This window comes from Oncorhynchus clarkii, chromosome 27 (genome assembly GCF_045791955.1).
Source record: "Oncorhynchus clarkii lewisi isolate Uvic-CL-2024 chromosome 27, UVic_Ocla_1.0, whole genome shotgun sequence".
NCBI classification, from domain to species: Eukaryota; Metazoa; Chordata; class Actinopteri; order Salmoniformes; family Salmonidae; genus Oncorhynchus; species Oncorhynchus clarkii.
The window spans coordinates 13,945,599-14,067,494 of NC_092173.1; the positions used below are offsets into that span (position 1 = coordinate 13,945,599).

The window sequence follows — 121,896 nt, forward strand, 5'->3', positions numbered from 1 at the left end:
AAATTAGTTGATTTACTATGTTCATTCTCTGCCCATGTAGGATGGGGACCACTCGAATCTGCAGATTTTATAGCTTATATTAGGTTGGGAGTGTCCAATTTGATTAGATATTTTATCGTTTGGAGTAAAAGCAATGTATTTGTAGTAAATCTTCAGTGCTCACGAGAGATGTGTTACTCTGTTGTTTTGCATGTTTTATTGCAGTCAATACAATTGAATTGAGTTACTTTGATTGCTAGGTTAGACATTATTTTCTGGGAAGACACTGTACAGAACACGAGGTTTTTGAGAGTACATCTATGCCCAAATACTTGTTTGAACAATTAGTCTGAGTTGTAGTTATCTTATGTGCATGTTCTCTTTAGGTTTTAGAGTTGTATGAAAACAGACAATTAGAATATATGGCTAGAAATATAAACTAGTTAAACAGTTTACAGCAAAGGGGGAGTGGATTTTTGAGGAGTTGGACTTTTCCAAACAGGAGATAAAACAGAGTCACAATCACTGATTGTAAGCCTTAGTGCTATCTGGGATCAGTTTTAGTGATAATACTGATCTGTGTGCTTGCAGTTGAAGAAGGAAACTGAATTATGTTTTATCAGATTGGGTTAGAACAACGGTCATGTTTTTCATCTTGCGTAAAGTATCTATTTCTGAATTAGTGGTTTGGAGTGCTTTGATAATCTGTTCATAGCAGAAAAGGGTACTGTCAATTCCTGTGCATATATTTTTTCAGTTCAGCACTCAAAACGTAAGCCCAGAGTGACACTTGAGCAATATGTCATTTTTTTCACTATCAATGTGGCTAGTATGAAAACCTCAGCTGAAGCAAATGTGTTAAAAAGTAATCATTGACAAAGAGATATTGAGTATTATAATTGTTTACTTAGAATTGACTGTAACTTCGAATCATATAGGATTTAGTGTGATTAGACTTTTCCAAGTAATTATTTTTCCAAATGATGTGGCAGCCTTACTGTTTCCTAACGCATATCTTCTATGCTACATAATCAACTTGTCATTGGGAACACTGATAATCTATGTCATAATATTGTCATAAACTAACAGGGGAGACTATATTCACTTAAGTCACTATAGTAACCTCATCCCTAACAACTGCAAATATAATTTATTGTAATTTCCATGACACCGCTGCAAGATTATGTTAAAACGTAGTTAATAAAAAAATCTGTCATATTTTTGGGAAATACACCGAGCACTGCTCAACATTAAATACATGAAATACTGGATGATAAAACAATTTGCATATCACCTTTTGTCATTAATAAATTAATCTGTTAACTTGTGTTATTATTCTTATTGCCTCAAGGTATATGACTAGATTTACTCCTTGTGGATACAATTAGTCACCATATCAAGCTTATCTGTGAGAATATATAAAATAAGTGGTTTCATCATGTTATTAGGTATTGTATACTCTTGACTCCTTACAGTAGATGGACCCAACGTATGGATGGAAGAAACCTGCCCACAGCCACAAACCCGTAGATCCGAACTTGTGCTAACTGACCTCACAAGCTTGATTCTATAGGTCTCTGTCTGTGTGGCCCATGCAGCTGACTTTCACCCAAACTGTCGCACTCTTGAATCCATGGATATTAGTGTTAACCAATAGGACGGCATACTTGAAGATCGTTCTTCAGTACTATACCGTTCCAGTTACTAAAAGGCTATTAGGTATGGTGGAATGTCTCTCCTCTACTCAATTTAAATATTGGCAATTTAGCAGATTTGTTTGCAGACGTTTTTATCCAAAGCAGCTTAAAGTTGACAGTGACCCAGTAGGCTACATTTAGTACATGTTATTGTGATCCGTGCGTGAATGGAACCCACAACCCGGGCATTGCCAGCAGCACCATGCTCTAACCCACTGATCAACTCGCTGTCATCGCTGTCCCCAAGACCCTTGCTACCCAGTGACTCCAGACTGCTTGCTCCCAGGCTGAGGTAGTAGGTTGTATAGTTGAGAATTACACCCCGGGAGATAACTGTACAGCCTCCTAGCTTTCCCTGTGGTGTGCACAACTCCTGCCCACTGGGCAGCCTACTGCAAGGAGCCAACAACCTGATGGCTCGGCATCTCCAAACCTCAAACTGAGAGGTCGGGTTGAGAGAAAGAGGGGGGGGGGGGGGGGGGGGGTGAGAGAGAAGGAGTGCTCAACTCAACAAGTTTGGAAGTTTCCTCTTGTTAACCCAGGTTTTCTTTAAAAAAGTGCCACTTTATTTATGAAGAGTTTATAAAGGTTTTGTAGAGTGTATTCAGAGTTTATTGATGGCGAAGGGATCCTTTATTGAGAGTTTATAAATCAGTAATAAACAGTTATAACTTGGTTGAAATTGTAGAATGGTGATTTATGGTATAGCTGAGACAAGCAGTGATGTGCAAGCCGAAGCACTCTGGCAAACTAAACAGTCTATAAACTACTTAAAAACCCTTTATAAAACCCTGCTAAATAGGATACCTTCATGTAAAGCCTCACCAACTGTTTTGGTTGAACCATGATGACTTCTTCATTAGGTCTGTCTCAGACTACTTGATATAGCCGCCAGGAGTGGACGGTCAAGAAATGGAAGACTCTTGATAATTCATCTTATTCCTTTGAGTGTCTTGAATATCTCTATCATCTGTCTGTTCACGGGGCTCAGAGATCCACTCTGTCTAATAAATTACTAACTAGTAGACTCTAGAAGAGTTCCAGTTGAGGTTCGAATCCCTTTTTTTAAAAAACATTATTTCATCGTTTTGTTTGTTATTACTGTAAGAAACTTGAAAGTGAGTGCGTTTAGATGTGCTATCATCTCCTCTTCCACATATGTTCATACACGTCAACTCTCTGAGAGAGTACAACAGATGAGCAACACAGTCAACAGAAATGCTCCAGTACACCTTACAAAACAATAACCAAAAACTGTTAAGAATGATGCTGGCACTACTGGTAATATAGACGTGTGTATTTGAGCCGCTCATCAAACATCGATGCATAAACTGTATAATAAACATTTACCATTCAGCTGTGATGGAAAGCCAAGCATACACGGCTTTGTTGAGACCGGGCTCGCTCTACTGCTAATACACTCCGGTCTGAGAGTTACAAAGGACCTTTTACATCACCACTACCCATAAAGGAAAGTACTGCGCCATATTTACCTAACACATTAATGTGAAACAAAATATGCGGTTCCCAAGATAATTGATAGAGAAATGTGACATTGACCTTTTAGATTTGAGATAAAAGTAGTGTCATTATTTCATATGTTCATAGAATTATTTCTTATTTCCACTCCTTCACTATCCTTTTGGAGGAGATGACTGTGTGTGAGAATGTATAGGTCTGTAAGAAACCTGCCGTGTAGGCTATCACCTTCTAAGAAGTGTGTGAGAATGTATAGGTCTGTAAGAAACCTGCCGTGTAGGCTATCACCTTCTAAGAAGTGTGTGAGAATGTATAGGTCTGTAAGAAACCTGCCGTGTAGGCTATCACCTTCTAAGAAGTGTGTGAGAATGTATAGGTCTGTAAGAAACCTGCCGTGTAGGCTATCACCTTCTAAGAAGTGTGTGAGAATGTATAGGTCTGTAAGAAACCTGCCGTGTAGGCTATCACCTGAGAGAAGCTGCACTATAATATTTGCTATTCCTTTGAAAGTTATAACAAAATCCCTGTACTGTATATATAATCTGTTGAAGCCTGCAAGCCATCTCCCTCCCTGTCTCCCAATTCAGGATTTGGAGGGTGCAGTTATTGGTTGTTGTAATAGAACAAAAGGCTGCCCCCTGTTGGTCAAACCACTGTGCTATCAGACAGTTGGATGCAGATTTAGACCGTGACTGCCAGGCAAATGAAGAGAACAATGAGACTGCATCTCAAGGTTCAGATTTATCCTAAATGCTCAGTATAGTGTATGTGTGTGTCTTACTTACCTGTGAGTGTGTGTGCGCGTACACACGTGAGCATGTCCGTACATGCATGCCAGCATGTGTGTGACTGTGTCTGTGCGTGCCTTTGTGTGTGTGTGCCTATGTGAATGTGTGTGGTGCATGTGTGTGTGTGTGTGTGTTTGTGTGCTTTGGGGGTGGCTGTCATGGCCTGTGTGCTGTGTAATCTCAGCCTTGATGCACTAATCCAAACCAGATCTGTGTGTGTGTGTGTGTGTGTGTGTGTGTGTGTGTGTGTGTGTGTGTGTGTGTGTGTGTGTGTGTGTGTGTGTGTGTGTGTGTGTGTGTGTGTGTGTGTGTGTGTGTGTGTGTGTGTGTGTGTGAGGGTCCAGAGCACAGAGGGTTGCTCTGGCGCCGCTGCTCTCTTTGCTGCTAATCATAGCCAAAGGAAAAGAGATGTGACATAAAAACACATAAAATCAGCCCAGGACCTCCACTCCAAGTCACGTCTGTGCACGCAATCAATTTTCTCTTTTGATAATCACATGTCTTTTCAACACATTGGTTATCACCACACTCTGTTCTCGAACAGGTTATGTTTTAAGGCATTTACAATGGTTCAATTCTATCGTTGCTATGTTGAAGACTTGTTCAAGTGTAAAGTGTTGTCAAGGCAAGCTACCACATTGTAATTGTAGAAGCTACGGTAGACCAACAGATCGACAAAGATCTCTTACTTATACCTGAATCATGGATTTATGAATTAGTGTTTGAATGAATGTTGTCACACAGTTCCGTAACAGACTTAGGCAATCACTGAAAATACCTCGGGGATGTGTTCGCGCCAACCATATTATTTATCTGTAGGATTTGATAGGGATGTGCTTAGTTGTCTATTTAATATTCCAACTTGTCTTTACAGCATTGCTTTTATCCATTTCAAACTTCCCTGCTGATTTTTCAATAGTGAATGTTCACCCTACTGTATGAATGGGGTGGCAGGTAGCCTAGTGGTTGGAGCGTTGGACTAGTAACTGAAAGGTTGGAAGATAATATCCCTGAGCTGACAAGGTAAAAATCTGCTGTTCTGCACCTGAACAAGGCACTGTTCCTAGGCCGCCATTGAAAATAAGAATTTGTTCTTAACTGACTTGCCTAGTTAAATAAAATCATCTTTTTCATTCGTCCTTCCCTTTACCCTGCCTGCTCCTAGTCCCCATAGAAATATAAAGTACCATTTCCAGAATTGCTGTTTCCAGCATCTATAAACCTGACTGACAGTATGTTGCTGTATGTTACACATCTGTTAGTGTTTAACTGTGACTGCCTCTGTACAGAATGCACCTTTGTTAAGCATTTATAAATAAAGACTTCCACAACAAATAGAAGTGCCATCTTTACTGCTTTGACAGGATACTGTCCTCCTGCGCTTGTCAGCCTGAGTGACACATGTCAATCACACTCACCAGAGCCTACTCTGTTTCAGACACCTACCTACACAATATTGTGTTACCATGTTGTGCTACGTTTGATTGTGTTTGTGTTGTACACTTTGGTGTATGGTATGACACCGGCTGGTTTCTTTGACAGATCTGGGTCTGTGCTGACATACTGTACGTCCTTCATTGTTTATTTCTGAAGATCTTAATAAGAATCTAAAGTAGAGCACTGCATCAACTCCAATGAATCGTCAGCCTCCCAAGTGCAATGGCATTTTTGTTTGTCTTGTTGCTTGTATTATTCATTTTTGCATGAATTAATCAAGCCATGCTGTGTACAGACACTGTCCGTCTGTTAGTGTGTGTGTGTGTGTGTGTGTGTGTGTGTGTGTGTGTGCGTGCGTGCGTGTGTTTTTTTGCGTGCACGTCTTTGTCAGTTTGCTGTGTGTTTGTCAGTTTGCTGTGTGTTTGTCAGTTTGCTGTGTGTTTGTCAGTTTGCTGTGTGTTTGTCAGTTTGCTGTGTGTTTGTCAGTTTGGTGTGTGTTTGTCAGTTTGCTGTGTGTTTGTCTGTTTGCTGTGTGTTCTCGGCGCCTGTCAAAGCCAGTCTAATATTAGTGGCTCATTGATCGCTGGCTGTTTCTGGACGAAAAGATGGTGATAACTTCGGATAGCTGCGGTGGGGTGGGGGGCGCTCTCAAAACGCTAGCGAAAACGTAAAAATGGTAGCATCAGGCTTTTTTTAAGTGAGAGAAAGAGAGAAAACCGTCCGCACTGAGCCTTCATTGCAGTCCAAACAGGAGAAGCCAATACAATGCACAGTCTGTGAGACAGCAGTCAAAGAGGATTGGAGATTAGTTGGCCGGAGCAGACGCGCCCAGAGAGGGAAAGATGAAGAGAGAGTGAGCAGAGAGAAATGAAGAGGGCAGTGTGGTCTAGGGGATTTTTTCTCTCCCCGTCGTTGAATTGAACCTACATTGTGTTGTATGTCGCCAGCCTCCCCCTGAGCTATATTTGTCCCTCCCCCATCATCTCTCCCTCGCTCTCTCCCCCTCTCTTTCCGCTCTCCGTATCAAAGCCTGGGGGAGCCAGTGGAGATTAAATGTAGCCTCTATAAGCCAAGCACATCATGTAGCTATGTTTCTATGACCTGCTCTCTCTTTCTGCTCTCTCTCTCTCCTCTCATTCTCTTTTTGAAGGATAGTGTTAATGATGTCGGGCATGTGTGAGGTAGTGAGGCAGTGAGAGAGAGAGAGACACGGAGAGGGAGGGAAAGTGAGAGAGACCGTATGAGACAGAGAGGAATACGTGCAAGAAGAAAATCAAGGAAAACAGAGGATTTGTTGACGGGAAACAGACTTGAATAAAACACTGAAAAGGTGGAAAAGTGAGAGGCGGCCGACTTTCTCATTCCCCCTCCTCATCTCCCTCCTCCTCCTCCTCCTCCTTAGCCTCCTCCTCCTCCTCCTCCTTCTCCTCTCTTTCTGTCTCTGTCTCTATCTGTCTCTCCGGCTGATACAGCAGAGAAGTGGGCCTCTTGTTTTAAATTATTACATCTGAGCAGGCAAATTACTGGATAATATTTCCACATTTTTGGGGAAAAGTCTTTTTTAATCTCCTGCCATTCAGCAGGAATGCATGAAGACGAGAGCGGGAGACCTGGGATTCACAGTTTTCTCTTTTCCCTTCTTCCAATTTTGCATGTGTTTCTGTTCTGCATTGAGAGAGAGAGAAAGAGAGAGAGAAGGAGGGGGGTGAAATAAAATTGATCAATGTTAGCGAGGGAAGCAGAACAGCAGCAACATCCATTGATGCATTTGGTCTTTTAATTAGTTTGGATATTTTTGGGCTCTTGTGGCATATACAACAACAAACTGTTCATTTTCTTCTAACCTGAACTGGATATGAAATAGGGATATACAACTGAGTAAAGGCGGCATAGGTTAACAGCAGCGAAACAAAGTGAGTGAACGTATGTGTGTGTGTGTGTGTGTGTGTGTGTGTGTGTGTGTGTGTGTGTGTGTGTGTGTGTGTGTGTGTGTGTGTGTGTGTGTGTGTGTGTGTGTGTGTGTGTGTGTGTGTGTTCCTCCTCTCTCTCAGTGAGCCAGCAGACTGGTATGCTTCACTGGTGCTGTGGTCCTGGCTACAAGCGGTGGTAGGGCTCACTCTCATCCTCTCTTCTAACTCCCTGTTCTCTCTCCTTTTTTCATACCTGCTTTTTATCACCATTGCCATCTTTTTATTGTTATTCTGAACTTTTCCGTTCACTTAAACCCCTGGGAGTAGCCTCTCGTTTTCTCCGAGTCATTTCCCTCTCTCTTTCTGTCTGTACACGGTGGTTTCTTCATCAGCCTCACCACCCATCCTCTCTCCTCCTTCTCTTATATCTGTCCGTCGGTTCGCTTCGTCTCCCTGTCATCGACCGACACATTTCTCCCCACTCGTGCCACTTTCATCCTGTAACCGTCTGTAAAGCCTGCAAGATCTTGTCCGAAACCTTGTCGACATGAGTTTAAACCTGAGTTAGTTTCTCTCTCTCTCTTTCTCTGTCGAGCAGGCTGCAACAAGGGACAAGGGCTGGTGCCTCCTCATTACGAACTAGACCTGGGTAAGTTGATTGAAGCTGTTTTCCTGCCGCTCTCTCGTTTTTTTCTCGATCTGCGTAACTTATGGCTGTAGATTTAGACCGCCTGCCTCCCTTACACCTCTCTGTCTCAAACTGGTTGTGGAAGGTTCAGTGTGGATTCATATTCAACCATCCTCGTGCACATATCCAGATCATCGCTCTGCCCTCCTAATATTGAAATGAAACGAGCCACATGAATGTTTCAAGATAAACTGACTTTGTTTTCTTTTGCTTGGGTATTCTGTAAAGTAGTTTTGAGTCGGTGGTTGGTGTGCTGCTGAATCCAGGATTTCTGTCTGACCGTCCCTTAACAACTGGCAGCTGCAGCTTAGGAATAGAGAGCATGGGAGCTTAAGGAACCGAGGGCTAGCTTTGGGTTTACCTGGAGCATTTTTCAAAGTGCTGTATTGTTTCACCTGGGGGGGTGGGGAGAGACACAGAGAGGGACATAGGGAGAGAGAGAGAGAGAGAGAGAGAGTCGGTGGGAGGCGGGGGTCTCTCCAGAGGGAGAGAGAGAGGCAGAGGGGGGAGGGGGAGATTGGTCAATGTTGTGTCTGGCTTATGGTTGCACTTGTTGTATGTTATACAGACAGGGAGCCAGAGAAGGGGGCATGCATTGCCGATATACCTCACGGAAGGAAGCCTTTATTTTCATGGATATCGTGTGTTTGTTTCTAGTCTATTTGGTACTCTCATGCCAGCATGATTCATTCGACTCACAGTCTGTCTGGGAGTGGAAATAGTACAACTATTAAATGTGCCTCTCGCAATCCCTGAGACCCTAACTTGTGACGTTGTGCTCTCATGTCCACGGGTTAGGCTCTCGGGAGCTGGGAGTGGTGCGCTGTCGTCCCGTCTGTCGCTCTCTCTGCAAGACAAAGGCGTTTCAGACTGTCAAACGTACATAGACACACTAGATTGTCAGTGAAAGGAAATCGTCTGGAAAGAAAGTGAAAAAAGGTTAGCTGGAATCAGGCGGCAGTGTATGTGGGGGGGGGGGGGGGGGGGGGGGGGGGTCGAAGGAATGCCGGCTCGAGGGTCATGTGACACAATGGTGGGTTGAAATCAGCTGAGGAATCTTTGTGGTGGGGTGGATGATGGAGGGGGGAACTTACGTTCAGTGAACACGTTTAAGCTAACGTTACCAATCCTGCACTTGTGTCTGAGGCCCACAAAAAAACTCAACTAGCCACTGATCCTGTCCGCTCTGTTATTCCTTTGTCTTTCTTCTGGCGACTGGGAAAGTATTTATTTCTGTTTTTGTCCATGCCTTATTCTGTCTTGAGAGCAGCACAAAGTACTGTCGAGAGCGTGAACCTATAACAGCTCGGTACACCTGTGTTTGACCTCATGGAACCCTCGTCTTCATGCACACACGCTCGCCGTGTATACACACGCTTGCCGTGCATACACACACAAGGTAGAGCTCTTTGTGTGCAGAGAGAGTACGTTCGCAGGTGTTTGTATATCAGAGAGCCTGTATGTTAGCAGTTATTACCACATTGATTGACTGTGAGTCTGTATGCTGTTGCTGTGCTGTATCGGATATAGTCTAACACTCTTTTTTAACGGAGCAGCTAGCAAATTCTAGTGTGTCTGCAAAATGACTTGAAATAACTGCAAGTTTGTTGGGTTTGTACTGGCTTTAGGGACAGCAAACTGAACAGCGGCACACCCAGCTTCTGATAGCAATGGGGCTAACATGCGTACAGCTAACGTACATATTTTGTTTGCGTTCTGCCCTTGACTAGACATTCATTTTTACAGTCCTCATAACATTGTCTATTGTCAACAATGCTTGGTGTGATTAGGCTAGCATCATGCTAATAAAAGCACTGTGGATTCTCCCTCCCTCTGTGAGCCATGCTGGAAGGGTAGAGAATCTGTGTTTCAGAACAGCGACTCCATGATAGCCTCGGCCCATCCCCTCATTGCTGCACTGGCCCATCCCCTCATTGCTGCGCTGCAGGAGCATGTTCTTCCTCTCACTGCTAACCTCTTTGTGCTGGCTGTGTAAAATGGCACCCTTTCAGGACTCCTCACCAGTGTGGCAGTGTGCGTAAGGACTTAGTGCTCCAGAACAGTAACCCTCAGTCAGATATCCCTACACCGGCCGACGTGTGTGTGTGTGTGTGTGTGTGTGTGTGTGTGTGTGTGTGTGTGTGTGTGTGTGTGTGTGTGTGTGTGTGTGTGTGTGTGTGTGTGTGTGTGTGTGTGTGTGTTTGCAAACCTAAACTTATTTATTCTGTACTACTATAACTAAGTATAGCAGAGATGCAATAACAACAGCTGCCCCTGTGAGGTGTGTGTGTGAGTGAGTATGTGTGTGTGGGTGTCGTTAACTGCTAGCGCACTGCAGTGTGGGCAACCCTGGGTAAAAAGCAGTCTCATCCATGTACCATGTGGCACATTTAGCTCACCCCTGAGTCAGACATTCTCACCACTAGCTTATTAACATAGCTCACCCCTGGGTCAGACATTCTCACCACTAGCTTATTAACATAGCTCACCCCTGGGTCAGACATTCTCACCACTAGCTTATTAACATAGCTCACCCCTGGGTCAGACATTCTCACCACTAGCTTATTAACATAGCTCACCCCTGGGTCAGACATTCTCACCACTAGCTTATTAACATAGCTCACCCCTGGGTCAGACATTCTCACCACTAGCTTATTAACATAGCTCACCCCTGGGTCAGACATTCTCACCACTAGCTTATTAACATAGCTCACCCCTGGGTCATTCATTCTCACCACTAGCTTATTAACATAGCTCACCCCTGGGTCAGACATTCTCACCACTAGCTTATTAACATAGCTCACCCCTGGGTCAGACATTCTCACCACAAGCTTATTAACATAGCTCACCCCTGGGTCAGACATTCTCACCTCTAGCTTATTAACATAGCTTACCCCTGGGTCAGACATTCTCACCACTAGCTTATTAACATAGCTCACCCCTGGGTCAGACATTCTCACCACAAGCTTATTAACATAGCTCACCCCTGGGTCAGACATTCTCACCACTAGCTTATTAACATAGCTCACCCCTGGGTCAGACATTCTCACCACTAGCTTATTAACATAGCTCACCCCTGGGTCAGACATTCTCACCTCTAGCTTATTAACATAGCTCACCCCTGGGTCAGACATTCTCACCACTAGCTTATTAACATAGCTCACCCCTGGGTCAGACATTCTCACCTCTAGCTTATTAACATTGAAAGTCTAACATGTTTTAAATCCGCATTGTCGATTCACACACAATGGTTCGGTGTGGTTCGAGGGGAGAGTGAAATGTGTCAAATGTAGCATTTATTTTTGCAGCAGGCACTGTGTTAGGATATAGCGCTATAAGGTGTAGATTTGCACTGTAAAGGTCTCGTCCAGGTAACTGTCTCGTCTTTGAGAATTTTTTGGGGTCGCTCAACGCACTAAACTGGGTTTCTATTGGAAATCTCTATTGCTCGTCTGTTGTTGCTAGAGCTCTCTTCTTGCATAAAAAAGGGAAACCTATTTCGAGCCTCCGCCTCAGCCCTGTGACAAACAGTTTTATTTGTTCAGCTTGGTATGCAAACAGCAGCGCTGAGGCGTCTCGCCCCGATCTGAAGCGTTGCAGTGCAGAGAGACAGAGCTGTCTGGCTACAGCTCCATTGTCGGATTGTGTCTTGCTCAGCCTCACAGCCCCAGCCTGTTCACGTTGCTTCCCTATCACTGCACTGGGGCACGCACACACACACACACACACACACACACACACACACACACACACACACACACACACACACACACACACACACACACACACACACACACACACACACACACACACACACACACAGGCCTGAGCCTTCTTAAGGTGGACTGGGCAGTAGGACATTCAGTGTGTGTGCTGTACGTACGAACGTGTGTGTGTGTGTGTGTGTGTGTGTGTGTGTGTGTGTGTGTGTGTGTGTGTGTGTGTGTGTGTGTGTGTGTGTGTGTGTGTGTGTGTGTGTGTGTGTGTGTGTGTGTGTGTGTGTGTGTATGACTGAACAAAGGGTTCTGCACTAGGGCTGTTCAGGTGGCGCAGACAATGTCGACGGCTCCTTTGTATCTCGCCTGGTGACGCCTATGACACCGGGCAGAACATACTGGTACCGACTAGCGAGTAGCTAGTGGCCAGGAGTGTCCTTTGTGCCAGCATCTTTGCTCCAGAACACGCAGGAGTTTACAGTCCCCATTCCGCAGTTTCCGCCACTCCCTGGAAACACCCTTCGGTTGCTGCAGTTCTACTTGTAGGCTATTGGTACACATGCTACACGACTCTGCATAGGCCAGTGTGGAGAAATAGGCTTGGAAATATCAATAATCGGATAGTGTGAGGAGAGTTGATGAGCTGTGCTGTAGAGCACTTGTGTGTAGTCTGAGAGCTGAAACAACAGGTTAATGAGACAAGATGGCGCAGGCAGCCACAAATGGATCCTTGCACTGCACTAGGATAAGTGTGACCAACTATAAGCTGCACCAAGTTTCAAGTTTTATTAGTCGTATGTAGCGGATACACATGGTATACAACGAAATGCTTACTTTCAGGTTACTTCTCGACAATACAACAACTATAAGAAATAATAAAAGATAAGAATATGAACATAAGGTACATGGCTCAGTAGAATAATATTAAGATTTTAGCCTAAAAGTAAAGCTACGAACAATGAAACCAGTTCAATCAAAAGGTGGCAAATGACTAGTACAGTTTTGTGGTATGAAGGGGAGTGGATACTGACGCACTTGTAACTGGATTTGAGGATGAACATTTTGGACAGATATTTTTTTTTTCATGGACCAATAAGTAGGGTTGTCTGGCAGCAGCAGCTTAGAGTATCCTCCCAGTGCTCTCTCGCTCTCTGCAATCAGGACAGCTCAGACTTAGAATCACTCTGTTGGAGCCCAAACTCAAAGAATTACAGCAGGGAACCTTTCTTAACGTCCCTTTTAAGTGGAGGGTAATTACATTAGGGGCCTTTGTACACAAGCAGAAAACATGATGGTCTGCAAACAGAGAGATCAGCACTGTCTCTCTCTCTCTCTCTCTCCCTCCCTCCCCCCTCTCTCTCTCGCTCTCTCTCTCTCTCTCTCTCTTCCTCCCTCCCTCTCTCTCTCTCTCTCTCTCTCTCGCTCTCTCTCTCTCTCTCTCTCTCTCTCTCTCTCTCTCTCCCTCTCTCTCTCTCTCTCTCTCTCTCTCTCTCTCTCTCTCTCTCTCTCTCTCTCTCTCTCCCTCCCTCCCCCCTCTCTCTCTCGCTCTCTCTCTCTCTCCCTCCCTCCGCCCCTCTCTCTCTCTCTCTCTCTTTGTATTCACACACACACACACACACACACACACACACACACACACACACACACACACACACACACACACACACACACACACACACACACACACACACACACACACACACACACACACACACACACACACACACGGCCCAGCTGTGTAACTAAGTTTATTAGATAATGAGCCGGTAGGAGAGACAGTGTCGTCTACTTGGCCATCTGTGAGGGCACCTCCCTGTTCAGGTTAAATGAGCTCTAGGATTAAACACTCCCACCATGCTATGTGGATTAATCACTACTCAGGACTAATCGAATTAATCCAAGAGGGATATGTCACCAGTGTATGCCAACAGTCGCCACAGTCTCCTCTAACCTCATGGCACCCTATTCACTTTATAACACACTAATTTTACCTAGAGGCCACCCTATTCAGTCCCCTACTTTTGGCCAGAGTCCAGCCTGTTTCCTATCTAGTGCATTCCAAAGGCTCTGGACAAAAGTGGTGCACTATATAGGGACTAAGGTGGTATATCAGATATGGCCTGTCTCCAATGTGATGTGGAGGAAGAGGGAAGGCTTTCCATCCTCTTACAGCATCTGAAGCCACACAGTGTCTCATTTAACATATTCTGGTCAAGTCAGGTCTATCAACAGCGAGAGGAGCCATGGAAATCCCCCTGCTTAGAGTCAAGAGAACGATTGGTTGATCCTCTTCTCTCCTTCCCTTTGTTCTCTTTTTCTCTTTCTTTTCCTTTTTCTTTCTGTCTGCTGATTGCGTCCCTCCTCTCTCTCTTTGTCTTTCTCTCTCTCTCTCTCTCTCTCTCTCTCTCTCTCTCTCTCTCTCTCTCTCTCTCTCTCGTTCTCTTTCTTTCTCTCCTATTTCTCACAGGCACAGATACAGACCCAAACACACAGACAGACAAATACACACAACCAACAATCTCCAGTCTCTCAGGTTTAACCCTGAGAGGGGCATGTGTAATTATTGTGATTAATGGATAATCTATGATAGGCTTTATCTTTGGATTCATCTACACAGGTGCATTCCCCTATGGCTGTCCCAAAGAATAACCCTTCTGTACAAAATATAGCCACTATCTTGTGTGTAAGCACTCTTTCTATTCATGATCTGAGCTACTGTTTTATCTGTTGCAGATTTCAATAAGTCGATCTCAAACAATATCCTTTATCATAGAAACATAGAAGTATGGTTTAGATTAGCACCCAGTCTGAATTGCCCTTATTGAAATCGTTCAGATTTTATTTTTGAATCATTCCCAAAAAATGTCTTCAATTGACCTGGTAAACTATACATCTGAAGATCTGTTTAGAAACACTGCTAAAAACCATTCTCAGGTACTTTGTTAACCATTAGTAAACATATCATGTGTGTGTAAACCATGAACGATAACTTTACTTACAGCCAGAGTGTATAATGCTTCATCACTTGTTCTAAGAATAATGATCCCTAGGGCCCTGTTTAAGCGCAATCATTTGACATGCCTGGATTTGAACATTTATTTAAAGCTTTTTCATCAAACTGTCCCATTTTCTTTTTCATGTCAGATGGTCTGGATAATGCCTTATTATAATATTTATAATATGCTATGTATTTAATATGCTGTAAAAAAAAATACAGACCAAAAAAAAAGCTGTTATTTGGTCAGAATAGCTTACTATTGTTTAATAGAGTAACAACGACCTACAAATGTTCAGCAAATCATTAACAGGTGATTTATAAATGATCTATAAATGCTTTTAAATGAACGTTATTATAAAGTGTTAGCATCATTTGCCTAGCAAATACAATACCCAAATTCCCCTTTTTGATGAGAAAGAAAGCTGTTTATTACTGAGAATGTGGGATGAATGTCTCCTGTGTTATTGTAGTAGAACCTACAGAAAATAAGACATTTTAAAGATTCATGTTTTATGATCAATTATAACTAGCTATGAGATCAAATCAAATGTACGTATTTATTTACTACTATGAATGGTTAAAAATGAAGGCATAAGCTACGAATGTGTACCTCGTGATGCTGTTAATCAGTACGGCTGTTTTTTAGTCTGCTGCTGTGCTTTTGTTACATAGTTTTTCCATACAGAATTAATAAGAGTTGGCAAGTGGCCCTTTTTCTCAGTTCTTTAAAGAGAAATCCCACATGCCACGCCAACGGTGAGAACAAGGTTTTGACATCTCTGTCTCACACATATTAGGTGCACAATTGTCCCAGCGTCGTCCGGGTTTGGCCGGTGTAGGCCATCATTGTAAATACGAATTTGTTCTTAACTGACTTGCCTAGTTAAGTAAAGGTTACACAGGTGTGTGTGTGTGTGTTTTAAATAGGGCTGTCAAAGTTAACATTAATGTTATTTTGGTCATGTAGCAGACACTCTTATCAAGAGCAACTAGGGTTAAGTGCCTTGCTCAAGGGCGCACATCGACAGATTTTTCACCTAGTCAGATCAGGGATTCGAACCAGTAACCTTTCAGTTACTGGCCCAATGATCATAACCATCAGGCTACCTGCCGCTCTAACACATTAACAACGAGTTAACGTGTGATATTTTTAATGCCATTAATTCTTTGACGCCGTAAATCACATCTCCATTTCTTCACCTCACAGATCCCTTTAAGCACACGTGTTTCCGCATGGACCCTTTTAAGTGCAACACACAAAACGCTGTGTGCAGTCAGTCTCGGTAGAGCTGGCTGTCTCTATTGTGGTGCTTAAACATCCACTAGCCTCTTGATTCAACTAATTTCCCACAAGGATTTAAATCAGAACAGGACATCCATTCCATTTCGCTACTGTTTTTGTTGTAGTTCTCAGGTCAAAAGATTTAACTAAATGATCCCAATTCTAGTAGCAGCTTGTGACTAGTTAATGGATAAGTAGCCTAGGCTAGATCTAATAGCTGTATTATATATGAACTCAGACCTGGCTGACCCGTTGTTATTGTCTTCTGTGGAATTCATACAATTGTTGGACAGGTTTAAAAGCTCTTTGTTCTTTGTATCCATAGACCCAGTCGGTATCAGATGTGGTGACCCCACTTGGTGACCCTGCCCGCCTGTGGGGAAAACAACCTGTGGTTACCATGTTGGTTCACAGCAAAAACTTGACATTTTTCAAATGTATTTTTCTTGCTGTCTGCTTGTTTTAGTCAATTACAAAACTACATTTAAGAAAAGTACAACATGTCTAAAGATTACTTTTCAACATTGCCTGCTCCCGAGCATTCTCACTACTTAGAAATATGTAATATTGTATGTTGTAGGGGTTCCCTCATGCCCCTTTTCATGATGGTGATTGCAGCCATGTGAGTGCTAGCTAGGTAGCGACCGGAACATTAAGCTAGCCAATACCAACAACACAAACAAAAGGACTATACTAAACAAGTTAAATGTCTTGCCTGTGATGAAATGTTTTCCACACACATAGCTACGTATAGTCTACTTGGACACCGCGTCCCCACATTTCCCACTCTCCCACTCTGAATACCCTGAAGCCTGAAGTGTGTGTATGTGCTGGGTGCAAGTGTTAAACTTCAAGAACATTGACAAGAGGCAGTAGGCCTACTTAAACATTGAGCATTAATAAGCTGTATGTTACAGTGACTTTTGTGTTGTTTATAGTGCCATTAAAACAATTCTGATGCAGATTATTTTGTGTTTCTTTCCCATACAATCAAAACATAGTATGCCTGTAACTCAATGTATAGGAAAATTGTTTATTTATCGCCAAATCTGAGCTAATTCTAAAATTGCGATTAATTAAGGGATGCCATTAAGTCGATTCATTATTTTAATTATTTGACAGCCCTAGTTTATGTTGTACCCTGTTGGGTTAGGGGAAGGGTTAACTGCATTTAAACTGCAGTGATTGATGACCCATTGACAGGGCATTATAACACTTAAACTTTAAGATATGAAGATAGACTAGAAAAAACAATGCCAAAATATCAAGTCAACCGTGTTGATATTGTTGAAAATGTTGTTTTAATATAATTATGAGATCGGATAGGCCTACCCATTTAGATGAGATGTTGCTACACTGAGTGTACAAAATATTAGGAACACCTGCTCTTTCCATGACATAGACTGACTAAGTAAATCCAGGTGGAAGCTATGATCCCTTATTGATGTCACTTGTTAAATCCACTTCAATCAGTGTAGATGAAGGGAAGGAGACAGGTTAAAGAAAGATTTGTAAGCTTTGAGACAATTGAGACATGGATTGTGTATGTGTGCCATTCGAAGGGTGAATGGGCAAGACAAAAGATGTGCCTTTGAACGGGGTATGGTAGTAGGTGCCAGGCACACCGGTTTGAGTGTGTCAAAAAAACTGCAATGCTGCTGGCTTTTTCACATTCAACAGTTTCCTATGTGTATCAAGAATGGTGCACCACTCAAAGGACATCCAGCCAACTTGACACAACTGTGGGAAACATTGGAGTCAACATGGGCCAGCATCCCTGTGGAATGCTTTCGACATCTTGTAGAGTCCATGCCCTGATGAGTTGAAGCTGTTCTGAAGGCAAAATTAGGTGCAACTCAAGAGTAGGAAGGTGTTCCTAATGTTTTGTACACTCAGTGTATACCATATCAGGCTTGGTTTCTCAGGTTCTATGTGGGGGAGTTTTTCAAATATATATCTTACAGGAAACCACCTATTTATAATGATATAATTGTCTTTCTCTTTTACATGTATACTTTTCAGAATATCTCACATTGATCATGTACTGCATGTAAACAAAACAATTTACAATTGCATTTGCAACGTTCCTATTTTCCAACAATAAAGATTATGAAACATGTGTCTTTCTGTTGTTGTTGTTTTTGTTTGAAGTTATTCTGACATTGTCTGACTTGGGAACGGAAACACTTAGGAATGGGAATGGATCTATGAGACTTCATCAATTATTTCACTAGAAATACAGTATAATACCAGTGGTAATAGGGCTGGGGAATAACATGTGAACTATCCCTTTAAGTTAACACACAATGGGGATGCTGGTCAAGTATATCCAAGTCTTATGATTGTGAATACAAACCTGACCATATGCACTGTAGCTCATAAATAGGCTGTTGGAAGCATTAGTCTTCCGGACACAGATCAGACATTTTGTACCCTATGACAGTGTGTAGGACACGCTATTCACATCAGCTCATACTGTATTTCAAGAGATGCCAGCTATGTATAAGAGGAGTGTGTCTTACCCCCCCCCCCATCCCCACCCCCCGCAGGGACGGGACAAAACAGGAAGCTGCTCTTTTGGACACACAATGGCCATAGCTGTGTCGTCCTCAGTCCTCTGCCGTCGACCAAAGGATTAGTCTGAAACATCATGGGAAGATAGACATCTTTGTTTCCTTCTCGTGTTGCGTCTCTGTACTGATGCCTCACTGCTTCGATGAGGGTTTGGTTGATGCAATTTTACTGAAGCTCACAGCTATAATGCTTTACTGTTTGTTTATTATTTGTAGTTAGCATGTATGTCTTGTGTCGTGTCATAAGGCGCATATATCTGTTATTTAGTCAGCATTCTCATAATCACTGTTATTTAGTCAGGATCATTAGCAGAACAATAGGTGCTTATGACAAGTGTTGATATTAATTATAAGGTAGCACTTCACTTGACACTTAGCATCATAACACTGTCATGACCCATTTATTTACCTGTTGTGACATATATTGCTTTATTTTATGGCTGGTTATGACACCAACATAAAAGTGTCAAAACCCACATTTATTCAAATGTGTTTTTTCCCTGCCAGGAAGTTTAAATCCGTTGTTGTTGTTGTAAGGAATTTTTTACAGTCATGTTTTTAGTCATCATATTTTAAATAACTTGTAGAAAAGACACTTTATGACACCGTCATGAAGCATTATGACCTGTGTCACTTTCCTTGGACTAAGAAAATACACTTTATGACACTGTCAAGAAGCATTGTGACAGTCATAATCATATAAGCCAGATAGGCCTATCACGTACATGCCCTTATGTCAGTCATCAGTCACAAAGAGGGTGTCTTGTCCTGCTCCTGAAATCTGCTCCTGCATTTATTTTTTTATTTTTCTACATTTAACCTTTAATTAACCTTTATTTAACCAGGCAAGTCAGTTAAGAGCAAATTCGTATTTACAATGACGGCCTAACCCGGACGACACTGGGCCAATTGTGCGCCGCCCTATGGTACTCCCAATCATGGTCAATTTTAGAAAATGTTACGTGACATAAAAACACTGTTGACAAGTAGGCTATGGTGTAATGGAATGTTTTGCCTTCTGTGGTAGGTTTTGTGGGTTTTGACACTCTTATATAGGTGTCATAACCAGCCATAAAATAATGCAATGTATGTCATAACAGGTCTAAATATACTGTATGTGTCATGTCAGTATTATGACCATATTATGACAGGTGATGACAAGTTATGACAGCTGTTATGACAAATTATTACATGGTTGTGGCCATGTTATAATGTAAGTAAAGTATTACCAATAACAATGACTATAATTATTTGTTGCATGCTTATATTTGTTCTATTGGAAACGCAAAAATAAGCAAATACATTTGAATACTATCTATAATACAGGGCACGATTGATTGATGGTTTCATTTGTTGGAGAGATGGAGAAAATCTGCACGTGCAAATTGGCACAATGCATCAACAAGGCACCCAGGGCTGTACTTGATGTACACCTTCTGATGACAATATGTTTTGTATTGGCGTGCATATTAAACAGTGTAATTACTCTAAATAAAGGTTCTCTTAGAAAAAGAATCAGCACTTTTTTTCTCCTCTCCTCAGCAGACATGTTGGATGTAATTGTTTGTTTTATACTCTCTCCTTCCCTCTCTCTCTTTCTCCTTCTCTCTGCTTTTCCCTCTTTCTCTCCCCCCCTCTCTGTCTCACTCTCCCTCAAATGGCTTTTGGCCTACTTTCTGCAGCAGAGAGTTTCAGTGTGTATGGGTCCTGGATATTGAGAGAGAGAGAAAGGGGGATAGGGAGATGGAGATAGATAAAAAACAAAAAAATATTGCCTCTATATACCTTTTCATGTTCCTGCTACTTTCATTTGAGAGAATATCCCACCGGACAGTGCATATTCCGTATGCGTTATGAGGACGGTGGTGCAGGAAAGCACAGCTGTGGTCTGGTTATTGATCATAATGTATGTACAGTATATCATTTTGGTCTCGGCACATACATTTTGATGTTCAGTGACTCTTAACTTTTGTTGTTGTTAAAAGCAACACATTTTGGTGAATGCCTTCATCGGGGTATTTGCAGGAGGATCTTATATGAACATGAATAGTGATATGAATTGAATGATCCTGAAAGCTATATCTTAGCAATGTGTTTGAAATAGATTCAGTTGGAATATGGCTTTTTTGAACTCCTCCAAAGCCACACCACAGACAGCATCCAGCATCCACCGCTCAATGAATATCTTGAAACTATATCTTCCCATTGAAATCCAGTGTATTGTCATCCCGCCTAGCCGTCTGGTCTGAGCCACTTCTGGATTCTACATACAACATTTTTTCTTTCTCTCACAAAACCGTTGCTGCAATGAAATTGTAACAATGCCATTGAGTTGGAGGAGCCTGCCAGAGCAAACCCATTGACCTTGAGGAAGCAGCATGGCAGCCTCTTGAGCGGGTGCTTGGAGTGCAAGCCTCCTCCTCTCCTCTTCTCCTCACAGACCCACTGTCCTCTTGGAGTGGAGAGAGGAGAATGTTTCCAGCTGCTTCTGCCTAGCCCACCACCACCCAAGCCCCCTCCTTCGCCCCTTCGCCAAGATGATACTGCAGCTACTGCATATGCTGTGGGCTTCCACTGTGGTGAAGAAATATACCGTATATTATTATAGTGTTCTACTATGTTGACCTTTAATGGGCTGTCCATGTCTTTATGTATTTAGTTATGTTCTTTAAGTGCAATGTGACTACTATAAAACATTCTGCAACCAACAATGTAAGTTAGCTTGACGAAGCTGGCATCAAGGCTCTGATGAAGGCTATTCATGCCTATTGTTTGTTTGTCCCTTCAATAAATCTATCATATTCTCCCGACTAGTCACCAGTTGAAGTGTCCTGGGGTAAGCAATGTTTTTTGGAGGTGTGTGCGTGCGTGCGTGCAAGTGTGTGTTGGTCGCAGGGGAAGGAGGGGTACTCTGAAAAAGCAAAGCTATCCATTTCAAATTGAAATGGTTGCTTCCTGTTTCATAATCATTCCCACCTTGGTTCCAGACACAGTGCATTATGGGTCTAACAAACGGCAACGGGAGAGGGACGTGACGTTCTGCTGAACCAGAAACTGCTCAGTGACTTGGCAGTTTTTAGTGAATTATAAATATTTGGCAACATTTTCACCCATCCATGTGTTGTATCTTGATATTATTCAAATTCCCCCTGCCCCCCAAAAAGTACTTTTGAATCTCTGCCAATCATGTTGGGCCTGAATCGTCATACACTTGTCCCTTTCCAAAACTAGTCTGCTGGAATTCTCAGTGTTATTTTTAAGGGACTGAAAATGCTAAACCGAATGCTGTATATCAAACAATAAATCCATCATGACCGTGATATGAATGAGATCCTCTCTGTGATATGATGAAAGAAAAGGGGTGGAGAGCACATATTTGTATAATTAAATTATGATTGAAATATCTGACTTTTGAAATACACATTTAAAGATGGGCATATACCAGTTTTGTAGTGGAGCATTGGGCACAATTATGGACATGTGATTGTTAACAATAGGCAACGACAACAAAAAAATACAGTGGAACATCAAAGATACAACCATGCTGGGATTGGAGGTTGTCCTGAAAATGTTTCATTTTGAAATGTACAGTAAAACCACATCAACCATTCAAAGAAAATATGCATTGCATATGTACATGTATTTTCTAACCATATAGGAAGATACTCTGATAACATTTAGGTTTGTCGGTACCCTATAGTTATTCTGTTTTGTTGTTTGCGTTTAATCATCAATGTCTTGGTTTGATATCCGCTCAGTTGACCGGTCAATCCGTAACTGGTCTGTATGAGGTTCTACTGGTAAGAGGTATGAAAATGTGTGGTAAATCTTCCTTTTCTCAAGGAGAAAGTGTTCCCTCCCTCCTTCTTTTCCCTCCCATGGCAGAGTGTGAGAGTAACCCCTCAACCGCTGTCCAGCTCTCCTCTCCTCCTCTCACTGTCAAGTAAAGTCCCTTCATAATGAATGACAGTGTAGGATAATAGCCTGTTGTTACCATGGAAACCAGACTGCAGTTCTGGGCGCTGCATTTTTTTTCAGGTAGAAAATGAGTGGAATCCGAGGTGAAAAGCACTCTCCCTCCCCCTCTCCCTCTCTCTACCTCCCTCCCTCCCTCCCTCTCTCCCAACCACCCCAACCCCTCTCTCTCTCTCCGTCTGTCTGATACAAGCCTAATCTTCCAGTGAGCTACAGCCTGTTATAGAGCAGAAAGCCGGGGCAAACGTTTATGTTCATGTTTGTATGTTGTTTTTGGTGTGATCTATTAAGGAGTCTGGTTGAGCTGTAATTTGAGAGGGAGACTGTGACAATGGAGAATCAGAGAATACTTTGTGCTAAGCTAAGGGAGAACCCACTCTCTTCCAATTCCTTTGTCGGAAGCTTTCTATGCACACAGCCCATGAACGTTCTTGTCACTAAAGTTGTCAGGAGAACTGTTTTTTTTTTTTCCTCCCTCCTTCAGCACATAATGTATCATCAAAGCTGGGATTAAAATGTTTCTGGATGAACAGCTCTGACTGCTGGAAGATTTAAGCTTATTAGCTTTAAAACCAGGATGGGAGTTTTCAACTGATGTATGGCAAACTTCAAAGATGTTTTAATCTGTCAGTATACATGCTCTGCACAGGCTATTTATAATAGGAAGCAGTGCTTCTCTTCGCTATGGCTCTTCCCAACCCAGGATTTGTCTGGCTGGGCTGGGGCAGGAACTGGAACTAGGGCTGGAGCTAGGTGGCGAGACATACGTACCTGTTTTTTTCCCAGTGAGGAAATGGAAACGTATATTTACATTTGACGTGTTCTATTTAACTCATTGAGCAGATGCTCATATCATTAGCAACTTACATTCAAGTGCCTTCAACTGAAGTATATAAAACAAGCACATATCGCAATCATCAAACATATATTACACATATCGATATATACATCATTGCGATGTAATGTTGTATCTTTCTCCCCACTGCTTTGGAGAAATACACTTCCAATATGTAGTGTATCAGATGTGTTATCAGTTTCATATCAAACTGTCTACAAAATATTACTGCATCTACGCTGTACAGCAACTGAATAAATGCTTTGTTCGAGGCAATCAGATGTGTCATTGAAGTCTTTTCATCTTCAGGAAATTCCCCGTTAGTCATAATTAAAGGAGAAGAAAGATTGTGTTGAGTCATTAGCATCATTAAGGTTTAGGGGGACAATAAGTCCATTTCCCATTAATGAAGAACAGTGATGTATCTCTTCCATCTCTTCGTACCAGGAGTCCACTAATGATATGCCTAATGTTTGTTGCTGTGGAGAAGACAGATTTACGTGGTGGTTACCACTGTAAGTACATGATCAGATCACAAAGCCCCTTTATTAAGTACACCTTAACAATGTTACGGTACTATAGACAACTGTAAAAATGGATCATGCTTTAATTGATGGCCCGATGTCACCAACACAGCTTCTCTATCTTTCATCAAACCCAAACCTTTCATGGTGAAGCCTTTCTGGAAGAGACAACTTATTTTAGTTCAATCATCATCAATCATCATAACATCGGTTATGTGTAGGCCTTAAAGGTTATTAGCAGAAAGACTGGCTGACTTAAATAGTATTTTTTAAATCAAGATGATATACAGAACCAGCCAAAGGTTTGGACACACCTACTCATTCAAGGGTTTTCTTTATTTCTTAAAACTATTTTCTACATTGAAATAACACATGGAATCATGTAGTAACCAAAAAAAGTGTTAACCAAATCAAAACATATTTTAGATTTTAGATTCTTCAAAGTAGCCACCCTTTAACCTTGATGACAACTTTGCGCACTCTTGGCATTCTCTCAACCAGCTTCATGAGGTAGTCACCTGGAATGCGTTTCAATGAACTGGTGGGCCTTGTTAAAAGTTAATTTGTGGAATTTGTTTCCTTTTTAAAGCATTTGAGCCAATCAGTTGTGTTGTGACAAGGTATCGGTGGTATGTGGGAGTGTGCTTTTTTGTGCATGGCTATGAATAGCTTATAACAGCTCTTTCCAGTGCTAGAAATAGAGTCTCCGGAATTGGACTCACAGCCTCTGAGCACTTTCCATTGAACAGGGAAAAAAATGCAAATGGTGCATTGCCATGTTAATGATTTACCATGGCCTCAAACCTAATATTTCATAATACTGCCACCTATATCATAGCTGCAGACAGAAAATGACTTTGTCGTTTCTGAAACTCTGAGGGAATATTCATTTCCCTTGCCATGGGATGTCTTGTTACTTTATACTATATTATACTATATTATGTCTAGTTACCATTCCTTCAGAAAATATTCACAACCCTTGACTTTTTCCACATTTTGTTGGGTTACAGCCTGATGGTTGTCACTGGCATACACACAACATCCCATAATGTCAGAGTGGAATTATGTTTCTTTTTAAATGTACTGATTAGTTCAAATTGAAAATCTAAAATGTCTTGAGTCAATAAGTATTCAACCCTTTTGTTATGGCAAGCCTAAATACGTTCAGGAGTAAACATTTGCTTAACAAGTGACATAATAAGTTGCATGGACTCACTCTGTGTGCAATAATAGTGTTTAACATAATTTTTTAATGACTACCTCATCTCTGTACCTCACACATACAATTATCTGTAAGGTCCCTCAGTCGAGCAGTGAATTTCAAAAACAGATTCAACCACAAAGATCAGGGTGGTTTTCCAATGCCTTGCAAAGAAGGGCACCTATTGGTAGATGGGTAAAAAGTAAAAAAAGCAAACACTAAATATCCCTTTGAACATGGTGAAGTTATTAATTACACCTTGGATGGTGTATCAATACACCCAGTCACTGCAAAGATTACAGCCTTGATGCAGGCCTCCCAGAAGGAGATAATCGGCTTTATGTGCTACTTGAGCACCTGTGTTCAAGCCCAATTTCAGCTGAATAGGAGCTTGACTCTCCTCTCTATCTAATCACCCTCCATGTGCAGCACAGCTCTCCTCTATGGACAGACCCCCAGCCTATTCACCTGCTGGAGCTCTTGGGGCAGAGTTTAATGGCTGTGATAGGAGAAAACTGAGGATGGATCAACAACATTGTGGTTACTCCACAATACTAACCTAATTGACTGAGAAAAAAAGGAAGCCTGTACAGAATAAAAGTATTCCAAAACATGTGTCCTGTTTGCGACAAGGCACTAAAGTAATACTGCAAGAAATTTAGCAAAGCAATTATGGTTTTGTCCTGAATACAAAGTGTTATGTTTGGGGCAAAACCAATACATTGCTGAGTTCCACAATTCATGTGTTCAAACATGGGGTGACCAAGTCAGGGGGACAACTGAAATGTCTTCCACATCTAACCCAACCCCTCTGAATCAGAGAGGTCCAGGGGGATGCCTTAATGAGCATCCACGTTTTCAGCACCCAGGGAACAGTGAGTTAACTGCCTTGCTCAGACTCAGAACAACAGGTGTTTGTTTGCCTTGTCAGCTCAGGGATTCAATCCAGAAACCGTTTGGTTACAGGCTCAACGCTCTAACCACTAGGCTACCTGCCACCCCTACATCATGTAATGGGTAAGCTTGTAATTGTTTAGGACTGGGGAGTTTTTTTCAGGATAAATAACCAATAGAATGGCACTACAGTAAGCACAGGCAAAACCCTAGAGGGGAGATGTCCACCAGACACTAGGAGATTAATTCACCTTTCAGCAGGGCAATAACCTAAAACACAAGGCCAAATCAACACTGGAGTTGCTTACCAAGAAGACAGTGAATGTTCAGCTTTGACTTAAATCTGTTGAAAATCTATGGCAACACTTGATATTGGTTGTCTAGCAATGATCAACAACCAGTTTGACAGAGCTTGAATAATTTGGAAAATAATTATCGGCAAATATTGTACAATCTAGGTGTGCAAAGTTCTTAGAGACTTACCCAGAAAGACACACAGCTGTAATCACTGCCAAAGGTTACTCTAACATGTATTGACACAGGGGTGTGAAAACTTATTTAAATGAGATATTTCTGCATTTCATTTTCAATAAATGTGCAAAGATTCCTAAAATCCTGTTTTGACTTTGTCATTATTGCATATTGTGGGTGAGAGAGAAAAAATCTATTTAATCCATTTTGAATTCAGGCTGTAACAACACAATGTGGTATAAGTCAAGGGGTATGAACACTTTCTGAAGGCACTGTACATGTCCATGTCTACTGTACTGCTTTTCACAGTAGACATGGTCTGTGGATGGATTGAATGGGGATGGATACTCAAAGCTTTAGTTGTGTTGCTACATTTTATGACACCGATGTATGACATTTATCGATAAACGTAATGTCCAATTCAGTTATCATGGAATTGACAACAACCCTTTCGGACATCACATGATGTCTGTGGAGCATCAGCCATCTTTACTTCAATCCATATCTCTGAATTTCAGCGCTATAGCGCGATTGAAATTTAAAGTCAATGCTCCCGCGTTTGCGGAGACTGCATTCATGGTAAACGCTGCATATATCATCTCAATCAGAAATACAGATTACAGTTTTTTTCGATTGCTAAACGACAGTGGGCACAACTGGAGTCACATGTGCAAAACTCTAACTACAGTCTGCACTACCAACAGTCACCTGAGCTAAACAGTTCACATCACCTGCAAAACTCATTCCAAGTAACACAACTCTTAACACATGGCTCAAAACACGCTCAGTGCAGCCAAACACTATGCACAACCCTCACTGAGATAACACACACTGTCACTCAGAACACACTGAGAGTAAAAACACTAGCATCAAACACCAATACAGAAAATACAAACTTTTCATCTTTACAGTTTGAACAATTTCAGTGACTTCATACAAAGTAATATTTTCTTCAAAGAAAAGAGTGACATTCTTTCACATGATTTATTAAAATTTTTAGAACATAACAATTCTTTAAGGTAAATGAAAATTAGCAGTTTGCTTCAATAGTCTGTAGTAATTTACGGAATTACAGTAATGAGAAAAAAAAGGTAGAAACTAAAAGTACGTACTGTAATTCGAACAAATAATTGAGGGGCTAATCCTTTCTCTTGCCATGCACCTGGGGAAGAACCTTCTGGAGTGCCTTATCCATCCCTGGCAGTCCTCTGGACTCGTGTCCTCACATCCGGCACGCATGGCTTCCAAAAGAGACATTTGGTCATGTGGGTGGTGACCAAACACTTTCCACCTCCAGGCAGAGAAGAACTCCTCTATTGGGTTGAGGAAGGGTGAATATGCAGGCAGGTACAAAACCATAAATCTGTGATGTGCTGCAAACCAATCTGTGACAGCTGCAGAGTGGTGAAAAGCAACGTTATCGCAAACTATGACAAAAACTTGGGGGTTTCTTACTGGCTCCCCCTGTTCTGCTGGCACTAGCTGAGCATAGAGCTGTTCTAGGAAAGCTATAAGCCTTTCTGTGTTGTATGGGCCAATGAGTGGTGTGTTGAGAAGCAAACCATCATTGGCCATTGCAGCACACATGGTGATATTTCCCCCCCTTTGGCCTGGAACCTCCACAGTGGCCCTTTGACCTATAACATTCCTTCCTCTGCGCCGTGTTTTGGCAAGGTTAAATCCAGCTTCATCGATAAATACAAATGAATGTGGTCTTTCCAGTGCTTCCACCTCCATTACTCTCTGAAAAACAGTAAGTGCACAGTTAGAAATGCTAGAAATGCTAGTTTTTTTTTTTACTGTAAATATTTTGTATAGCTGTGTACGTAACCTCAGACGTCTTACCTGGACATATTGGTATCTTTGCTCTTTTACCCGTTCACTGTTTCTCTCGAACGGTACAGTGTACAACTGTTTCATTGTAACTTGGTGTTTCTTTAGGACTCGAGCAATAGTTGTTGTGCTGACAGAATTAACATTTTTAAATATATCATTATCAGCCAGCACTCTATCTTGAATCTCCTGCATTTTCCTGCGCATCTGAAAATATTTTTCCTCTTCCCCCTGTTGGGGGCAGCCTTTGGGTCTTGTTGTAAAAAATATATTTTACAGTCAAACTTACTGTAATATATATCTGTGTAAATATTCTATAATTGCAATACAAAATAGATTCCTGTAATGTTTTCATTTACTGTAAGGATGTAACTCTCACCTGTTTGCATGATGGAAAATTCGCATTACAGATGCCACTGTGGATCTTTGCAGATTGGGTTGCACCCTCAACCCTGCCTCTCTCAATGAGAGACCATGGTTCACGACATGGTCTATAAGTGTAGCCCTTATTTCATCTGAAATAACAGCTCTTTGTCTTCTTTATCTTCCTCCACGCATCCGCCCTCTCCCTGCCACCCTTCTCCCTCCACAAACCCATCTTCCTTGTTCCATTTCCAAAATGAGTCTTTCTGAGCTCTACCTATATATACTGTAATATGTGTGTATGTTCACTAACAAGTCTAAAACAAGACACCTGCTTAGCCTTTCAGCTGAAATTGCAATCAGCAGTGTTTGAAAGGCACAAGGCTGAAATCTATTCCGTTTTGAATGTGTGGTTCACAGTTTTGACAGCAGTGTGTTAGCATTTGAACAAAGTGCTGTAAATCCACAGTGTTGTGCAGGTTGTGGTTAAAGTCATGGGATAAGTGTGTAGAGTTTTGAAAACGGTGTTCAAGCAATGAAAAACGAACTAGTTTGGTCCACATGAACTGCTGCTGTGCAGACTGTAGTTAGAGTTTTGCACATGTGACTCCAGTTGTGTCCACTGTCATTTTAGCAATCGAAAAAAACTGTAAATCAAGCCCTAAGTGGATGAAACTGCACCTTGAGGAGCATATTTCTAAAATCTATTTTATTATGTGGGTTATGGTAAGAGGATTGCTAATGAACTTGGCCCTTGGCATCACCCTTACCTTGCTGTAGCAAGGCACTTTGAAAAAGTAACTTCTGAATAGCCAGAACTGTGTGAGTCATAGAGGATTCTAACAAACAGAGGTGATGCTTCGGATTTAAAGACCTGGCACAAGCTATGTGCTTCAAGCAGTGTGAAGACTGATATACTGAAGTTTCCCAAGATGTCTGACATAACAGTGAATATCGTGAGAAGACATTGACTCACTAACTGAAGTGAACCAATAACTATATCCTAAAGTTCTCTACTGCTACTGTATACATAAAACATAACTTTTTAAACCATATATTGATTGCTTGTTTGGATAAGAAATTATGTGGTTGTAAATAAGGATTAACTATAAATGTAAACAGCTTTGGATAAAAGCTTTATGGTTACTTACCTGGGGAGGTAAGTAACTGTGTGTGTGTGTGTGTGTGTGTGTGTGTGTGTGTGTGTGTGTGTGTGTGTGTGTGTGCGCGTGTGCGTGTGCGTGTGCGTGTGCGTGTGCGTGTGCGTGTGTGTGTGTGTGTGCGGACAAAGCAGAGTTGTGAATACTGTGTGTGGTAATCTCTGGCCGGTCCCGTTCAAAAGGAGCCCGAGAAGATAAATGTGTGTGCAGTGAAGGAGGAGAAGGTGGAGGGGGTCGAACCATTGAAGTCTTAAGAGTGTGCAACTTTCTTCCTCTCTCTCTCTTTCATTCCTCCCCCATGCTATAAGAGTCTTATTATGTCTGCGGAGAAGTGGTGAAATAGGCGGGTGTGTAAGAGGCAAGGCTGTGTCTTCTGTTTATTAATAAAGGAAGCAGGTTCCCACACAGCGAACAATGCTTTAGCCAAGCGAGGCAGCATTGTCCGAGAGGTTTGGTAGAGTCTGAAACGTTATACCGCGTCAGAAGGCGATGTCTGGAGGGGACAGGGAGCAGTGAGAAGTAACATGGTCCGTGATGTTAACATACCAACCACTGAAAGTACATACTGTACAAGTCGCAGCACATAGAGTTGGGATCTTGTGAGTCTTTCTGGATGTACTTGTATGTGTGTTTCTGTACACTGTGCCATCAATTAATTTCACCTCTATTGCCTTGAAAGCAAAAAATATATATTTGACTGGGGAAAAAAATCTTTCTTTACTTGTTGCTGCCACTATTCAACATAACCCAAGCACGGCTCCGCTGTAATGAAGTAGCAGGCTAGCTAATATATACAGTGGAACCGAATCAGAGGAAATAGCAAATGCTATCAGCCAAGTTCTAGAGCATATTTTTTTCTCCCCTTCCTGCGATTCTTTTTTCTCTGCTCTCTCCCCGGGCCACTGCACAAACGGCCGTCAGCAAAGGTATATAACTCTCTATTCATTGTGTGCAGCAGGGGGTCCCTCACTTCAAACCAGGCCCCTCTAAAAGGAGGCTGCCGAAGTCCCACGAGTCACCTCCCTGAGCCGAGAGCGGAGTGGACAGGCGTGACTGGGCCACGGCCAAGACTTCAAAGTGGGGCGTGGTGGTGTTGCCCCTGCATCCTGCCGACACGCCACTGACCCTGTCACCCCGCTGACTTGGAGGGACATCCTTCGTTAGGGCAGGCGGGTGGCGGATCACTGAGCCATCGTAGCTGGACAGGCACAAAAAAGTCCTGTTCCGAAATGGAGAATACCATGCCATATGTCAGCTATATGGCCGAGTCACTGCACCAACAAATACCTAGGACTAGGACTAGGAGTTATCTGTGAGAATGTCACCTATTTATCTTAAGACAAAGCCCAGAGACAGGGGAGGACAGGGGAGCCCCAAGAGCTCCAGCAGGTGAATAGGCTGGGGGTCTGTCCATAGAGGAGAGCTGTGCTGCACATGGAGGGTTATTAGATAGAGGGGAGAGCCAAGCTCCTATTCAGCTGAAATTGGGCTTGAACACAGGTGCTCAAGTAGCACATACTGTAAAGCTTATTATCTCCTTCTGGGAGGCCTGCATTGAAGCTGTCATGCAAGGCTATCATGAAACAATTTGAAACAAAGCCAAATCTGAGCCAAACACTGAATGAATGAACAGCTCCATTCTCCAGTGGTATTAAGGTGGCTCTAATGAGAGTGTTGTAGTTTACCATATGTCTCTGTAATGCTACAGTAACTACATACGACACCATGCTGCACTCTGATTCAAACATCAAGGCTCATTTGGAAAATGGGTAAATCTACGCTTTAACAAATTCTTTGCAGGGCCTTTCATATGTGGTATGGGGACTAATGTTGCTAAAACATGTTTGGTTCATGATCTCTGCAGTAGCTTGACATGCAGTTTAGAATGCTGCTCACACGCTGCTAGAATGTTCCTTATTTGTGACTAATCACTCTGAGTAGGGAGATATACGTAGGGAAATATAACCTGCGAGTAGAACCCTGTGGCTTCAAGGTTTTTGGAGTGGGAGAGTGGGAAATGTGGGGACGCGGTATCCAAGTAGACTATATGTATCTATGTGTTTGGAAAACATTTCATCACAGGTAAGACATTCAACTTGTTTAATATAGTCAGTATTTAACTCCACTCACTACTTGTAGCTGTTATAGTCCATTTGTTTGTGTTGTTTGTATTGGCTAGCTTAATGTTTCGGTCGCTACCTAGCTAGCACTCACATGGCTGCCATCACCATCATGAAAAGGGGCATGAGGGAACCCCTACAACATACAATATTACGTATTTCTAAGTAGTGAGAACGTTTCTTAAATGTAGTTTTGTAATTGACTAAAACAAGCAGACAGCAAGAAAAATACATTTGAAAAAGGTCAAGTTTTTGCTGTGAGCCAATGGGGTAACCTACAGGTTGTTTTCCCCACAGGCGACTTTCTATCTAATACCGACTGGGAATGAGTACATTATTATATGTGACACAAGATAATTAGCCTATGAGAAACCTCAACTCTGCCTTTTCACAGTAAAAAGTCGATTTGATATAATGTGGTTAGTTACAGTAGCCTATATACAGTGGCTGTTTAATTGTGTTCATAGTGAATGTTACAGTAAGTGCATATCTAAAGGTACATTTTTCAGTCTATAGGAAAGTGCTATATACGTCCTCTGTATTACTGTTGTTATCTACTAAACCTCAGGCTAAATTGCATGTGCCTTCTGTACTGTATGTTAAGTTCCAAAATACCACATGAAAAGTAAATACCAAAGCCGAGTGAAAACATTTACTAATATATAAAATGTTATCCCACACAACTTACAGTCATACATTTGGGTGGCCCCAGCGGGAATTGAACTCACTGCCTTTGGTGTTGCTACCACCATGCACTACTGACATGAGCCAAACAAATCACTTCCAATCCACGCTCAACGCCTTTAATGAATCTGTTATGATAATGACATCAAGACCGCTTCTACTGTTAATCTACTGTTTTCATCAGTTAGTGTTAGTTTGTGTTTGTTTGTGGGAGGGCGGTGATTTACTCTGTTCTCATGAGCTGCACAGCTTGATAACATCACAATGGGTGCCACAGGCAAGGTCATTTCTGACATCCATACAAGCACTCATGTTACAGGTTATATAGATAAAATTGGATAGTGTACATGAACACTCTTTGCCTAGAAGGTTTGAGTCATTAGCAATTTAGTTACCAAGCAACCTCTTTCCTTTCAACTTTTCCCCGCAGAGATAAGTACAATTTAAGACGTTTTTATCGGTTAGGCTTGTGCCCGCACACCACAGGCATGAAAACAACGTAACCACAAGTGCCTCATGTACTGTAAACAACCTTCAGAATGTACTGTACACCGCTTTGCGTTTAGGCTATGCCACACTCCATAATATCCTACTGGGCGCAAAGTGACATGTTCAGTTCTAGCTAATGGTTCTTCACACAGTACTAACATTGTCTCGATGATTCTATCATACTTACATTGTCTTAAATGTTTCCATCTTATTTTCCATGATCTTCCATTATCCCATGTTATCTTACATTATCTTACATGATGCAATCTTACATCATATTTACATGTTCTTATATAATCCCATCTTATTTACATTTTCTTACATGATCCCATCTTATTTACATTTTCTTACATGATCCCATCTTATTTACATTTTCTTACATGAGCCCATCTTATTTACATGATTTTACATGATCCCATCTTATTTACATTTTCTTACATGATCCCATCTTATTTACATGATTTTACATGATCCCATCTTATTTACATTTTCTTACATGATCCCATCTTATTTTCATTTTCTTACATGAGCCCATCTTATTTACATTTTCCCATCGATTCTTACAAGGATCTGCCTCTTTTTTTTTTCAATTACCCAAAACGAACTGTCTGTAACTCAGGCCCTGAGGCAAGGATATGCATATTCTTGGTACCATTTGAAAGGAAACACTTTGTGTTTCCTGCCACAAGGAGTCGCTAGGGCGTGATGAGCCAAGTAAAGCCCCCCAGTCAACCCCTCCCCTAACCAGGACAATTGTGCCTTGTCCTATGGGACTCACGGCCACGGCCGGCTGTGGCACAGCTCGGGAATTAACCCGGGTCTGTAGTAACGCCTCTAGCACTATGATGCAGTGCCTTAGACCACTGCGCCACTCAGGAGGCCCAAGTTGCATTTTTTTAATCTAAAGATAGAGACAATCACAAAAGCCACACCATTTAAATTGCCAAACAAAGAGTTACAGATGCAGGATCTTAATTTGAGCCACTTCACTGCAGCAACAGGAAATGTGAATTATTATGTGGATTATAAGTAATGGACACTTGTAAAAGTTGATACATTTTTCGTAAGGAAAAATCAAGTCTGAAATTTCAAAGTGGAAATTAAACTTAAGAAAACTTCTTAAACCTTAAACACACAACAAGTAAAAAAAAATATCCTGCAACAGGGTGATCAAATTAAGATTATACATCTATAGCTACTACCTGTGTCTCATTTCATTTTTGGCATAGCCTACAAATGTGTGAAAACCCATTTCTCCCTATGGGAAATATGTGAAAATAAGAAAAAAATGTGTGGAAGATAAGTGTAAACAATTAATTAGATAACTGTCTTACATGATCATTATCCCTCTTCCCCACCTCCCCCCTTTCCCCCTCTGTAAGGAGATGGGGGCTGTCTTTTTGCTTTTGTAGTTGAAATTGAAGTTGCCAGGGAAATGTAAATCCCATCGAAGTTCCTCCATGCCAAAAACCCTGAGGGAGGAACATAGTAGAGAGCAGTTCTCTTGTAGAGAGCAGTATTAAGGCTACAGTGCTACACCAAACCAAAAATATAGCTAAAGCTGCTGAGAGCCTTAGCTATATTTTTAAATTGGTCAATTTATGACTGCTCTCATGGATTAAGAAAATATAGAAAATTGGTTTGGGGTTAGGGTTAGGGTTATAGCTTGGGTTCTATAGATTTACACACACAGAGAATAGGTTTCATTATTTATCCTAATTCAGAATGGTACTTAAAATTTAATAAACACATCATGCAAAATCAAAACATGATATTATGGTTAACAGTATTAAATCAAAACATGATATTATGGTTAACAGTATTAAATCAAAACATGATATTATAGTTAACAGTATTAAATCAAAACATGTAATTATAGTTAACAGTATGTATCATTGTTAGATTCTGTATAGGCTACTAATATTACTTAGGCTTCTAAGGTAGTAAAACAATATGAATACAATTTTGAAACACATTTGAAATTGCCCGCAACAATTTCCAACAAAAAAAACATGGTCAAAAGACAATGACTTTCCAATGCATCCCAGAATCAGAAAACTACACATCCCAGAATCAGAAAACTACATCCCAGACCATCAGCACAATAAGAACTCCAACCAAATCCTTGTCCTTGCATCGTGATAAAAAATAATATATTTACACCCATGTTTACCCATTCAGAGCCGGCAGTACTGTAAGGATAATGATGTTATCTACCCAGACAGATTACCTCGCTGTGTGTGGGGTGTGTGGAGGGGGGAGGGGGGGGGGGGGATATGTGAATCCATGAAAAGTGAAAGATTGCTGCTGTGGGGATATATGTTATGGCTGGCTGGGTGATACTGGCTGAGTGCAATGAGCCATTGGCATTTGAAGGCAATTAGCATGGGGGGAATACGTTCCGGAACTAGCCAGCCTATACAAACAAACTGCTCGTGAGCCTTGACTAGACTGGGGAGGGGTTACCATGGAGATCCTTCAACAAGCTGTCTCAGTGCCATCCCATTTTGGAGAACATAATTTTCCCAATTTTAATTGACCTGTCTTTTGTTGGATGCGTTTAGCAGTAGTTGTGCCTGTACTGGAGTATGCTTTGTCAGGTGTGTTGCCCTTAACAATATCAGTCAAGTAGAGAGTGGATCTATGATTACAATAAAAAAGATATGCTACAATTCAAAGACACATTTATCACTGCACTACTTTTACACAGAAACACATGCACATGCGCACACATTCACTAAGTTTGAGATTCCTCAAGTGAGTCTCCCATCCTAAGCTTTAGAACTGTGTTGCCCTGCCAACCCTGACCAGGAACAACAGGCCAGGTGTTTGAGGCACTGTTCTTAACCCTTGGGAGGAGGGCCGGGGCTCCCTGCTCTATGCTGGGAATGCACACACACACAAGTGACACACACAGACACAGGGACACACACATACATAGGGACATACAGACACAGAGACACGGACAGGGACAGACACATTAACACACACAGAGGGACACACAAAGCTCACCTCATTCACACTCATTCATCGACTCTCCACTATGCACAATTCTTCTGTTATCCCATTCAGTTGTTTCTATAGGCTAGCGGTACTTCTAGATGTTTTCCTAATATCATGCTGATATGTCATGTATGTGTTTTATTCACATTTGATTCAATATTTTTATTTTGGAGATTTTACATAATTTACATAATAGTTTACATAATTGATGTGTAATCTCACGGTGAACTGTTTCATGCCAGTAGTTTCTGACCTATGTTTTTTGTTGTATCATATTTCAAGACATAGGATATGCTTGTCCCTTCTTGTTCTCACGGAATACTGTAGGGATTGAGGCAATCAATATGTGAGTGAAACGATCATAATGACTATGCATTCTCATAGTGTGAGTGGTTGTTGGTCCACAGGTTGGAGGTCGGAGGTCTCAGACACAGTGTTCCAGCCCAGCCCAGCCCAGCTTGCCGAGCCCAGCAGAGCAGCCTCCTGTCCTGCATGGTGCCTTGGTGCTGTCCGGTCACTGCACAGTCCCACCCGGCTCCATTGGTCCGCCAGTGGCGCATTCCTTCCTCTTGGACAGTTTTATGTTTATTTCCAAGGAGAAGTCTTTTTCCCAGGTCTCTCTTGGCCTCCTAACGAAGGCTTTTGGCTGAGATCCACGCTGCACAAAAGGCCCAGGCATTCCAGCTGTCTGCGTTGAATCCTCTGTGTCAGCTCCTGTTAATGTTGCAGTGTGAAATGTGAGGGTGCAAAGCAGCATGGAATATTAAAACACCACCCTCAGAATTCTCTGGAAAGGCAACCAGTCTGCTGGTGGCCACTATACTGTAGGAAAGGCCAGCCACTGGCTATCTTGCAGGTTATACGTGTGTGTGTGTTTGGCTTGACTATCCTTGGATAGTACAACAGGGACAATTCTAACAAGTGCAGATGTTTTGCCGGTCCCCAAAATGAAATATACTATTTTAGGCTAAAGGTTTATGATTGTGGTTACAATTTGGGTTAGGGTTACAATTACGGTTGGTGTTAGGGGTTAGGGGTTAGTTTTAGGGGTTTGGGGTTAAGATACATGTTAAGGTTAGTGCTAGGTTAAGGGTTCAGTTTAGAGGTTAGGGAATATAGGATTTTGAAGGGAATCTATTGTCTGGTCCCCACAAGGATAGTAAAACAAACGTACAGTGTGTGTGTGTGTAAGGAAGTTTGCGGATGCAGTGTCAGTGAGGAAAATCGATAAGATCCAAGGAGAATCTCCTCCAAGTCAAAAAAAGGGAAAAGGAAAAGGAGCATTTCCATTTATCTGAAGGTCCTCTACAGACTACAGAGGCAGACAATAGATGACTGACACGGTTCTGTGGATGGTTAATTATCCAGACCCCCTCTGCTCCTGTCCCCCACACCCCACTACTGCACCACCTCCCTCCCGCCCCCTCCACCCAAATCTGCTGTTATTCAGCAAAATACGTTATCTGCAATAATGTGTTGCGTGTAATATCTGTCTGAGGGAGGCATCGACTTCAGCTTCACGCAATCCATTCTTTGATTTATCATGGGTATGGATGTTTATGCGAGTGTGTGTGTGTGTGTCCTCCTGCATGTGTGCGTGCATGTTTGGTATGTGTGTGTGCAGTCGTGTGTACTCCTGATGCAATGTTTCACGTTCATCCTTTCTTCTAATTTCCTGTTTCCCTGTCTGCCACCCAGGATGTTCTCTCTCCTGATGCACAGCCAGTCTGAGATCATCTCTGGCACATTGAGCTTAAATAGAGATTTGGGCTTTATTTACTGCGCAAAGCAGCTTTGGGATACAGACGGTTTCTGGTTGTGTTTTGATAGTTTGGTTTAGAGAGGGCTGACACTGCTTCCAGCACTAGGAGGAGAGATCAGGAGAGTCAGTCATATCATGGATGATGACACACACACACACACACACACACAGGTTAATTAGCTAGTGTATAAAGAGGGCAGAGCAGATGGAGAGAGGGAGAGAGAAAGATAAAAAGACATCTACGAAGGAGAGGAACTGTGTCTCTGTCTCTGGGAGACTGGGAGGGGGCCACTGTTGCCAGCTGCTGCGCCTGCTTTCTGATGACTTGTCAGTTTGCGAAGGACAGGATGTTTTTCTGTGCTGCTGGGCAAGGCCCTCATTATCACATCTTTGTTTTCATCCACAAGGCAGCTCACATCCCTTCTAGAGGAAGACCATACAGGCCCTCATATCTACCACCTCATACAGATGGGGCCGGACATGTCGGCGCGTGTGCATATTCGATTCTTTTTCATCCATGACAGTTTTTGTCGTGAGTTTACGAGGAGGTAGGGCTGAAGCGTTACAGATTGTGCGACAGAAATGGTAAGTTAATTCTCAATTGAGCCGTCCTATGCAGCGCTTACCGTGAATGCAGTCTCCGCTAACGCCTTTAAACTTCCGCTATACGGATTCAATAGAGACCAAAGTTGTGGACTTTTATTTAAATCAGGGAGTACTGTAAATTGTTTTGCAGAAAGCAAAGTTTTTATTTTATTTTTTTTACTTTCAGGGGAGCAAATGGAGAATGGACTAACTAACATTGTGGCAAATGCAACTTTTGACCTCTTTTGTCCTCACAGTTCAATAAGACAATACCAGTGTATTACATATCATATCATATGACTTGTCTTAGGTCATCCTCGTGCCCAAACTGGTACAAGAGGCTTGGCAGCCAATCTTTTTCACAGGAAAAAGTGCTACAAACATTTCTGTTCAGAGACCAAATTGGACCCCTTCGTTTGAGCAACAGTTTGGCTCTTTGAGTCTCTGTTTAGACATCATAGGAATATCTGTGGAGCTTGCTCTGTAGACCAGGTGTCTTCTGAATGGCTAATGGTGTAGATGGAGTCGGTGTGTTTCCCAGCTGTTCCAGCCCTTTGTGTCAGAACGCGCTTAGCCCGGGCTAGAATGAACCCGAACTGTGTTCTTAACACTTGCCTATCTGTCCCGCTCATCTACGCCCTAGATGCGAGGCTTCTGTTGCTACCTGTTCTAAACAAAAAATTGGGGGGGGGGGGGGGGGGGGATGAGCGTGAGGACAAAGCTGGGAGCGAAGGAACAGAACACAGTGGCTGTTGTGTACGAGGGGAACCCTGGCACAAACACAGGCTTTTCTGTAAGACTATCCCACTGCTCCTAGCCCTCTGCCTGGGCCCTCAATACAGCCTTTGTCCTCTCACATCACCAATGACATTGAGAATCGGCACCCAGCAACACCTGGCCCCTCGCAGCAGAGGCACCAGCAGTAGCACTGTCTCTCCCAGCAGCCACATGCAGCTCATGAGTTAGGGTATAGAGAGGAGGAGAGGAAGGGGGAGGAGGAGGACACTGTGGCTCTGTGCAACTCGTCTGGCCTCTCCACTTCTCCTCTTTTATTTTCTTCACTTTTATTCGCTACTCCTCTACTCTTCCCCTCTCATCTTCTCTCAACAAAATGTCACCTATATTCATTGGGTAGGCTACACTTCTATATTCATAATCAGGATACTCTTGTCTTCTCCTGTAACTTTCATAGCAGCCATCTTGTGTGTGTGAGAGAGAGAGAGGGACAGAGGGAGAGAGAGGGACAGAGCGAGAGAGGGACAGAGCGAGAGAGAGGGACAGAGCTAGAGAGAGGGACAGAGCGAGAGAGAGGGACAGAGCGAGAGAGAGGGACAGAGCGAGAGAGAGGGACAGAGCGAGAGAGAGGGACAGAGCTAGAGAGAGGAGAAGGGCAGGGTTGCAGAGGCAGTTAGTCGGCTTTTCCTTTTTGCAACCTGATCTCTGTAACAAGGAGGTTGGGAGAGATAAAAGGAGAAAGGAGCCCTGTCTGAGCCTGACTACAGGAAGAAGGCCATTAGAGGTGAGTCAGTATCAGGTATGCGGTCAGAAATCCCAGCCAATCACAAGTTCAGTACATTAGGGAGACGGCAGCTTGTCTCCAGTCTCCCTCCCAACTGCTGCCCCATCAGAGGACAGCAATAACACACACACACACACACACACACACACACACACACACACACACACACACACACACACACACACACACACACACACACACACTGTTGACATATGGCTGGCATGGTTGCACTGACCTACGGTGTTGTTTTCAGATTTCTCACTGTCTGTAGCCTATAGGGGACCTCCTGTCAAAACGGTATAAAAAACAGACACCCCATTTCCTACTTGCCACTTCCTACTCTTCCGAAACATCAGAGTGAGCGACAAATGGACTCCGGAGGTTGTGTCATTACGACGATCTCCTTATCAGAATGGCTACTGCAGAAGAGGATCAGGGGCAGCAGAACCTCTATCGGATCATGGCTGTGTCCAAAATGGCTCCCTATTCCTAATATAGTGCACTACTTTTAACCAGAATAGGATGCCATTTGGAGCGTAGTCCTTGTTGGGGTATAATGCCTCCATCTCCTGCAGCTGGCAAAGTCTAGGAGAGAAATGGGGGCTTACGCCTGTCTGCAGGGGGGTTCAGAGAGGGTGAGTGTGTGTGCTGCTGAGGAATGCACATCTTTCAGACCACCTGACCCACTAGTCTCTAGGGTTTGTATAATTTAGCCCAGGCTCAGAATAGAGCTGCCACAATAAGGCCCAGTTGCTCAACTTTAGACACTTGCATATTCTATTATAGGAGTACTTGGAAAGGGTCAAAATAAATGGGTTGTTTCTTTTCTTGTTCTAGAATGTAAAGAAGTGTCTGACTGTCATTCCTCTTTGGGTTGGCTATTAATAATGTGTTGATGTCAGCATTGTCAGGCCTATACAGTTCAGGTTCTACTCACTGCATATGATTGGATTGATTTAAATTCTCAAACAAATTAAGTTGAGCAGAAAATTGACATGAAAGTTGACATTTCTTCTCGTATACTACTGCTACTAGACACATATCTCATTCAGTTGCATTAGTCTATAATGTGATATTCTTTTTTTATACACATAACATGATGGAAGGGATTCCATTCAAACAGAGAATCTTTCAGTCCTGAATGTCTTTACTTGAAACTCTACAATTTGCATTTTCATTGGGATCCCCAATAGCTGACGCCATAATGTCAGCTAATCTTCCTGGGGTCCAACACAGAACTAAAAAGACATTACAAACAATCACATTTACATTAAGACATTAATAAGACATAATTCAGTATTCATAAAGAGATATATGAAAATATGTCCTAATATGAATGTGGGTTTCTCTGTGTTAAGATGTTATGGTCTTTCAATGGTCTTCAATTGATCTTTTGTAAAATGTTGCACTGTGTCTCTCTTCCCTGTCAAGTGGCCATCTGAATGCACATATTTCCAGCCAATGCCATGCCAATGTGGGAGGTTCTCTCTGCTCAACAGGCAGCCACAGAATATCCATTCAAATGTCACTGCAATCACCAACAGACAGTTCCATCTATATGGTTATGCATGGGACTGGGGGCCCCAGTTTGGCTCCTTCCCTCCAGTCATGACATGTGAAGGAAGCTGGCACGGATTAATGTGACACCATGTCCAGACCAGAGAGCCTTTTTCTCCCAGGATGCCCGTCACCCCAACCATGTCCCCAGACACTGTTTGGTAATGGCCTCAGTGAGTGAATGGTAACGGAGGGCTGGAGAGAGAGCAAGGGGGGCAGAGAGAGGGGGGCTGAGAGAGAGAGCGAATGTTGTGTTTTCATTCACTTCGGAAGTTGGCAGTGAGGGGCAGATCAAATCAAATCAAAGTTTATTTGTCACATGAGCCGAATACAACCTTACAGTGAAATGCTTACTTACAGGCTCTAACCAATAGTGCAAAAAAGGTATTAGCTGAACAATAGTTAGGTAAAGAAATAAAACAACAGTAAAAAAACAGGCTATATACAGTAGCGAGGCTATAAAAGTAGCGAGGCTACATACAGACACCGGTTAGTTTGGCTGATTGAGGTAGTATGTACATGGAGATATGGTTAAAGTGACTATGCACATATAATGAACAGAGAGAAGCAGTAGAGTAAAAGAGGGGTTGGCGGGTGGTGGGTTGGACACAATGCAGATAGCCCGGTTAGCCAATGTGCGGGAGCACTGGTTGGTCGGCCCAATTGAGGTAGTATGTACATGAATGTATAGTTAAAGTGACTATGCATATATGATAAACAGAGAGTAGCAGCAGCGTAAAAGAGGGGTTGGGGGGGCACACAATGCAAATAGTCCGGGTAGCCATTTGATTACCTGTTCAGGACTGCTATGGCTTGGGGGTAAAAACTGTTGAGAAGCCTTTTTGTCCTAGACTTGGCACTTCGGTACCGCTTGCCATACGGTAGTAGAGAGAACAGTCTATGACTGGGGTGGCTGGGGTCTTTGACCATTTTTAGGGCCTTCCTCTGACACCGCCTGGTGTAGAGGTCCTGGATGGCAGGCAGCATAGCCGCAGTGATGTACTGGGCCGTACGCACTACCCTCTGTAGTGCCTTGCGGTCAGAGGTCGAGCAATTGCCATACCAGGCGGTGATGCAACCAGTCAGGAGGCTGTCGATGTTGCAGTTGTAGAACCTTTTGAGGATCTCAGGACCCATGCCAAATCCTTTTACTTTCCTAAGGGGGAATAGGCTTTGTCGTGCCCTCTTCACGACTGTCTTGGTGTGTTTGGACCATTCTAGTTTGTTGTTGATGTGGACACCAAGGAACTTGAAGCTCTCAACCTGCTCCACTCCAGCCCCGTCGATGAGAATGGGGGCATGGTCTGTCCTCTTTTTCCTGTAGTCCACAATCATCTCCTTTGTTTTGATCACTTTAAGGGAGAGGTTGTTGTCCTTGCACCACACGATCAGGTCTCTGACCACCTCCCTATAGGCTGTGTTATCGTTGTTGGTGATCAGGTCTACCACTGTTGTGTCATCAGCAAACTTAATGATAGTGTTGGAGTCGTGCCTGACCGTGCAGTCGTGCCTGGCTGTGCAGTCATGAGTGAACAGGGAGTACAGGAGGGGACTGAGCACGCACCCCTGAGGGGCCCCCGTGTTGAGGATCAGCGTGGCGGATGTGTTGTTACCTACCATTACCACCTGGGGGGCGGCCCGTCAGGAAGTCCAGGATCCAGTTGCAGAGGGAGGTGTTTAGTCCCAGGATCCTTAGCTTAGTGATGAGCTTTGAGCGTACTATGGTGTTGAACGCTGAGCTGTAGTCAATGAATAGCATTGTCACATAAGTGTTCCTTTTGTTCAGGTGGGAAAGGGCAGTGTGGAGTGCAATAGAGGTTGCATCTTTGGCTCTGTTTGGGCGGTATGCAAATTGGAGTGGGTTTAGGGTTTCTGGGATAATGGTGTTGATGTGAGCCATTACCAACCTTTCAAAGCACACATCCTGGTAATCCGTCTCTTACTCACATTGGCTATGGAGAGCGTGATCACACAGTCGTCTAGAACAGCTGATGCTCTCATGCATGCCTCAGTGTTACTTGCCTCGAAGCGAGCATAGAAGTGATTTAGCCTGGTAGGCTCGTGTCACTGGGCAGCTCGCGGCTGTGCTTCCCTTTGTAGTCTGTAATAGTTTCCAAGCCCTGCCACATAAGACGAGCGTTGGAGCCGGTGTAGTATGATTCAATCTTAGTCCTATTTTGACGCTTTGCCTGTTTGATGGTTTGTCGCAGAGCATAGCAGGATTTCTTGTAAGCTACTGGGTTAGAGTCTTACACCTTGAAAGTGGCAGCTCTACCCTTTAGCTCAGGGAGAATGTTGCCTGTAATTCATGGCTTCTGGTTGGGGTATGTACGTACAGTCACTGTGGGGACAACGTCCTCTGTTCACTTATTGATAAAACCATTGACTGATATGGTGTACTCCTCAATGCCATCAGAAGAATCCCGGAACATGTTCCAGTCAAAACAGTCCTGTAGTTTAGCATCTGCTTCATCAAACCACTTTTTTATAGAACGAGTCACTGGTGCTTCCTGCTTTAGTTTTTGCTTGTAAGCAGGAATCAGGAGGATAGAGTTGTGGTCGGATTTACCAAATGGAGGGCTAGGGAGTGCTTTGTACGTGTCTCTGTGTGTGGAGTATAGGTGATCTAGAATTGTTTTCCCTCTGGATGCACATTTAACATGTTGATGGAAATTTGTTAGAAATGTAAGTTTCCCTGCATTAAGGTCTCCGGCCACTAGGAGCGCCGCCTCTGGGTGAGTGGTTTCCTGTTTGCTTATTTCCTTATACAGCTGACTGAGTGTGCCAGCATCTGTCTGTGGTGGTAAATAAACAGCCATGAAAGTATAGCTGAAAACTCTCTAGGCAAGTAGTGTGGCCTGCAATTTATCATAATATACTCTACTTCGGGCGGGCAAAATCTAGGGGCAGAGTGTCGGAAATGAGTGTGCTGGTCAAAAGTAGTGCACTATATTAGGCCATTTTGGACACATTCTATAATGAGGGGGGAAATGACATGACACATGACAAGCCGTCTTTCATCTTTGGCCATTTTAGAGCCTCTCTGCTATCTTGTCAGTCCCAACTTCCCATCTTTGCAGCCTAGATGGAGAGAGCCTTACCCAACATGGTAGTATTAGCTTTAGGTATTGTGTGTGAGACGGACCAAAAAAGGGCTTGAATGACAGCTACTCTGCTGTGTTCAACCCAGAGAGCAAGGGAGAGAGAGACGTGGACTCACTGCAGCCATCCCACACTGCAAAACACGATACCCATCAATCCCCCTACTGTCCCACAAAGAATCCCATTGTCGGGGCTCCTGAGAATCAAGCAGCACGTTTGCAACCGCTGTTTGTTTTTTGTTCTTAGACGGGCCCTGCAATAACCATCCCTTTGTCCGAGCCGTATTGATGGAATCTGGAGAATAAGCAGATTTGCAAGGGATATTAATGAGCCAGAACAATAGGTGATCAGTGGTGCCACACGGTTCAAACAACAAAAGTGGCTTTTATGTTGCCAGGGTACCGTGTGCTGGGGGGTTGGGGGGAGGAGCGATTCAATCACAGGAGGAAATTACAAGATCTACACTGTGCCTGTCCATAGTCACCCCGTTCCAGGTGTCGCCAATGTCGCGTGTTGACAAATGGACGGACAGACAGACAGTCACTCTTGAAGACCAGAGAACCCTCGCAATGACTAAAGAAACACGAGTTCACAGGAAAAGAACATTAAACGCTCATGCAAGCAAAACATCGACTCAGTAGGTTGTGCCTGTGCTGTTAACATCTCAATTTCAAACTCGTACCCTCCTCAGAGATGCCAATGGGGCTTACTATAACCCTCTCGCCACATGGAAGAGATTGTATTGGTTTAAGCCACATGGAGTCTCGGTAGCTACAGAACACCTCTAGCCTTGTCCAATGCTGGGGAGATGTCCGTAACATTGGAGAATAAAAATAATAACTCAGAAGCCTCACATTTTAGGCTATGCGAAAAAGGCACTAATGACATTGCAGAAGAGACATTTACATCTACAATATGTGTACAACAATGTATATACATACATGTACATGCATATATGGTTTGTGCTTAGTAGGCCACCTTACATAAGGGAGTCTGTGGTATTTGGCGAACAAGTATGTACTTAGACGCAGTGTTAAAGAGGTGAAAATGATTCAGTAGAGTGCCAACAGCCATCTACTAATATTTACAAATAATAACAAATCTGTATTAATGTCTTAAATCATGACCAGGGCAGGGTAAGTGGCCAATAGTGTGGAAGTGGGAGGAAGAGGTCATGTTTGAGCCAGGGGGTTTAAAAGTCAAGTTTGTCTTTCTCACGCTTCACGGTTGTTTCATTAAGTTGCCAAGCACGCTGGTATTATTAACAGTGCTCAGGATTTGGGTTGTTTATATAGATAGATGGTTTGTCTTTTGTACCACACAGATATGTGAAGCACATATGTAACATTGAAAACATGTCTGCATGTGTGTGTGTGGGGCACCGGTGTCGAGGTAATTGAGGTAATATGTACATGTAGGTAGAGTTATTAAAGTGCCTATACATAGATAATAACAGAGGGTAGCAGCAGCGTAGGGGGGGGGGGGGGGGGGGGCAAAACAAATGGTCTTGGTAGCCATTTGACTAGATTTTCAGGAGTCTTATGGCTTGTGGGTAGAAGCTGTTTAGAAGCCTTTTGGACCTAGACTTGGAGCTCCGGTACTGCTTGCCGTGCGGTAGCAGGGAGAACAGTCTATGACTTAGGTGGCTGGAGTCTTTGACCATTTTTAGGGCCTTCCTATGACACCGCCGGGTATAGAGGTCCTGGATGGCAGGAAGCTTGGCCCCAGTGATGTACTGTGCCGTCCGCACTACCCTCTGTAGCACCTTACGGTCAGATGCCGAGCAGTTGCCATACCAGGCAGTGATGCAACCCGTCAGGATGCCCTCGATGGTGCAGCTGTAGAACCTTTTGATGATCTGAGAACCCAAGCCAAATATTTTCAGTCTCCTGAGAGGGAATAGGTTTTGTCGTGCCCTGTTCACGACTGTCTTGGTGTGCTTGGACCATGTTAGTTTGTTGGTGATGTGGACACCAAGGAACTTGAAGCTCTAAATCTGCTCTACTACAGGATCCAGTTGCAGAGGGAGGTGTTTAGTCCCAGGGTCCTTAGCTTAATGATGAGCTTTGAGGGCACTATGGTGTTGAACGCTGAGCTGTAGTGAAAATGCTATTAATTAACATAGGTGTTCCTTTTGTCCAGGTGGGAAAGGGCAGTGTGGAGTGCAATGGAGATTGCATCCTCTTTGGATCTGTTGGTGCAGTATGTAAATTGGAGTGCGGTTTAAGGTTTCTGGGATAATGGTGTTGTGAGCCATGACCAGCCTTTCAAAGCATTTCATGGCTACATACGTGAGTGCTACGGGTTGGTGGTCATTTAGGCAGGTTACCTTAGTGTTCTTGGGCACAGGGACTATGGTGGTCTGCTTGAAACATGTTGATATTACAGACTCAGACAGGGAGTGATTGAAATTGTTAGTGAAGACACTTGCCAGTTGGTCAGCGCATGCTCGGAGTATACGTCCTGGAATCTGTCTGGCCCTGCGGCCTTGTGAATGTTGACCTGTTTAAAGGTCTTACTCACAACGGCTGCTGAGAGCGTGATCACACAGTCGTCCGGAACAGCTGATGCTCTCATGCATGTTTCAGTGTTACTTGCCTCGAAGCGAGCATAGAAGTTATTTAGCTCATCTGGTAGGCTTGTGTCACTCGTGCGTGTGTGTGTGTGTGTATGTTGAGCTGAGGGTTGATCCCAGAGCTTGATGCTGAAACAGCAGAAGGGCTAGGAGGTGGTAAGCCATCTCAACCTTGTCCACTCTGTGAGGAGACAGGCAGCTAGCCCCAGTCCTGATGGAGACTCATTGACACCTTGCTTAACTTAGCAACCTGACCAGGCCCGCTATTATTAGGAAGTATGCACTGAAAGGGGTCAGCAGTCGCCATGGAGAGAATATGATAGTGGCCGCCATCCGGCATAGTAGCACACCTCGAATGAGTCTCAAATGGTACCCTATGCCCTATAAAGTGCACTGGTTTAGACCAGGACCCATAGGGCTCTGGTCAAAAGACATGCACTATAAGCATATAGAGTATAGGGTGCTATTTGGGAGTTGGAGGAAGAATCTGACAGAAATGGACAAAAATAAATACATCTGTCATTTTTGCAGCGATATAAATAAGATTCTCTGTCTCATGATATTGTTTTATCTCACAATATGAACTGCACCGCAGGCTATTGTTTCATCTACCCATATCTTTTTCACTTGGAAGATGACTTCATTTCTCTATTCTCATTCACGTCATCCCCTTTGTATCAATGATAAATGCTTTTAAAGAAATGACAGAAAATGATGACAAAGATTAATTGTACCTGAGATTTTAGTTTCACTCAAGTCAAAGAAAAGACTAGTAAATTATGCCTCTTATGACACACACCAAGTCATGACCTGTGTCCTCAGGTTTACTGTTACTTATATTGTGGACAGACGCAGCTTATTGACATTTTGTGGATGGCTACAGTATGTTTGATGAATGATAACTGACAAGGATAACAAGAATGAAAGATAGACGGACCGGAAGGAAAAATAAAGGAAAACAACGAGTTAATCTAGGTGTCAGTTAGCTAGCAGCACAGCACAGCTAGGGAGTCTTGTTGCTAGGAGAGGAACAGCACCAATCTCTCCGATTGGCTAGAAAGACCTACATGATCCTCCAATTAAACCCCACACAGCACCAGGACAGTGCTAGCCATCCAGACACAAATAATATGGTAGCCGAGTTCCAGGCTGAAGTGCATTGAAAGGTATATTTATTGGAAAGGTCAAGTGTGTGTGTGTGTGTGTGTGATGGTAGTAAATGGGAGTTATTAGAAATGTTGAGAATGCAAGTGTGCTATTTGCCTCATTTGTATTCCCTGAAAACCATAGGTATCACACATGTTCCACACTAAGGAATGGTTAACTCCCAAGAGTTGGCATAATATAAATCAGTATTACATGACAATAAGAGCCAACTAATCTTTGAATGAAACCCTGGCCATAAAGGAAGGTGAAAAACGAACATACAAAGGTTACAGTCAAACATCTGGTAAGTGTCTAGAGTGGGGGGGGGGGGGGGGGGGGGGGGGGGGGTTATGTTTAAAATTTCCAAAACGTCATAAGGGGGAGAAACAGGCACACACTAAAATACACCTCAAGGGCATGAAAGTTGGAATGGACCAATACCCAGAATATTCTACTTGAACCACCAGCAGCACAGCCCCATGTGTTTCTCTGACGAGGTCAATCTACTCATCTCCCAAAGCAGAGAAAGCTTGAACTTGGCTTTCAGCATCCTACACACACACACACACACACACACACACACACACACACACACACACACACACACATACACACACACTGGACAGTCCCAGCAGTCATCTGCTTTGAATACTAATGTTAATGTTCACCCAACACTTTACCCAGTGGGCACAACTGGTTGTAATGACATAAGGCGGATGTTTTTTTACACATCTTATCTGGTGAGGCATCTATTGAAAACAAGTTACAACCAGAAATCACATCTTCCAATTGTAGTCATTTAGCAGACACTCGTATCGAGGGCGACTTACAAAGCAACATCATTATGATGTTCTGTGCCAAATTTTGCCCACTTGGTAGGGTACACAGATACTCAGACATGAATCGATCTCTTAGCCAAGAACTTAAAATAAGTTGAGCATCGTTCACCGTCAGAGAAATGTCACCTTCTTACTTCATCCAACTCTTTTTATGCCAGTAAATGTAGGCTACCTGTTGGATAAAAAACTCAGGCCTGATGGAAACAGCAATTGTCAGTAAACACTTGTAAATGTTGACAAAAACAAAAGTTTGAAAGGGTGGATCCTTTTTATGTCTGTGAAATAGATCATGTGACAAAGGCAGCTAATTTGTTTTTGCGCAATTGTTGATAGATTAGCCATCATGTCGCAGTAATTTTGTAGTCACATGATGCTATGTTGTGTGGTCCTATGACAAAGTGCTTTTTATGTGCACTTCGTAATCATGCACAGCTTTTTATTCGCAACGTGCCAATTTGATGGAAACACACCGCTGCCTGTAAAATGTACATCTCTTTTTATGTGAATATTAGAATCTTCACTTGAAAATGTTTCAACAAATGGATGGAAACCTGCAGTAGCTACTGAAACAGAAGTTTCCATACTAAAAACAATACCAAGGCACTCTTTGATGCAAGTTAAAATGGCATTATCTTGGCATATCCACAAGGATAACTCTCTTTCAACCTGGACATCTAAATGTTTCTCGGAGGAAAAGTGCCTATGAGTTCCCCCTACCAAATTGGCTCACAATAGATCATAATGGCCGTGGCTTGCTGTCCACAACGCCTGCCTTTGACCTTGAGCAGCCACCAGTGACCAGCCTATTGACCTTTTAACTCCCAAACAATCAGTGGGTCAGGGACCTCTTGACCCCTGGGAAGTGAGTAAGGTGGACTCTCTTCCTCTGGTCAAGTGGCTGTAGAGACCACACACCGACACACACACTGTTCACTGCCCGTCTCAGACCTCCAACTGAGTTGTACTCAGGAGCCTCCATGGTCCTCTGATTGGATTGGCCACGATAGAGCCCACTGTGTGAAGTGTCTAAAGGTCTCATAATGGTAGGGGAGGAACTCTCAAGGAGTGCCATTCTTTCCTTCATGAAGGAAGGGCACGGCGTCATATATATTGCGGTGTCATATAGATGATGACTCAGTGTGTGTGTGTTCATGGGGACGTATAGCCACGCAGCGTGTAAACATGTTATCATGGACATACACGAGAGGCTCACTCTTCCCGCCAATTGGATTCTGTCGGCGTAATGCTATCATAACGCGCTTAGCATAGCTTCCTCCATTCTCTTGATGTTTCCCTCATTTTTTGTCGACTGAGCTTTCACAGCAAAACTAACAGTCAAACGGATAAAATGGAAGCAGTAACTCTGATGTCATGTTTCCATCTTCTGAATTTAACTCCGATGTGTTCTTGGTAGCCTAGATTTGTAGCTCTAATTCAATAACTGCAGTGGCGTATTGTTTTATTATATTGGTCAGAAATTGTATTGATATGTGTATGATATTGTCATCTTAAAATAAAGACTGCAGATTGTTACTTTTAACTTGGTCATTTTGTGTGCAATTATGCCATGAATAGTACTGTCTCACAGTTGTGCGTTATGTTTCAAATGTATCAAATATATCCACACTACTTTGAACCTTATGTATAATTCTAATACAGTGAAAAATGTTGGTAACTTGAAGTTCTATTAATTAAAAGGGTAATATAGCCTGTATCAGACAATAAAAAACATAATTGTGACTAAACAAGAAATCTCCCTTCTTTCTCGACTACACATCTATGCTGCTCTATGGGACCACACATATCTGAAGTCTTTCTTTCCCAGCATACAGGACACGACACTTTTCTCTTTGCTTTTGCAGTCATTCACCTCTCTATACAAGAGGATTCAACAAGGGAGTTGACTAATGATGTTTATCAGTTTGATTGGGTCTTGGAACACTGTAATGTGGCAGTAATAAATGGCTTGTTGAGGAGGCAATACATATGGTGTTATATCAAGCATGCCCTCTGGTGGAGGAGATTCCAGGCTAAGGAATGAACACTTGTTCAAGTTTCCTCCTCCCAAATCTCTGGCCAGTGGGAATCCTTAGCAACCTGAGGCCCGATAGAGGGGTACTGTAGGCTACAGGACTTTGTAACAGGGTTGTTTGAGTACTTACCAGAAGCAATGTGGGAGTCTCAGAACCATGGTGCCAGGAAAATGACTATATATGGGGCTGACTATTGTTAATCTGAAGATTTTCATCCGGAACTGTGACAGGCACATTTGTGAACTAGGTAACGTATTGGTTTAAAACAACGTTGGGATGTGTGTGTGTTCTGCACTGTCCAGTCTGTGAACGGTGAACGCTGCCTGGCCATGACAGTACGGGCTGTTTATCCAGACTTCCCCGCTCCCCCTCCCAACTCCAACCCTCCCCCTCCCCAGCATCTGCTCATCATCCTCCCAGGTCCCGGGCCGTTTCCTGGCTGCAGTATACACTGGAGCCCCCTGTTGCCTCTGCTGGGGCTGATATGAGGCCACAACCTCAACGCTGCTCCCTCCGATGCACTGACATGTCACCAACAGAACAACTGGCCCTTGTCCACTCCATAGGGGGGAGGGGAGGGAGACAAATCTGTGACTGACATGACATTTCACCAGTTGAAGAGGGTCAGGGCCTGGCAGCTTACGTTTGGGATCATTTATTTAAGCCCTGTTTAGTGATTATTGTTGGCTGCAAAGGTCGATAGTGATACCACGATGTGGAATATTCCAATCTATAACTGATGGTCACAAATCTTGAACGTAGTTTTATCTCAGTGCATTGACATCCGGTATTCACATAAACAGTGATAGTAATTTGGAAAGAGATGAATTACTTATTCACTAAAAAATAACATTAAGAGAAAGAGGGAGGAATTAACTTCTTCAACAAGCAGGTCTTTCTCTGACAGCACAGAAACCAAAACACGCGAGACCTCTAGTGGTAGCCTTGAGCATGCCGAAGGAAGAAGAGCTTGTCTGGATTCCAAATGGTGCCCTATACTCTAAAAAGGCAAACAAAAAAGCCAAGGGCACTGGCATGGTGGCACAGTTACTGTGAACAGTTAAGTGAGCCGCAGAGGGAGCCTTTCTGACTGCAGAAAACATGACACTCCGTGGTGTCACTGCTCTGTCTGAGCTGCCCTCAGAATTTGACGGACAGATGAGAATGGAGAGGTGTATGGCAGCTCACTTTAGAACGTCTTAGCTGCTTATGAGAGGAGCGGACTTTCTTTTTAGAGCAGAGCGAGTGAAAGAGCGTGAGAGAAAGAAAGAGAGCAGTCTGTTACAGTGCATCGTCACTGGGCGCTGTTTTAAAAGAGCTTTTAAAAGCATCTGTAGCCTACGCAACAAATATACTTGGATTCATCCAAGCACAGCATGTCTGGGTCCGCTGTCTGTGGTTGATCAGGACGAGTCAGATCTGAAAATAAACAACCAGATGAGTTTAGTCAGAGAAATAAGAGACAGGAGACTGAGCAAACACTTCTAACAGCGCTTCCCGACAGGGTATTTTTGTTGAGGGAGACGGGCCTGTTGGTTACTCTTTGGGCAATATATGATAATGTCCCTGTCAGGATTTAATGCCCTGTACTATATCAGTGTTGTTTGAAGTCCCAATATTATTAACTGTTTTGGGGCATTTGGGGCAAAGATCTGGTGCAAAGGAATGAAAGCGATTAAAGATGAGGCCAGAACCTTTGCCTCTGGGGGCGCTCTTGAGCCAAAAGGGGTCGCCTAAGTGGACAAAATATTTTTTTTTAGAAATACCTCATTGGACAGAAAGGAGCACACCTTCTTATGATATAAATATTATTATATATGTATATATTATGTATGTGATAATGTGCTGTATATGAACCATACAGCCAACAGTCAAGTCAACATTTAACAAACAATTAGGGAAAAGGGATACCTAGTCAGTTGCACAACTGAATGCATTCAACCGAAATGTGTCTTCCGCATTTAACCCAACCCCTCGTAATCAGAGAGGAATTCAACTTCCAGTGTCTTTAAGTCTTAAAATATTTCTGAAGTTTGACCTGCTGTTGATATACTGAAAGCATGACATATAGAAGTGTAAAGAGCCTCTTGCTAATGACCTTGTTGAAATAAACTTAGTAAAATCATGAACAGCACTATTTAAGTATACAATTACTTTCCCCCCCTAAATCAATCTGTACACTTGATTAAGGTGGCACTTAAACTTGGATTAAAAACACAAAGACATTACTCTCTTTCGCTCTGCTTATCGTGTTGTTCTTTTATATTTCATGGACGTCTATTCCATTAATTACTGTACTTTGTACCTTCAAAACGTCCAGCTTGACAGGCTACTCTTCTGAGAAGCACACCTGCCTCTACTTAATCATAGAGCTGTCTGGGGAATTCTGCAGCCTGCATAAAAGTTGCAATGACCTCACTGATTGTTTCTCGCCCTCTGTCTCTTTCCCAGAAGTTCCCTTAAGAGTGTGGACAATGCCCTTCACTCAACAGTCATAAAACCCTATGAGCGTCAGTGGAGCTGTGGTCGTTCTGCATGACTGGAGGAAGGAGGGAGGATGAAAAGGCCAGGAGATTTTGGCCGGCCCCAGAATGTTTTGGGTGCAAAGAGGAGACGCGAGTCAAAAACCACAGTGAGAGTGGCCTGATTAAAGACTGATCCCAGTTCATCTCCAGGACATCCGTACTCTAAAGCCTCTACAGACACACCCTTCACCTCACTGTTTACATGCACTCCTTCCTGTCTCGCGCTGCCAAATACTGTAGGACTTACTCATAGCATTATGTGGTTAACCAAGGCCATGAGTTTGCCTTCACTTTGTTAAGGGCCTTTGAGGAGACTCTGTGCCACTCTGTGTGATCGATGGGAGATTTGTTTATTTCTATCAAAAACATTTGTAAGTTGGAAGGACATTGACTAAAGACAGCAAAGTAAACTACAAATAATTCAATAAACATTTTAGAAAGCAGAGATCTTCAGTGTTGTTGCTTTTGTCTATCCATCCTCTCTGCGAAAGAGGAGGAAAATGAGGCTTTGCCACATTTCCAGTGAGTTTATTTCAGTAGAAGTGGTTTTAAAAACACTTCACACTGTACCTCAAACATCTCACGTCCTTGAGACCCCCATAAGCAAGATCAACATTTTCAAATATGGCGGTGTCCAACATTATATTCTGTGCAAAAACTTTAAGCATACTATTTTACAGAAGAAAACAAACAAAAAAAGTCTACATTGGGAGGGGGTAGGGATTGAAACGGTCACACAATAATCAAGAATTATATTTTGCACAATTGTCAAAAGTTGGGACTACATGAGATAAAATCCATCAGGTGGCTTTAGATATGTGCCTTGTTTAAACAGCCAATGCAGACAGGAGTAGTGACCTGTATAGAAAAACAACAAACGACTTCTACTGCGCTCTCTTCAGCACAGATCATTCTCTTTAGCATTGTGTAAGGGTATTGTGAGTGTGGGTGTGCACTTGTGCCGTCATAAATACAGTACATACATACAAACTCAAGGTGTTTTCTAATAAGGCATATGTGGCAAATCGAAGTCCACCGAAAAGAAACAGTATCAACACTATTTAAGGCCTGGAAAGCAGAAAAGGGGGAGATAGAATCACAAGTACCTTACGGAGAAGAACGTCAAAACAATGGAGTGAAAGCAGCCCTACAGTGACCGGGAAGGAAGAGTGGGATGGGGGGGGGGGCTGCTGTGACGTCACCCCCACAGTGGGCCAGGGGAATGGAGGTGGGAACGTGGTCCTGGTGCCTGGGGGCACGATGTCTGCCCTGAACCAGTCTACAGTCAGACACTATCAAAAAAACATTTTCCGGTCTTTCTTCCAAGAGTATAGGGGTAAACCACAGTTTTTGGCTTTACAAAGTGAGAGGACTGTGAATGTATCCATTTCACACGAGGGGTGGGAGGTATAAGGGGGGGAGGGACTAGTAACGTGACCGGTTTCCACATCGCCTCAAAGCCATAAAATCACAGATATAAAATACATTCATGAACAAATGTACAAATAAACCAAAAAAACAGGTCAATGAATACAAGCATCATACCTTACATCAACTTGAAATGGCTCTTTAGCAGAGACGAAAATACACGTTTCATGACTACACAATAGGATGGGAAAGGGAAAAATAAAATAACATATTCTTAAGCTTGTCACATCCTATTGACGTGAAGCATTTGGCTACACAGTGAGACAGAGCTGGACACAGTCCCCCTCACTGTGACTTAAACATCATACTGCTATCCCAGCAAGCAAAAGTAGTTTCCATTACATCATTATAATGTCTTTAAATGACATTATCACCAGGTTGTAGATTTAGAAGTATACATTTTTTGTTAAAGAATTACAGCAACCACAACAACCAAAATGTGACGTCTTTCCCATGACATCTTGCTCTCGTCATGAAAAATACATTGTTTTCTTGTTGTAACAGAGACAAGTTCCTTGTAATCTGGTTTTGTAACTTCTTCTCAACCCGAAAACCAGTTTACAACCATAAAATGACATCATTACAACATCATGCTCATCATTGCCCCTAGGGTTACTATAGTACCTCAGTGAGGGTTCCCGAGTGTTGGAGAAAGACTCAGATGATGGTACCACGCCAGTGTCAGACCAGACAAAGACCCAGTTCCCTGAGAACATCAGAGACAAACGTTCCAAACACAAACTAACGGCAGCTAATTGGGCGTAATAATATTTGAATAACAATAATATTTACAATGGGGTGGTCCTGATAAAACCAATTCAAATCAAACTATTTTCCTATAGATCCACCTACAGCATTATCGATGCAGCATTGCAAGTAGAGAAACAACAGAATGATCGAGCTGACGTTTTGGAGTTAATAGCATGGTAAACGGGAATAACTTTTCGGTTCTATTGTCACTGCTGAGTTGACTACAGCCACTCCTGTGCTGGTGATAGGAGGAACATGGATCTATAAGACACAGCATGGTGCCATCGATTTCATCTAATCGCTACTCGTTGGATGGCTACTCGTTGTGCCAATTGTTGTGTTTAGGCTAATGGACAGTTTCAAACCAAATATCAACAGATTCAAGTGATCTCATTCCAGAGCAACATATTCAGATCGATTTCAGTACGGACACTGAACAACGTACCATGAATAAATACCATGAAGAATAAGTTAATTAATGCTGTATCGAGAGCTTGAGTTCCTAACTCTTTTTATGAAGGATTTCTTTGTAAAACATATATATATATTTTTACTTATACAGTATTAGGTGTATATTTTCTTTCTTTACGTTTATTCTGCATTGGATGTTTTTTGCTAGGTGCTTATTTTGGCTTCAAGCAATGAACAGTTCTTTATGGAGTGAGTTTGTAATTCAAAAGGGGATTTTCTCGAACACGCGACTCGCCTGACAAACTCACAATCCTTCACAGTTAGCATCAGTTCCCGCTCAACAAAGTCCTTTGAATGATATATATATATATATATTATGTATAAAAAAATAAGTTATTGCGCATCCAAAAAAAAGTGCATCGTATTTTTCTTTTTAAAAATATCTCTCGTTGCGCTTCACTTTTTCTTCCTTTGATCCTGAATCCAACAAGACTTTTTTTCTCGGAGTGGGTTGGTTGACGAAAGTGTTGGCGCACCTTCTTTCTTGACCTTTTGTCATACCACGTGGGCACCGGCGTGTAGGTGACGGGTTGGGACAGGCAGGGCAGAGTGTGTAGTAGAGTGATAGGGAGGAAAAGAAGAACACGACGTGAAGGGGTGGTCCCACTACGCAATCACCATGGGAACGTCGTCTGAGAAGCCGCTGATCATGGGGGCGTCTTCGTCATCGTCACCTTTAAGGAGGACAGGGAAAGGAGAGATGAACGGAGGAGGGAAGAAGGACATGATAGTTGCATCAGAACGGATCATGCAAAAATGTGGTTTGTGAGTGGGGCCAGGAGTTTCTGCGGGCGATGGGACCTGACAAGGACAAAATATGGTCCCTAGTAGCACAGCCTTTAACTGGGGCCCAGAGTTTTTATGGTCAGGTCACACGGTCAGGAGAAACTCCAGGCCCTAGAAATGTTTGATCAAAAGCCGTGCCAATCAGTTGGACATAGAGAGGGATGATCTATGGGTGTCAGATCAACAAATAAAGACAGCGTGGTTCAAGTTCAACACAGTGTAGACTGATAACATCAACCTCCATTACAACCGTCACAGTCAACAGTAACAACAAGCGCCCTGCACAGGAGCACAAAACAAGGGAGCAACGCAACTACGGACGTGTGGGGCTACTTCGATATAGAACTTAACCAAGGACTCTTACCCAGCTCGTCCCCAGAGGAGAAGATGGCCGAGCCCAGGCGGGAGTTGTAGTGGCTGTTGGCGAAGGCGGTGAAGTTGTTCTGCAGGCGGCGGTGCCTCAGGTACAGGACCACCAGGCCCCCACACAGCCCCAGCAGCAGCAGGAACAGCACCGGCACCACCACGACTGCCATGTCCCCTGACTGACCCGAGCTCCGCACTGCCTCGCTGGGACCTGCAGGGAGAGGGGGGGGGGGGTAATACCTGGTGAGTGACATTCACTGACTGACATTGTGCATACAGTACATGAGGGAGCCATTATGAGAGATTCTTTATATACTTTTATCTCACAAAGTTGATTAATGAAGTAAGATTCACCCGGAAAACTATCACCATATTGAGAGTGATAACTCATATCCTTCTGTTGTATGAATGTCACCACACATTGTTACTGAAACCGACATTTAGGATTTATGCATAATCTTAGTAAATCTGTCCCGTAACTTCCTATCCGCCCCAGTGCCTCCTCCCCCTCTCACCTTGTCCCAGCTGGTCGTAGAGCAGCAGGGCGGACTTGCCACACAGCTGTCCGTTGAGTAGGCAGCGGGCCTGGACAGAGAAGGTGTAGTTGTGGCCCGCCAGCAGGCTGCTGATCCGGAAGAAGGTCTCCGTGGTGTTTCCCAGGAGCACGGAGGAGTTGGACAGGCTGTCGTACACGTGCACCTCGTAGCCCTGCGGAGAGAGACCGAGCACGGACGTACAGACAGAGACAGACATTGATGGTGAATATCAGAGGAACTAAAAAACAGTGGGGTTGATCTGTCATCACAGGGAGAGACAGCTGTGTGTGTCCCTCACCCTGCTCTCATTGAAGCTCCTCTCCTTCACGGCCAAACTCTTCCAGAAGAGGAACACGTGGTCTTTCTCCGTCAGGATCTTCAGAGCCTCTGGAGCAGGCAAGGGCACTATGTCCACGCAGAGAAGAAGGAAACAACTTTGACATCATACATTCATACAATTATGTTCATGTTAAAACAATCCTCATTGGGTTTTGAATGTGGTCTCCCCAGATCTGTTGGCGCTCTACCTTTAACTCCTTTAATATACAAGAAGCCCTGACTAGTCCCCAGCCACTATATAACAGATGGTGGGGGCGTTCCAGGTTGTCTATCTCTATTGCAGTCGGGCTGCACATCCCAGAAGATCGCTACATCTCACTAACATGACCCCTGAGATGTTTTAACTCCTCTCCGGGCATTGTGGGAAAGAAAACTGATCGTCGACTGCAATAAAGAGGACCTGGCCGTACTTGTGTTGAGTGTGTAGCTGGCCTCCTTGCTCATGTTGCGCAGGCGGACGGAGACGCTGTAGTGTCCGCCGGGCTCCAGGCCCTTGAGGCAGTACTCCACCGTGTTGTTCTGGGTGGTCAGCTTGTAGCTGCTCTCGGTCTTACGCACCACGTCCTTCAGGTGCACCGCGTACGTCTGCACGGGACGGACACATCCAAATCAAACTTTATTGACAGTGCATTTAACAATCTCAACACAGTTTACAGTAAAATAACACAACAAAAGAACAATAAACGACAGCCGTGTTGGCATCCAAAATGGCACCCTAATGACCGGAGCACTGGTCAAAAGTAGTGCACTTAAAAGGGAATAGGGTGTCATTTGAGATCCAGACATGGACACACAGGTTTATGGTTTGTGTGGGACAACTGTTTATGTTACTATATCAGGTGTACTGTATATTACCTGGTCAGTCAGGTTTTTAGAGGCTTTATTTAAGGGATAGTTCACTCAATTTTCAAACAGAGTTTCCTTACACTGAAAGAAGTCTATGGACAAGGAGAGAGTGCAATCCACACTGGGTCTGTTTTGAAGTTTAAGCTTCAACTCACTTAAAAAAAAAGGTAACTATATCACTTTAACCCAGGAACCAGACAAAATGCATCGGAAAGGGCTGACGCTCGAGGGTGTGTGAGGAGGACCTTACCAGAGGGGCGCTGGGGGAGTCGTAGGGAGGCTGCCACTTCAACATCGCCTGGGTCTTCTCAACGCGCACCTTGTGCAGGTTACGAGGAGGAAGCCGCTCGTTGGGAATCATCTTAACCACCGCATACTCCGAGGGAGGGCCCAGGTAGGGAGAGATGGCCCGCACCTGTCACACACAAGGGAACACACGCACACACAGAGATATTGTTCTTTAGAAACCAAAAATGCACACATGAGTTTAACTATGAGCAGATTTTCTGAAGTCGATCATTTTACAGTTCAGTACAGTTTAAAACCAAAATGGAATCTTGGGTAAGATGTCAATAAAGTTTTCTGATTCTGTATCTGAGGCACTGAGAGAGGAATCAGGGTGAAGAGGAATAAGGGTGTGAACTCACGAGGAACAGGTACTGCTCATCACTGTCCACAGTGACGGTCCGGCTGCTATCGCTGGTGTTCACACTGTGAGGGCTGCGGTACAGGTCCAAGAAGGAGGTGGCAAAGAAGATGCCATACACCTGTACAGACAGACAACAACCACACAGTACATCACTAGCTGCACAGGGATCTGTCCTACTCCAGCCGCGCGCTTCACAGTAGCAATGGAAAGAGCTTTGAGCATCTGGACAATCGCTTTATACATCCCATCAATTATGACTCATCTATGAAATTTCTTATTATATTTTGCTTGTGGGGACTCGCTTAATTGATCTTGCCTGGAACCAATGGAAGAGCGCAAACCCCGCCAATCAGGCACTCAAGACAGGCTCAATCAAATGCCTGAAGCATTTGAAAGTATACAACAGATACTACTTAAACCATTAGGCACCAAATAGAAGAAAACGGATAGGGACTACCTGAAATTTTTGGTCCCAAAAAGTTGAATGATGTTTTCCGTTGTGTGCCCTAATGAACATGAGTCATGTCTGTAATACAGTAGCTGTCATGCTGTGCCGGTGTTACCTGTGCAGGGGATCCGGTTACAGTCCAGCTGCAGTCCACAGAGCTCTGGTTAAGGGCCCGGGCCTTGAGGAGGGGAGGCTCCGGCTGGGTGCCTTTGGTCTGCTGGCGGGACAGGGCTGTGGGGCTGTCTCCTACACCGGTCTGGGCCCACACAGCCACCTCGTAGATGGTCCCTGTGGTCAGGTTGGCAGCTGCAAGTGTACAGGCAGATACAGAGACAGACAGACCGACCGACAGAGTTGGGCTAGGATATCGAAAACACAGAAGTGTGTGTATGTGACGCATATGACGAAGTTATGTGTTTGAAAAACACTTGCTGTTTAATTGTCCGAAAATGTGTGAACACTAGAGGCAGACAATACCTTTCAGTATGCTACCTCGCACAGTGTAGTTCCTGCTCTCCTTCACGTGAGCATCAAACACCCAGGACAGCACCACCACATACTGCCTCACCTGCACACACCCACGGAACAAAGGCAGAATTATAGGGCAAGTTAGAACACATAAGCACCAACTCACACATACACACACACACGCCACCAACTGACCTCATATTGGGAGTTAAAGCTGAAAGATAGGCTCATCGAGTCTTCTGTGATGCTATCGGTGATAACTGAGGGGGGTGGTAGAGCTGAGAGAGAGAGAGACACAATAAGCATCAGCTCCAATACATATGACAACTACATACTGGCGGCCAGCAGAGGGCGATAGAACACTGTAAATCTCCACAATGCAAACAGTAGAGGAAGCGCAATGAAGGATTAGGGAAAGGGAAAGGGGGATACCTAGTCAGTTGTACAACTGAATGCTTTCAAATTAAATGTGTCTTCCGCATTTAACCCAACCTCTCTGATTCAGAAAGGTGCGGGGGGGGCTGCTTTCAATGACATCCACGTCTTCGGCGCCAGGGGAACAGTGGGTTAACTGCCTTGCTCAGGGTCAGAACGACAGATTTTTATCTTGTCAGCAGCTTGTCACCTTTCGGTTACTGGCCCAACGCTCTAACCACTAAGCTTCCTGCCGCAGCTCGAGACCAAAATAAGAAATCTACCATCCTCCGGTGACCCAAATCTCTACAACCCAAACGAAAAAGAAATAGCGTGTGATTTTAGAAGAATTCTTATAACTTGCGACCCACCTCTCACATGCCCAGGGCCCACTTTTGGTCTTGACCCATAGTTTAAGAAACCCTGGATTAGAGAATTTGTCAAATGTATCAAACTATCATCATGCCATATTATAAATTGTCAGGCAATGATCATGAGAGACTCTGTCATACCTTTCTTGGGGATGATGGATTTAACCTCAGTCCAGTTCCCCATACCTCGACCCGTCACTGCTGCCACCTGAAAACACACAGGTTTACAACTCATCAGACAGGCTCACAACTCAACAACTCTAAGAGCTCACGTTACCTTCATGTCATGAAGTCAAATGTCACTATGAAGCTGCTCTGAAAGACAGGTCTCTTACTCTAAACTTGTACAGAGTGCTGGGCTGTAGGTTCTTGACCTCCACACCGTTGCCGGTGCTTCGCTGAGAGAACCACTCCACACCTTTCTCACTGTACTCCACCTGTCACACACACACACACACACACACACACACACACACACACACACACACACACACACACACACACACACACACACACACACACACACACACACACACACACACACACACACACACACACACACACACACACACACACACACACACACACACAGAGAGAGAGAGAGAGAAACAAAACAGGTTTGAAACATTGTTCATGTTAATAATAAACCCACATTGCAGTGTGTGGAGTCTTTCATATTTTGCTGATGAACATTAACTTTGATATCCAGCACCCGCTCAAAGCCATTGGATGGTCATATGTTTCCATCTCTTCTTACAGCCCTACTGCTCAGGACATGACACTAAGAATGGAGAGGCGGTTATTAAGTTTACCAGAGGAAACAACAGTGTCTGGGCAGGCTAACTCACAATGTACTCCCGGATCAGTCCGTGGGCTTTGTCCGGAGCACTCCACGAGGCCTCCACCATGCCGTCCTCTCCGTTGTCACATGACAGCTGTAGGTTTCTGGGGGGGTCGGGCACTGCAACAACCATTACATTACCGAACTGTCAATCCACCATAATATTCAATTCATAGCTTAAAACACTATTGCAGGCAGGCCACAAACTTCAAAAGTGATATAAAAGTGACAATGGGTATTTCCAAGACCCTCTCGATAGAGATCCTCCATTGAGCATGCCTTTCAGTCCAGGGGTAGGCTTCATCTGGGTACTGGATAATTATCCTAAATCTACATCATTCCTTTTGTTACTCCTTTTGCCCGTCAGTTAGCCGAGCAACTAACAGGCAGTGCATTCAACTCGGGTGTGAAAAACAACCACACTAAAACACATGGACAATGTGTGAAATCACGCCTTCGACAAGTCCTCTGCTGTGAACAGACACAGTGAAACGATGGTGTGTCTTGCTCCCTCTACCTTTCCCTCGCTCTCTCCCTTCTCTTTCTCCCCTCCCCAACACCCACCCCCCTCTCACCTCTCCCCTCCTCCTCCATTTAAAGAACGGTGATCAGCGATAGCCAATGAGAGCTTGCCACAATTTTGTTCAATTCAAAATGTATCGAGTCGGTATTTCAACTCTGTGTGGCAAGCACGAATGTCTGACTGAAAATGGTACTTGAGGCTGCTTTGCGCCACAGCTTGTTCTAGCTACATGAACAATCTAACCACATCATTGTTTTTGCGAGACAGCGTGGTACCGAGAATCATCGCGACCAAGAGAAGAATCTCGTAATGTGTGATCCTCCGTCTGTGTCAGCAAGACAAGAAACTACAGGACAAACGGCTGTTTGACTTGAGAGGCTCAGTGGTGTTAGGATTTGGAAAGTCGTGTGGTGTACACGGGACAGTACTCACGTCCCTCGGGCGTTCGCAGGGTCAACACATCGTTGGTCTTGTGCTGCTTGCTGAGACACTGGGTCAGAACCTTCACCTGGTAGGTGGTGTCTGGCTTCAGCACCGACAGGGTGTAGCTGCTCTTGTTGCTGTGTGTGTCCATAGAGGTCCACTGTTGGGTGCCCACCAGCCTAGCACACAGAGACAGATAAACACACACACACAGTCAGACATGCAGACAGTCACACAATTAGACACATAGGTGCATAAGCGACATAAGCGGTCGCTTAGGGGCCACCGGCCAAACTTGTAGTAATCCTGGCCGAATATTGACAGGGCACGTGCCCAGGGCCCGGACCTCCACGGGGCCCCCATTGATTTTGTTAGTCATTCTGACGCAGATATCATATTAATGTCAAAGTCATGGTGAAATGTGTAATATAGCGGGGAATTAGCTTTAAAACTGCATCTCCACCTCATGGAAAACTGAGTAGAATTGCAATACAATTACAGAAAACTTGATTTAAAACTGCAACATTTTCTCTATGCCCCATGGCACTGCAGGAAATTAACTTTAAAACTTAAATTCTTCTCTGTCGTCAAGAGGGGGGGGACCTTAAAATGTTTTGCCGCAATGTTGGGGGGGGGGGGGGGGGGGCAACCAAATCTTACTTAGGGCCCCTAAAAGGCTAGAGCTGGCCCTGGACACACACACAAAACACACAGACTGACTGGCTGACCTGTAGTAGATGAGGAAGTAGCAGGAAGCCAGGGGCAGGTTCTTAGGCCTGGACCAGGTGAGGGTGATGGCGCCAGAGAAGTCTGCCGTCCACCGCAGGTTCTGGATCTTGTAGACCAGAGAGTCGGCTACAGAGAGACAGGTCAGAAACACACCCCCAGTACAAACGTTAGAGAGGAGATATACAAGTGAAAAGATGAGTGAAGACTTCGCTTATGTAAATTGAATTGGGGGCGTGACATGATTTTCATTAAAAGTATATGACATCGTAATACACAGCAGAGCCACTTCCTGCTTACAGAAATAAAAAGCAATAACATTATAATTGGCCAGGACTGCCACTATACTAGCTCTGTTTCAAGAGCCAATAGAGGCGGTCTTCCTTGGGCAGATTTGAAGTCTGTTTTTGTTGACGTCTGTAAAGCAGGATGATGTCATATCCCCGAGTCTCCCTTTAAGTGCGGAAGAAGCCTGGCTACTGAAGACTCACAGGTGCAGTTGTCCTCGTCACTGTGGTCGGAGCAGTCCATGAAGCCGTCACACTTCTCACCGTCCAGCAGACAGGCTTCCCCGTCAGCGCAATGCGTGCCGTTAACACATGTCAGAGGCCCTCGTGTAGCTATCAGAGAGAGAGTGTGAGGGGGTGGGGGGGGTTGGGTTGGGAAGACGGGGAGGAAGGGAAAGAGTGAAAAGGGGAAGAGAAACAAGTGTGAGAACCACATCTCCTTTTTGAAGGTTTCCTTTGCACGCCGAGTGTAACGTCAACATTCAAGTGTCTTAGTCTTGCTGTGGATCTGTGTTTCTTACAACATTTTGTGCATTTTATGAATAACCACAGTTACTGGGTTGGCTACGTGTTTCACCCTTTTGGCCAGTTTGAAAGTCCCCACTCACGTCTGTGTATTGACTGACTGACATAGGCCCCATGAGGAGCATAGGTCATCCACACACTGTGTGTAACACTTACGACAGTGGGCTTCGTCCGAACCGTCCAGGCAGTGCTGGTGGCCGTCGCAGAGCTGCCAGTCAGGGATGCATGTGGGGGGCTTCCGGCAGAGGAACTGGCTCTTACTGCAGCGTCCAGGGGGCAGGGGAGGGGCGTGGGTGGGCCACGGGGCCTGTGTCGCCGTGCCGTTGGCTGTGCCGTTGGCTGTGCCTAGGAAACAAAACATAACCACAGGGCCAGTGCCAGAACAAATCAGTTGGACGGGCATCTGAATTTTTTGATAAGGGGGCACGCTTTTTTTTTTTTCATGGGACTTCCTACGTCTATTTTTTTAAATCGATTTTAAAGTAAAGACATGTAATTTAACTGCAAAAAATGTATTACATTTTTATGTCGCACGAACACAACCAGTCAAGATATTTTCATCGGATTATCAAAAGAATCCCTTCACGTTCGTCCAAACTAATTCCAGCATCCGAACAGTGCACTGTGCACCCGTCAACTTTCCATCAATTCGTGTCTGAAACTCTCTCACCGGAGAAAGCATCTGAGCGAGCCAATCAGCGCCCCTCTGTCTTACTAGTCTAATGACGAATATCCACCATATTGTTTTCACCTGTCAAGTATTTTCCAATCACTGCAGATGAATGAAAGGAGACAAATAGCTCCAAAGTGTTTTCTAGTCAAGTCACATGGTCAGTAATAACCACCCTGGCCCTACCTAGCTACATACAGCTGTATAACTAGTCTTGAGCTGTGTAGCCAAGGTGGCAAGCCCTTTGGTGTAGATGGAGACGGTGGTTCACCTGTGGGACAGCCCAGTTCATCACTGCCATCGGGACAGTCAGCGTAGCCGTCACACACCCAGGAGTTGACTATACAGGCTCCCGAGCCACAGTGGAAGCGGTTAGGGGCGCAGGACGACGGGCCTGGGGCAGGGGTGTGGGGCGTGACTCCTCCTAAGAAAACAAGAGAAGAGGAAGAGGTTAAAATACACATAACACTTCAAATGGTTTGGTCATAGAGATCTGGCAGGAATAACAGAGTGAGTGAGTGAGTGAGTGAGTGAGTGAGTGAGTGTTTACCAGTGCACTGAGCCTCATCAGACCAGTCTCCGCAGTCATTCTCTCCGTCACACTTCCACCAGGAGGGCACACAGCGCCCGTTACGACACTCATACTGGAAGTCCCGTGTGCAGCCTGGCCCCTCAGTGGGGGAGCCTGAAACATATACACACTCAGGAATAATCTCTAGATACATTCTAGATACATTCATTTATAAAGTGCTGCAGTGTACATAGCTGACACGTGCACACACATTGTGTGTACTCACCACAGTTGGCCTCATCAGAGTAGTCCCCGCAGTCGTTCATACCGTCACACTTCCACCCCAGGCTCACACACACTCCGTTGGCACACTGGAAGTTGTAGGCGTCACACGTCTTCTCAAACTCAGGGTGAGTGGCTAGAGAGACGGGTGGCAATCAGTACAACAAACGACAACAACTTACTTCAATGCCTTTCTAGTATCGATGCATTCATTTTGTTTTTCCTGAGCCAACCACACATGTTCCTGGGTCATGGAGAAAACAGGGAGTGAAAGCAGATAAGGAATGCGTGTTCCTTTTCCGTTGCACAGAAGGACTCACAGCAGCCGGCGTAGGCCACGTCCTCATCGGATCCGTCCTCGCAGTGTTTGGTGCCATCACACACCAGAGACTGGAACAGGCACTGGGCTCGGTTCTGACACACAAAATCCATGTAGCGCGTACACAGGGGATCTGCAAGGAGGACACACACACACACACACACACACACACACACACACAGTACTACTATATTACAATGGGATATACGGCTGAGAAATTCTCAACCAACCTCAGGTGAACGTATTGATGACAAAAACCAGTCCATGACAAAAGCCCTCAAAACGTTTCTGTGTTTCGAAAGACCAAAGTGCATCTGGGGGCGAAAAACAAACTGTCTGCAGCATAGAAAGAGATCCCATTCCCCCGGAGATACGATGTCTATAGTTTGCAGTCTAGTTTCGGGGTTAAGACTTTCCGTTGGTCACTCACCACAGTGTTGCTCGTCGGCGCCCCCTGGGCAGTCCTGTACTCCGTTGCAGTGTGCGCTGGCAGGCAGACAGGTGCCGTTGGAACACAGGAAGCCATTACAGCGATCCCCCACTGTCAACAACAACACAGCATCTGTTAGCGCCAAGCCATTCTATCGAAGACCGTGCAACAGAAATCTGGGTAACACTTTGTTTGAACTGTCCATAAAGGCGACCGAACACTGTCATAGCGCTGTCGTAACAATGACATAGCATCATGGGTGTCAAGCAGAGAGAGAGCTGTGTCTATGCGCGTGCGCGCGTGTTGGGTGTGTGTGTCCTCACCGCAATGCGCTTGCTCCTCGTCAGAGCTGTCCTGACAGTCGTCATCACCGTCACACACCCAGCGCTTAGGGATACAGTGGCCCGTGAGACACTGGAACCTACTGGCCTCACAGGTGTGGTGACCCACTGAGACCGGGAGGGAGGGAGAGAGATGGAGAGACTAAGAGAGAGACGGAGGTTGTGCAACGTTCTCCTTCTGAACATGGCCCTGATCTCACCTGTACAGTTGGCTTCATCCGACCAGTCCCTGCAGTCGTTGTCTCCGTCACATCGCCAGGCCTCGCGGATACACACGCCCCGCGCACACGTGAACTCCCCTGGTCCACACTGGTGACTCTCTGGGATACACACACAGTAATCAGAGGCAGCATCACATAGGCTATATACAATCTCAAAAGTCATACAGGACAGAGCACACTTTGTCAGGAAAAAAACATGCTTGGAAGTGTGTGCACACACGCACATAGACACACGCATGCGTGCACGCACACACACTCTTCCTCGTACCACAGTGTTCCTCGTCACTGTTGTCCCCACAGTCGTCCTCGTGGTCACACTTGAAGGCCAGCGGGATGCAGGAGCCGGACACCACACAACGGAACTGGATGGACGGGTCACAAGAGGTGGTGGCTGGAGGGGGAGGGACAGACAGAATGACAGGGTGTTGACACTGAGCCCAGAAGGACAGAGAGAAAGAACAGCAGCAGAGTGTATTGTGACAGTAACAAACTCAAGTCTGGCTCTATTGAACATTATCTGTTGGATCCATTTTAGTCACTATTTACCTTCCCAACCAGGATTCCACACCCAACCATTTTATATTATAATAATAAAACAGAATAATCTGTGAGTGAGTGAGTTGTCCATTGTCTAGCTGTGCGTCTGAAATGGCCTGCCCAAAAGTAGTGCACTATATAGGGAATAGGGTGTCATTTCGCTTCCACTCACGGCACTCCTGCTCGTCGCTCATGTCGCCACAGTCGTTGTCGCTGTCGCACTTCCAGATGCTGCTGATACACTTGCCGTTGGAGCAGCGGTACTGGTTGGGCAGGCACGTGTGTTCTGGGGGAGTTGAATTTCATTCCATTTTGGGTTACAAATAAAACACACATCATCAAGAAGTGTATCTGAATCCTAAAGGATCTCCTCTAGTGGTCCAAGGAGAACAACAAACAGAGTCAGACGGACAGTCAGGGAGAGAGGGAGAGGAGGACAGTGGTTCTCTACATTCACCGAGGCAGGGATCTTCAATACCGATTCCTGGCGATGGACCCAACGCAGGCTGTGCAGGGTTTTGTTTCAGCCTAGTACGAACACGCCTGATTCAACTCATCGCTTGGTGATTAGTTGAACTAGGTGACACGGGTGTTAGTGCTAGGATGGAACAAAAGCCTGCACCATTGTGGATCTGTTGTAGTGTGATAGGGTCGTCTGAAGGACTACGTTGAGGACCTCAATACATTATCATGCATCTGTTTATCATCTATGCATAGTCACTTTACCCCTCCCTACATGTACATATTACCTCAATTACCTCGACTACCCCGTACCCCTGCACATTGGCTCGGTACCGGTACCCCCTGTATATAGCCTCATTATTGATATTTTATTGTGTTACTATTTTTCCTTTAGTTTATTTAACACCTTCGTCCTACTTTTTCAAACTCTGAATTGTTGGTTAAGGGCTCGTAAGTAAGAATTTCACTGTAAGGTCTACCTACGCTTGTTGTTTTCGGTGCATGTGACAAATAACATTTGATTTGATCAGTAGTATTTTGTACCCGGCGAGACCATTGGGTGTGTGTGTGTGTGTTTGTGTGCACGTGTGTCTGTCAGAGAGAGTGTGCACACGTATGTGAGTGTGCCAGGTCTCACCTGTCTTGACGCAGGTGCTGTTGTGGAGCTGGTAGCCGGTGGGACACTGGCACTGGAGCTGTCCATCGGGTCGGGTGGTGGTGGGCGTGCCGTCGGGGCAGACACAGGTGTGGCGGTGCCCGGGCTGGGGCAGACACAGTAGGCTGCAGGGTTGGTCTGCACAGGCATTATGGCCTGGAGGAGTGTGGACACACACACAAAGGTTTGTCATGAGCTCTGCTGACGTAGTGGGGGTGTCCAAAAAAAGCTTCCACTATTGTCGCTTCCAGAGTAACATTCTGCCTACACATAATAACTCTTTAACGCTGACCGTCAAAGTTCTTGGAAGGCTACTTAGAATGGGCATTGATTCTTAAATATGGTTTCGCTGCTTGTCTCTCACCTCTGGTCTTGCCCTTGTAGAAGATTTTGAGGTCCATGACCCCGGTCAGTCTACCCACTATCAGCTCATTGTCCTTGGAACCTGCCTTGGAAGCCTTGAAGATGCCCCTCCTTGACCAGTCATCCCAGTACAGGTCATTCTGAAAAACACACACAAGCCAATGAGGATTTGCCCAGTAACTGGGAGATTACATGAAAACAAACATAGATATACTTCTACAATGGGACTGTGCTCCCCAGTGTTGCACACTCAACCTTAAAAGGGTAGAATCTCTGCGATATGACATCATCATACACAGAGGGCCGACTTTTTGCTTCCAGACATCAGTAACATTCTTATTGGACAAGACTGCCTCTATTGGATAACTCCAAAGACACATTTATACTGACTCTACACACACACGCCCACTCACACTCTGTTTATCTTATATCCTGTTGCCTAGTCCCCTTACCCCAAACATATCTACCTCCATCACTCCAGTACCCCTGCACATTGTAAATATGATATTGAAACTGACCAAGTATATAGTATGCTTACTTAATGTGCTATTCATATTTATTCTTATTTCCCATGTGTTTGTTCTAGTATTACATTATTAATTAATAACTGCATTGTTGGGTTTTGAGTTTGAAAGAACGGCATTTCACTGTACTTGTGGACGCGACATTAAATACTTTAACAATGTGGACATGCCTCAAGGGAGGAGACAAATTTGGAAGAGCCAATAGTGACAGTCCTAGGCCATTTTGAGTTCTGCTGTTGATGACATCTGCAAGCAGGAAGTTGACCGGCTGTGCATGAAGAGGTCATATTGCAGAGTCTACCTTTAAAGACGTTAGACAAACAAACTAAGCTTGTAGGCATTTATAAGTGATATTCTTCAAGAATCAATGGGTATACATCATTCATTTAAATGATCGAAAACAGATGTAAATATCACAGAGTGGGCCTTAATACTCCATAAGTGCATCAACCGTTCTAAAATAACCTTGAAAACAGCAATGGCATAGGGGTGAGGCAGGCCCTCCATGACCACGCTGCGCTGCCCGCCGGCGAAGTCGGCCCGCTCGATGCGATCGCCGTAGGCCTCGGTCCAGTACAGCCATTGGTCGTCTGCCGTGATGCCGTTGGGCCAGCGGACGCCCTCGGACACGATGCATGACACGTTGGAGCCGTCCATGTAGCCGCGGTACACGCCGGCGGCGCGGTCGCCCCAGTCCGTCCAGAACATCAGGCTGGTAGGAGACGAGTCACAGATTAGGCAAGTATATCTGACAGATATTAACACTGATGTTATTTATGTTAAAGGGGAAATCCGCTGTTCAAACAAAGAGCTAAAGTCTAAAATGTCTGTAGCAATCACAGATCGCCCCTTTAACAGTCGGTCATCTGGGAGCCCCTTTTTGTGATTTAAAAGCTTCATAAATGCATTTGGCAGATATTCAAGGTAATTAGACTGTGCTACCTCTCTCCTGGCATGAGGACCAGAGCTCTGGGATGCTCCAGCACTGAGGAGTTGAGGAGAGTGTGACGTAGGTCCCCATCAGGGTTAGACACCTACACAACACATACACATAGAGTGGGTCTCCATCATCACACACTGTATTGCCTGATACTATACAGTAGCATGTCATCTACCAGGTGAGGATATAAATATAAATCAAACAAGGCTTCAATAAGATGGAGAAAAAAAGATACAGTGCATTCCAAAAGTATTCAGAGCCCTTGACGTTTCCCACATTTTGTTAGGTTACAGCCTTATTCTAAAAAATGTATTAAAAATGGTGTTTGTTCCTCATCAAAGAAAACAAATCTACAGACAATAACCCATAATGACAAAGAAATGAGGTTTTTCAATTTTGTTGCCAATGTATTACAAATTTTTTAATTAAATATCACATTTACACACAGTGGGGCAAAAAAGTATTTAGTCAGCCACCAATTGGGCAAGTTCTCCAACTTAAAAAGATGAGAGAGGCCTGTAATTTTAATCATAGGTACACTTCAACTATGACAGACAAAATGAGAAAATAAAATCCAGAAAATCACATTGTAGGATTTTAATGAATTTATTTGCAAATGATGGTGGAAAATAAGTATTTGGTCAATAACAAAAGTTTCTCAATACTTTGTTATATACCCTTTGTTGGCAATGACAGAGGTCAAATGCAAATTAATTACTTAAAAATCATACAGTGTGATTTTCTGGATTTTTGTTTTAGATTCAGTCTCTCACAGTTGAAGTGTACCTATGATCAATCAAAAATGAATTACAGTCAATAACAAAAGTTTCTCAATACATGCAATGACAGAGGTCAAATGCAAATTAATTACTTAAAAATCATACAGTGTGATTTTCTGGATTTTTGTTTTAGATTCAGTCTCTCACAGTTGAAGTGTACCTATGATAAAAAAATTACAGACCTCTACATGCTTAGTAAGTAGGAAAACCTGCAAAATCGGCAGTGTATCAAATACTTGTTCTCCCCACTGTAAAAGATCCCAGAAATGTTCCATACACACAAAAAGATTATTACTCTAACATTTAGTGCACAAATGTGTTTACATCCCTGTTAAATCAAATCAAATTGTATGTCACATGCACGGAATACAATGTGTAGACGTTACCGTGAAATGCGTACTTATAAGCCCTTAACCAACAATGCAGTTCAAGAAATAGAGTTAAGAAAATATTGACTAAATACACTAAAGTAAAAAACACAATAAAAAGTATCACAAAATTACGTAACAATAACAAGGCTATATACAGGGAGTACCAGTACCAAGTCCTTTGCGGGGGACAATGGGTAATCAAGGTACTTTGTACATGTAGGGAAACCTAGTCAGTTGTCCAACAATGTATTCAACTGAAATGTGTCTTCCCGCATTTAACCCAGCCACTCTGAATCAGAGAGGTGTGGGGGGCTGCCTTAATCGAAAAATTGTTGAAATTGTTGCATGCTGCATTTATATTTTTGTTCAGTATCTATCAAATTTTGGACAAATCCCTGATCCTCATGTTTACCTCAATCCTCTGCGCTCCGGCATCCACCCAGTAAAGCAGCCTGCTGATGGGGTCAAAGGTGAGGGCCTCCACATTCTGCAGGTCTTTCCTCACAATCACTTCCTGTCCCGTACTGCCGTTCAGACAAAGCCTCTGGAGGGGGAGGACAGGGAGGGAGTGTGTACATACTTTTCACTAATCACGATACACAATGTACTTTTGGTCTCAGAAGTGTGAACAGGATAGATTTTGTGTCTTAAATGGTACTTTATTCCCTATATAGTATAAAAGCAATATACTTATATAGGGAATAGGGTAAGTCATGGCTACATCGGAGTGCCTTCTGTGAAGGCCCTGACCTGTATGGTGTCCAGCGAGATGTCGGCCCAGTAGAGGCAGTTCCTTTCGTAGTCAAAGTCCAGGGCCACGGCCTCGCGGAGACCAGAGAGGGGCAGGACCTGGTCGGTCCCTGTGGCCAGGTCATAGCGATGGATGGAGTTCCTCACAGCGTACAGGATAAACTCATTACTCTCTGGAGAAGACCAGAGGGGAAAAAAAACACTTAATACAATTCATTCTAATCTATAGCCATGTGAAGAGTAACAACTGGTAAGAAAAACGCAACAAATTGCATTTGATTTTGTATCCAGCTGTGTATACGACAGTATTGATTTTGTATCCAGCTGTGTATACGACAGTATTTATTTTGTATCCAGCTGTGTATACGACAGTATTGATTTTGTATCCAGCTGTGTATACGACAGTATTGATTTTGTATCCAGCTGTGTATACGACAGTATTGATTTTGTATCCAGCTGTGTATACGACAGTATTGATTTTGTATCCAGCTGTGTATACGACAGTATTTATTTTGTATCCAGCTGTGTATACGACAGTATTGATTTTGTATCCAGCTGTGTATACGACAGTATTTATTTTGTATCCAGCTGTGTATACGACAGTATTGATTTTGTATCCAGCTGTGTATACGGCAGTATTTATTTTGCATACAGCAGTAATGCATGTCTAAAACAATTTCCCTTCAGGGAAATTAAAGTTCTTCCAACCATATGCTTTTATGTATAAAATGTGAGTAATTTCACTTTTCATGAATTCAAAATACTTATTTGTTTATTTGCTTTTTGGATCCCTACAACCAATCACAGCAGCTATTGTCCCCGAGGTCTAACCTACGTGTGTTGTTGCTGTAGCCAATGATCTACTGCTGGGACTAACCTTTCTATCTTTAACTAAATTCACCCCATAATATGTAACTAAAAGTATCTTTTGCCTCAAATAAGGTCTAGCAAAAAAGTTAAAACTGTATGGCCCATACCAAATAAAACCGTCATGACCCACGACCCAAAGGTAACATATGGAATTGTTTTAAAATAGTAATTCAATGGATCATTTAGCTATTTGATTATGATTTTTAGGCCATTTAGGTATCCCTCCCCCAAATATTTCAAAATAATTTGATAAAATACTGAATTTGGCCTTTACTACTATAGCCCATAGAAATGCATTGAATACACATTCATAAAAAGGCAAAAAATAAATCCTAAGGAATAATACTGTTTTGAAGTGTCTGTCCTATATCTAAGAGATATAAGAAATATACATCTTTTTTGGACACATTTAACCCCTTGTTTTTGTTGCCACAAAAGGACCTCCATATTTCTATGGGTTACCGTCAGACGAGTCTCATGATACTCGTGGGGGTCGTAGAGCAAAACAGAGAACATCCTCGCGAGAGTCTCCCCTTTCCATAATGGCATTTACAAGGTAAAGTATTTGTGAACCCAGTATATCAAGAATCTCAGAGTATCTCTCATTCATTCAATCACTTAGGTGTCTCTTATTCATTCATTCAGGGGTCTCTTATTCATTCATTCAGGGGTCTCTTATTCATTCATTAATTCAGGGGTCTCTTATTCATTCATTCATTCAGGGGTCTCTCATTCATTTATTCAGGGGTCTCTTATTCATTCAAGGGTCTCTTATTCATTTATTCAGGAGTCTCTTATTCATTTATTCGGAGGTCTCTTATTCATTTATTCATTCAGGGGTCTCTTATTCATTCATTCATGGTTCTCTTATTTATTCAGGGGTCTCTTATTCATTTATTCATTCAGGGGTCTCTTATTCATTAATTCAGGGGTCTCTTATTCATTCATTCAGGGGTCTCTTATTCATTCATTCAGGGGTCTCTTATTCATTCATTCAGGGGTCTCTTATTCATTGTGATCTAAAAGGCTAAACGTTTCTAATAATGGTTTCTTAATTGAAGGAGAGGGGAGGCTTACCTCCTACAGGACAAGGGAGCATCTCTCCATCCAGTCTGGCTTCTACATCGCCTCCACTACAGCTGTCCCCAGACACCTTCCTGTACCTGAGAGAGAGAGACACACACAAACTGGTTAACAACATGGACAGACAAACACCCACCACCCAATATCACAACAAGAGTATGTGTACAACAAATGGTGTAATACAGTGTATCTTATGCACAGTTGTGTAAACGAGGAGAACAAAATGTTTACATGTTGCCCATTACATATACACTGAGTGTACAAAACACCTGCTCTGACCATGACATAGACTGACCAGTGGAAAGCTATGATCCCTTATTGATGTCCCTTGTTAAATCCACTTCAATCAGAGTAGATGGAGGGGAGGAGACGGGTTAAAGGATTGTTAAGCCTTGAGACATGGATTGTGTCTGTGTGCCAGAGGGTGAGTGGGAAAAAGATGTAAGTGCCTTTGAATGGTGTATGGTAGTAGGGGCCTTTGAACGGGGTATGGTAGTAGGGGCCTTTGAAAGGGGTATGGTAGTAGGGGCCTTTGAACGGTGTATGGTAGTAGGGGCCTTTGAACGGTGTATGGTAGTAGGGGCCTTTGAAGGGGGTATGGTAGTAGGGGCTTTTGAACGGGGTATGGTAGTAGGGGCCTTTGAACGGGGTATGGTAGTAGGGACCTTTGAACGGGGTATGGTAGTAGGGGCTTTTGAAGGGGGTATGGTAGTAGGGGCCTTTGAAGGGGGTATGGTAGTAGGGGCCTTTGAAGGGGGTATGGTAGTAGGGGCCTTTGAAGGGGGTATGGTAGTAGGGGCCTTTGAAGGGGGTATGGTAGTAGGGGCCTTTGAAGGGGGTATGGTAGTAGGGGCTTTTGAAGGGGGTATGGTAGTAGGGGCTTTTGAAGGGGGTATGGTAGTAGGAGCTTTTGAAGGGGGTATGGTAGTAGGGGCCTTTGAAGGGGGTATGGTAGTAGGAGCTTTTGAAGGGGGTATGGTAGTAGGGGCGAAGCGCAGCAGTTTGTGTCAAGAACTGCAACGCTACTGGGTTTTTCACGCTCAACAGTTTCCTGTGTGTATCAAAAATGGTCCACCACCCAAAGGACATTCAGCCAACTTTTGACACCTTGTAGAGTCCATGCCCCGACGAATTGAGGCTGTTCTGAGGGCAAAAGGAGGGTTGCAACTCAATATCAGGAAGGTGTTCTAAATGATTTGTACACTCAGTGTTTGTCAAGATTTTGCTGGGACATTTCTCTCCTTATGACAATAGGTGGGGCTGTTCTCCATGATAAGCGAGGGCTATATAATAGAATGACGCCACTCCTTTCTCTTCCCAATAGCACAAAAGAAGAACAAAGACAGTTCCCCCTCATGACCACAAAGGATTCCATTTGCATAGTGTGCATATCCTATTCACCATTAATCATGCTGATATTTAATGGTCGTCTCCTTGCGGCAGTAAAAAAAATCATATAAGATTGAGGTGAAGACTGACACACTAGGTAATGCCATTTCTTTTTATAGGCCATATGTGACTGTCAGTCAAGGACAAGTGTATCTCAACCTTTATGGTTGCGTCCCAAATGGTACCCTGTTCCCTTTGAAGTGCACTAATGTTGACCAGGGCCCATTTGGGACACTATGAAGTCAGCCCGAAACCCCCAAACCCTTCAGCTCAGCTAGGTCATATAATCCTGACCCATCCACATTGCAAGGCCTTGACCCTCAATGTGTGGAGTCACCTTAACAAAAGGGAAAAGCCTATCATTATGAGAAGGGCAAAGCCTGGTTTCTGATGAAGTGACAATATGTTAATACCAAAGGGATATTGACTTACCCCGTACTGCGACGGTAGGTAGTTCCAACGGGGCAGGGCACGGGAGGGGCGTAGAGGTTCCCCGAGAACTCGGGGTCGGGCAGGCACACCTGGAGGGACAGGTCCTCGCTCAGCTTGAAGCCATAGTCACTGAGAGAGATAAAAGGAGAGAGAGGAGGGTGATAGAGAGCGAGGCGGAGAGAGAGCGAGAGAGAGATTAGATGGGGGGAGAGAGAGAGAGAGACCCAATGTTAGCCTACCTGACTATTAAACTATGAACAGCTAGAGATGAGTGGAAAAAGACTGTTGCCTAATTCCAATCAACCCCTAGCCCCTACTCTGAAAGGATAGCAGAGGTGTAAGTAAGGGAGAAACATTCCACCTATTCCTAGCTCAACAGAAGGTGGAGCTGTTACCTTTCGAGATAGCAGCTATCCAATCCTTTCAGATCGATATGAGGTGCTTAGGGGTAGATGGTTTTAGGGGTAGAGGCAAAGGGCGGATATGGGATTGGACACGGGCTTGGAAAGGAGAGTCTCACCACTCGTAGTCCTGGCGTGTGCAGGAGCAGTTGGACACGGTGACGGGCCGGTCGAAGTCTTCCCCGTTGAAGCAGGTGGCGTGGGGCGTGCGTCGCTTGTACACCATCTCACTACCCAGAAGGCAGTCGTTTCCCCGCTCGTCTGACGGGGACCAGCGCTTGTAGTCTCCCTCGGTGCACGGCACGCCTGAAGAGACAAATACACTTTAAATACTTCATTTGGAATTGGATCATATTCTATTACAGTAGCATGGGGACATAAGCAGACACACACACACGAATACACAAACAGACACACTCAGTGAGACTCTGGCCTAATAGATGGTGCTTCTTATTGGCATTGTGAAAATGGACGACAGACAGATGTAAAAGCACCCGGGCTGAGGATAATTCAGTCATGACGTCTGCCCAGTGTAGTAATATCGTGAGAGTCCCCTCACCGAGCACGTCGCTGGCGTTGACCTGCAGGATGAGCCAGCTGTGTCTCTGGTCGGCGTAGGAGCCGAAGATGGTAAAGATGGTGCTCTTCTCCCCCGGCTCCGTCAGCAGCTGGTAGACATACACCTCCCTGTCAGAGAAACGGAAGTCTGTCCACGTCTCCCCCTCATTGGTACTGAACCTGAGACACAGAGAGACAGTAGGTAAGTAGCCTTTCATTGTATTTATTTATTTATTTATTTACATTTTTAACCTTTATTTAACTAGGCAAGTCAGTTAAGAACACATTCTTATTTTCAATGACGGCCTAGGAACAGTGGGTTAACTGCCTGTTCAGGGGCAGAACGACAGATTTGTACCTTGTCAGCTCGGGGGTTTGAACTTTCCGGTTACTAGTCCAACGCTCTAACCACTAGGCTACCCTGCCGCCCCATGACCCTTTATTTAACTAGGCAAGTCAGTTGAGAACAAATTCTTATTTACAATGACGGCCTACCGGGGAACAGTGGGTTAACTGCCTTGTTCAGGGGCAGAATGGCATATTTTTACCTTGTCAGCTCAGGGATTTGATTCAACCTTTCGGTTACTGGCCCAACACTAACCACTAGGCTTTCTGCCGCCTTGTCCGAGTCAGAATGGCAAATCTACTGATTCTGTAGCGTGAGGCAGCAAGTACACAACCAGAACAGGATGCTAGTCTATAGCAGGGCCAACAGAGACAGTATGGAGATCAACATGAGCATGGTTACAATATTTATATGCTTTTTACACTACTGAGCCAAGCCAAGCTGCAGTACATTGGCCTGGTTACATATCCCACTGTACTGTAGTAGCTGGAACCGAGCTGGAAAGGACAAATGTGAAAATAATATTTCTGAGCCAGCACAGTACTGATTGGTTTGGCAGTGACACCGTGGGTTGAAGGTAAGCAGACTGAAAGTCAACGACTCAGGGCAGAGCTGCAGTGGGGGGTAGAGGGGTGTAATGAGGGGGTGATACACAGCACACTGTGTTGTTCTAACATGGGAGATATGGGTGTTATTTAGGACAGTTGTGAGACTCACTTGAGGTGTGTGGTGGAGCCCCCCTGGGCGATGGCCATGAGGATACCGCCGTGGTCACCCCACGTGTAGAAGTGAGGACCGGCCAGCGCCTTGAGAAGGGGAAATGTGAAGAACACTCATTAAAGCCGCAGTCTGTAAGATTGCTGGTCAATTTATATAGCTACCATAATAGACTAGTACAACTGTCAGGCCGTATTATTACCAAAAATATTTTGCTCGTCAAGACACTTAAATGAGGTAATACTATGTTCAGATTAAAAGTATGTTTAAAAAAAAGAATCATTAAAAGTCTAATACTGCTCTCGTGGAATGTCACACCATAGGCATCAAGAGCATTTGAAAATGTTCCGGGTGCTTCTGCTCCATTGTTTATGTCTTAGAGGGCTCCCCAGTCTTGGAATTGTACTCACGTCTTACAGACTGTGGCTTTAAATAACTGCAGCACCATGTTTGTGGTTGATGAGTAATATACTGTGGAGGAAAGTGTCCTACGCTGGGCATTCAGCATTGTGGCTAAGATCTCCACAGAAACCCTCTGGTATGAGTGGGTAGCAGAGGCAGGAAACATCCAACAATAACCAATGTCATGATTTATAGCTCATCATGTGCATAGTTACATTTATGGCGCACACACACACACACACACACACACACACACACACACACACACACACACACACACACACACACACACACACACACACACACACACACACACACACACACACACACACACACACACACACACACACACACACACACACACACACACACACACACACACACACACACACACACAAAAACAAAGCACACACACACACACACAGACACTGACCTCTCTCCATCTGGCCCCAGCACTGCTGGACACATACACGTTGGGCTTGTTGGCCAGGTTCTTGCCCACAGAACCTGCAGAGGAGACAGACACGGGGATGATCAGTGGAACGGCTGTGTGAGAGGAGGTGATGAATTAAACTATTCACACAGAGGGGGATCCAGTAGGAACACTACTGCAGCTTCAGGTGGAATCCAGTCCCAGCAGTATCCCAGGCTTTGTTCCAAATAGCACCCTATTCACTACATAGGGCACTGATTTTGACCAAAAGCCCTATGGGCCTTGGTCAAAAGTAGTGCAGTAGATGCATAGGGAATAAGGTACCGTGCAATGTGGGACACAACCAAGCACAGTGGCCAGCCCAGAGCACACAAAGCCGACAACAGAGCAAAAGTAGCTCACTATACAGGGAACAGGGTGCCATTTGAGGCGCAGCCATATAGAAAGGGGCGACTATAGCATATAGCTGGGCGGCTCTATATAGGGAGAGAGTCCATCCAGGGTTGTGAAGCAGATGCTTGAGATCAGAAAAGTTCAAACAAACAGCCTGCCGCAGCCTACGCTCCAGTATGCTTTATTGTCAACATCAATACTCCTTACCATGTGATGAACCTGTAAGAATGGTTCAAATCAAATCAGTCTGTAGTCATTCTAGGGGGAAGGCCCCAAGGAGTGTAACGTCACATATCTATTCATCCTATGTGGATGTAGACGGCCATGTTGCACCGAACGGTGTGGCGTTAGGTGTTTTATGTAGTTGTGTATGGCTCTCTCAGTGTGTCTGACACTCATCCTGAGCGCTGGTTAATGAAGCCGCCGCTCTCCTCCCCGGCACCATCACTAACGACTGTTGTTCTTGGAGGCCATATCAACGGTGCTTTTTACAAATGAAGAAATGTCACAGGAACAAGTCACAAAACAAACGCTTCCCCCTGACAGGCCGCGTGGGAATGTTCCCCCTGACAGGCCGCGAGGGAATGTTCCCCCTGACAGGCCGCGTGGGAATGTTCCCCCTGACAGGCCGCGTGGGAATGTTCCCCCTGACAGGCCGCGTGGGAATGTTCCCCCTGACAGGCCGCGTGGGAATGTTCCCCCTGACAGGCCGCGAGGGAATGTTCCCCCTGACAGGCCGCGTGGGAATGTTCCCCCTGACAGGCCGCGTGTGAATGTTCCCCCTGACAGGCCGCGTGGGAATGTTCCCCCTGACAGGCCGCGTGGGAATGTTCCCCCTGACAGGCCGCGTGGGAATGTTCCCCCTGACAGGCCGCGTGGGAATGTTCCCCCTGACAGGCCGCGTGGGAATGTTCCCCCTGACAGGCCGCGTGGGAATGTTCCCCCTGACAGGCCGCGTGGGAATGTTCCCCCTGACAGGCCGCGTGGGAATGTTCCCCCTGACAGGCCGCGTGGGAATGTTCCCCCTGACAGGCCGCGAGGGAATGTTCCCCCTGACAGGCCGCGTGGGAATGTTCCCCCTGACAGGCCGCGTGGGAATGTTCCCCCTGACAGGCCGCGTGGGAATGTTGGTTGTGTGTGGCTGGCTGGGTCCACACAAAGAGAAAGACGGTCTGTGTGTGTGTGTGTGTGTGTGTGTCCGCTGGGTGAGGCAGTAGTAATTAGCGAATCCGTGTGTAAGCGATAACACGGACGTGAAGGGCACAGTGTCTCCTCAGCTCACCTCTCTCCCTCCCCGTGGGAGTTATCTCCTAACCATTTCATTAGGTTTAGTGGCTCGCAGGGTGTAGAGGCTTCTTTCTCCTTCCAGACACCGCACAGCTACAAAGAAAATCTATGTACTCCGCGAAGCAGGCAGAGGCGGTAGAGACAGAGAGACTTTCAGTGGATTAAACACAATGATGTGTCCAACTGGTACTAGTTTAGCCCGGTCAAAAGCTATTGCTCTGACTTGAGTACACGCAGTTACTAACACGCATGCACACATTCCCAAACCATGAACACACGGACTCAGGAAAATTTAAACACGAACGTGCACACACACGCTGTAAATAAGAATTTGCTCTCAACTGAATTGCCTGAATGAATAATGGTTCAAAAAAGAAATAAAACAGACGCAGACAAACGAGCAGGAAGGAGAGACTCTGCAGCTTCTCTAGGCACTCTAATTTCCTGTGTGATTGACTGATGGAGGAAGTGGTCCTCTCCATCAGATGAGGAAATACCAGACGTTGCACCACCATAAGGGAAGTCATGTGTTCACCACAGAAATAGTAATTCTGTGGCCTGGCTGGGCGAGTGGTAATGCCGAAGCCCTCTGGCACACGTCGTCAGTACCGGTATGAGTTCCCTTTGACACAACCTTTCTCTTTCTTTCCCCACTGTCATCCTCTCTCTCTCTCCGTTCAATGAAATCAGAAAATATCGGAGAAAAAAATATAAAAAATCTATATACTGTTTTTATTTTAAATAAATAGTCGTTGTAGTTGTGATGCTAGCCTCCCCACCTGTGGCCATGATGAGCCCTGGAGCTGACTCCTTGGACAGTACGGGCATCCTGCGCAGCTGAATGTTGAGAAGCTGGCTCCAGCGCTGGGCCAGGTGGAGGGAGCAGCCCTTGGAGAGCTACAGAGAGAGGGAGAGGATGGGGAAAGAGGGAGAGGATGAGGGAGAGAGGAAGAGGGGGAGAGGATGAGGGAGAGAGGGGGAGAGGATGAGATGGAGGATGAAGGAGAGAGGGGGAGAGGATGAGGGAGAGAGGGGGAGAGGATGAGGGAGAGAGGGGGAGGATGGGGATATGGGGAGAGGATGGGGATATAGGGAGAGGATGGGGATATAGGGAGAGGATGGGGATATAGGGAGAGGAAGGGGATAGAGGGAGAGGATGAGGGATAGAGGGAGAGGATGGGGATAGAGGGAGAGGGTGAGGGAGAGAGGGAGAGGATGGGGGAGAGAGGGAGAGGATGGGGGAGAGAGGGAGAGGATGGGGGAGAGAGGGAGAGGATGAGGGATATAGGGAGAGGATGAGGGATAGAGGGAGAGGATGAGGGATATAGGGAGAGGATGAGGGATATAGGGAGAGGATGAGGGATAGAGGGAGAGGATGAGGGAGAGAGGGGGAGGATGAGGGAGAGAGGGGGAGGTAGAGGACGGGGAAAGAGGGAGAGGACGAGGACGAGAGGGAGAGGACGAGGATGATGGAGACGGGAGTGGATGAGGGTTAGAGGGGGAGAGGATGAGGGAGAGGGGGAGAGGATGAGGGAGAGGGAGAGGGGGAGAGGATGAGGGAGAGAGGGGGAGAGGGGGAGAGGATGAGGGAGAGAGGGGGAGAGGATGAGGGAGAGAGGATGAGGGATAGAGGGAGAGGATGAAGGAGAGGATGAGGGAGAGGGGGAGAGGATGAGGGATAGAGGGGGAGAAGATGAGGGAGAGGGGGAGAGGATAAGGGAGAGAGGATGAGGGAGAGAGGATGAGGGAGAGAGGATGAGGGATAGAGGGAGAGGATGAGGGAGAGAGGGAGAGGATGGGGGAGAGAGGGAGAGGATGGAGGGATAGAGGGAGAGGATGGAGGGATAGAGGGAGAGGATGGAGGGATAGAGGGAGATGATGGAGGGAGAGGGGGAGAGGATGAGGGAGAGGGGGAGAGGATGAGGGATAGAGGGAGAGGATGAGGGATAGAGGGAGAGGATGAGGGATAGAGGGAGAGGATGAGGGATAGAGGGAGATGATGGAGGGATAGAGGGAGAGGATGAGGGATAGAGGGAGAGGATGAGGGATAGAGGGAGAGGATGAGGGATAGAGGGAGAGGATGAGGGATAGAGGGAGGGGATGAGGGATAGGGGGAGAGGATGAGGGAGAGGGGGAGAGGATGGAGGGATAGAGGGAGAGGATGGAGGGATAGAGGGAGAGGATGAGGGATAGAGGGAGAGGATGAGGGATAGAGGGAGAGGATGAGGGATAGAGGGAGAGGATGAGGGATAGGGGGAGAGGATGAGGGAGAGGGGGAGAGGATGAGGGAGAGGGGGAGAGGATGAGGGAGAGGGGGAGAGGATGAGGGATAGAGAGAGAGGATGAGGGATAGAGGGAGAGGATGAGGGATAGAGGGAGGGAGAGGACGGGGAAAGAGGGAGAGGACGAGGGATAGAGGGAGAGGGGGAGAGGATGAGGGATAGAGGGGGAGAGGATGAGGGAGAGGGGGGAGAGGATGAGGGAGAGAGGGGGAGAGGATGAGGGAGAGAGGGGGAGAGGATGAGGGAGAGAGGGGGAGAGGATGAGGGAGAGAGGGGGAGAGGATGAGGGAGAGAGGGGGAGAGGATGAGGGAGAGAGGATGAGGGATAGAGGGAGAGGATGAGGGATAGAGGGAGAGGATGAGGGAGAGGGGAGAGGATGATGGAGAGGGGGAGAGGATGAGGGAGAGAGGATGAGGGAGAGAGGGGGAGAGGATGAGGGAGAGGGGGGGAGAGGATGAGGGAGAGGGGGAGAGGACAAGGGATAGAGGGAGAGGATGAGGGAGAGGGGGAGAGGATGAGGGATAGAGGGGGAGAAGATGAGGGAGAGGGGGAGAGGATAAGGGAGAGAGGATGAGGGAGAGAGGATGAGGGAGAGAGGATGAGGGATAGAGGGAGAGGATGAGGGAGAGAGGGAGAGGATGAGGGAGAGAGGGGGATGATGGAGGGATAGAGGGATAGAGGGATAGAGGGATAGAGGGAGAGGATGAGGGATAGAGGGAGATGATGGAGGGATAGAGGGAGAGGATGAGGGATAGAGGGAGAGGATGGAGGGATAGAGGGGGATGATGGAGGGATAGAGGGATAGAGGGATAGAGGGATAGAGGGATAGAGGGAGAGGATGAGGGATAGAGGGAGAGGATGAGGGATAGAGGGAGATGATGGAGGGATAGAGGGAGAGGATGAGGGATAGAGGGAGAGGATGAGGGATAGAGGGAGAGGATGAGGGATAGAGGGAGAGGATGAGGGATAGAGGGAGAGGATGAGGGATAGGGGGAGAGGATGAGGGAGAGGGGGAGAGGATGAGGGAGAGGGGGAGAGGATGAGGGAGAGGGGGAGAGGATGAGGGAGAGGGGGAGAGGATGAGGGAGAGGGGGAGAGGATGAGGGATAGAGGGAGAGGATGAGGGATAGAGGGAGGGAGAGGACGGGGATAGAGGGAGAGGACGAGGGATAGAGGGAGAGGGGGAGAGGATGAGGGATAGAGGGGGAGAGGATGAGGGAGAGAGGGGGAGAGGATGGGGGAGAGAGGGGGAGAGGATGAGGGAGAGGGGGGGAGAGGATGAGGGAGAGGGGGGGAGAGGATGAGGGAGAGGGGGGGGGAGGATGAGGGAGAGGGGGGGAGAGGATGAGGGAGAGAGGGGCAGAGGATGAGGGAGAGAGGGAGAGAGGATGAGGGATAGAGGGAGAGGATGAGGGATAGAGGGAGAGGATGAGGGAGAGGGGAGAGGATGATGGAGAGGGGGCGAGGATGAGGGAGAGGGGGAGAGGATGATGGAGAGGGGGAGAGGATGAGGGAGACAGGGAGAGGATGAGGGATAGAGGGAGAGGATGAGGGATAGAGGGAGAGGATGATGGAGAGGATGAGGGAGAGAGGGAGAGGATGGGGGAGAGAGGGAGAGGATGGAGGGATAGAGGGAGAGGATGGAGGGATAGAGGGAGAGGATGAGGGAGAGAGGGGGAGAGGATGAGGGAGAGAGGGGGAGAGGATGAGGGAGAGAGGGGGAGAGGATGAGGGAGAGAGGATGAGGGATAGAGGGAGAGGATGAGGGATAGAGGGAGAGGATGAAGGAGAGGATGAGGGAGAGGGGGAGAGGGCGAGGGAGAGGGGGAGAGGGCGAGGGATAGAGGGAGAGGGCGAGAGAGAGGGGGAGAGGATGAGGGAGAGGGGGAGAGGGGGAGAGGATGAGGGAGACAGGGAGAGGATGAGGGAGACAGGGAGAGGATGAGGGATAGAGGGTGAGAGGATGAGGGAGAGGATGAGGGAGAGGATGGGGGAGAGAGGGAGAGGATGGAGGGATAGAGGGAGAGGATGAGGGATAGAGGGAGAGGATGAGGGATAGAGGGAGAGGATGAGGGAGAGAGGGGGAGGATGAGGGAGAGAGGGAGGGAGAGGACGGGGAAAGAGGGAGAGGACGAGGACGAGGGAGAGGATGAGGGATAGAGGGGGAGAGGATGAGGGATAGAGGGGGAGAGGATGAGGGAGAGGGGGAGAGGATGAGGGAGAGGGGGAGAGGATGTGGGAGAGAGGGGGAGAGGATGAGGGAGAGAGGATGAGGGAGAGAGGGAGAGGATGAAGGAGAGGATGAGGGAGAGGGGGAGAGGACAAGGGATAGAGGGAGAGGATGAGGGAGAGGGGGAGAGGATGAGGGAGAGGGGGAGAGGATGAGGGATATAGGGAGAGGATGGGGATAGAGGGAGAGGATGGGGATAGAGGGAGAGGATGGGGATATAGGGAGAGCGAGAGAGGCAAAGAAGGAGAGGATGGGGATAGAGAAATACCCAGGGGGTATATAAGAGCGATGGATGGAGGGAGGATTAGAGAGGAGAGGGGGGATGGAGGGAGGATTAGAGAGGAGAGGGGGGATGGAGGGAGGGAGGGATGGAGAGGCATGGTGGAGGGAGAGATGGAGTGAGAGAGAGAGAAGTGTTAGATCAATGGAGACAGCAATCACTCTGACAAAACCCTCAATAAATAAATAAAAAATATAATACTATTTTCTAAGAAGTATTTTCTACATTTAAAATATAGTAATTTAGACCTTCTTATCCAGAGCAAATTACAGTCGTGAGTGCATACATTTTCGTGCAAGGGACACGGCCACTTTCTAAAACCAAACAAAACAACTGTTTACACCCAAACCCACTTCCCCTTTAGAATGCAAACACACACTGTGTGGCCTCATGGCTGTTGTTCCTAATCCCTAATGTAGGTTCATATTACCCAGCCGCCAATCCCTTCCTCAAAGGAATCAGAGCCTCAGAGAATCAATGACAGCATAAAACACAAAAGGGCAACTTCCTGCTTACAGACAACAACAACAACAGAATTTAATTCTGCTAAGACTTCTGCTTTATTGGCTCTTCCCCTCCCTTCAGACATGCCTAAATTAACAAGAGCGAACAGTGGGAATCTTGGGCAGATCTTAATTAGGGCCATGACGATGCCAATATCACGACACTCGCTAGTACCGCGGAAAGGAAACAAAACACAAAGCACATTTAAATTATTTAGGAAAACAGCCCTAATGTTGGAAACAAACATCATTATGTTGTCATCCAGAGTCACCTGGATTTATTTTCTAAGCTACAGCACCCAATATTTTACATCCAGCAGGTTTTTAAAGGACCAAAGAGTTTGGTCTGCCTCGTGTTTTCATTTTTGCCATGGAACAGCCCTAATCTTAATCCTGTTGTTGATGTCCGTAAGCAGGATGTCACCCCAATGTGTATGATGTCATATTGCTGAAGCTGACAGCAGTATCCTGTATCAGTGTTTAGGAGAAACCCAGGTGGACGTTTTCTCTAACCACTGACACCGGGTCAGATGTTATTGTAACAGCTAGCTAGCTACCTGGCAGTCCAGTGTTCCTCCCAGGCTGTCGGCGGAGGGGGCCTGCAGCAGTTCCCAGGTGCCCCCCTTGTCGAAGGTGATTACAGAGCGCATGTTGTCCTCGCTGAGCGAGCCGTTGATGAGCGTGGCCACGAAGACGCCGCGCAGACCCTCCACGCGGTGCAGGTCAGCAAAGGGCTCGCTGGCAAAGTACCTGGGATGAAAGACACACACAGGCGCACACACACAGACAGGCAGAGGTACACACACACAGACAGGCGGAGGTACACACACACAGACAGGCGGAGGTACACACACACACAGACAGGCGGAGGTACACACACACACACAGACAGGCGGAGGTACACACACACACACAGACAGGCGGAGGTACACACACACACAGACAGGCGGAGGTACACACACAGACAGGCACACACACACACACACACACAGACAGGCGGAGGTACACACACAGACAGGCGGAGGTACACACACAGACAGGCGGAGGTACACACACACACAGACAGATGCGTGCGCGCACACACACAGACACACGATTAGCATTAAAACAACACAGTATCATGTTCAGTGTCGTGGCTATGTTGGCCAAAGGAAACACGTGATCAGCTTGTGTCGTGAGGTCGCCTCACTATCAAGCTGCTCTCATCACATCTCCTGGCAGCTCGAGACGTGTTGGGAACGCCGTCATTTGAATAATTACAGGCCATGGATGCACTACGCTACACTGCAGCGCCATGACAACAGGGACTCAAACATCCAGGATCCAGGTCACTGGGATGTAAACACACGCAAAGGCCCTGCTGTTGTTTACCAACACGGAGGAGAAGACAGCCACTCGAGCGGACTCAGCGTGGTCACGAGGAATGCACACCACGAGGTCCCCAGCTCTGGAATGATCAGATGTAGCTCTGGTCGAACAGCCTCCTCTCATCTCTCCTTCAAAATGGGTGGGTGCGCTTGATCAAAGTTGCTATACTTGATCAAAGGGCGTGTGTATTTGATCAAGGAAGGTTTGGTTGATCAAAGTGAGTTCTGTTACGTTTGTTCCAAGCAAGACACTACATATCTCTGAAGGCAGCCTACTAATTAGGCTTCCTTAACTGTGAGTCACGTCAACATATTTTAGACTTGGGTTCAAATAGTAAAACAATTTTGTAGACATTTTAAATGCTTTGGCCGATTGATTGTGCCTGCCTGGAGTGTCACATGGGCAGGGTTTGCACTTTTGGGACTTTTATTTTGATTGTGTTGTATTGGTATCTTTCAAATACTATCTGAACCCAGATCTCGCATCCAGAACACTGCCGTTTCCAAATCTATTCCTGGGGGACACACCTAAGGGGTGCACATTTTGGTTCTAGCCCAGCACTAACACGCCACTAACCATGGTGATAAGTCGATTAGAAGAATCTAATGGGTTAGCGCTGGGCTGAAACAAAAATGTGCAACCCATGATTAGTTAATAGATCAAGCAGGTGGGTTAGCGCTGGGCCGGCCTGACACAAAGTTGTGCAATCGAAGATTGGTTGACTAGGAACACCGTGCCAACCTGATCAGGGTGTGGCTGCCCGAACCCTCTGGGCTGTAGTATAACACATTCTCCAGGGACAGGGAGAAGGACAGGCCCTGGGTGTCTGAGATGTACAGGTGGGTGACGTTGTTGACGTGGTTGACGCAAACAAACACCTGGTCCTCCGAAGCGTCAGCGATGTAGTACTCCTGCAGGAGAAGAAGAGAGGCGCAGTTTTCCTTATTTGTGTAGGGCATTATTAAGAACAATAGGGGTTATTCTCTCACAACTAAAAGCTGATGATTAGAATTCAACTTTTATTAGACAAAAACATGTACATTTGTAAGGTAAATAGTGTCATGGAATTGACAGCTTTTTACTGTGAGTGGAGTAGCCTAGTGAGGGCGGCAGGGTAGCCTAGTGGTTAGAGCGTTGGACTAGCTGACAAGGTACAAATCTGTTGTTCTGCCCCTGAACAGGCAGTTAACCCACTGTTCCTAGGCCGTCATTGAAAATAAGAATTTGTTCTTAACTGACTTGCCTAGTTAAATAAAGGTAAAATTTTAAAAAATAAAAAAATCTAGGCTTACAGTATTTTCTGTGATTGGTCTTGTGATTTCTGACTCATGTTGAGCTGTCAACGACATATTAGCTACATAGCATAGCATTTCCTTACAAATACATTTCCCCAGTTTCATCAACGATACAGTGACAGGTTTGTTCTCTGGACTAGGAGTCTACTGGGAGCCACAGAGAGGATGTTCTGGTGTGACGAAGCAGGCCTGGAGACTCACTGTGATTGGGTGGCGGGTCATAAACTGTGCGGCTTTCATTGGCTGACGGTTGTAGGATACCCACAGCTGGACGGACGACGGCTCATGGCTCCCCAACAAAGTCTGGAACCAACAGATGTACAATTAATAAATCAATCAATCAATCAATCAATCAATCAATCAATCAGAGACACAGAGCCATGGAGACGGCTTAATGCCTACCTCATAATTACGAATAATGTGACTCAGTTATTATAGAATTTGCATGTTTAGGTTACACCTTTGTAACCTATTCACGAAGTGGATGTGGGAATTTCTACGTGAAGTTGATAAACATTAGCAAAAAGGGCACTGACCACTGTCAGCGAAGCTAGCTAGCATGCTAACCTTATCTGGCTAGCTAATGTTCTGTTGCCATTTTTATTTTACGAGGCCTATTCCATATTCAAAAGATTAGCCGGCTATGGCTGGTTTGGAGCTGGATTTGTCATACGGTGCATTCGGAAAGTATTCCGACCCTTTGACTTTTTCCACATTCTGTTACGTTACAGCCTTATTCTAAATTTGATTAAATAGTTTTTCCCCCCTCATCAATCTACACACAAGATTGTGATTTTGAGATTTGATTTGAATACCCCATAATGACAAAGCAAAAACTTTTTTGTTGTTGTAATTTTTTGCAATTTCACAATTACATAAGTATTCAGACCCTTTACTCAGTACTTTGTTGAAGCACATTTGCCAGTGAAAACAGCCTCGAGTCTTCTTGGCTATGACGCTACAAGATTGGCACACCTGTATTTGAGGATGTTATCCCATTCTTCTCTCCAGATCCTCTCAAGCTCTGTCAGGTTGGACGGGGAGCGTCGCTGCACAGCTATTTTCAGGTCTCTACAGAGATGTTTGATGTCTGGAGGAAATCTGGCACCATCCCTACGATGAAGCATGGTGGTGGCAGCATCATGCTGTGGGGATATTTTTCAGCGGCAGGGACTGGGAGACAAGTCAGGATCGAGGGAAAGAAGAATGGAGCAAAGTAAAGAGAGCTCCTTGATGAAAACCTGCTCCTGTGCGCTCAGAATCTCAGATGGGGGCGAAGGGTTCGCCTTCCAACAGGACAACAACCCTAAGCACACAACCAAGACAACGCAGGAGTGGCTTTGGGACAAATCTCTGAATGTCCTTGAGTGGCCCAGCCAGAGCCCGGACTTGAACCCGATCTAACATTTCTGGAGAGACATGAAAATTGCAGTGCAGCGACGCGCCACATATAAACCTGACAGAGCTTGAGAGGATCTGGAGAGAAGAATGGGAAAAAATATATATATATAGGTGTGCCAAGCTTGTAAATCCCAAAATCTAATCAAATTTATTTGTCACATACACATGGTTAGCAGATGTTAATGCGGGTGTAGCGAAATGCGTCATACACAAGAAGACTCAAGGCTTTAATCGCTGCCAAAGGTACTTCAACAAAGTACTGAGTAAAGGGTCTGAATACTTATGTAAATGTTATATTTAATTTTTTTAATTATTACTATAGATTTGCAACAAAAAAATGTTTTACCGGTTTTTGCTTTGTCATTATGGGGTTGTGTGTGTAGATTGATTACAAAAAAAAGGATGTAATCAAATTTAGGATAAGGCTGTAACGTAACAAAATGTGGAAAATGTCAAGGGGTCTGAATACTTTCTGAATGCACTGTATGTCATACTCTGACTAACACTATGATTTATTAACTTAAATCGTTATGCAACATTATGGGTGATATTTGGCCATCGCCTTTCAGCTCAAAAAAAGTGGATTTCTTCTGATGTGGACTGTGGGTGTTTAAAGACTCAATGAATTAATCTTTATGTACTGTCGGGCAGATTGTAAACTCAGTGGGCCAATGAGAACAATCAATGGCCAAATCTCATTGTTATGACAGAGAGACCACTTTGTTCAAGGAAGGAGAAGAAGGGGGTGTAATCTTTAATGAATTACAAGCAGGAAGACCAAAGTGCCGGGACTCGCCGCCCGTCATCCTCCGGAACCCCAGAGAGACCTGAGACACTGGCTGCCTCCCAAATGGCTCCCTATTCTCTAGAAACCATTGGAGCCTGGTCAAATGTAGTGCACTATATAGGGAATAGGGTTCCATTTGAGCCGCTGTTGTGATGCGTCTCCTCTTACGTGTCAGTCTGGCAACATAGGCACCCTGTGATCTGCCTCCCAGGGATTGGCTAGGCTCACATCAGCAGAATTGGGACGACTGACTGACTGTCTGGCCTTCTCATAACAACTATAATATGAATATTCTCTTCATTAAAAGCTGCAGGCAATAAATGTCAAGCATGTACACTCTTTACTAGATAGGCCGAATACACAGCCTAATATGATTATATTTGCACACACACACACACACACCTTTACCGAGCTGGGGCAAAACAATTTCATAGAATATGAGTAAAGGACAGCGTGTACATCAAAGAGCAGCCAACAGTTTTGCGGCAAAAAAGAGATGTGTCACACAGACATGGAAATCCCACAACGATGCTAACAATGAAGAGGACAGATGGCTTCGGTAATGCACTGAAATAATGCTGCTGGGCCACACAGATAACCACCACAGGCACACTAGCGGTGCACAGTTGGAAAGCAGGCAGCCAATAAGAGTGCTAGATCACTACAGGCAGACTCATTCACTTCATAGGATGGCAATCAGGTTTATGGCTTCATCTTGGATTAACTGAGAGCGTCCTCAAGGCAGCCAAGATAATAAATAAAAACAAACAAAACATGCGCACACACACAGCTTGCACAGTTCCCCCACTGATGAATCTAGGCAAGCATTCCTGTCAAGTAGTCTGTCTTTTTCCTGATGACCCAGCAGGCGCAAAACAGTGACTCCCTGTTCCCTGAGACACAATGTGTCTGCCTGCATGTGTGAGTCCGTATGTCCGTCTGCCTCACCTCCCCTGTGAACGCCTGGGTCCTCACAGCACTATTCAACCTATTGATTTATCTAATGCTGCTGTTAACGTTCCGTCTCCGTGACCCAGCGTGCCGTGTTCTGAAAGCCAAGCAGCCACAACAACACAACGTGGGCATGGAGAATACCAAGGGGAGAGAAACTTAGTCTCGGAAAAGACAACTGCTTTAATGCTTCAATGACAGCAGGCCGGGGGGGTGGTTTCAACCACAGTAGCTTGGCTGGCTTCCATGGCTGAAAAGTAGTCTGACTATCTGTGGAAAGTGGATTCAAAATGAAACTAAACTATCATGAAATGATTATTCATTCATTTTGAAGTGTCATTCCATTCATATAAATACCAGGAACAGCTACTGAGCATCATGAGTAGCATTCTTATTGAATTGATTCACCTGTACATATTCATAGCAAGTATATACCTTCAGCAGTCTAGCTGCTCAGAACAGAGGCACTGTGCTTCCAATGCAAATGATGATATGTGAATACCCCCTCCCCTTTCCACGCTCTATATCTAAACCAATAAACTAGAAGAACAGTTGTGGGGAGCACATGAAACCCTGTCGTCTCCAGTCCCCCTGCAGAGCCTGTGGGAGCTGTCGATGTGGTTCTAATGTTTGTTTATCCAGCCAGAAGGTAGCTGTTAATCTGAGAGACGGAGCCATTTCCCAGACCTCCCATTGCTTTTAAGCGCCACATTTATCTCCTCCTTCCCCCTCTCCCACTGGACACGTCACATTTTTTTTACGGGCGAAGTGCCATTTTGTTTGTGTGTGTGTGTGTGTGTGTGTGTGTGTGTGTGATGCATCACATATTGCAGTGGGAGCTTGGGAAATGTGGGGTTTGGAGTCACACGTTAAGGAAGAAAGTAAAGGACCACTACAGCGTTGAGGGCGTCGCAACCAATATGGCTGCTGAGGTGTTGCAACACTTAAATCTCCTTTTATGGGGAAAACGGCGGTCCAAACAGCAGCTTAACTACGCATTGCAATTTCACATTCACTGTTGTTGGTTTGCTCTATGCCGTTACGGTACATGAAACACGTTGGGGGTATTGACGCATCAGGGAAAGCACAGGCAGCCATTCGATAAGGAAGTCCTTGATCTTGTTACCCTCCCCCTCATCTCGTTTCCACTGAGACACCTTGCAAATAAGAAGGAAATGTGTCAAAAAGCTCTCTGTTAAGAAACCTCTTATTGACATCCATTTATATTAAGCCAGTTCTTCCGGAGGACTTTGGAGTTAAGAGAAGGAGTAGAGGTCCTCAGTTCTGATTATCAATCATTACCCAGGGATCTATATTGTCAGGCCTGGGATAAAACTTGGTGTTTCTGGGGCTTTAATTAGCCTAAGCAGCTCGGTGCTGTCAAAAGCTCGTGATATTCATTACGGTAATCCTATTAGCTCCAGCCGAAGATATTAGTAGGGGCTGGGTAGTGGGTATGACTAGAGAGAAGGGTGAGAGTGAGTGAGTGACGAGTAAGCGTTGACTGGGCTGCTAATGGTCTGGAGAACTGGGCTGCGTCGTTGAGATCTTCACATGCTCACTGCTCAACCGTATCCCGGGAAGGTGGGCTGCTCTGTGGGTTGGGTCAGGCTGTGGGGTCACAGACAGGGCAACTGTAGTCGTTTAACAAAATAAACTGAGCATCTCAAGCTAATGCTGCAAGGATATGACAACAGAGGCTCTTAGATAGCCTAAATATTAAGGCTATGTTAGTTCCTATTTATTAAATGTAAGGCTCTGGTGACTAATTTAACCACATTTACTGAGTGTACAAAATATTAGGAACACCTGCTCTTTCCATGACAGACTGACCAAGTGAATCCAGGTGAAACTATAAGGGATTATTGATGTCCCTTGTTAAATCCACTTCAAACCATTTAGATGAATGGGAGGAAATAGGTTAAATAATTTTAAAGCCTTGAGACAATTGAGACATGGATTGTGTCTGTGTGCCAGAGGGTGGGTGGGCAAGACAAAATATGTAAGTGCCTTTGAAGGGGGTATGGTAGTAGGGGCCTTTGAAGGGGGTATGGTAGTAGGTGTCAGGCGCACCAGTCTGAGTGCATCAAGAACTGCAACTCTGCTGGGTTTTTCACGCTCAACAGTTTCCTGTGTGTATCAATAATGATCCACCACCCGAAGGACATCCAGCCAACTTGACACAACAAATCATTGGAGTCAACATTGTCACGGCTCCTCCTCCGCCTCCTGCAGGCAGAGGAGGAGCCGTGACATTGTTGACTCCAATGGGGCGGTTCCAATGGGGGGGTTCCTCCTGCAGGCAGAGGAGGAGCCGTGACAATGTTGACTCCAATGGGGCGGTTCCAATGGGGGGGTTCCTCCTGCAGGCAGAGGAGGAGCCGTGACAACATGTACCAGCATCCCTGTGGAATGCTTTTGACACCTTGTAGAGTCCATACCCCAACAAATTGAGGCTGTTCTGAGGGCAAAAGGGGGTGCAACTCAATATTAGGAAGGTGCTCCTAATGTTTTGTACACTCAGTGTAGATTATCCATATCGTTTTTTAAATTAGCCTATTTTTGATTCATGTGAATGGTGTTGATTAACAAACTACAGTCCAACCATTTGTTTGTGTTTAGCCTCATTACCATTTATAAAAACAATCCAAATCTACAATGAAAGTGGGAATATCACTTTCTACGAGTGGAAGTGTGAAATGATATAGCTTGGAGTAACAAAGCTAGCCAGAACGAAAACACACACCGTACTATCCTTTGGAAATGGAACATATCAGCCCATTGGGAATAGCAACAGTACTTGAGACGGCTGCACTCGGCAACAGAGTCCTGATGAATGTGTGCCTGAGCGGTTATTGACACCCCTGGGACACCAAGCCACAACTTAATTAACAGCACATAGATCGGTCATTTCTGACAAGCTGCACTCTCTGGCCCTGACCAACAGGTTGGTTGGGTCACCCAGCAGACGATAAAACATAAACCATGTCGCTGTTCTGACAATCTGAGCGACCCACCTCAGGATGGGGCGGCAGCGTAGCCTAGTGGTTAGAGTGTTGGACTGAAAGGTTGCAAGATCGAATCCCCGAGCTGACAAGGTACAAATCTGTCGTTCTGCCCTTGAACAAGGCAGTTAACACACTGTTCCTAGGCTGTCATTGAAAATAAGAATGTGTTCTTAACTGACTTGCCTAGTAAAATATATATTTTGTGGAGACCTTCATAGTGGCGCGTTACATGGTGTGGTTCGCCTTGCCCAGAGAGAGTAGGAATGACTTTATGAAGTACGCATGTAGCTGTGAATGTTGAGTCAATTGATTTGTAAGAGACTGATATGAATAAAGATATGGTAGTTACAATGTATATATACAGGGGTTTACAGAGGTTTAAGAATGCATATTTACAGGGGTTTAAGAATGCATATTTACAGGGGTTTAAGAATGCATATTTACATCCATATTTCGTCAAACAGGCTAAGCCGTAGCTCAAATTGTTAGAACCTTGCCTCTCCACTGCCCCAACCAGCCCTCTGCCATTTTATTTTCAGTCTCTCCCTTTCCCCATTCCGCTACCATTATTCCATGCTCACTCAAAAGGCAGTCGTGTGTTTGTGTGTGTGTGAGATTGGGCAATAATGCCAGGAATCAGATACGGAAGCATGTGTGTTTGGCCATGCCTGTTTAACAACACAGGGCTGACTGCAGCGAGTCTGTGTGGTCCTTCAGTGAAAAGCCCGAGTTTGCATAAACATAAATCATTAACCGTAATTGGCTCAGAATAGACTAATATTTCAGCCATGTTTTGATGGGATTGGGTGTGTCAGACCACATTAACCCAGTGTTCCACAGTACATGACACGTGTCTTCAGTCTCCACATTCCTTACACAAAAAAAGAGATCCTTGAAAAGAGATCTTTTCAAGGAGGGGTCAATGGTTAAGTTCCTCTTTCATTGCATAATGCTTTATTGGGCCGCATGTGGCCACGCAAAGCATGCTGGATATTTGTGACACAGATTCACAGCCAAGGAAGGACCATCCCCATCCGTTTCAAAGCGCAGCAGTTGTACGCCTGTGGCTTCCATATGACAAACAATGTGTACGACTGTATCACAACCAGACACTGCTGGGGTCATCTGAGGCCAAACCTTCAGATAGGGATAAGAGATACTCCCTTTAGAACGATTCACCCTCTATGCATGTGGTGGACTTATCCGGTATTTAAGCCAACCACTTGAATATGATGGGTTTGACTAATGACTTATAGTGCCTTCAGAAAGAATTCATACACTTTTTTAAATTGATTTAAAATATATATATATTTAACTAGACAAGTCAGTTAGGAACAAATTCTTATTTACAATGATGGCCTACCGGGGAACAGTGAGTTAACTGCCTCGTTCAGGGCAGTTCAGTTGTTTACTGGCCCAACACTCTAACCACTGCCGCCCCATTAACTAATTCCACATTTTGCTATTACAGCGTGACTTTTTATTTGTTTTTTTACACACACAATACCCCATGACAAAGTGAAAACATGTACTTAGAAACTTTTGCAAATGTATTGAAAATGAAATACTGAAATATCTGATTTACATGAGTATTCACACCCCTGAATCAATGTTAGAAGCACCTTTGGCAGTGATTACAGCTGTGAGTTTTTCTGGGTAAGTCTCCAAGAGCTTTGCACACCTGGATTGTACAATATTTTCACATCATTTTTTTTTATTATTCAAGCTCTGTCAAGTTGGTTGTTGATCAATGCTAGACAGACTATTTTCAAACTTTGCCATATATTTTCAAGACAATTTAAGTCAGAACTGTAACTAGGCCACTCAGGAACATTCAGTCTTGTCTTGGTAAAGGTTATCTTTTTTAGGTTATTGTCCTGCTGAAAGGTGAATTTGTCTCCCAGAGTCTGTTGGAAAGCAGACGGAAGCAGGTTTTCCTCTAGGATTTTGCTTGTGCTTAGCTCTACTCCGTTTCTTTCTATCCTAAAAACATCCCTAGTCCTTGCCGATGACAAGCATACCCGTAACATGATGCAGCCACCATGATGCTTGAAAATATGAAGAGTGGTACTCAGTGATGTGTCGGATTCGCCCCAAATATAACATTTTGTTTTCAGCACAAAGTTAATTTCTTGGTAAATTGTTGGCAGTTTTACTGTAGTGCCTTATTGCATACAGGATGCATGTTTTGATTTTTTTTTATTCTGTACAGGCTTCCCTTTTTTCACTCTCTCAATTTGGTTAGTATAGTGGAGTAACTGCAATGTCGTTGATCCATCCTCAGTTTTCTTCTATCACAGCCATTAAACTCTAACTGTTTGTTTTAAAGTCACCATTGGCCTCATGGTGAAATACCTGAGTGGTTTCCTTCCTCTCCGGCAACTGAGTTAGGAAGGACGCCTGTATCTTTGTAGTGCCTCCGTGTATTGATACACCATCCAAAAGTATAATGAATAACTTCACCATGCTCAAAGGGATATTAAATGTCTGCTTTTTTTATTTATTTTTACCCATCTACCAATAGGTGCACTTCGTTGCGAGATTGGAAAACCTACCGGGTCTTTGTGGTTGAATCTGTGGTTGAAATTCACTGCTCGACTGAGGGACCTTTCGGATAATTTTATGCGTGGGGTACAGAAATAAGGTAGTCATTCAAAAAATCAAGTTAAAACACTATTATTACACCCTTTAATCCATTTTCAATTCAGGTTTTAACAACAAAATGTGGGAAAAGTGGGGGTGAATACTTTCTGAAGGCACTGTATTAGAAGATAGTTATGGCTGGATCACCCAATTCGTGTTCAAATAATCAATGTGGGTATCCCTCTCCATAAAACATGAGCATTCTCAACACTGCAAGAGCAACAGATTACCTGACATGTATAATCCCCTTGCAGGTCAACCTCACTTACTGTGGAAGTGGTGGCGAACATGTACTTGTCCCGGAGCTGGAAGTTGTCCACTCTCTCCAGGATGACTCGGCGGTTCTGCCCGCTTTGGAAGAAATCGATGCTGCTGAGGATGCTGGACACCCCCTGGGGCTCGTGCCTCTGGACCAGCACCGTGGTGGGGGAATCGTACGGCTCCACACCCCTAGAAAGATGCAGAAATTAGCGCCCGTCTGTGGGACATAGGTAGGGCCAAGAGTTTCTCTCTGACCATGTGGCCCGACCAAGACAAACTCCATGCCCTTGATTGTGAGTGTATATTTATTGACCATGTGAACTGAACAGGAAGGACTTAAGGGCCTTGGAGGTCTTCCCGTTCAGATAACATGGTCTGGGAAAACTCTGGGCCCAACTTAGTCATACCATACAGATGGACATAGAGTTATGGTTACACACACACACTCACTGACAGACTCTGAAAAACCGAGAAATGTTTCACGGATTACTGACAATCCTAGTATCGTGGAACGGCCTACGTGTTCCTGTGAACACATTCGAAACTCAGAATCCATTTACCACACACATTGATGTATTTATAGTTTCCCAACTGCACATTTCCAGTAGAAGTTCTGTGTGTGGCCATTTTAAGCTGTGAACTTACGGTAAGCTCCAGCAGAACTGAAAGAGGTTTACAGTAGTTTATGATCATCTCCCATAAGACATTCCAGATTCACACGGAGTGTTCTCACTAACAATGGAGTCTAGTGTCTAGACTGGCCAATAGCGTGACATTTTAGAGGGGGTCGTGTTTTTATGGGAGCAGGCTGTCCATGTAGAGAGGATAAGAAAGACCCCAGTCAGACAAACTTGGGACCTTGCCTGTCTAACGTTAGTTTGGGGACTTTGCATACAGCCGGGAAACTGCCAATATTAGAGTTTGGGGCAGAGTTTCAGGCCTTGCCGAAATTAGAGTTTGTTGCATTGCTTTTGGGACTTGTCTATATCAACGTTTGGGGACCTTGTCCATCTAGCAGAGTTTGGGGGCCTTGTCCATAGCAGACTTTGGGGGCAGGTCTAAGTAGCAGTTTGGGGTCTTGTCTGTCTATCTAGCAGAATTTGGGGCCGTTTGGAACTTAGCCCATATAGGCAATCCTTTCAATGTAGCGCTGGCAGGGCAGTGGGATAAAGCTAGCCTATCTAATCCACAGTGCGAAACAAGGGCCTCTTTATTCTTTTTATTTATTCTCTCGATCCTCCTACCAAACAGGATCAAATGTTTAGGACAAAGGGGAACAAATACATACAATTTGCTGGTTCTAAATATTTTGACAAATGCTGGTTAAACACGTCCAACAGTGGGATGTGAACCAGACAAAACCCCAGGGTTTACAGCCTTCTTAGCCTGATCTGCAGCGCAGGCCCTTTTCTCTGTGGCCTCCACAAACAGATTAGACATGGAAAGCCGATAATCGGCAAAGAACTGGACACACATGGTTAAAAAGGAAAACTGGCCATAGAGGCCGAGGAGGAAGAAGCACCAGACAAAGATCTCAATGCAGCTGGTGATGCGGAGGCAGTTAAACACAGCGGAGTCAGTAGCTACGTCCAGATTTAAAAGGAAAATGACTGGTGGAAAAAACATAGCGGAGAAAAAAAAAAAAAAAAACTCTTTCTAGCCAATGCTTACGCCAATCCAATGCTTACGCCAATCCAATGCTTACGCCAATCCAATGCTTAAGCCAATCCAATGCTTACACCAATCCAATGCTTACACCATTCCAATACTTACACCAATCCAATGCTTTGAAATATTTGGGGAGGAGTGCAGCAGTACACACTTCTGGAGCTGCTTTCCTCTTCAGAAGTCCGCAAAGACTTTCAAGCTTTGTGCGTATAGTTACTGCTTTGGGATGAAATGGTTTGTTCATGTTCGTTGTTGGATTGTATGGGTATTTGTAGTCAAAATCTCTGAGGCTCAGAAGTGTGATCTAAGAGGATCTCCAACGTTCACACTTGGTGGGGGGGAGGGGCGTCATCTCCCAAACACAAGAAAGAGCCCAGGGGGGAGAGACTGCAGCGGTAGCTGCGATGTTATCTGCAGCGCTGCCTGGTATTACTGACTACATTATGCCACTTAGACAGGCAGAGTTAAGTGGGGCCCTGGCAGACAATCACTTATTCATCAGAAAGAAGGCAGTCTGTTCGATGCCCCTCAAAGTCGCCACATATACGACCACCTCCACCGTCAGGGAACGCAGGAGGGTGAGAAAAATCAAAGGGAGAAGGGCTGTGTGTCTCTCTCTGACACCAGAAGATGTGAGTACAAATAGTCTGGGGAGACTAAAATGTTGTCAATAAGGTGAAAATGTTCCGAACGATACAGATAGAAATACACTGAAAAGAACGGACGTGATTCCTAATACTACTTGACAGGCAAGCTTAACGTTCTACACAATACATTTGAAATCGGAACGCTGTGAAATGTTGCACCCTCCTGAACAGACCCCTGCTGTAGCGGACAAGCAGCATTACATATTCGCAGTGGAGAATGAGAGCCTCTTGTTGTCACCTATTAAAAGGCAGAGATCCTGCGAGGGAATGAAAGTGATGTCTAACCCGAACTAACCCTCCGCATCCACGCCTTTAAATCATTAACAGATCGGTCAAATCCTTTTATGGATGGGATTTGAAAGTAAAACATATTTTTTTAAAGTTTGACTGCGCCACTCTCCTGCCTAGGCCTACATTACGTGGTGAGAGACACATGGCTGATCTCTTTCACAAGGCACTGAATGTGTCGCAATCATCATTAGCGGTATCAGATTGTTTTTGTTATTTTGATCGACTTTGTCTCTGTGCAAACTCTGCTCATCTGGCACTCCAGCCAGGCTCAAGCAAACGTTCAAAAGTATTTGAAAGATCTCAAACACTATTTGAACCAAGATCTGGTTGATAGGAGGGTTCAAAAATCATTCACACATAGTGAGCCCCAAATAACAATCAGGTAATCAGTGTCTCTCTCCCTTGGGGACCGTAGTGGCATTTTCTTTGCATTGTCATTCAATTACAAGGGCCAATCTAATCTATGTATTTCACTTGGAGAGGCAGGGTCAGGGCAGGGTTAGCTCGCAAGCTGCATGCTTGGTAAGCATACAGCGATCAGAAGACATGTTTAACTCTCCACTGTCTGAGGTCTAGTGAGGGACAGATTGAGGAGGCAAGCAGTCACAGAACACAGAAAAACAGGAAGTAAACAGGAAAAGGACACACACACACAACCCACCCATCCCTCTCACAGATCGTTGCTTTAATGTTTTGCAGACAGTCTGGCACTCAACAGCGACAATTAATTATACTGATGACTGTACATTCTGCCTCTCCTCACACAATCATCACCTTTGTATACAGAGGCATTGATCTTACCAGAAATATGCCTTCACGTGCTCTTGGATCAACACCCATGTCTCTCCAAAATCGTCAGATTTCCATAGCTGCAAAAATAACAGAGGCGGGGGGTGGGGAGTAAATTAAGGTCACATGTTGTCTCCAGGCTGTATATAAAACTGGCAGAATGTTTGAGAGTCGACCATTTTCCATCATTTCAGTTGAGCAGAAATGTGAATAATTAGTCAGGGGAAAATTCCACAAAATGTCCTCCGTATTGTATTTTTCAGAGAGACAGTTCAGTAAACGCAGCTGTGACATTTAACCAGTATTTAAATATGCACCATTCTATTTGCAATTATGCAACTGTCCTACATTCAGAAATATCGTCTTTGTTTCTCTAGAACAGTCACGCTGTAATATATATCAAATGCTGTGGGGCTATGGTACGGTAATCCAGCATATGGAGTAGAGCCATTTGTCCACATAGGCATCTAACCCCAAACTGGCAAAGGAGGAGCCTGATGTACTATAGCCCTGATCATTATAATAGACTCCTCCTCCACAAAGATCTCCATCATGAAAAGACGGTTGATCTCAAGGGACTTCCCGGTTAAACATTTTTTATTAAAACATGCTTACCTCTGCATGTTGTTAATTGTCTACGTTTCTGTCCGATACCTTTTTCAAGACAGTGAAGCAGCATTTCTATAGCAGTCAGTTGACTACCTGTTTGTTGGGGTGGGAGCCATCATAGCCCAGGACCAGGTTGGCTCTCTTGCTGTGCAGCAGCAGATCTGTGGGCTTGAAGGGGATGGAGAACCCCTGGATGGTCTTGCAGAAGTCAAATGAGTTCCAGAGGTAGCTGTTGGTGCTGTCTGCAAAGAGGTACTGGAACGAGAGAAGGACAAAACGAGCCAAGGTTAGGCTAAATACCCACTGGGGTCTGTTCATGAGTGTTACAGAATGTTAAGCTAGAAATACACTGCTCAAAAAAATAAAGGGAACACTAAAATAACACATCCTAGATCTGAATAAATGAAATATTCTTATTAAATACTTTTTTATTTACATAGTTGAATGTGCTGACAACAAAATCACACAAAAATTATCAATGGAAATCAAATTTATCAACCCATGGAGGTCTGGATTTGGAGTCACACTCCAAATTAAAGTGGAAAACCACACTACAGGTTGATCCAACTTTAATGTAATGTCCTTAAAACAAGCCAAAATGAGGCTCAGTAGTGTGTGTGGCCTCCACGTGCCTGTATGACCTCCCTACAACGCCTGGGCATGCTCCTGATGAGGTGGCGGATGGTCTCCTGAGGGATCTCCTCCCAGACCTGGACTAAAGCATCCGCCAACTCCTGGACAGTCTGTGGTGCAACGTGGCGTTGGTGGATGGAGCGAGACATCAAATCAAATCAATTTTATTTATATAGCCCTTCGTACATCAGCTGATATCTCAAAGTGCTGTACAGAAACCCAGCCTAAAACCCCAAACAGCAAGCAATGCAGGTGTAGAAGCACGGTGATGATGTCCCAGATGTGCTCAATTGGATGCAGGTCTGGGGAACGGGCAGGCCAGTCCATAGCATCAATGCCTTCCTCTTGCAGGATTTGCTGACACACTCCAGCCACATGAGGTCTAGCATTGTCTTGCATTAGGAGGAACCCAGGGTCAACAGCACCAGCATATGGTCTCACAAGGGGTCTGAGGATCTCATCTCGGTACCTAATGGCAGTCAGGCTACCTCTGGCGAGCAAAAGGAGGGCTGTGCGGCCCCCCAAAGAAATGCCACCCCACACCATGACTGACCCACCGCCAAACCGGTCATGCTGAAGGATTTTTCAGGCAGCAGAACGTTCTCCACGGCGTCTCCAGACTGTCACGTCTGTCACATGTGCTCAGTTTGAACCTGCTTTCATCTGTGAAGAGCACAGGGCGCCAGTGGCGAATTTGCCAATCTTGGTGTTCTCTGGAAAATGCCCAAACGTCCTGCACGGTGTTGGGCTGTAAGCACAACCCCCACCTGTGGACATTGGGCCCTCATACCACCCTCATTGAGTCTGTTTCTGACCGTTTGAGCAGACACATGCACATTTGTGGCCTGCTGAAGGTCATTTTGCAGGGCTCTGGCAGTGCTCCTCCTGCTCCTCCTTGCGCAAAGGCAGAGGTAGCGGTCCTCCTGCTGGATTGTTGCCCTCCTACGGCCTCCTCCACATCTCCTGATGTACTGGCCTGTCTCCTGGTAGCGCCTCCATGCTCTGGACACTACGCTGACAGACACAGCAAACCTTCTTGCCACAGCTCGCATTGATGTGCCATCCTCGATGAGCTGCACTACCTGAGCCACTTGTGTGGGTTGTAGACTCCGTCTCATGCTACCACTAGAGTGAAAGCACCGCCAGCATTCAAAAGTGACCAAAACATCAGCCAGGAAGCATAGGAACTGAGAAGTGGTCTGTGGTCACCACCTGCAAAACCACTCCTTTATTGGGGGTGTCTTGCTAATTGCCTATAATTTCAACCGGTTGTCTATTCCATTTGCACAACAGCATGTGAAATGTATTGTCAATCAGTGTTGCTTTCTAAGTGGACAGTTTGATTTCACAGAAGTGTGATTGACTTGGGAGTTACATTGTGTTGTTTAAGTGTTCCCTTCATTTTTTTGAGCAGTGTATATTGTGTAGAATAGATAGTAGAACAGGGATTCATTATTGCTCTATACATAACATTTCTATTTGCACCTGCATCTTTCCGAAGTGAATAAACATCAAGCCTGACTGATTTCAACAAACTAGAATAGCAAGAACTGGCCTAATATCTCAATTCCAGATATCTCTAGTCTCGCTAATTCAAAAGAGTTTGCAAACATCCCTACCCCCAAAATCTAAAAATATTCACAGAACTAGTCAAGAGATATTTAATTTGAAATGCCTAATTAGAAATTCAGATTACGCAATTATACAGAGCTATAAACCCATTTTGTCACTCCTTCCTTTCATCTATTTTTTAGCTGCCTTCCCAATAACTCCTCTATTCTCAATGGCCTCCATTTGGAAACGGGACAGAGCCCCTGTGAGAACAAAAGCTCTGTAGCGCAAGGCACCGAGCGGGAGGTAGTGAAATAGATGGATGCTATGAGATGACGATCCAAAGCTGAAATGATATCTCATACTGTAGATGAGTCCCAACTAGGACATAGTAGGTCCCACATGTACAGCACATCACAGAGAGAAACATCAGGGACTTACTCCACTGTTATATCACCAGATTCAGTGCTTTCAGAAAGTATCCACACCTCTTGACATTCTACACATTTTTGTTGTGTTACAGCCTGAATTTCATATTCACTAAATTTCGATTTTGTGTCACTGCCTACACACAATACAGCATAATGTCAAAGTGTGTGTGGGGGGGTAGAAACCTGACAAATTAATATTACAAATATATATAATTATTCAACCCCTTTGTTATTGCAAGCCTAAATAAATTCAGGAGTAAAAATGTGCTTAACAAGTCACATAATAAGTTGCAGGGACTCATTCTGTGTGCAATAATAGTGTTTAACATGATTTTTGAATGACTACCTCATCTCTGTACCTCACACATGCAGATAATTGTAAGGTCCCTCAGTCGATTAGCGAATTTCAAACACAGATTTAAACAAAAAGACCAGGGAGGTTTTCCAATGACTCACAAAGAAGGACACTTATTGGTAGATGGGTAAAATAAAAGCAGACATTGAATGTCCCTTTGAGGATGGTGAAGTTATGAATTGCACTTTGGATGGTGTATCAATACACTCAGTCCCTACAAAGATACAGACATCCTTACTAACTCAGTTGCCAGAGATGAAGGAAACCACTCAGGGATTTCACCATGAGGCCAAGGTGACTTTAAACAACTAGAGTTTAATGGCTGTGATAGGAGAAAACTGAGGAAAGATCAACAACATTGTAGCTACTCCACAATACTAACCTAAAAGACAAAGAAGGAAGTCTGTACAGAATAAATTATTCCAAAACATGCATCCTGTTTGCAACAAGGCACTAAAGTAAAACTGCAAAACATGTGGCCTGAATACAACGCGTTTTGTTTGGGGAAAATCCAACACAACACATCACTGAGTACCACTCTTCATATTTTAAGCATGGTGGTGGCTGCATCATGTTACGTGTATGCTTGTCATCAGCAAGGACTAGGGAGTTTTTTAGGATAAAAATAAACTGAATAGAGCTAAGCACAGGCAAAATTCTAGAGAAAAACCTGGGAGACAAATTCACCTATCAGCAGGACAATAACCTGAAAGACAAGGCCAAATATACACTGGAGTTGCTTACCAAGATGAAATTGAATGGTCACGAGTGGCCTAGTTGAAAAAGATATGGCAAGACATGAAAATGTGTTACATTCGTTGAATGGAGGAGACCAAGGCGCAGCGTGATGTGAATACATTGTTCTGTTTATTAACGAAGAAACACTAAACAAACTATACAAAACGAACGTGACGCTATATACAAACAAGTGCAGACACAGGCAACTAACCATAGACAATAACCCACGAAATACCCAAGGAATATGGCTGCCTAAATATGGTTCCCAATCAGAGACAACGATAAACAGCTGCCTTTAATCGAGAACCAATCTAGGCAACCATAGACATACATAACACCTAGACTAGTAAAACACCCATAGACATACAAAACCCCTAGACAGGGGCAAAAACACATACATCACCCATGTCACACCCTGACCTAACCAAAATAATAAAGAAAACAAAGAATAATAAGGTCAGGGCGTGACAAAATGGCTGTCTAGCGAAGATCAACAACCAACTTGACAGAGAATAATATTGTGCAAATATTGAACAATCCAGGTGTGCAAAGCTCTTAGAAACTTACACAGAAAGACTCACAGCTGCAATTGCTGCCAGAGGTGATTGTAACATGTATTGACTCAGGGGGTTGAGTACTTGAGTACTATACACATGAAAACATGAAATGACCCCGGGAATAGATAGAACATCGCTCAGACATGCACAACAATTATGTAACATCAAAACGGGTGAATGTTTCTTTGAAGAAGATGTTATAAATAGGCAGATCCATAACCAGTCAGACTTGGAGTATAAGGATAGGGCCTACATGTAATGTTAGACAGCGGGTTATGCTATAGGCTAACCATTCATTATCTCAGATCCCGCTTCATTCATAAATCACTACCTAAAGTGATCACTGCAATTTAGCTCTCAGACACTTCATCATATGCTTTCTATAAAGGGGAGGCTAGACGGACCCATATTTATCAAGTGTCTAGAGAAGGAGATTTAGGATCAGTTTTTACCTTTTAAATCATAATGAATCCGCTTATTATGGACAGAGATTAATTGATCCTAGATCTGTACTCATACTCTGAAGAGGCTTGCTAAATACGGGCCCGGAATTCACAGCTCAGCGTGCACATGAGAAGAAACCACTAATTTCCCATGGTAATCATCTCCATGATGTTGGGAGCATGTTGCAGACTAAGACGGTGACATCCTCCTGCTGTTATACCAGGCAGCCCTGCCTCTCTCTCTCTCTCTCTCCCTCTTATCTGCAGACGGATGGCCCCAGCCTGCAGCCCCTACAGAGACTGACAAACTGCGTTTCCCATGCACCTGGAAATAACCTCCACTGGGCTGAGTGCCAGGTGGAATGGGGGCGGGGCCAGGGCTATGACTCACCGGCACACAGTGAGACATAATCGAACACGTCACCGCACCAAACCTCACGGCACTGCATCGAACAATCTCGAGCTCAAGAGTGATAACTACGCATGTACACAAGCACACACCCACAGACACTATATACACCTAAATCAACCCTTAGAAACCACAAGCTCAATAACGTTATGTGCCTTACGCTGGTTTTGAGGAGGTGGGAGAACATATGAAAAATAGCTATACACTCATACTTTGAAAACATAATAAAACCCCTCTGTAACAGGGCAGTTTGCAATATAGAGACAGGCCTTTTACCATCATACTGCACAGTGGGTGTACAAAACATTAGGAACACCTGCCCTTTCCGTGACATAGACTACCCTGGTGAATCCAGGTGAAAGATAAGATCCATTATTGATCAACATGGCAGCAACACAACATGACAACAACACAACATAGCAGCAGAACAACATGGTAGCAGCACAAAACAGGTTACAAACATTATTGGGCACAGACAACAGCAGAAAGGGCAAGAAGGTAGAGACAACAATATACACAAGTGTCAGTAAGAGTGCCCATGATTGAGTCTTTGAATGAAGAGATTGAGATAAAACTGTCCAGTTTGAGTGTTTGTTGCAGCTCGTTCCAGTCGCTAGCTGCAGCGAACTGAAAAGAAGAGCGACCCAGGGATGTGTGTGCTTTGGGGACCTTTAACAGAATGTGAATGGCAGAACGGGTGTTTGTGGAGGATGAGGGCTGCAGTAGATATCTCAGATAGGGGGGAGTGAGGCCTAAGAGGGTTTAATAAATAAGCAACAACCAGTGGTCTTGCGACGGGTATACAGAGATGACCAGTTAACAGAAGAGTATAGAGTGCAGTGATGTGTCCTATAAGGAGCATTGGTGGCAAGTCTGATGGCCGAGTGGTAAAGAACATCTAGCAGCTCGAGAGCACCCTTACATGCCGATTTATAAATTACGTCTCCGTAATCTAGCATTGGAAGGATGGTCATCTGAATTTTGGCAGCTGGGGTGAAAGAGGAGCGATTACAATAGAGGAAACCAAGTCTAGATTTAACTTTAGCCTGCAGATTTGATATGTGCTGAGAGAAGGACAGTGTACCGTACTTGTATGAGGTGACTACCTCAAGCTCTGAACCCTCAGAGGTAGTAATCATACTTGTGGGGAGAGGGACATTCTTCTTTCCAAACCATATTACCTTTGTTTTGGAGGTGTTCTGAACAAGGTTAAGGGCAGAGAAAGCTTGTTGGACACGAAGAAAGCTTAACACAAAATCCGGGGAGGTGCCAGCTGAGTAGAAGACTGTATCATCTGCATATACAGTTGAAGTCGGAAGATTACATACACCTTAGCCAAATACATTTAAACTCAGTTTTTCACAATTCCTGACATTTAATCTTAGTAAATATTCCCTGTATTAGGTCAGTTAGGAACCACTTTATTTTAAGAATGTGAAATGTCAGAATAATAGTAGACAGAATTATTTATTTCAGCTTTTATTTATTCCATCACATTCCCAGTGGGTCAGAAGTTTACAAACACTCAATTAGTATTTGGTAGCATTGCCTTTAAATTGTTTAACTTGGGTCAAACGTTTTAGGTAGCCTTCCACAAGCTTCCCACAAGAAGTTGGGTGAATTTTGGCCCATTCCTCCTGACAGAGCTGGTGTAACTGAGTCAGGATTGTAGGCCTCCTTGCTCGTATATGCTTTTTCAGTTGTGCCCACAAATTTTCTATAGGATTGAGGTCGGGGCTTTGTGATGGCCACTCCAATACCTTGACTTTGTTGTCCTTAAGCCATTTTGCCACAACTTTGGAAGTATGTTTGGGCTCGTTGTCCATTTGGAAGACCCATTTGCGACAAAGCTTTACCTTCCTGACTGATGTCTTGAGATGTTGCTTCAACATATCCACATATTTTTCTGCCTCATGATGCCATCTATTTTGTGAAGTGCACCAGTCCCTCCTGCAGCAAAGCACCCCCACAACATGATGCTGCCACCCCCGTGCTTCACGGTTGGGTCATTATGGCCAAACAGTTATATTTTTGTTTCATCAGACTAGAGGACATTTCTACAAAAAGTACAATCTTTGTCCCCATGTGCAGTTGCAAACCGTAGTCTGGCTTTTTTTATGGCGGTTTTAACGTGCAGAAAACCCAGGATTTTACTAGAGCAGAAATCAGTGCAACAGATAGAGCACAAGTCAGAATTGGGGCTAGCAACAGTAGATGGCCCAGGGTGTACATGCACATTTCCAGATATCATCAAGAGTAATACAATCAAGGCACAGCAGAGGACAGGGAGAGCTCTGCAGTGTTGATTTATGACATTTGAATGTGCATTAGATGGCAACAAGATCACATTATACAGCAATTTCATCAGGTAACATGAATACAAAGCCGGAGGGAGGTCAAAAGTCTGTGTAACCAATAGAGAGTCAGAATCCCGAATGTGGGAACAAGCATACCAACCCCCACGGTTGGGTAAACAAGAAAGTTCATAGTCAACAAAGCATGCAGACGTCATGAGGGAGATAGCAAAATGCACAAGAAAAAAATATATAACAACTTGGGGCTAGCCATTGTAAGTTCAGAGTCATTCGCTCCAACAGTATGCTGGAGGTGAGTGGAAGCTCTGGAGAGAGGGGGGAGTGTGGTGGGGGTAACAGTACCCATGGATGGTCTCTGAACAGCAGGAGTTGGCTTCAAGGCCTCTGGATTTGGGTGGGGTAGCCTTCCATTTGTTGGGCTCAAAGGCTTCGACACCTCTCACTTCACACCTCAGTGCTAAATGAAGTTGTATTCCAGGTTGGATGGTGTATTAATCCTTCCAGGTAATCTTGTCCACAATCAGGTTGTAGATTTTGAGTTTTGATCTGGAGTGAGGGTATCATCCTGTATATGTCCCTGACTAAATCAATTTTTTTGTAAAAACATGCTGAAAAATGCAGGAGCTCATCTGCTCATGACCTCTCTCTCCAGCAGCCAGGGAACATTACTGTATATAAACATTGGGTTGTTATTTTACCTGAAATGCACAAGGTCCTTTACTCCAACAATTAATCCACAGATAAAACGGTAAACCGAATTAGTTTCTCGTCATCTCTCCTCCTTCCTTAAGGCTTATTTTTCTTCTTTGGACTTTATATGGCGGATGGAAACCAACTTCACAGCATTACTACAACCTACCGGAGTGTGGACCTACGTTCATCTTTCAATCACCCACGTGGGTATATGCTTCTTAAAACCAATGAGGAAATGTGAGAGGCAGGACTTGCAACGGGTTGAGCGTCACAAATAGAACCAACTTCTATTTTAGCGCCTGGCCAGGCAGACGCTCGCTGTCATGCGCCAGCAGTGTGGGTGCAATGATGAATAACATGTATTTGTACATTTATTTTGGACGCGAGCGGTTTGGTCAGCATGTAAAGCACTGCATCATAGTGCTACAGGCGTTACTATAGACCCGGGTTCATTCCCGGGCTGTGCCACAACCGGCCGTGGCCGGGAGTCCCGTAGGACAGCGCACAATTGGCCCAGCGTTGTCCGGGTTTGGCCGGGTGGGCTTTACTTGGCTCATCGCGCCCTAGCGACTCCTTGTGACGGGCTGGGTGCCTGCGGGCTGACCTCGGTTGCCAGTTGAATGGTGTTTCCTCCAACATATTGGTGCGGCTGGCTTCCGGGTTAAGCTGACGGGTGTTAAGGAGCGCGGTTAGGCAAGTCATGTTTTGGAGGAAGCATGACTCCACCTTTCACCTCTCCCGAGCCCTTTGGGGAGTTTCAACGATGTAACAAGTTCAAAATTGGGGAGAAAAGGGGGGAAAAATATTTTTTAAATGTGTAATGGTCTATCACCAAAATAATGGTCCATCACCAAAATGACATCCAGCCACCTTGACACAACTGTGGGAAGCATTGGAGTGAACATGGGCCAACATCCCTGCGGAACACTTTAAACACCTTGTAAAGTCCATGCCAAGACAAATTGAGGCTATTCTGAGGGCAAAAGAAGATGCAACTCAATATTAGGAAGGTGTTCCTAATGCTTTGTACACTCAGTGTCGGTACCTATATGGTCTTCAGCCACTTACCCTCTTATTGTCAGCGGGGCTGTGGTAGAACTGGGAGATGACCTGCTTGTTCCCCTCTTTCTCCTTCTCCCCACTCAGCTGAAACCTCTCTGAGATGGGGGAGAAGCTGGTTCCATAGTCGGAAGACACGTACACCTACCATGTGACAGAGGAGAGAGGAACGAGGTGAGAACATGGAAGTGATGGCACACGGTAACAAGTGAAATCCGCTATCACAGTACTTTTGGATGTGATGCTTTATGGACAGGAAAAATTAGGCGTTGTCAAGTTCGATTTTTTTTATTTCTAGTAGAGGACAAAATGATTTTAGAATTGTGTATTGGGAGGGAGGCCATTAACTGACTCTGTAAAAGGAATCAAAGCATTTAGGCAGTAGCTAGACTTTCCATCTACGGAGAGAAACACAATACTTAGGAAAAAGCTTTGTCTATGCTAACTGACTACAGAGTGGAACTGTAGTTCCTTTAAGAGAGAACTCCAATCCAGAATGTTAAGAGGTGTTCAGTGTTCCATGCTGTTCTGTTCTGTCCTGTAGACTCTACCCGAGACAATACATGAGTGAGGTCAGAGCTCTCAGATTCCCATCAGAGTGCCAGAGACCAAGGAGCTCAGACCACAGAGAACAGCACACAAAGCCCACAACGCCGACTGGAAGTTATGTCGAGGAACGTACTGAACTGGGAGTGGAGAGAGACACAAAACTAACAATTCTTGTTCAAACAAACTGTCCTTCACCAGTGGTATCTCTGCGGTTTAGTATAAACAACTTGTTTTCAAAGGGCATCACATCTCAAGTTAATTAACCCCTTGAGGACAGGAGGTCTTTCATACACTGTGCACAAAAGCATTGGGGGTTGGGTTACTGTAGGCTGAGCATCAGTATCAGACAGCATAGGGAGCTGATATCATCAAAAGCAGAAAGAGTAGAGAGAGATAGATGTAACAGATGGAGGGATTCATCCATGGCTCAGTGAATCTGATCGAGGAGAGGAGTGGAAGCGCACGGCTGGCAGGCAGGCCATCTCATTAGCACAGTGGAACAGGTCTGGGCCTCGCAGCACTGACATCATGTGGCCTGTCACTGACCAATGGGCTCCCATGTGCACACACAATAACATGCACGCACACAAACACACATGGATACACAAACACTGCATTACACAACCAAACTGTGGGTAAACCAGTATTGTCATTTCTGCCATGGTACCTTGAACAAAGGAGTCTTCATTTGAATGGGGGGGGGGGGGAATCTGAAATGTACAGTCCATAGTAAGATTGAAAAGAGGGCATGTGAACTGAGAGGGAAGGAGAAGATTCAAAGCGTCCGAAAACAGCACGGCTGTAAAGCAACATGCAGGCGTTATGCTATGTAGTGGTGGATAGGTTCATGGATATGTTTGTTTCGCGTGATTGTGGATCTCCATCCCGCACACAAGGTGTGTTAATGTACTTACAGGAAATGTAGGCTTCTACATTAGTATACTCACAGGAAGTGTACCCCTGTATTCGCAGGAGGTGTACTACTGTATTCGCAGGAAGTGTACTACTGTATTCGCAGGAAGTGTACTACTGTGTACTCACCGAGCTAGTCTTGGGACCTGTGGCTCCGACACTGTCTCTGGCCAGCGCCACGATGACATTGCTCTTCTCCCCAGCCCAGTGCACCACCATCTGGTTGTGGGAATCGTTCAGGTTGGCCTGCAAAGAAAAGAACAGTCGCTCAACTGACCGGATGCATTTTTGCTCTGCTTCATCAAAATGCAGCTCAACACGAGGCCAATGAATTAGGCAACTATCTGATAGATTACAGTCACTTTTATCTCCGATAAACGTCCTTGGACCATAACAGCATTTCATAACAAATTTGATATCAGCTAGACATTGTAATGATTTTGCTGGGTTTCCGGCATCTTCTTAGCTGGTAGAAATCCCTCCGTGAAAGGTTGCGGTACCTTGCCTGGCTGTGTCTGGTGTATTGAACAGAGCTGTCGTGCTTTTCTTTATTCATGATTTTATCTGGGTAAGCTTACTGATGCACGTTACTATGGCAACGCACTTTGTGGTGTTATTGTTATGACCTTGCGAGGAGCACCTTGCTAAAGGCTCCTCTCCCTCTCTTTGTGTGAGTGTGTGTGTGTGTGTGTGTGTGAGAGAGACAGTGAAAACAAGCAGTGACCAGCTTTACATCACATTGCCCACCGTCAGAGGCCTTCACTGTGTCCATTGAAACAACACAATGCTGCTATACTAAGTGCTTGTGGTAGATGTAGTAGTGTAAAAGCAGAAGGCACAGGTCAATTAAACGCCAACGCTCCATTGGTGCAGCTCTGAAAATAAGTCTGTGAAGTGTGAATCCCCAAAAAGTCTGTCATTTTAAATCCCACTGCCTTTACCTCTCCTCTCATCCAAGCGCTCCCCTCTCTCATACTTAATTTATCATTCTGCAGGGGGCTGTGAGTCTTTAAAAAGCTCAGTTTTCTCCCTATACTACAGTATTTCTTCAGACTTGGACAACACAAAGACTGTCATTTCTGTCTAAATGATAAACAAACATTCCTCTTCTTTCAGTGGTAACTTTACACCAACTATTGGTACTATGGCTTATAGACTTAGTAATGGAATGTGATTTCTGCTGCAAATTGCTACAAAATAGCCTACAAGAATTTGTTGTGTGTATAAGCATGATTTCAGCATGAACATTGTAATAAGGTAACTCATTCCATGTCATTTAACATTCTCATTGCCTGAGAAATAGAGTTGAACACTTCTACTAACTGGACTTGTCTAATACGAAACGCTCATTCAGAAGGTTTTAAAACATTTAGCTATAGTGGGCCCTACTGAACACGTCCCAGGAGGTCAGCTGAGTCAAAGGCAAGGCCGTCTTCGAGGCTGAGATGACTCTGCGGTAAATCTCAGAGCCGTTTAAGCCTCGTTGCCCGTAGACCATGTAAAAGGGTGCCGGTGTGGTCCTCCTGACACCGCTGAATCAGGAGAGTGATGGCACTGGTAAACTGCTGCAAATGGCAGCATGAGACACAATCTATTTCTCTGGCCGAGCTCGACAACAAAATTGGCCATTAACATCAGGTAATGACATGAGCCTCACTCCAACTAGCTCCAGTTCCGTGAAGCATTGTACTATGCTTGGGGTTAGGGCCTCACAATAGCTAAAGGTCTGTTGGGTCCCAAAAGGTCTGGCTACCTTTAGCTATATCTCATAATACAGCTTTTAGAGTAGATGGGACTGACTAACTGCATTCTATTTGGATTTGTGATCAAAGGAAAAATAGGTCTAATCATTGTGTGGAGACATTTTGAGCTTTGAGCACAATGACATCTCCTATTGCTTGTGGTCTTGCAAGTGATTGACGATACTCCCAAAAACAGTACAGCATGAAGATAGGCTGAAACAGCTTCTCCAATAGAAATCCCTGATCACACTTGTAGGTGATGTCATGGCGAAGTTGGCTAGCTAAGCTCATGCGTAGAAACACGTCGTGGGGTCTAACGGTCGTCTCGCGCCGAACTGCGCATGTGCAGGCCGTCAAATCAAAGGCCCTCCTTCGACATAAAGTTATTTTCGTTCCCAGAAGTCTTGCGACGTTGCACCTCTAGGTTAAGAAACTCTGTGATAGAACTGCTCCAATTGAGGCCTTGAAAATGTAAATGCTGGGCCTGAAAATGTGCCTAACGTTGATAATAGCGATAAAGAGTCCTGTTTAGCTCTGCCAAACAGTTTTTAGCATAGATAGTCAAGATTCCAGATGTTGAGTCTGCTAGTGTGATAGTTAAAAGTGTCAAAGAAAGAAGTGACTAAGTACATCGGTTTCTTAGGCAGCATGTTGGTCACTGGGGCATTAGGACGGGTGGTCATACAAAAGCAAACATCAGTCTTTACCAAGCAAGTGCCAGGGATTCTAACACTACTCATTCCTTTGCACTAGTGCATTGACATAAGCTCTGGAAGCATCTAACAAGCCCCAAATTATTCAACATTATTATCTCTGACAAACCTTGAAACTCACCAGAGAGGAACAGTAAATGAATCTGGCCATAGCTCACGGCTCATGATCCTTTTGCACTATCTGGACGAAGCTAGATTGATGTCAATTGAAAAACCCCATCGGAATGGAAAAGGAAGCACACAAACCATGCCTTACAAAAAAGCCATTGCCGAGTGTCTGAAGGAGACTGGTCAATGCTGATTCCATCAGTGCAAACTGAAAAGCACAAGATCAACTGGGCATATCAGTCACATCAATCTGGACTCTCCTCAAAATTGTTTTCATTGGTAATCCAGGAGACGCTTTTGTGGTGCCCCAAAAATATTTTTTTCTCTTTTTCTCCCCTCGTGTACCCTCCCTTCTTTGGGAAGCATGGGTGTGTTCAGTAGAGAAATTGTTTTGAAACAAGTGAAACAGGGAGGTAGGCTAATACCTGAACTTGTCCAAGAAACACTCATTTTCGTTTCCAGTGGCAAAATGGTTTTGTGCACAACTAAACACAACCTTGGTGCTTCTACGTCAATCTGTTTCCTCAACAACAACAACAAGCAAAGAAAAACTCCTGTGAAATAGGGAGAGTATTTACATCTCCCCACCATGTTCTCCTTCATTATTCAAGAGAGCAGAATGAACCACTGCTGAAAGAGTGTCACCATTGGAGCGGAGCTGAACCGACGATGACATCATCCGCCTGCTGCAGAACTGGCATTCATCACATTTGCATTTTCAATCTACCAGTGTGTATTTTTGGTTGGATTGCAGCCCAATTGCACCACTGTCTGTGATAGTCATGCTGCACAATAGTTATTTTTTTCTGTTATATACACTGAATGATGCGACAGGCCCTGATATCAATGTGTTATAGGCTAGTTTATCTCCCCATGGTGAAGTCTGGGCTCGGCTATGTTATGTAAAGGTCTGCTCTGCTCTGTGGAATCTCTGAAGTAGCCTCCTTGACAGAGACTAGAGTCCTTCTTCACAAGGCTGAATGATAAGTGGGTTAACATGGCAGATCATGCTGAATGTCTCGATGCTGTTGCCAGCTGAAGAGTAGCTAGACAGCAAAACATTAGTGAGTGCCTGGCACATTCTTTTGGGGTCAAATGTGAGAAACAAGCTTGAAGAGAGACTTCAGGTGAGCTTTGTGTGTGTGTGTGTGTGTGTGTGTGTGTGTACACATTTTACTATACTTGTGAGTACCAGAAGTCCTCACAAGAATAGCAAACCAACAAAAATTCAGAGAAGTGAGGACATTTTGCCAGTCCACAATTTTAGGCTTAGGTTTAAGGTTAGAATAGGGTTATGGTCAGGGAAAATACGATTTTGAACGCAAATCAATTGTCGGTCCCCAAAAAGGCCTAACAAGCATAGTTAGACATACCTCTGTGTGTGTGTGTGTGTGTGTGTGTGTGTTCGTTCTTCAGGAGGTTAAGTTGGTGCTGCACAAACACATTCATTCATTCAGGTGATTTAGTGCGTCTATCATCTGGCCTTGAGAGACGAGTCAGCTGAAATGCAACTCACAAACACACGCACACACACACCACACACAGCAGTGAAAATACCCGTTTGGACATACCTTTTCGGACATACCTTTTCCATATCTGCATTGTTCACCTTCGTTACTGCAACTTGCAGTAAATTCAATCCGAAAGAGTAAGTGTGTGTTTGAAGGGTCAAAAACTAGTCTGTAATTGTAGTCCTGAAAGGATCTGTCATAGACTGTGACAGACTGTAGTAAATTATATACAAACACAAAAGAAACCAATTAAATGTTTGAAGGGGACCAAGCTGGTATAACTTGCCAATGCTTGTTCCATCGCTCGCCAGCTCACTCACTCACACACTCACACACCAAAATAAAGATGATCAGGATTCTCATTGATTACCATAGCACCTATTTTTACCCAGCACTCGCTTTGCTGCAGTTAGCAAAAAGTATCAGTTGTCCTACTACATTAGGCCTAATCTATCGAAAACTCAACACATAATTGTAAACATATGTATCCTTCTTGCTCACACAGGCTCATAGAATTAGGCATCAGAACAAGTCCAGGCACCATAGTAGTATAGTCAAATATATTCATCAAGGCTCCTTACGTGTGACATAATGACAACTATGAACACGAATGAGGAAAATGAGTACAGCCAAGAATTCCCCAAGCCAAACATCACCATGGCACATGACACTTGTATTGTGGTCTTATGCACAAACCCTGTTGGATCTGTTTACATTGGGTCATGTGGCAGGGAACCAGATCCTGTTTGCTACACACCTTTATAGTGTGCCATGTTATTTCCCTGGATATGTTTGTGAACTGTGGGAAACGGTTGACGGGATAGATTGAGCGACTTCAGGGGTGTTTTGAGTAGGGCACGCACTAGCAAAACAATTTGCAAAGCAACACAAAACCACCATTGGACAAGTTCAGGTATGACCTCTGCGTTTCAAGATGTTCTGTCTCTGCTGAACAGGACCGAGGCCTGGCTCTCTTGTTTGTTTTGAGTGAGAATCTCGACTGGCAGATGCTCAAGGCAGGTTTCAGTCACACTCCCTGCTTGAATTTCACAATAGAGCCCCTTCCGTGACTGCCTCCACCGAATGACTCAGGGTTTTACAGGAAGGCATGTCTCAGAGTTTGTTTTTTCTACTTATCAGGAATGATGGCTATATTTTTGGTCAATTAGCTGGAACTCTAAAGCCACATTCCTAGTTCTTAAACTAAGAAATTGATTAACTGTAATCCACATTTCACATACACTGACAACATCCAATACAGATTTGTACAACAATTTAAAAAGGGAGAAATATATCTGGATCTATATAGCTCAGTATGGTTAGGGACGGGGGACTGGAAGCTTACTTGAACTTAAATGCCAAAATAACAGCCCTACAGTTGCTACAAAAAAACCTACCTTAATTATAAACAAAGTATGTACCTTTCTGTGAACTTTCGCTGGAGCACCTTTAGAAACTTCTAGGCTAAATCCCATGGGTGCCCTATCTAATGAAAAAAAATTAAAGCAATTTAATAACCTGAAGAAATTGGCTTTCATAGTTAGGGGACTGGGTGTGTGAGGAGACACTGTCAGTGTTTATTTTCTGTTCTGTGCAAAAAATGGCGTGCTATTTGGGGATATTTCTGAAAGGGGGGGAGAGGGGGGGGCTAAACAACAGCTTACTCTCATTCCAAGAAGACATAACCTTGCCTACAGTTAACCTAAATACACATCCGATTCAATGAACACCTTCCAGAACAAAACATGACACCTGACCAGCAGAGGAATTCCAAACTTGATCACATAAGCAACCATTTCTGTTCCAATTTGAGGATGTTTGGAATGCAGTGAATACTGAAGAGCGGACTACCGTGATGAATAAGAAATCACATTATAGAGAAACTCAGCAAAGAGCCTTCGATGTCTTACAAAAATCAACCATGTCACAAATCAAATATGCAAAGACTGCCACTATTGGCTCTTCACAACATTTGCAGCCTCCACTAAGGCATGCATCTCCACATTGGGAAGACTCTATTGTGTCAGTCCTGGCTAATTAGAATTATATTGTTGTTGATGTCTGTCACCCAGCTATGATGATGTGTGTTACTGCTAAGTTTATATATACTGTCATTTGTATTTTCCAGACAAAACTGTGTGATTGTGGTGACATGCTATGATCACCAGGTTTCAGGAAAAACTGGTCAGATAAAATAAAATACTGTATTGGGTTGGTCAAGAAGATAATTCAAAGACTTGCAATCCATGCAATACATGTGTGTCGGTCTGTAGGTAGACTTTAAAACGGAGGGTTTGTTTACTAGATAGAGTAACGTAATTGAATAGGTTATGCCATTGAATAGGTTACATTGGGAAGAAAGAGCTCGCCATGGCATCGTATGCTGAAAGGGGACAGTCTGTTCTAAAAAAGTCTAGTAGCTACCTAGCTACAGTGGTACTGATAATCACACACTTGGCAAGAAGCTAGACTGACTTCGACAGCTTGGCTTTGGTTATTTGCGCTTCGCCTCTCCTCGTCAAGGGTCGCATGAAATGAGAAAGCCATATAGGCTGCTGAGGTCCGTTACTAAACTAGCTAGCTGCTAAACCTAACTAGCTACTGTAGCTAACTTAGGATAGCCTTCCGATCGTGACGTGAGACCTGCTTTCAGTAGAAGTGTAGTTACTACTGGAGAAGTAATGCATTACCTGTCCATACACCTTTGGCACGGGTGGTTGAACTGCACTCCGCCGATTGCGATGCTGATACATGCCCGAAGCCATGTCTTCCCTTGCACTACGTGCCGCTCGTCGCTTCGCATCCGCGCCTATTCCATGGATAAATTCTTCCTTTGCGTTAACCGTAGAAAAACCCCTGTCCTGCGGTAGCAAGAAACGCTGGTCTCGATGCAGACGAAGGGTGGAAGAAAATGTCCCGGGAGAAAAGAAAAATAACAAATATATGGTAAACCTAAGAGGAGACAGCATCTTGAGTGTCTGTCTTGTCGCCATGTTTGTGTATATTTCGTTTAGGTAACGAGAAGAGCTTATTCGAGTGGCGATTGGAGTAAGCGTAGGAGGCACGTCCCCCATCACCCACCTCCCTAAGCAAATTCTGCTAGTGGCATTGGTCGAGTTCGTTTTGCATGGCCCAGAGCCTCGGGTTGGTGGAGATTTTGGTTAAGGACCAATGGAATGTATAAATAACATTTAACTCCGCTCACACCGGGCACCAGGCAATGGAAAATGAATTCGCCCATTGTTAGCGACTTCTTTGTATCTTGAATGAGTGGATGTACTTGAAAAATATCCAACATGATATACAACCAATGCTGTTTATCTAAATTATGAAAAATAAGTGGGATGCATGCCAGCAAAGCCACTACACAACACTAAACAATACATTAACTGCACAATACCACTGCTACAAATGGCTATCAGACAGAGTATTGTCTGGCAGCGAAACAGTTAATTCAGCCTCATTTACTGCCTTTAAAAAAACATAGCTTATATGGCCGACTTGCTATAACAAAAGTGGTTTCTAATGAAAATTGAGATGTACAAACTATGGCATAAGGGGACGACGAGCAGATAAAATGCAATTTCGATTAAGACATTAATGAGCGAGCTAGGATGGACGTAGTCAATATAACTATTTGTTGAGCACTTTTTGAAATGCACCGTTCTTAGATTGTTTATATAAAGGCACACATAGCTTACATGTCAATGCTTACACAGAAACTATCTAGGTAAAATAGGGGAGAGGCGTTGTGCCGCGAGGTGTTGCTTTATCTGTTATTTGATACCAGATTTGGTGTTTATTTGAGCAATATGAGATATAAGGAAGTTCCATGCAATAAGGGCTCTATATAATACTGTACGCTTTCTTGAATTTGTTCTGGATTTGGGGACTGTGAAAAGACCCCTGGTGGCATGTCTGGTGGGATAAGTGTGTGTGTCAGAGCTGTGTGTAAGTTGACTATGCAACAATTCATTTTCATGTTTCTTATAAAAAGAAGTTCTGCAGTCGGTCTCTCCTCAACTCTTAGCCAAGATAGACTGGCATGCATAGTATTTATATCAGCCCTCTGATTACAATTAAGAGCAAAACGTTCCGCTCTGTTTTAGGCCAGCTGTAGATTAACTAGGTCTTTCCTTGCAGCACTGGACAACACGACCGGACAATAATCAAGATTAGTCAAAACTAGAGCCTGCAGAATTTGCTTTTTGAGTATGGTGTCAAAAAAGCAGAGCATCTCTTTATTACGGCTAGACCTCTCCCCATCTTTACAACCATTGAATCTATATGTTTTGACCATGACAGTTTACAATCTAAGGTAACTCCAAGTAATTTAGTCTCCTCAACTTGTTCAACAGCCACACCATTCATTACCAGATTCAGCTGAGGTCTAGCACTTAAGGAATGATTTTAACCAAATACAAAGCTCTTAGTTTTAGAGATGTTCAGGACCAGTTTATTACTGGCCTTTGTTATTACTGGCCCTTAAATCGTTGTTAAGGGTTTCAGAGACTTCCTTAGCTGTGGTTGCTGATGCGTATATGGTTGAATCATCAGCATACATATACACACATGCTTTGTTTAATGCCAGTTGCAGGTCATTGGTAATAATAGAAAAGAGTAGAGGGCCTAGAGAGTTGCCCTGCGGTACACCACACTTTACATGTTTGACATTAGAGAAGCGCCCATTAAAGAAAACCCTTTGAGTTCTATTAGATAGATAGCTCTGAATCCACATTATGGCAGAGGTTGAAAAGG

General features: G+C 44.5%; 1 protein-coding gene across 1 annotated transcript; it reads right to left on the bottom strand.

The window, feature by feature from the left end:
* Window positions 1-55,161: 55,161 nt before the first annotated feature.
* LOC139385549 (sortilin-related receptor-like) lies at window positions 55,162-120,212 on the bottom strand. The gene is made up of 48 exons (XM_071130700.1): window positions 119,829-120,212; window positions 113,194-113,310; window positions 111,613-111,747; window positions 102,513-102,674; window positions 101,823-101,890; window positions 98,424-98,604; window positions 89,566-89,667; window positions 88,811-88,980; window positions 87,259-87,451; window positions 82,185-82,302; window positions 79,726-79,799; window positions 78,891-78,979; window positions 77,829-78,007; window positions 77,389-77,575; window positions 76,869-76,997; window positions 75,042-75,127; window positions 73,095-73,267; window positions 72,757-72,888; window positions 71,197-71,288; window positions 70,720-70,966; window positions 69,732-69,870; window positions 69,350-69,523; window positions 68,423-68,536; window positions 67,982-68,104; window positions 67,693-67,812; window positions 67,475-67,600; window positions 67,152-67,262; window positions 66,723-66,854; window positions 66,407-66,538; window positions 66,160-66,294; window positions 65,881-66,033; window positions 65,096-65,284; window positions 64,619-64,747; window positions 64,130-64,256; window positions 63,411-63,580; window positions 62,463-62,575; window positions 61,950-62,051; window positions 61,756-61,822; window positions 61,025-61,107; window positions 60,839-60,929; window positions 60,477-60,667; window positions 59,912-60,031; window positions 59,515-59,679; window positions 58,829-59,003; window positions 58,378-58,484; window positions 58,059-58,251; window positions 57,542-57,754; window positions 55,162-57,065 (listed from the first exon to the last, which is right to left on the bottom strand). The coding sequence occupies exons 1-48, from the start codon at window positions 120,210-120,212 to the stop codon at window positions 56,998-57,000; spliced, it is 6,780 nt and encodes a 2,259-aa protein (XP_070986801.1). The 3' UTR covers window positions 55,162-56,997.
* Window positions 120,213-121,896: the final 1,684 nt, after the last annotated feature.

Coding starts and splice junctions, on each gene's coding strand:
- LOC139385549 (XM_071130700.1), bottom strand. CDS start 120,212: ATGGGGGACGTGCCTCCTACGCTTACTCCAATCGCCACTCGAATAAGC. Junction 111,748..113,193: donor CAGGTCCCAAGACTAGCTCG/GTGAGTACACAG, acceptor GTCACATGGTAG/GTGTACGTGTCTTCCGACTA. Junction 67,813..67,981: donor CAGTGACGAGGAACACTGTG/GTACGAGGAAGA, acceptor TGTGTATCCCAG/AGAGTCACCAGTGTGGACCA.